Source organism: Diplodia corticola, assembly GCF_001883845.1.
Source record: "Diplodia corticola strain CBS 112549 chromosome Unknown scaffold33, whole genome shotgun sequence".
NCBI lineage: Eukaryota > Fungi > Ascomycota > Dothideomycetes > Botryosphaeriales > Botryosphaeriaceae > Diplodia > Diplodia corticola.
Window position 1 is genome coordinate 195,978 of NW_017971512.1, and position 104,025 is coordinate 300,002.

General features: G+C 56.3%; 25 protein-coding genes across 25 annotated transcripts; 13 read left to right on the top strand and 12 right to left on the bottom strand.

Moving 5' to 3' along the window:
- Nucleotides 1–2,044: 2,044 nt before the first annotated feature.
- On the bottom strand, nt 2,045–2,875 carry BKCO1_3300056 (uncharacterized protein; the record flags this gene model as incomplete). The annotated part of the gene is made up of 1 exon (XM_020274555.1): nt 2,045–2,875. The coding sequence occupies one exon, from the start codon at nt 2,873–2,875 to the stop codon at nt 2,045–2,047; it is 831 nt and encodes a 276-aa protein (XP_020129404.1).
- Nucleotides 2,876–9,827: 6,952 nt separating this feature from the next.
- On the bottom strand, nt 9,828–10,939 carry BKCO1_3300057 (uncharacterized protein; the record flags this gene model as incomplete). The annotated part of the gene is made up of 4 exons (XM_020274556.1): nt 9,828–10,066; nt 10,123–10,493; nt 10,561–10,654; nt 10,705–10,939. The coding sequence occupies 4 exons, from the start codon at nt 10,937–10,939 to the stop codon at nt 9,828–9,830; spliced, it is 939 nt and encodes a 312-aa protein (XP_020129405.1).
- A 1,117-nt stretch (nt 10,940–12,056) lies between these two features.
- Nucleotides 12,057–14,210, top strand: BKCO1_3300058 (kelch repeat protein; the record flags this gene model as incomplete). Its single annotated transcript, XM_020274557.1, has 6 exons — nt 12,057–12,156; nt 12,201–12,296; nt 12,340–13,129; nt 13,183–13,521; nt 13,574–14,042; nt 14,106–14,210. 6 exons carry the CDS (start codon nt 12,057–12,059, stop codon nt 14,208–14,210), a joined length of 1,899 nt encoding a protein of 632 aa, XP_020129402.1.
- Nucleotides 14,211–14,212: 2 nt separating this feature from the next.
- BKCO1_3300059 (kinesin light chain) lies at nt 14,213–15,876 on the bottom strand (the record flags this gene model as incomplete). The annotated part of the gene is made up of 2 exons (XM_020274558.1): nt 14,213–14,655; nt 14,718–15,876. The coding sequence occupies 2 exons, from the start codon at nt 15,874–15,876 to the stop codon at nt 14,213–14,215; spliced, it is 1,602 nt and encodes a 533-aa protein (XP_020129403.1).
- Nucleotides 15,877–18,236: 2,360 nt separating this feature from the next.
- Nucleotides 18,237–25,577, bottom strand: BKCO1_3300060 (ankyrin repeat protein; the record flags this gene model as incomplete). The annotated part of the gene is made up of 1 exon (XM_020274560.1): nt 18,237–25,577. One exon carries the CDS (start codon nt 25,575–25,577, stop codon nt 18,237–18,239), a length of 7,341 nt encoding a protein of 2,446 aa, XP_020129329.1.
- Nucleotides 25,578–27,016: 1,439 nt separating this feature from the next.
- On the top strand, nt 27,017–28,522 carry BKCO1_3300061 (uncharacterized protein; the record flags this gene model as incomplete). Its single annotated transcript, XM_020274561.1, has 3 exons — nt 27,017–27,293; nt 27,374–28,072; nt 28,164–28,522. The coding sequence occupies 3 exons, from the start codon at nt 27,017–27,019 to the stop codon at nt 28,520–28,522; spliced, it is 1,335 nt and encodes a 444-aa protein (XP_020129328.1).
- A 2,711-nt stretch (nt 28,523–31,233) lies between these two features.
- On the bottom strand, nt 31,234–31,634 carry BKCO1_3300062 (dna-directed rna polymerases n 8 kda subunit superfamily; the record flags this gene model as incomplete). The annotated part of the gene is made up of 4 exons (XM_020274562.1): nt 31,234–31,282; nt 31,335–31,421; nt 31,480–31,538; nt 31,599–31,634. 4 exons carry the CDS (start codon nt 31,632–31,634, stop codon nt 31,234–31,236), a joined length of 231 nt encoding a protein of 76 aa, XP_020129327.1.
- Nucleotides 31,635–31,859: 225 nt separating this feature from the next.
- Nucleotides 31,860–35,097, top strand: BKCO1_3300063 (wd domain protein; the record flags this gene model as incomplete). Its single annotated transcript, XM_020274563.1, has 2 exons — nt 31,860–32,188; nt 32,241–35,097. The coding sequence occupies 2 exons, from the start codon at nt 31,860–31,862 to the stop codon at nt 35,095–35,097; spliced, it is 3,186 nt and encodes a 1,061-aa protein (XP_020129326.1).
- An 8,401-nt stretch (nt 35,098–43,498) lies between these two features.
- On the bottom strand, nt 43,499–45,169 carry BKCO1_3300064 (atp-dependent protease; the record flags this gene model as incomplete). The annotated part of the gene is made up of 1 exon (XM_020274564.1): nt 43,499–45,169. One exon carries the CDS (start codon nt 45,167–45,169, stop codon nt 43,499–43,501), a length of 1,671 nt encoding a protein of 556 aa, XP_020129333.1.
- A 5,091-nt stretch (nt 45,170–50,260) lies between these two features.
- BKCO1_3300065 (cytosolic regulator pianissimo) lies at nt 50,261–54,352 on the bottom strand (the record flags this gene model as incomplete). The annotated part of the gene is made up of 3 exons (XM_020274565.1): nt 50,261–50,552; nt 50,625–50,791; nt 50,846–54,352. 3 exons carry the CDS (start codon nt 54,350–54,352, stop codon nt 50,261–50,263), a joined length of 3,966 nt encoding a protein of 1,321 aa, XP_020129332.1.
- Nucleotides 54,353–55,542: 1,190 nt separating this feature from the next.
- On the top strand, nt 55,543–56,563 carry BKCO1_3300066 (uricase; the record flags this gene model as incomplete). Its single annotated transcript, XM_020274566.1, has 3 exons — nt 55,543–55,676; nt 55,734–56,380; nt 56,439–56,563. 3 exons carry the CDS (start codon nt 55,543–55,545, stop codon nt 56,561–56,563), a joined length of 906 nt encoding a protein of 301 aa, XP_020129331.1.
- Nucleotides 56,564–56,939: 376 nt separating this feature from the next.
- BKCO1_3300067 (mitochondrial 54s ribosomal protein 23) lies at nt 56,940–57,679 on the bottom strand (the record flags this gene model as incomplete). The annotated part of the gene is made up of 3 exons (XM_020274567.1): nt 56,940–57,055; nt 57,185–57,545; nt 57,659–57,679. 3 exons carry the CDS (start codon nt 57,677–57,679, stop codon nt 56,940–56,942), a joined length of 498 nt encoding a protein of 165 aa, XP_020129330.1.
- Nucleotides 57,680–58,930: 1,251 nt separating this feature from the next.
- On the top strand, nt 58,931–59,772 carry BKCO1_3300068 (superoxide dismutase copper chaperone; the record flags this gene model as incomplete). The annotated part of the gene is made up of 3 exons (XM_020274568.1): nt 58,931–58,948; nt 59,007–59,079; nt 59,132–59,772. The coding sequence occupies 3 exons, from the start codon at nt 58,931–58,933 to the stop codon at nt 59,770–59,772; spliced, it is 732 nt and encodes a 243-aa protein (XP_020129335.1).
- Nucleotides 59,773–60,879: 1,107 nt separating this feature from the next.
- BKCO1_3300069 (cutinase) lies at nt 60,880–62,659 on the top strand (the record flags this gene model as incomplete). Its single annotated transcript, XM_020274569.1, has 4 exons — nt 60,880–60,894; nt 60,957–61,106; nt 61,156–62,577; nt 62,639–62,659. 4 exons carry the CDS (start codon nt 60,880–60,882, stop codon nt 62,657–62,659), a joined length of 1,608 nt encoding a protein of 535 aa, XP_020129334.1.
- Nucleotides 62,660–68,485: 5,826 nt separating this feature from the next.
- On the bottom strand, nt 68,486–70,801 carry BKCO1_3300070 (vps9 domain protein; the record flags this gene model as incomplete). The annotated part of the gene is made up of 3 exons (XM_020274571.1): nt 68,486–70,030; nt 70,121–70,454; nt 70,503–70,801. The coding sequence occupies 3 exons, from the start codon at nt 70,799–70,801 to the stop codon at nt 68,486–68,488; spliced, it is 2,178 nt and encodes a 725-aa protein (XP_020129392.1).
- A 378-nt stretch (nt 70,802–71,179) lies between these two features.
- BKCO1_3300071 (autophagy related lipase atg15) lies at nt 71,180–73,320 on the top strand (the record flags this gene model as incomplete). Its single annotated transcript, XM_020274572.1, has 2 exons — nt 71,180–71,386; nt 71,446–73,320. The coding sequence occupies 2 exons, from the start codon at nt 71,180–71,182 to the stop codon at nt 73,318–73,320; spliced, it is 2,082 nt and encodes a 693-aa protein (XP_020129393.1).
- Nucleotides 73,321–74,781: 1,461 nt separating this feature from the next.
- On the top strand, nt 74,782–76,098 carry BKCO1_3300072 (l-galactose dehydrogenase (l-); the record flags this gene model as incomplete). Its single annotated transcript, XM_020274573.1, has 1 exon — nt 74,782–76,098. One exon carries the CDS (start codon nt 74,782–74,784, stop codon nt 76,096–76,098), a length of 1,317 nt encoding a protein of 438 aa, XP_020129394.1.
- A 1,210-nt stretch (nt 76,099–77,308) lies between these two features.
- BKCO1_3300073 (c2h2 zinc finger protein) lies at nt 77,309–80,035 on the top strand (the record flags this gene model as incomplete). Its single annotated transcript, XM_020274574.1, has 2 exons — nt 77,309–77,695; nt 77,744–80,035. 2 exons carry the CDS (start codon nt 77,309–77,311, stop codon nt 80,033–80,035), a joined length of 2,679 nt encoding a protein of 892 aa, XP_020129395.1.
- Nucleotides 80,036–82,768: 2,733 nt separating this feature from the next.
- Nucleotides 82,769–85,925, top strand: BKCO1_3300074 (p-loop containing nucleoside triphosphate hydrolase; the record flags this gene model as incomplete). Its single annotated transcript, XM_020274575.1, has 10 exons — nt 82,769–83,119; nt 83,170–84,037; nt 84,097–84,338; nt 84,394–84,634; nt 84,691–84,720; nt 84,776–85,018; nt 85,074–85,109; nt 85,158–85,307; nt 85,371–85,637; nt 85,696–85,925. The coding sequence occupies 10 exons, from the start codon at nt 82,769–82,771 to the stop codon at nt 85,923–85,925; spliced, it is 2,658 nt and encodes an 885-aa protein (XP_020129396.1).
- A 785-nt stretch (nt 85,926–86,710) lies between these two features.
- BKCO1_3300075 (kinesin light chain) lies at nt 86,711–87,936 on the bottom strand (the record flags this gene model as incomplete). The annotated part of the gene is made up of 2 exons (XM_020274576.1): nt 86,711–86,740; nt 86,800–87,936. The coding sequence occupies 2 exons, from the start codon at nt 87,934–87,936 to the stop codon at nt 86,711–86,713; spliced, it is 1,167 nt and encodes a 388-aa protein (XP_020129397.1).
- Nucleotides 87,937–88,571: 635 nt separating this feature from the next.
- Nucleotides 88,572–89,511, top strand: BKCO1_3300076 (uncharacterized protein; the record flags this gene model as incomplete). Its single annotated transcript, XM_020274577.1, has 2 exons — nt 88,572–88,854; nt 88,937–89,511. The coding sequence occupies 2 exons, from the start codon at nt 88,572–88,574 to the stop codon at nt 89,509–89,511; spliced, it is 858 nt and encodes a 285-aa protein (XP_020129398.1).
- A 5,290-nt stretch (nt 89,512–94,801) lies between these two features.
- On the bottom strand, nt 94,802–96,378 carry BKCO1_3300077 (betaine aldehyde dehydrogenase; the record flags this gene model as incomplete). Its single annotated transcript, XM_020274578.1, has 2 exons — nt 94,802–95,819; nt 95,894–96,378. The coding sequence occupies 2 exons, from the start codon at nt 96,376–96,378 to the stop codon at nt 94,802–94,804; spliced, it is 1,503 nt and encodes a 500-aa protein (XP_020129399.1).
- A 719-nt stretch (nt 96,379–97,097) lies between these two features.
- BKCO1_3300078 (choline oxidase) lies at nt 97,098–98,776 on the top strand (the record flags this gene model as incomplete). The annotated part of the gene is made up of 2 exons (XM_020274579.1): nt 97,098–98,188; nt 98,239–98,776. The coding sequence occupies 2 exons, from the start codon at nt 97,098–97,100 to the stop codon at nt 98,774–98,776; spliced, it is 1,629 nt and encodes a 542-aa protein (XP_020129400.1).
- Nucleotides 98,777–99,312: 536 nt separating this feature from the next.
- Nucleotides 99,313–100,727, top strand: BKCO1_3300079 (2-dehydropantoate 2-reductase; the record flags this gene model as incomplete). The annotated part of the gene is made up of 3 exons (XM_020274580.1): nt 99,313–99,341; nt 99,399–99,465; nt 99,570–100,727. 3 exons carry the CDS (start codon nt 99,313–99,315, stop codon nt 100,725–100,727), a joined length of 1,254 nt encoding a protein of 417 aa, XP_020129401.1.
- Nucleotides 100,728–102,000: 1,273 nt separating this feature from the next.
- Nucleotides 102,001–102,469, bottom strand: BKCO1_3300080 (major allergen alt; the record flags this gene model as incomplete). The annotated part of the gene is made up of 2 exons (XM_020274582.1): nt 102,001–102,112; nt 102,192–102,469. 2 exons carry the CDS (start codon nt 102,467–102,469, stop codon nt 102,001–102,003), a joined length of 390 nt encoding a protein of 129 aa, XP_020129419.1.
- Between the last annotated feature and the right edge of the window lie 1,556 nt (nt 102,470–104,025).

The window sequence follows — 104,025 nt, forward strand, 5'->3', positions numbered from 1 at the left end:
ACCGTAGCACGATGCATCATATTTACTAACCGAGTCGGCAAAGTGTCATGTACACCGTGACTCTGCGACTCGACGAGACGCCCTGAGGCATGGAAAAACTCCTCATCGTCCACGTCGTGAGCTCTTTTCCTCAAACGCCGTCCCCGAGACCGCCCCGCGCCGGCGGCGCCGATCTCGGGAGGGGTGATGAGTGGGAGGGACAGGGAAGCACAAAGGGCAACTTTTGCGGCAAAGCGAGACAAAGAACCGAGCGAATGACCTGGAAGTGTCTCTGCTTGGCCTCCTCCTCCTACCTCCCCCGCGTGCAATCATCGTCATCTGCATGCCGGGTTTTGTAATCCGGCCTTTGTCTCGCACAATAATGCGCGTGCCGCGCGCTACACGTGTTTCTCTCCATCACAGACAGGAAAAAAAGACCTGGGCCCAGGCCTATTCTCTCTCTCTCTCCCTCCCCTTTCCCCGCGAAATGTCTCGACCGATCGCGAATAATAGCGAAACCAGCGTTTCCGTTGGTCGGTCACCACTCCGCCGTCTTCCGAGGGTCATTCTTGGTAAGCGGTATGTGGGAAATAAGTCACCGGATTTCCGTCTCGCTCCCACACACGCACACACGCGCGCGCGCACCTGCATTCGACCTGCATAACGCCGGTGTGTGTGGGAAGAATCCCTCTAACTACTCCGTGCTTAGGCGGACGAAACAGCAGCCTCGGAATGGAACGGAGCGGGTGGCTGCCTAGTAGGTAGTAGTAGTAGTGCATATGGAAGGATGATGATTAGTAGATGAACGGTGAAGGGGGACCAGCAGCAGCAGCGGCACCGCACCGCACCGCACCGGCATCGCGGGCATCCCTCGGTCAGCCATCCATCGGCAAGAGCGACGGGGGGGAAGGGTGGGCGGACGGGCGGACGGCCGGCCGGCCTGCTGCATCGCATCGCATCATCGCATCACCGCCAAAAAGGCGAAACAACAGTCATCAAGGCGTGCATGCGATGCGATGCCTCATGCAGGGCACGACGCAGGGCGATTTGATGGATGGATGGGAAGTGAGGCAGACAACAACAGGCAACCAGCACCGCCCGAAGCGGGGGGGCGTGGCGTCCAGTCCGGCGCTGTTCGCTTGCGCTGTTTGGCGAGTAATGCGACACGACAAGCGCGCGAAGAAGGCGCGAGAAACGCCCGCCGTCCGGCGTCCGGCGTCCGTCGTCGTCGGCGTCCGCGTCCCCGCTTCGCGAGATGGGAGAGACGGGGAGTAGTAGTGGGAGAAATTGATTGCGGATGAGTAGTGCGTGTGTGTTGTCTTGGTCAGCTGGTCGCTTTTTTCTCATCCTTTGTTCCAGTGCCCGCCGACACCGCCCCTTCCGTTTCGGAAATGCTATCGTAGCGCGCCAGCCAAGCGGCTTGCGCGCTTCTTTTGCTCTTTTTACCGATCGTGTACAGCGTTGTCGCTGCATGTGCGTGGGGCCGCGGTTGGGGGGGCCCTTTTTTTTCGACCCTTCGGCAAGTAGTCAGCTGCGCTGGCAGCTGCAGGTAGAGTAGGGCCCCCATCACATGCTTGGCTTGGGGGGTCCGGTCTTGTACGACTTCTTGTGCGTTGACCGGATGGGGGAATAAGCTGCGATTCGATGCCATGCGATGCGATTGCGATGCGATGCATGTTAGTCACCGTGTGAGCCATGGCAAAAAGGAACAAAGCACGAGTGATGATTGGTTTTGTTTTGTGTGATTGTTTGTCATTTCTTTGTAGATAGATGGTAGGTGGGGATTGGTTGCTAGCTAAACTTGCTCCGGGCCTCGACCGTCGACTGTCTTAGCAGGAGGGAGAGCCACTGTGAGCGGCGGTACAGGAAAAAGCAGAGTGGAAACATGACCCTGCGCGGAATTCATCGTCGCGCATTTCTGAACATCCCGCCAAATATGAAAATGCTTTGTAACAGGAAAATAGGTATCAAGGACGAACACCCGAACGCCATGCTGATGATTAAACGCTTCGCTCATGAGGCCATAAACAGATACAGGAAGAAGGCAAGGAACACTGAGGGTTGCTCAATACGAGGTGATGAGCGGTGCGTTTCGTCGTTCTAGAAAGTAGCTTTCTTGTAGGAAGGCTGCTTGGTCGGGTGTTGTTGGCACTTGTGATTCCTTGCTGTCGAGGTATGCTGTTGTTGCCATGGCCTGCCTCTCCTTTTCGCTATACTCGAGAGTAGGCTGAGGCGGTGTTGTTGGCGTGGCGTCGTCGTCTGAGTCCGAGTCCTCCTCGTGCACGAGCTCGGGAGGCGTTTGTTGCGATGGCGAGCGGACAAGAGCGTGCTCGTCGTCAAACTCCTCGTCCTCGTAGTACTCGTCCTCCTCATCCTCGTCCTCCTCGTCGTCATCCTCAAGCTCGGTGGTGGTGATGCGCACGGGCGGCGAGGTGATGCGCCTGAGCGGCGGGATCATGTCGAAGTCCTCGGCGTCCTCGTCGTAGTCGGAGTCGGACTCGCTGTCGGAGAGGAGGTCGTCGTCCTCCTCATCCTCGTCCTCGTCGTCCTCCATGACCTCCTCGTCGATGGTGTCGGCCCACTGGATGTGCCTCTCGGCACGGGCGGCCTTGTTGACCGTCTTGTTGAACCAGGCCTCCTGCTCGCGCTCGGCGTCGGCGAGCTCGAGCATCAGCGAGTCAAGAAGGTTGGCGTGGCCGACCAGCAGCCTCAGGTCGTGGTCGCTCTTCTGGGCCTCGTGGGTGAGCTTGGTGCGGGCCGAGGCGGCGATGTAGTAGGTTTGCGAGAGAGACATCTTCTGCTTCTTGGCCGGCGGGGCGGCAGTGGGGAAGTAGGAGCGGGTGGTCTCAGCCGAAAAGGGCTCGAAGTGTGATTGGAGTCGTAGATGCGAAGGCATGGTGAAGATGTGCGAGCGGCTTTATGGTGAAATAGTGCAGTGTGCCTGGAGGGGTGAGTCAATAAAGGCGCGAAACTCGGAGCGGTTATGACTGGAACGTACGTATTGGGATGCAGACCGCGGGCGGTGAGCAGGGCGGGCAGAAGGGCCGAGCAGCAAGGGTGTGCGGGACAGGCGTTGTGGGCGGAGAAGGCGAAGCGAGGCGGAGAGCGTGCCGCGATGGAGATGGTTGTTCTCGGTGATCGAAGTCGATGTTGAGTGTTGTGGTTTGTGGTGGACAGAGAGGGGCGGGTCTGGCGGTATACTTATGCCATGCCTCAGATTCCCAGACAGCGTAGATGACCCCGGCGTTACCGTCGTGCGTGCGTGCTCACCGCCGCGAGGCTGATGATTGTCTCCGGGCCCGAGCTGCAAAGGCCGGCCCATCCATGCAAGCGCACTTATGCGCAGATCGCCGGCTTACACAACACCCCGGCGCGCGCCTGCGGTGCCCGCGCTGCCCGCCCGCCCTCGGCCGCAGCCCGGCTTGTCGCGCTCGTCGCCCGAGAAGCCAGCGCACCGCTCGGAGCCATTGTCTGCAAACGCTCCGCACCACTCGCCGCGCGGTTTCAGCAGGAAACAAAACAGCTGCCCGGCTGCCCTCAAACAGCCCCCACGGGCCACTCTCATCTCTCTCATCTCTGCAGTGTCTGGCGGCGTGCGCCGCGAACTCCGTGCCCGCGTGCCCGCGTGCCTCCTTGCGCAGGCCCTTAGATGAGCAGCGGCAGGGTTGGCGCCTAGTTTGTCAGCTCTCAAGCCACAGCCCAGCGCATTCCTCCGCCCTTTCTCCAGGCACCGAGAGATGCCCTGCCAAGCCAGTCGGCCGCTCCATCTCCCGGCGGTGCGTTGCGCGGTCCGCTTGCAGGGTCGCAGCGTCAACCACTGCGCATCATCCGTCACCGTCGTTGAGTCACGCTGAATGGATGCCGCGGACGACGGAATTCGGAGTTAGCCTGGGTGCTGGCCGCTTGCTGCCTGGGGCCAGTGTGCCAGCCGATCATCCGGAAGCTGCTGTGGCTCATCTCATGTGGTTTGCACGGCTGTTCCCTGATCCGGCGCAGAACGCGAGCCCGAGGGCTGCCGCAGTGCCGCTGCCGCCCCGCAGTCGATCGACCGGGCCTTGGCGCTTCGTACGACCAAGGGCTCTCTCTCTCGTCTGTCCGCAACTGCACGCATCTCGTACCTCGCATTGCCAATAAATGACCATCTGCCCGTTCCGGCGCGCTCGCATACCGCGGTTGCGCACTTCCACTTTGCGCCTCGCACTTGGCCGCGCCAGCCCGCACGCGCGCATGCCATGGCCGCAATGGCGCAATCGTGCCAGACAGTAATCACGATGGTGTTTACAGCATGTCGCCAGCGGGCGTGGTGCTGGTCGGCGATTAGTTATTTGCGAGCGGACTGCGTCATGGCCCGGGCTCGAACGGGCGGGCTTATCCAGTAAACTCCAGGATGCTGACCACATTGCCGGCTCGTAGGGCTGGCTCACACATGCGCCATGGCAGCCCTCGGTGCGGTCGCTGCTGACAAAAAGCAGCGGGTGCCCACACATAAGCTTGCAGCAAGCGCCTGTTTGAGCAAGAGCCCGTCATGGATGATTAATTCCTGCTAACAAATTATTATTGTCAGAATGACTCTTTCCAGAAGCGAAGGCGCGCAGCGCCGGGCCACGCGCTGTAACCCTTCGCAACCCGCGTGTCCAAATATGGCCACGGCGGTGCCTGTTCGTGCGACGGGCCTCCGCATATGCACGCAATACCGCTGGGGAAGGGCCATGCGGTGAGGTGCTGCCGCCCTCTGCCCTCTGCCCTGCGTACAAGAAATACCAGCGTAGGCATCTGCCGCAGCGCCCAAGTCGCACCGCCCCTTCAGTCGGCAACCCCGACGTCGGTCGTCTCCCGCGCCGCGGATTCGCTTCGCAGCGCCCTCGGTTCCGTCACGACTCCAAGCCCGTTGCAGCCATGCCACGATGCCGCGATGCAACCCGTAAGCCTCGCAGCGCCCCGATGAGGCGACAAGGCGCGGCTGTGGCCCAACCCAAACCGCCCCTGTGTTGGTTTGGTCCAAAGCTGTGGCTGGCGCAGCACTCGGTGCCCGCGGGCTGCGTGCGTCTGGCGCAGGGCGACGAAACAGCAAACGAAAGCGAGCGCCGTCCAGCTCACCGCTCGGGCGCTGCGCCGGCCCATGTGCATGCCGCCGTGGCATCGCATCGCGGACGGTACCTGATCTCACGACGCGATCTGGCGAGCCGAACCATCGCTCTGAGCCTTTCTTTTTCGGGCTCCTTTTTTTAAACCCAGAGCCCAAACAAGCAAACAAGCGCCCGTCGCGCGGCTGCCACGGACCAGGCGGTGGAGCGAGCGACTTGAGCCTCAACCCCATCAGCGCCAAGCCGCGACGCCCGCCGCCCATTTCATTTTTCTTCTGCTCGCTTTAATGAGGGCCCGCCCGCTAGCTCTGCGGCTTGATTTCTTGTTTGATTGCCAGCTCAGCTTCGGGCTGCGGTCAGGTGGGAAGTTTTTGCGGCTCTCCTTTTTCGCTCGGGAAGCGCGCATCGCCGCGGCGGGAACCTGTGCGCTGGCAGTTCGTCGCCATGGTCGCGTCGCCGCACCAGGGGAAGCCGCGTTATGCAACTCGAGCGGTCCACTTGTGCGCTCGCCCGCCTGCCCGCGGGGTGTGTTCGGGAGGGCAGCAGGGAGCGCGCCGGCCAGATCAGCAATTGTCCTCGACAGCACAAGGGAGATCTGCCGGAGCGGTGTGGTGTTTGCGCGTTTCAGTCCGGGGGCGGGAAGGCGGTTGGTACGACTGCGGTGGTGCTTCGACGTGGCACTGTGGAGACACCGGTCAGAATCCCCCATCCTTCTTCACGCAGAAGAGACAGGCGGTATAGCCGCCACTGCGGTATCCCGCGACGACTGAGCCTCGTGCCTTGCCTCCTGAAGCCTGCAGCCGCGTCCCTTGATGCCGACTCGATAGGCCCGCCGTGCCTCTTACTTAGCGGTGCAACCTCGCTGCAGCCGTTTGCCCTGTCGCCCTGCCGCCCTGCCGCCCGCGTGTTTCGGCTCTCGCTACACCCACAACGCTTCCAAAATTGCCGGGCACTCACGCACTCACCCCGCCCAAACATCGTCGACATCAGTGTGCCGACCCGCGCGACAGTGTTTGGGGAGCCAAATCGCAGGATGGGCCGGTCATGCGCCCCGCAATCCGCCAACGAGAAGATCCTCCGCGCTGCTTCGCCATCCGCGGCCTGAAAACAATTCAATCTCTCTCTCACCTCAGCCTCGCGGGCTGCCTTGTGGCAGTGTTTCTGCTTCGCTGCCCGCGCTGCGGTATCGACGCCTTAGCGAGATTCAACGGGCCTCGTCCGACGGGCCTCTTTCATGCGCGTTACGGACTGCCAGGTTGTTCTCCCGCTCGGCTGACGACACCGGAGAATCTTCGATCGCGTCCTTCATATATCAGAATCCAGTCTGTTTCCGTGATTGTTTGGAAACCTTGCTATGCATATGCGATGGCACTCTCCGTCACGCCGCGGAGAAAGTTTGAAAAACGAAACCCTTCCAGCCTCGACGTGTTCTCCCGCCAATCTCTGAGGACCTCTGCCGGCAAACTTCGTCGGCGTCGTTGCTCATGCGAGACCTTGGACGATCCCATGCTGGACGCTCCGAGAAAGAGGTCGACCCTCATGCTGCTTGAATCCCCCACCCCTTTCCTGACCATTTCCTCTCCGCCCGAGTGGCTGCAACCACAGCAACGTGATTGCTGCATCCCAACTAACCCGCCTAGTGCCCAGAGCGAACGCGACGCCTCGATACGGTTCTGAGACAGCAGCCCGTCCACGGCCACCAACGCCTGATGTCCTGGACGCGCATGCAAACATGGCCAGCCACAATGCGGTGACCACGCGCGTTTCGCAGCGCTCCGCCCGGCACGACATACTCGCTGTGCCAACCGAGCAACACCGCCCAGGCGTCGTCGTCGTACCACTGCATTCGTACTCTTCTCCAACTCGACTGTCGTACCGGTGGGGGTGGGACGGGAGGGGAGCTGCTCAGACGCCATTTGTTGCGTCGGAGAAACGGATTATCCCCAATCGCAAATGTTGCGACCACGAGGGTCTCAGATGGCAGGACAATCAAACCGGCTGCGGTTGCCTCGACGCCTTGTCGGCAATTTTGCGAGCTTTTCGTGTTGAAATATCGATTCGGCCGTTATTGCGAGACGAGTTACTTTCACTGATGGATGAGTCTAGGCTAGAGGACAGAAGACGATGCACGCTTCAGATACGTCTTCGACTGAATGTTAAGGCAACCCGGAGCGAATTCGACCCGCAATTCTGCCGTGTGACACCACCGCGATATTTCTGCCTCGACTCTAATCCAACGGCCGAGGACTTGGCGTGAGACGAACCGTTATCCGACACAGGAAAGCCAACGCTGTTTGCACGAGTAACCGATGCGTGGAGCCGCGATTGGAGTGGATCTTTTCGGGCCTTGACACGAACGCGTATGCCTCCAAACGCCAAGCTGGATCCCGACCGTCACATTCGATGGGGGCCCTTCTCGTTGGTTTTCTCCCCCTCTCCTTCGGTCAGGACTCAGCCTCGCCCTCGGTGCTCGGCAGTTCTGTTGGGATCGTCGCCGGTCGTCTCCACCCCGTCACTACTACTGGGGCTCGTGTCCGCCAAGTGATGAATGCAGCAACGGCCTCGTGGATCGAAGTTACGGCGGACATCGTGTGTAGGCCGGCTACTTTCCCCCCGCCCACTGAAACCCGTCAACCATCAGCTGGACCGGGCCCATTGCGAAGACCCCCCACGCACGCGCCCTACCAAAGGACTGGGAAATGTGCGGTGGTTGGAGTGACGATGGGAGAGAGTGGTCGGGATTTTCGCGTACACGTGGACACGTCGGGCTGGGCGATTTTATGCAAACTCTGCGGAGACTGGCATGGATTTTCTCCGTCGGCCAAGCTTAGGGGGGCACTTGAAACCGTGTGATCGATCAATGCTCGGCTCGAACCGCGGTTTCCGTCGTAGAAGGTGAGTGGCTGTTGCGGAAGCGTTGGAGACTTGCGGGAGAGCAAGTAAGAATGCTTCCCGTTGCGACCTTGAGCGAGGCCGGGTATGGTGCGCGAGACGCCGCTGCCACCCTCGCCGCGGTCCTGGAGCAAGCGAAGAGAAACACGGATGGGAGAGGTGTAGCTTGCACGTTTGGCCAGGCTCCGTGGTGCAGTAGGCGGAGACATGTCAGTATCAGGGGAGAGAAAGAGCTTGGAGGTTCGATGGAAGTGTTTGGAGGTTCCAAGAAATTGAATAAGAGCAATTCTTGCAAAAAGACTGGCCCAAGAACTACCCAGTGACTTCTAGATGGGATAAAATGGGTGGAAAGGAGGACGCGAGGAATCTGTTGTTTTGATCGGGAATGACGCTGTCGAACAGCCATGATTCGCAACACACATTGGCCACTGGACGCCTCATCGTTGCTAGCCAACTGCTTGCGAACCGGAGCTGGGACATGGGAGAAGGAATTCAGACGTGCCCGCGGATGACCCTACCATGACCAGTTCGGCCCACGATTGCACGAGCTGGATGACCCTGGCGCACGTTGGCACCGCAACTCCGTTATTCCGCATCTGCTACAACCGTTGCAAGGCACGTCTGGTGGCTCGTGGTGCCGACGCTTCTGCTATCAGACGGCGGCGCCAACATACCCGCCACCTCACACCTGACTGGGCGGAAAGTGCTGGATACTCGACGCGTCGCTATCATGCCAGAGCCGTTTCCGGAGGCGGCTTGCCCCGTCCTGCACGCAACTTGATATTCACACGTATTTTGTGGCTGTTTTGAACTTTCAGGAGCGTCATTGTCCGACTACGATGGTGGAGAGTAGGATTTGCTAAAGATTATCGAGCCGCTGCACGGAGCGTTGATGCTGCGGAATCTCAACGTCGGAAAGTCAGGCGAGGGGATATGGAGATATATGAGGTGTGCGAAGATATCCTTAGGACAAGCCAGAAGGAAAAACAAGTAATGGTCCCCTTTGTCCGCTTTTTTTGACAATTGCCTTTGCTTTCGTGTCCTCAATCATCGATTCAAAGAGACGATTGTTTATTCTCTGGATCTTATTAACACAGAAATAAGATAATCTTGTACCTTTACAGCTGACCCGTGGCAATGCAGGTCAAGTGACACTCCGGGCGAAGCTGGCACCTGGGTGTTTTAAAACCATTGACTGCACAATAACACTTACCATACGACGATCTGACAGCCATGACTATCAATCGTGAGGATCATGCCAAATGGTAGCTGAAACTTTTCTGGCTTCGGCGAGGATCTCAATATTGTCACGGTCTAAAATTTGAGGCAAGTCCTTGTCTTGAGTTTGATGCTCGAAGGCAAGATCATTCAATGATGAAGCTTTATAATGGCTCTTAAAGATTGTGAGAGGGAAGTTGCAGATGTGGAGCTGTAGAATATCGATGCGAAATGGCCGGGTGCGGCATGAGTGGAGGGAAAGCGAATTGCTCATCTTGGATTGCGCATGTTTGTGAGTGAAATTGGCATTACTGCTTCTCTGATTTAACTATTGCTGCATAGTTTATATACACGAAAAGCTGCTGACAAGGAGAGGGGAGCAGTGCCGAGTATTCGGGTGATCAGGTGAGAAAGAACTCGGGTTGAAATGTGGTGTAGAAAACAAATCAGAGGCGGTGAATGATGCCGTTCGCCATAACACTAGCTACTCAAACGGGCAAACTAAAAATCGCCATGAAGGAGTCGCCGCAGCGTCACTATGGCTCTTTCAGTAGAATTACGTTAGCGGAGTATAACTGAGCAATTTCTCAAGCTCATCGATTGAATGCTTGCCCTGGGTCCATTTTATCTCCCAACCACGATTCCGATGCGACACTAGTACTGATAGCATAGAAGACCGTTCTGCGTCGACAGGAAATCGCTTACGGGCATGTCCTCAGCAAGCCCGTACATGGGGAGGATGTCGTCCACGGATGCCTGGGGAGGCGCGGTACCGTCGAATTCGTTCTGCGTCCTGATCCCGCTATACTCGGCATCGCGCCTCTCGGGATCGTCCTGCTGCCAGAGGTACCAGAGTCGGTCGATTTGGCCGTGGTGGAGGAAGAATATAGGATCTGCATTGTCCTTAGCCAATCACACGAAGCCCCACTTGGAAGTATCAGCGACATACCGTTTGGCGACGTCGCGGGGACCATGTCACCTCCGATGGCTCTGTGTATCGCAAAGTGCGGCCCGCCCTCCAGCCGCTTCCGATAGCTGTTGTAGTTGTCCGCCGCCTGGACCCTCCTGATGGCGGCGTCGTCGTAGTTGGGGCCCGACATGTCACCGGGGTGCTGCGTTCCGTTGTTGAAGTCCCGACTCAGGCAATGGGGTTGGAGCTTGTTTCTCTTGTAAGCCGGGCGGAAGTCCTTGAAGGGCCCGTCCGACACGCATCCGAGTCTCGATCTGTTGTATAAACCGCCGTTGCCGCCGAATCCGGTTGCCGCGTCCCATAGCGGTGAGTGGGCGGTATCGGAGGAATCAAAAACCCAGTCCCAGTAACTTTACTCCCCCGGGGATAAGGTCAGCGGCGCGTCTTGACTTCGGAATGCGTTTGCGGGTCACTTACGTTGCACTTCCCTGGTATCCACACTCTCGAAGCGCTTCCTCGTACACCATGATGAAGAAGCGATGCCAAGGGAGAAATGATGCTACCAAATGGACTATTCCATATTTTAGTCATTGAATAGATGTGTGTATAGGGGAATCTTACTTTCTTTGTTGAGCGCGTTATGGACGTAAGGGAAGTCGTCATAGAGGCTCGTGGTGAGGCCGATGCGAGACTCCTTCGTTGTCAAGCATTGAACCGCATCGATGTAGTTTCGTTGCTCCTCGGAAGACAACTGGCGCCATTCTCTGCGCAACTCTACGCTAGTGCAACCTGACCCAATGTTTTGTGAAGATGCGAGTGCCGCGAAGGTAATGGCGAGAGCTTGGTTGATTAACATGTCGGTAGTTGAGCACGAAGTCTGAAACGATGAAGTAGTTTATCAAATGTAACACCGGGTATGGCTAGCCTTATATGTTCAAGGTTCTCTGGCAGCTTGGCAGGGTGTGCCATATGTTCTGCATGCATACTGACAGCTAACCAGGGTACACAACAAGCGCTAGGCAAGCCGCTTGCAACCAAGCATTTTTGAGCCGCTTGATCTAGACTTTTCAGATCAAGCGCGTCGTTCGACAGATCCCAAAATAGTAGGATGACGAATTTAAACTTATTCGCATAAGCTAAGCCAAGAACGGAGAGCAAAAACACCTTTGTTCCGCCATTTTAAGAACATCTTATTGCCGGGCCCGCTTAAACCCTGATCTCTTGTGGTCTAAGACTCGCTGTCTTGTGAAATCCCCGATTGGGTTCTGCGCACCTGGTGATTCGGGGTTATGTCCGATGTTGTGCTTGCTTTCGTCGGCGATGCACAACAACCCAGAAAAGAGATGCCAGATTAAATCCATGGCTGCGAGTATAAGAACGTCATTCACTAATTACCCAATATCCTTCTTATCAAATACGTTAGTTGTACCCGGCTTCCACAATTTCGGTAGATTATGCAGTGTACGGGTAGAAAAGGGTCCGCACGGGTAGCCTCGGCATCGACCTGGGAAGACTTCCACATACCGCCCAACATCAACTTCGAATAACCAAGCTAAATTTGGGCTGGGTAAAATTCACTGCCAAGAGGCTGAGTCATCCTCGCTCTCGCTTTGCTATCCTTGTTTCCGGATATATCTAGGCAGATTCTGCATGTTGCTGCCTACACTAGCCGCAGGAGTTTGCCTGCTGCAGCCACAAGCAGGAGAAGCCTCGAGTCCGACGCCTCCGCCTACAGCCTTGTGCAGTCAGCTCCAGATATGCCTGTCAACGCAAAGTGTACACTCAAGAGACGAGAGTGGTGTGGCACCCTTCTTGGCCAATGCATCATGTGGTCAGATATTGTACACGACGTCCCTGTTTCCCAATGCGCCTCGTCCATACAAAAGCCGGTACCACTCAGTACCTTAGGCTCTACAGAACCGAACCGAACCTCTTCGCTACCCATCTAATAAAGCATAGCATCCTTGACCAAAATGGTCTGCGTAGCTCTTACTTGGCACATCCACTTCTTCATTCTTTCCATTGCCTTAGTCTCCGCTCAAGGTTCTTACCGCCGCAGGGCAGGCCATGCAGGTGAGATTGCGGTCTACTTCGCGTTTGAGACGATTTTAACGCAGTCAAACAAGCGGTTTTGGCGGGCGATAAGCTTCTTGTCAACGGAGGCCTTGTAGCCAATATATCAGGGGTGCCTATTTACGGTTTGTGCACCTCTGGTACGTATATATCGGCTGCAAAGCTAACGGCTGTTTCTCCCAGAAAATCAAACTTGGATTATTGGCCTTTCATCCAGCTGGAATAATCAGACCTTGATATCAGTCCCGGTCCCCCGACCAACAAGCTTCGTCCCACTCGAATTCGAAACGCTCTGGTATGATCCAAACTCAAGCTATGTTTACTCTTTCGGCGGCGAGATATCTCAAGATGGGTATATCCCTAATCCGTATGGTACAATAACTATACCTGAAGAGTCTATATGGCGGTTTTCGTTCGACGGCACAGGAGAAGACGGGCAATGGACGGAGGCCTTAGGACCTACAGGCGAGAAAAGCTTCCCGTCCGATATCAAGAGGCCCATCATGGGAGCATCGGCTTCAGATAACCAAAACGCCTATTACATCGGCGGCGCAATATACAAGTGGACCACAAACGACGTTGGGAACATGACTGAGCTGCACAACGTCCCCGGCCTCCTGCAGTTCGACTTCAGCACACAAACATTGACGAACGACACAAATGCAGTTCCGTATTTTGCCTCTGTGTGGACTGAACAGAACCAGACGGTGAATCTCGCAGGGTTGATGACAAGCGTTCCCCTATTCGGCTCCCAAGGCGTCTTCGTTCTAGTCGGTGGACAAAGCAATGACACAGGGAAAACCGAACAGTGGTGGGAGACTGTTACAGTCTTTGATCCTGCCAAAAAATCCTGGTACAGCCAGAAAGCCACGGGCGAAATTCCAGAGACAAAAGCAGGGAGAGTCAGAGATGGGTCATCAAACAACCATTGCGCTTTTGGGGCTCAGAATGACGACCTGGAAACATTTGAGATGTGAGTAGCTTCTTGCTTTCAACGCTCCACGCAACGTTGGCTGAACTCTTTAGATTCGTCTTCGGAGACTTTGAAGCCATGCCAACTGCCCAGACGTACTACATTCTCTCTCTCCCATCCTTTACTTGGTTTGCCAGCAATGTAAGTTCACTGCCGAGACGTGTTCAACACACCTGCACGGCGACGCATAACAGACAAATGATCATGGTTGGCGGCCTCGATCCAGATCAACGCAATAATATTGATCCACAAGACTGGGACGAAACGCCAGATCCGTGGCACCAGGGCATCGGCGTCTTCGACATGACTGCCCTCAAGTATACGGACGAGTACGACGCCAATGCCGCTAACTACGTGGCGCCCCAAATGGTGCAAGATCATTACAAAAACACGTGAGTCGCATTTTGGTGCTGCTTTTGGAACCTTCGTTGACTTGTTCAGCAGTCGTTATCCGATGTGGGACGATCCGAGCCTAAAAGACATCTTCGAGTCGACAAGGTCTGGGAATTCGTCGTCCAGCGGCCTGAGCGGAGGTGAGATTGCTGGTGTCGTAGTGTCGGCAATCTTTGGCCCTCTTTTGTGTATCTTCATTGTTGCATTCCTGGTAAGAAGGAAGACAAGGAGATCCCAAAGGGAACAAAGAGCGTCAGAACTTGGGGAACGGCGATCGTCTCACGATGTCGAGTTGGTTTCACTGCCCACCTACGAAGACGCGACTCACACACGCAGACGTGGTTTTGGAGCTCCAATGTACAGCTCTCAAAATAGTCAAGAGCAGGTTTCAACACCACTGGGTGATCCAGCTGGCCAAGACGGTAGCGGTTGTGGACCTTCAACAGCTATTCCACAGCCGCGAGTCCCGCTCGCACCTGAGATGCCATCACAGGACAAAATTCGCAAGTATACAGGACCAGTGAGTAGAGATACTACTGGAGCAGCGAGTTCATCAACGAGCTGAGAGATGTATACAACATAGTTTTTGGCAATAGATCATGACGCTCAATTCTACCTCAACTCTGTACTGCGTCTGTATCAACTGGGCGTAATGATACCCTCAGATAGTCCTCCAAGCACGGAATGAGTCTAAACCGGGTTCGGATCTCCTCGGGTCTTGTCCCAAGTCTCGGAAAGCGCTTCAAACCTCCTTTCATCGTAGTCCCGCTTTTCGTCGTTAAAGTAATGCAATCGAACCGCCTGACAGGTGTTCACCATATTCCGACAAAGCCCGCTATCGTTGGCAAAGTTCCACAAGCATGGACACTCTCTGTCATCGCAGTTGCACTTGACCCATTCGCCGAAATGCCGCATTATCCCTCTTCTGGCTTTTCCTTCCTTTCCGGATGGAATAGTGAGATCTCGCCGATCCTCGTTGCAGTAGTAGCACAAGTGCACCATGTATATGACGGCGAGCGTCATCCCGTGATGCAGAACCAGCAAGGTTCGATCAGAGACTTGAGTCACCTCAGTCCAGCACCAGCTCACATCTTCGGCTGCATCTTCCGGGAAACGCTTCTTCAGCGCTTCAACTTCAGGCTCCCTTGTCAGCGGATAGCTCGTAAGAGGAAGGCTGTATGTTGTATCGACTTACGGGTGACTCTGCCACGGCGGTCTTTGCAGTCATTGTAGATCAGCTCGTAGATGGCCATGCCAGACACTTTCATTCTGTGCCAGATGGGTCGGTCAAGAAGCAGATGCCTCGCACCGATGCTGTTGAAGAAGTAGCACGGGTCCACCATCTGAGTCGCTCGGCCCGAAGATTCGGGGATGTGGAGGACGAGCTCTCGGGCGAAAGCAGCGGCTGTTCCTGCCGCGTACCTCTGCCACATCTTGTTGGTGTGCGAGTCGGTGTAGTCGCAGATTCCGCGGATCATCAGCGCGTCGGTACCGCGCACCACGCCGGCAGCTTCCATCTCGAAGCAGAGAGGGGTCCGAGATTCGTTGAGGATTTTGTCACAAATTGCGTCGCGCGACCGGGCACTGCCCACGAACGAGCTTCCTGACAGGATGGTGCCGCGATGAAAGGTGAGGCCGGCTTTTGGGGGCGGCGGTGCTCCTCGTTCCTCGAGCTTGCCTTCTTCACATCCGCATGGGGTGTATTGGTCCTCCCTGTCCCCGTTGCCGCACTCATAGTCGGCTTGGTACAGTTTGTCGTTGTTGCGGCCCGGGAATCCGAACCCATCATACATGTCGAGTCGTCGGAGGTGCTCGTCAAATCTCGTTTCTTCGGATTCGTAATGGTTGAGGAGTTTGGTGAGAACAGTGACCATTTGGTCGCCTGGGGAAAGTTTTTGCTGGATCGGGCGGATGCTCTGACGGCCGTTGACTTCCTGGTGATAACCGTAATCCCATCCGATCACTGCAGGCTCGCCGGTCTTGTCTGGCCATCCGACAACCACGTGGCCGAGTCGGACGTCACGTCTGCATCTTCCGGGCACGAGCGGCACACCTCCGCCTATGCCGACAAAAAGGTGGTACATCAAGCTACGAAAACTTGATCGTAATGGTTGAACGAGGCTGGCAGCAGAGACAGGCCCCGGCTTCTGGGCGGGCATGCAGGCAACAACGACATTGTGGCCCTTGATTGAACCGTAGTGGTAAATGTTCCTGTCCGTGTCGTCCTGTGGAATGGGCTTGTGCTCCTCGTCAAGCATGCAGCGGGCTGCCAGCAGCTCGGAATCGTGCAGTGCACATATCCAGGCCACAGTGTAGTCATCTCGTTTGAACTGGCGTTTGAACGACGACATCATGGTTGAAGATGAATTTTGCTGCAAGGGTGGAGGAACTTACGAAAAGATGTTTGGAATGTCCCGTCTTGACATTGATGAGACCGTCAAATCGAACAGACAGTTGCTGTAAATAGCTCGTTCAATTTTCTGTTCACCGGTGCAAAAGTGGCGCATCCACCCTGGTGGCCAACACACCTTTATGTGGTTACACAGCAGCGGGGCGTCATCCAGAATTTGACAGTCTGCATACAACCCCTCCCCACCACCAGGCAGCAATGAGCCGCATGGGGACAATTTAAAGCAAACACTTGACTAAGTAGGGCCTGAAGGAATGTTAGCAATTATAAGAGACACAGCTCCCTGCATCTTGCAAATAATCGGGCTAAAAATGGAAAGTGTTCGTCATGATGGATATCCATCTGCAGCATGAAGGCGCCGACCCCAACTCCCCCTCCGCTCGTGTCAGCACCAACACCAACCGCTGCGAGGGAACAAATGGCGACCCTGGGATTTTGTCGATGTTTAACCGCCTCTGGCCCATCGCGACCGCGGACAGCAACCTCACCATGTATGCTTTTCGCAGATTCAAAACGAGCCACCTGCTGAACATGCGCTTCCTGGAGCACGAACTCGAGCAGCTTGATCGGGACCTTTATCAAGCCGGAATGAATCTCTGTCCCGCAAACCCTCTTGACAGACTCGGGCTCGGGCGAAGCCAAAGAGACGCCAGAGCGAAGGACCCCACACAAGTCGTGACACAAGAATCCATCTCACGCCTCAGAGCCCTCGTCCAAGAATACGGCAGGTCTCCGCGGTTGCCGCAACATCTTCCAGCCAGCCAGCTGATTCGTGAACACGTACATCAGACGACGCCCTGATCCGCTTCAACCAGCTCATGCAGATGGAGACGTTCTCCCTGTGCGACGACCCCTGGCACTCGCGCTTCCGCGACAACCTCAACGAATGGGAGAGCCACAAGACGCGCCTAGTCAGGGTCGACCTGCCCGCCGGCAGCGTCCGCTCTCCGCTGGAGCACGGCCTGAACCGGCTGACGCGGGCGGTGTGGCGGCACACGACTAGACCGGCCGCCGGCCGCAGCGAGACGACGGATTCGGAGAGGCAGCAAGGCAGTGCCAGCAGGCCGCAGCCGTCTCCGCGCGACACGATCCGGATCACGCACGTGATCGTGCGGTTCCTCGTGGCGCTTTGCGCGGCGGCGTTGCTGCTCGTGCCGCTGGTGCTGCTGTCCGGGAAGAAGAATGCCGGGCTGGACCTTTGCACGATTGGCGTCTTCATCGTGCTGTTTTGCTTTGCGGTGAGCTTTTGCTCGGGGTCGTCGGCTTTGGCGACGATGGGCGCTGCCGCGGCGTATGCTGCTGTCTTGGCCGTGTTCCTGTCGAACAGCTCGTGAGGTAGGGTGGTTTCGGATTTGTCCGTCGAGAACGGTGCGCGCGTATGAACAAATTGATCTTCTCATGTAAAGTTTCCAAGGTTGTCACTGAATTCAGGAACCCATCTCCAGTCCGCTGGCTTCGCCTCTGTTGCTCAAACACGCTTCAGGAATACCCTCCATTTCCTTGCAAGTGGTGCTTGATTACATCTTTTCAAAACCTTTCCAAGAGTGCTTACATACTGATCCGCAAGTTTGTGACGAATCAACGCCGTGGGAAGCGTGGTCTCCACTTTTCTATCTCCTACCTACACAAACAGACTAACGAGTGAGAGCATTACTTCCAAGTCAAGCGGTGCATCAACATTTTCCAGTAATGATGGGGTTTGTCGAGAATGGCCGATGTTCCCGCACAAGTCCCGGTCAACACAGCCATCGACTCGCGTCCCCCACAGAGATAGATCACCCCAGTCGGTACTCGCTCATCCAGTTGATATCACCAAATCCCGCAGGAAAATGCGTCGCGCATCCCAATCCCACGGCTAAAAACAAAGTTCGCTCGGCTGTCGTTCTTAACGCCCCAGAACACCTCCGTAAGCGTTGAGTTTGTATGTACAAATTCGGGTCTCCAAATCCTCCAGTTATAGAGCCATTAATGCCACTTTTGCATCTTCTGCACGCAGAGAGTTGGTTTGACGTTAATTGTTTTGTAACTGTAGGATTTAGAGACCCGAATTATTTGCGCTAGTACTTGATCTTACCGTTTTACCTTTGGGTGGAATTGCGGAACTTGTGATCTGTAGTTTGGAAGAATGATGCTGTAAGGACTATCCCTTACCCACTGCACCATGCGTATGCAGGCCCTCCGGGGGCTAAAAGAGGTACTGGAATAAACCTAATTAGAGTTTATTCTGGCATGGCAGGCTAATATATCTTCGTGCCCTGACAGATGCCCCGTTCGGGTCCAGTTTGATGTCATGAGGCATTAGGATCAGGCCATGGAAGATTCGTATGGAGAAGCTTCCGTGAGTGTGCATCGTTCTTCGTTTGCGCCTCTGTTTTGTGTATTGGATGCGATCCGCCTCGCGATGAGCCACGCTACTTCTTTGTTCCCGCTCTGCACTGCCAGGCGCAACAGATTCTGATCATGCTCTTGCCGATCCTTGATGCTCATGTCGTAATTAGGATGGCCGAGGAGAGTCTCCACCACTGCTTTGTCTCCATTTGCGACGGCGAGGAGAAGGGGAGTTCTCTTATGCACATCTCCGTGTTCTCGGTTGGCTCCATTCTTCAACAAGAGATCAATAGCCTCCTTGTCGCCATTCTCGGCTGCAAGCAGCAGCGCCGTACGCTCCTCTTCGTCCACAAGATTTGTATCCGCCCCACTGCTCAGCAGTAATTGGATTATATCCTTGTTTCCCCGTTCGGTGGCCACTTGCAGAGGCGTTCGCTTGTGCGAATCTGATACATCCAAATAGTCCACCGAGGCTTCGAGCAAAGCCTCGACCACGGAATACTTTTCATGTTCGGCTGCTAGGAGCAGTGCTGTCCGTCCCAGGTCGTCTTGAATATCCTGCTTTGCCTTCTTCTTCAACAAAAGTTGAACAAGATTTCGATTGCCGTTTTCTGCTGCCAGGTGTAATGCCGTCCTTCCTGCTATGTCTTGTACGTTGACGTCAATGTCCGGGGAGCCTTTGACGAGCAAAAGTCTCACAGCATTCTCGTGCTGATTCTCAACGGCTATGGATAGTGCTGTACGGCCCTCGGAGTCGGTGTGGTTTAATATTTCCGCCTTAGAGATAACATCCTTCGTTGAGTTCGGTAGAGCGTTGCTATGTTCAGCAGTAGACTCATTGCATGAGCGCTCCGTCGGGGTGATGTCGCCGAGAATGGAGCTGATGATTCTGGAATTTCCGGCTTTTGCTGCCCACAAAAGGGGTGTTTGCTTCCTCAAATCCGGAATTCCTGGGTTTGCGCCCTTCGAAAGAAGTAGCTCGAGAACCTCGTCTTTGCTGTGCTCCGCGGCTAGGCCGATCGCTACCCTTCCGAATCGATCTTTTGCGTCCTTGTTCACGCCCTTCTCAAGGAGCACTTGGACCATTGGCATCATGCCTTCCTCGGCCATCCTAAGAAATAGCTCCTCCTTTTTTTGACTCTGGGAGTTCCCGACGACTTCTTTATCCAACAATAAGCGGACTATCTGGTGATAGCCGGCTTCGGCTGCGAGTTGCCAGGCTTTCTTCTTCTGGCAGTCGCGGATATGTGGGTCAACCTGGTGGTTGAGTAGGATATGCACAATTTCCCAGTTCCCAGTCTCTGCTGCATGGTGTAGAGCTGTTCGTCCTTTTTCATCAGGGATGTTGGCATCGGCATCGCACTGAAGCAGAGTCTCCACCACTGCGGCTCGGGCACGTATGACGCCAAGGCAGAGAGCTGTCCGCCGCTGGCAGTCCTGCTTGTCAATCAACCCATCTCCTTCTCTTATAAGCAAGTCGACGAGTACTTTATCGCCTCGTGCCGCGGCCCAGTGAAGTGGTGTAAGACCGTCCTTATCCTTCACGGCGGATTCCGCCCCCTTTTTCAGTAGCGAGCTCGCAATGTCTGCATACCCCATCTGGGCGGCAAAGATGAGCCCTTTTCTTGCCAGAATGCGCTCATCGTAGACACTCTCCTCTTCCTCTAGGAGAACCTGAACTATTGACTCGTGCCCCTTCTCTGCCGCAACCTGCCACGGTTTGTTTTCCGAGTTGTCGCGGATGAAGGGATCAGCACCGTTTTGGCGTAGCAGCTTAACTACTTCGCAGGAACCTCCCCAGGCCGCACGGTGTAGCACTGTTTGACCATCCATGGACCTTGCGTTGACATTGGCTCTCTTCTCAAGGAGTCGTTCAACAACTTCTTTCGAGGCCCGCTCCGCAGCTAGGTGTAGTGCTGATTGTCCACGGCTGTCCGAAGCGCTGAAGTCAACCTCGTTTTTCAGCAGGATGCTTACGACATCATCGTAGCCTCCCCAGGCTGCGTGGTGCAGAACCGTCCTATCGTGGTCGTCCTTGATGGCCGAATTTGCCTTTCGCTGTAGTAGTAGCTCGACGATAGCCCCGTGTCCATTTGCTGCAGCTCGTGCCATTGCCGTTCTCTTTTCCGAATCAAAGGTATTGCAGTCTACGCTGTTCTCGAGGAGCAGCTTGACGATACCGGTGTAACCTTTCTCGGCCGCAAACAACAGCGCTTCTCGGCCCATCCAACCGTCGATGTTGGTCTTGACCTCGTCCCTTTCGAGCAGGATTCCCACAATGGACTCAAATCCGTGTTCGGTAGCTTGCATGAGGGCGGTCCGGCCTTTTCCGTCTCTAATGATGATGTGCAAATCCTTTTTCAGTAGCTTCTGTACCACTTCTTGGTGTCCACTCATGGCAGCCATGTGCAACGCCGTCCACCCTTCTCGGCTCTGATATATCACATCCGCTTTTTTCTCGAGCAGGACTTCGACCAGTGTGACCCAACCTCTTCTGGATGCCAACAGTAATGCTTCGTTGACAGACTTCCTGTCTTGGATGGGCGCATCAGGAACAGAAAGAAGTCTGCCGACTACGGACGCATGCCCTTTGTCCATAGCCTTCTGCCATGCCTTCTTCCCCTCGTAGTCCGCAATTGTTGAGTTTGCTGCGCGATCTAAGAGTTCTTTGACGATGTCAGCATGGCCATTCTCGGCTGCGAGCAGCAGCGCTGTCCGGCCCATAGCGTCTCGAGCATCGAGGTTTACGTTCTCTTTCTCAAGGAGAGTTCTGACAATCTCTTCATGGCCATTCCGTGCCGCTTGAAATAAAGGTGTGCGCCCTCGAGGACCTCGAAGATTTGGATCCGCGTTTTTCCATAGAAGCGCTTTTACCGATAGGCTATCTCCTCTCTCCGCTGCCAGCAACAGCGGCGTTTGCCCTGTTTTGTCCTGAGCATTTGGCCTGAAACCACTGTTGAGCAGATAGTCCACGAGAAAATAGTATCCCTTCTCCGCTGCCAGCAGTAGTGGAGTTCGCCCGTCGGCATCTTCGCTGTCTAGGGCGTGTGTTTGTTGCATGGGCCTGGAGATGGCACCATCTTCAAAAGGCAAAAGCAGCTCCACAATGTCATACCGATCCTTGAGGACGGCCAAGTGTAGTGGAGTCTGGCCTTGCCCGTCCTTTAAATCAAGTCCCACCCCGTGATATAGCAAAAGCTTCACAATTCCCTTCCGCCTTCTTTCTCTGAAAAATTCTGGACGGCCGAGTCCAAACCTTTCTATTGCTGTGTGTAATGCAGTGCGGTTACGGAAATCCGGGATGTCGGGATTAGCCTTACTAAGAAGCAGGTCTACACCCATATAGGATTCCGCTTCAATAGCATAATGCAGTGCTGTGTAGTTCCGTTTGTCTTGGACATCTGGATCGGCGTTGGCCCGTAGTAGCAATCCAACCATCTCCCATTCATCCAATTGGGTTGCTATCATCAGTGCCGTTTTTCCCTCCGTGTCTTTCAAATCAGTCTCCGCCTTGAGGTCAAGAAGCTCGCTTGTGAGCCGCCGATTTCGATTCTCGACTGCCAGCATCAGCGCTGTTCGACCCCGCTTGTCTGTGTGATTGAGATCGAAATCACTTCCAATGAGTTTTCGAACCACTGACGAATATTGTTTGGTGGCAGATGCCAAGAACAGAACTGTAGGGAATACCGAGGCCTGAACTTTAGGGTCCTTAATACTTTCGTAGAGCAATGTCGCGACAGATAAGTGACGTCCATTCGCTGCCAGTTCCATTGCCTTCTTCCTAGATTCATCCACTTCGATCTTTGGAAGCAATTGGCGGACTACTGCGTCCGATCCAATGGTTGCGGCCCAGTCGAGGGCAGTTTTCTGCTCATGGTCCTGCGCCTTTGGGGGACTTCCCCTATCGAGCAGTGCCTTGACCGTTGCCGCTTGTCCGTTACACGCTGCAAATATCAAGGCTGATTGGCCGTGCTTGTCTTCGGTGACATCGTGCATGTCTGCATCAAGGAGGAGCATTGTTGCATCGATCGATCCACTTCGAGCAGCCCAATGTAAGGCCGTTCGACCTTGATAATCCTGCTCGTTTACCTCAGGCTTTGGTTCCGACTTGAGCAGTTTTCCGATGATTTCCACATTGCGTCCGATGGCTGCCCAATGCAGCGCCGTTCGTTCTTCTGAGTCCTTGAGCTTCACATCGGCTCCCTTCTTGAGTAATTGAGGTACGGCAGCCCTCACTCCCTTTTCTGCCGCCAGAAGAAGGGCTGATTGTTGCCTCTTGTCATCCTTTTTATCCACATCTCCATCCTCCAAGCGTTCGATGAGTGACTTAATGTTACAGTCAAGTTTGAATTCAATTATCCAATGCAAGGCTGTCATTCCTTGGGAATCTTGAGGGCCTGACCTGGCTCCCTTCTTTTGAAGCTTGTCGACTGTGTCCGTATGCTTTCCGGCGGCAGCCAAGAGTAAAGCATTGTCAAGTTCGCTCTGCTCGAATTTCTCACTCTTCTGCTGACTGAGTAGTGTCCCAACGGTTTTGGCATGCCCATTTTTGGCTGCTAGCCGCAAGGCCGTATGTTCGCTTCCGTCCACAGCACATAGCCGTGCTCCTTTGTTGATGAGGACTTTCACGACTCTCTCATGGCCTTTCTCTGCTGCCAGATGCAGCGCTGTCTGAGACTGGCCATTCGGGACATTAGGATCCATCCCCTCTTCATTCTTCCCGTCACTCTTTCTGTCATTATCCCCGCCGACCTTGTCGTTGGTCTCGCCATCCAACTTCTTGCCAGTGTCTCCGTTGGTCTTGTCGTCAATATTCTCGCCACCATCAGAGGCTGTCGAGTGTGAGGTTATCGCTGACTTCCAATCGTCATTCACAACATGGTCTAGAACAGCTTCCACAATGCCCTCGTGGCCTCTCCTGGCCGCATGATGCAGCGCTGTGTCCTCACTCTCACTCCAATCTGAGAGCTCTGGATCCGCGTCTCGGTCCAGGAGAAGCTGTACCATCTCTTCATCCCCCTTCTGAGCTGCCAAATGCAATGCAGTCCATCCCATTTCATCGTCTCGGGCATTCAAATTTTTGCTGTATTCTACCAAGAGCCTGACAACATCAGAGCGACCTTTCTCGGCAGCTATGTGAATTGCACTTTGCTTTTTTGAATTCACCGCGTCCGCATCTGCCGGATTTGTCTGGTTTTTCAGAAGATTCTCGACGATTCCGACACACCCGTGCTCCACGGCCAAATGTAGTGGCGTGTCTCCGCACAGATTGGAGCTATGCTGAGCATTGTTATCCAACAGCAGTGTGACTAGAGGCTTGACCCATTTGTCCTGTTTCTGCGCACTAGCTAGAAGGAGTGCATCGCTCGCAAGCAAATCTCTTGTTGGATCATCGTCAGAATCGTCTCTGATCTTGTCATCTTCGTCGAGAGCTAGGAGCATCATCGACCCAGCTTCGACTTTGTCGAGCCAAGGAATGATATAGTCGATGATGTCTTGATGCCCGTAGAATAGTGCTTGGCCTTTCACAGAGGAGTTTGAGCTGTCGTTGCCGTTCATGAAGTGCAGTGCCATGCCCTCTAGCAACTTGGAACCCGAGTCCGCGGAGGACTGAAGCATCCAGGACTTCTCAAACAGTGATTTCGATGCCTCCTCTTCAAAATATAAGAGCGCCTTCCAGTTTTTTGAGCCCATTTTGATGGTATCGTTCTCATCAAACGAAGCTTGTGATTGAGAAGTTTGGATTCCACGTCCGGTCGTTGCTGTGTCTTCCAGAGAAGAGGCTTTGCCCTCTAATATTTTACTCTTGACCATCGAGAACACGCTGCTCCATGCGTACGGTAGCTCCTTCATACCATCCGTGCTGCCTATCCTGACTCTTGCTTCCAAAAATTCTCCGTTCTCGATGCTCCCATCCAGAGCAGAGCTGAAGTAGACTGGTCCGACAAAATGACAGCAAAGCAATGGCAATGGTCCCTGTTCATTTATCATAGGCTTGACAAGCAGGGCTCTCCTTTGGGACTTCCCATTCTCGACCAAGAGAATGTGACTAGCCTTATTTTTGTCGTTTAAGGCCAAGTTGAGGGATACTTGCGTGAGTGGATGTGTGCCTTTCCAGATGAAGTCTTCCGTGTTGACGCTGTCAGCAGGATGAACTCTCCACATCCCCTCGAGGTCGCCATTCTCAAGAAGTTCTAGGGTCGCGGAGTCGCTTTCGGCCATAGGCATGTCTAAGATGTTTGTTGGGCACCAGCTGAAACCGGGCGCTGACATGGTTGCCGAGTTGTGGAAGAGGTTGCCTTGAGCGACCTTTCCCAGCTTGCGTAGGATTCGTTGGTAGATCTCCTGTTGTGATAGCCCTCCAGATACATCCACCCCGGCCAGAAGCCCCGAGATAATGGGAACGTCTCGGGGTTTCGATGTGTCGCGGGGACCCAGGATAGCCAGAAGGTCGCCGAAGCTTTGTATGCTGGCACTCCTCAGCTTACGAATAGATTCTGCAGTGGCATGATAACGGCTGGAGGGTGGAATCTCGGCAAGTATGTCAACGTCGAGGTCCTTGATCACATGCTCGTCGTTTCTTGCCTTGAACAAGATCTTGACCTTGTGTGATTTGGCAAGTTCCAGAGATGTCCATCCTCTGCTGTACCAGGGCGACATGGCGATGGCGAAGCAAGCAGTCTCGGCATCGACCCACTCCCATTCGCGAAGGTACAGATCGTGGACCAATGTGATCCTCGCGTCGGCATAGTTATTGTGCATGTTGTTGAGTGCTTTGCCGCGAATCTCGTCGTCTAGCGGGATACTGATTGTATCCCACCAGCATCCCTCACACTGAAAATGACGGGCAATGTCGCAAATGAATGTGTAGAGACATTTGTTCACTTGTCCTGGGCGCCATGTCCCTGCGCCAGTACCGTCAGCCCAGACATGTGATACCGCCATGTATGGATGTGAGGTGTCAAGTAAGGACCGATCGTCCAACTTCCAGGCCGTGGGTCTCCCGGCTTCCACTCGTTCTTCCAGCTGCTCCAAGGGGAAGATAAAATGGCCGCAGTCCTTGGGACACTTCTCATGGTGCTGTGCCACGGATGTGAAATCGACTCTTGAGTGCTCGCAGAAGTCGAAAGTGCACTGCTCATGCTCGTGATGCTGCCTGTCGTGACCAGGAACCGAAAATATGTCAGGGGCTGGGATGAGAGTCGGTAGGCTCTTTTCTTTGTCCGGAAGGCTCGCAGCGACAGCCCAGATGCGTCGTAGGCAGAGCCTGAAGGCTCTTGCCCGTCTGACTGCGTCCAATATCTTGTCCGACTCCATGTCTCATTGGGGCGAGATGTGCCGACAAACTCGCGGAGGTCTCCGTGACTCCTCAAAAAGGGACAGACGCGATAGGGTGTTCAATGAAGTAGCAGTAGCTGGGTTGATTGCAACGCGGGGACTTGCGTGGAGGTGTATGAAATACAAGGCTGGTAACCCCCTCCTCTTTCCATGAGCGGGCCGATAGCGTCAGCCATCCCACCAACAAAATCTGTATGTAGATGAGTTGATCCGTATATAGACGCCCTGTCTTGCTCCACAGAACCGCTTTTGGCAAGGGTGGGTGGCGTATCTGCACTTGTTAGGCTATATTGCCGGCAAATGTCGGAAAACCCTGATTCATACGAGTCGAGGTCTCACTGACTGAGCTGAAAGACTGGGGTCCAAAACCCCTTGCCCATGGCGACTGTTGCCGATGCGGACCAATGATAGAGAGGGCCGAGCCTCGCTTGCTTGATCCGGCTGGCAGATCTCTCGTTCAAGCGCTCCATGGGGTGGGCATACCCGAGAGATAGTGTCGAACATCAGTGCGGCCGAATGGAATAAGGAAGGAGAGAGTGACGGAAAGGTGGACAAGCCAAAGAGCAGATTCAGAGCTTTCTGCACAAGCACGACAAGGGCTCCTCAGCCCCGTCGCTCCACTCTCACCTCCATTACTGTGTGGTTCTATCGCTTTCCTGATCTGGTAAATGGCCACGAATCATCTCTCATTGAGTTCCAAAACCACTCATCATGTCAAATTTTTTTTGAGATGAGAGTGGAGCTGGCAGTGGAGCAACGGGACGAATGAGATACAAGTTTCACGAGAGGCCAATCGGGCTCCTCGCCGATCATGGCGGACTCGGGAAGGGCGTGCGGTTCGGAACGCGTAGCGTGTGGAGCACCGCCTCCAACAACCGTGATGCTGACGATAGCCGGGACGTGGGGGCTAAGGTATCGATGTCCAATAGCATGTTGACATGACATCGCGTCCGAAGATGATTAGCGTATATTTCTTTTTCTGTGACAGCGGTGACCAGGACGAGAAAATCGGAGCAGAGTCAATATTGTATATCGCAGAGAAATCTCTGAACCCCAGCGCAAGCGTCGGATACTCGCGCAAACCGTCAGCTGCAACACTATCTCTGTGTACGGATTTGAGCAAGCAAGCTGATGCAGATCGCGCCGCCCATGCAGGTCAAGTGTCTGCAATAAAATTTTCAAGCGAAAATGGGGCAACAGCGCAGCCAGCCATTCGGTGCTGCATCTGCGGGGCGGAGAACCCTGTACTACCCCGGTAGAGGCACGTGTGTCGTGCGGCTGAGACACCCATCACTGTTGCCTTGAGCTGCCTTTACCTACGGAACGACAACAAAAACTTCCCACCCTAAAAAGCCATCGATCGCCATTCTACCTAGTTGAATGAATCGCGGGACCAAAACGAACGACGCAATCTAAGAATGGCGCCGATATGGCTGTCCTGGCTGGCATCTTCCCCCACAGCACAGGTACTCGTCCGGGAAGCTGGCGATCCGACTGCGGCCCCGGCATCCGTGGCGGCGTATCTGGCCGCGCAGTGGCGGAACCCCAGCGACATCTTGTCTGTTCTGCTGCTGGTTGGACCGGATGTCGTCAAGAATGCCATCGCACAGCTCGCCGGGCGCGCCATTACGCCGGTTGCCTTTTCTTTTGGCTGGGTGGCCTACGCTCCGGCTGCCCTACTCTCCAGCTTCGGAGGTGCGCCCTTCCTCCTGCTTACTGGCCTCAGCATTCTTCCCATCAAACATTTTCTTATAACTTCATGTGCGAGTGTACAGATGGACGTCTGATGCCAGAATCTGGATCGACACTCCTGGTAATTGACCCCAACAGCGGCCACAGCCGGCAGACCAAGAATTGGATACTAGACCGCTTGTGGCGTGACTTCAATGACCGCCTCGACGATACGATGAGAGATGAGCTGCCACACATTCCGCCTGGAGATGGCGACAATGAGCAGCAGGAACCGGCAAGGAGAGGAAACGGAGATGGACAAGGACAGAAACGACCCTTCGAAGGCCTTCGTGTTACTGTGTTCGAGTTCGAGGATAAGCCCCCCAACGAACACGGCGTTCCTGCACTAGACTTGGTATGGTTCATGGGCATCTTGGTCATTGCCGTTCAGCTAGGCATTGCCGCTATTCCATGGGGCGTCAACGGCCAGTGGGACACATTTCTCGTCACCGCTGCGGGCAACCTGTTCGCTGGAATGAGCGGCTCTCTCCCGCAGTGGCGGAGGGAGAAATGGGCCTGTCCCAAGAAGGGTGGCCAGACAGTCGCCATTACCGAAGGCAACGGCTCGCGGAGTGTAATCGTCATTCTGGGCAAGCGAGGCGTCGGGCTCGACCTGGAAATCCTGGCCCGAGGCACCCGTACTGTGCCGGCTTCGCCATTCACAAGGATCACGAACACCATCCTGGCCGTCTTCTGGATTTTGCTCTTGATTACTGTGGCAGCCATGAAGCAGAGTACGTGGTGTAAGTTCCAATCCTTTGCGCCAATATGACCCTTTCCTCCTCGAATGGAGCTCCCTGCGTGTAGGCCTCTATCCTCGCTGACGCGATCCAGACCTGCTGGGAATTGGTCTTCTTGGTAGCATCCAGAACGTTATCGCCGCTAGCATCCCACGCTCGCCGGCAGCCCTCGGTATTCACATCAAAGAGCATGAGACGATTCACCACCGGCGCGTGTCCGAAGTACTAAGACGGGTCGAGGAAAAATACCCCCTTCTTGGCACCGCGCTACTGGATGTCTTCTTTCCTGGATCATTACGTATACGTAAAGAAGACATAGAGAGCATCGCGTTCTGGAGGGCTGCACTAGAGGCGAGGTACAAGGAAAATAAGCATGGCGTTAGGCTAGATCGTTTACCAGCCGTAGTACCGCCAAAAAGTCATTTCGATTTGGTAAAGCGAAGCACGTTATAGACTACATTTTAATCATTAGATAATTCAACTATAATTATAAGGCTTTTAAGTCTAATTTAGGCGTTATGAGAAATATCGTTACGTTTTATTATTCGCCTATAAAAAGCATAGGTAAAGAAACTTACTGCTGCCTGGTAGTAAGGAGGGGTTCTATGCAGACTGGTTGCAGCGTGAACTGGCGACGGCCACACTCTCTAAATTGTAAAGTACCACTCTTCCATCTTTCGCACGCAGAGAGTAGATTTGAGTGGTACTTTGCAATCTGGAGAGCATGGCCGTCGCCAATTCACGCTGCAATCATGGCTCTGGAACCTGATGATGATGATGATGGTCAACTTCACAAAAAGCTGACGGAAACCGACATCTCCTGATGTCCGTCTGACCGCTCCGTGGAGTTACTTGCCCTTGCCTCGCTGTCGAGTACAACGCAACCTGAGCGACAGACAGAAATGGCAAAAGTGTCTCAGAATCCAGAAAGTAGTTGTCGACTGTTTTCAACCGAGAACACAAAGGCCACTCTCTCTCTGGTCCGAATAAATCCTCAGAACATCCGAGACCTCCCCCATTTTAAGCGGCTTACTCCAGTAGAGGGTTACTGCATGTCAGCTAGCCCGACTACCGCACTCGGTGACACTGTTGAGTGATCCGTTTGTGGCCGCATTGGTCGTGCGGCACGCGGGTGGCCCGGACTTGTTGGAGGGCGGGCGAAACGGTTGGGGGTAATGAAAGGTGGTTGTCGCCGGTTTGGCTGAGTTCGATCGACATTCATGGCAGGGCTGCAAATCGTGAAGTGGGAGGCGATCACAGAGCAGCAGCAAGAGTTTGCCAGATACCGGCCTGGTGACGATGACTTGTGCCATAATCTTTAAAAGATGGAGCTGCATACGATGGTCTGGAGTGGCAATGCATCGCATGTCGGGAGCGTTGTTTCTGGAAACGAAAATATGGTAATAGCTTCCCTCCAACTCGGCCGGCCTCCGCTCGTAGTTGGGCCAGCTACTCCAATCTCCAGCGGCGAAGTTGCTGCAACCCTTCACAGTGAGTCTCATCATTAGGCTCAAAGTATCCCCATCATCACAATCCTTTGATGCTGCAGTTCAGCATGGACTGTAGGTCAACCGCACTTCAATCGTTCCCTACAAGGATGAGTAAAAAGCATAAGAACAGGAGGAGCGCACGAGGATTACGTCTCGGTCTTCGCTCTCGAAATCGAGCTGGAGCGGGTAATCGGTCATGTTGATGAGATCGGGGGATCCGGCCTTCACTATGTGGAAACTCTTATCCTCCAACGACATCACCAATCGTCAAAGCAACGACCATCCATGTCCAGTTCTTTTGATGAAAAGTGGTGTATCCCATAAGCCCTCCCTCTTCCGAAAAAAAGAAACTAAGACGCCCGACATGCCATAAATGCTGTACATGGCCTTTTCCTCCCCACCCCATTTGCGGGAGAGATCAGACCTAGGACCTAGGCCAAACCCTCATGCCCGTCTGCCTCCATCTTGTAGTAGCGTACAGTACATCGTCCCCAGCGGTTTCCGCGCTCATCCAGTGTTGAGATCCACATTTTTGCATCGACGACGAATGATCCACCATCGAGTCGCTTCGATCGCCGTCGACGTCGTCGTCGTCGTCATCCGCCCATCGCTTCCTTTTTTTTTTTTTCCCTCTTCCTCTCGTTTACGCGGGGAGCAGGAACTCGCTCCAGCTGCTGTGGAGGAAAGCGACACCAGCCTGTCGATAAAAGACCACAGGATCAGCACTCTCCGCTCTTTCATTCACCCACGGAACGTTCGAGCGTCGCGTTGGCCAATGAGGCGGCGAAGCGGCCGGGGCGCAAAAGAAAAGAAAAAAACTTACAGCGAACATGGCGAGGCCGGTGATGACGGGGCGGTTCTCGGGATCGGTGACGGCGGTGTAGGCGGTGGAGAAGACGCTCTGCGACTCCGGGCGGCGGGCGACGGGTGCGCGCTTGGGGGCCATTTTTTTCTTGATCGGGTGTTTTGGTGGTGGAGGAGTTGCGGAAGGTGTTTGCTGCGCGGGGAGGTCGCGGTGTTAGTGCATTGTTCACCTCCCTCTCGAGTGGAATTCGTGGAGGATGGAAGCGCAGATGCGCTGAGGCGGAGACGTACGGTGCTTGGTGGTGGGAGGGCGGGATGCGCGGTGGGATGGGTTGATTGACTTGGTGTTGGAAGCTCGGTGGTGACGACGGCCCTTGGGAAACCATGATGCACATTTTTGGGTGACTAAGCAGCTGTCGCGCCAAGAGCGCCGATCGCATAGCTAAATTCGTTGGATAAAGAAGTGTCCATGGCGCGCCATTCGCAGCCCTCAAAGCACTTGCACACTGCGAGAAGTTCACGTCGCAGTTGGGGCAGCCTTGTCCATTTTCCGACGCTAATCTAGAGGCATGGGCAAAGCTCTCCAGTCGCCGTGTCCTGACTGGATACTGGCAACAGGTGGGGAGACAGTATCTCGATAGTGCGAGGTAGCAAAAATGCTTCAAATTCCAAGTAAATATCTTCTGGAAAAGTTCAAGGCTTTCCTTCAGCTTCTGTTTTGTGCAACCACCAGGAGCATACACGTAGCCACCGGCAAAAAACTATAAGAAGCCTTGCGCCATATAACGCCTTTCGCCAATACGTCTCTGGTATTTTTTGGGGTGTCGCGCGGATTCCATCCCATCAACTCGGTTGCCGTGTCGGGGCTATCTATGCGCCCTGGCGAATGCGCTGGAGCTCACGCTCGGCGTTGTTGTACCTGTTGTGGGTCAGCCTTTGGCGGCTCTCGTACAGCTACAGCTTGTACGTACTTGAGGAGCTTTTCGATCAGGTCGACGTGGGTCATGACCATGCGGCGGCAGCAGTAGCGGTTGAGCCTGAGCTGGTCCATGGCGTCACTGCGTAGCCGTCAGGTCAGTCGCGTGCTCTCGAGACTTCGAGCCAGATGGCGCTTACCCCTCGTGGGTGCCCTCCTCGATCAGGCCGACGAAGCGTTCCCAAAGGTCACCGATGACCTGCCCTTCACGTTAGCAAGGGTGCGCGTGTCGAGTTGCGGGGCTGGGATGGAAGCGCACCTTGCCGCAGGAGAAGCACCGGACGGGGATGATCATGGTGGCGGTAGCGAGGCGGAAGAGCGGCGACACGGAGCTGGGCGACGGCGGAGCTGGGCGCAGAGGGCGGGCGGCGGGGTGGGCGTGGTGAGAGAGGTTGGAAAGGTGTTTGTCCGGGCGTGCAAGAAAGACTTCGGAGGTGTCGGCGCCAAGACCAGGGCCCGCGAAAAAGTAGTCGGCCGCGCTCAAAAGTTCAACTCGACCATCACCCTGCGCCACATCACCATGGCCGCCCCCACCACTCTCCAGGACGCGCCGAACGCGTCGCAGGACGCCCGTCGCAAGAGGAAGGCCAAGGATTCCGCTGCAACCAAGCACGACGCCAAGCGCATCCGTACCCAGGACGAGAAAATCGCCCAAGCTGCCGCTGCGCCCTCCGCGAAGACCGAGACCGCCATTGCCATTGTGGGAGACAAGAATGCCCAGGCTGTAAAGAAAGAGGAGGGCGATGCTGTGAAGATTGCGCTCCGCCCGGATAGGAGTAGCTGGTACACTTCCGACCCTGTGGGCGGCCGCTTTCTGCCCATCGACCCTGTCTTCGGCAAAGATGAGAGGTATAAGGGTCCGCGAGACGTGTAATGGAGCTCTGCTAATCATGCAATGTAGATATCTCATTTTCGCGACAGCCAAGGCTGTACACATCTACTCCACCGCAACCTCGCTTCTTGTCCGGACGCTTCCCATGGGTACCAGCCACAACATTACCGCATACGCCCTGTCAGACGCTGATCCAAACCACCTGTACGTTTCCGATGCCTCTGGCTATGTCATCCTATGGGACTGGGTAAAAGGAAACAAGATCCAGCGCTACAATCTGTCTGCCGCCATCCGCGCCATCGCAGTCAACGCTGTCGAGAGCGACAACGGAGACAAGTTTGACAACGTCTACACTCTGGATAAGGGTGGCCGCAACGTCATCTATGCCCACAGGTTGCGCGGTCACAAGGACGAGTCTGATAAGGTGGCACAACCTCTGCTCAGGACCCGCGTGCCTCTTGAATCTTTCACCGTTGCTGCCGGTGGTCAAGTCATTGCCGCAGCCGCCAAGGATCGCGTCTTTATTGGACACCTAAAGAATCCCTCTGCTACCGCCCCCAAGGATCTTGTCTACATCTGGAGGGAACTCGGCTGCACTCAGAAAATCACCTCGATCGATATTCGAGTCAACAGCCAGAGGTCTCGCAAAGCGACGCCAAAGAAGGGCCCATCGCCAATTGGCCAGGTCAATCTGGCCATTGGTTGCTCTGACGGTGCATTGCTTGTTTACGAGGATCTCATTGCTAAGCTCACCAATGCTGAGAAGCAGCAGAAGAAGGACCCGAAGGATGTGCCGTCTGCGCTTTCCCTGGCTCCTCGCATCCTTCACTGGCACAGGAACCCTGTTGGAGCCGTCAAGTGGTCGTTGGATGGCAACTACCTCATCTCCGGTGGCCAAGAAACCGTTCTCGTTCTCTGGCAGCTTCAAACTTCGAAAAAGCAGTTCCTCCCTCACCTCACGTCTGCCATCGACGGTGTCGTTGTTTCTCCGAGCGGAATTTCATACGCCGTTCAGCTTGCAGATAACTCGGTCATTGTTCTCTCAACCACTGAATTGCTCCCCAAGGCCAACATTGCTGGAGTTCAGTCCCGCTTCTTCACTCCTGAGGCGACGTCTGACAAGGACATACTCGACCAGGTCCGCCGTACAGCTGCTGTCATCAACCCGCAGAACCCCAACCAGGTCCTGCTTTCTGTCCCCGCCTCGCAACCCAGAACCGAGGCTGGCACCACCAACCACCCCGCTCCTTTCCTTCAGGCTTATGACATCTCGTCCAACCACCATGTCTTCCGCCAGGCCATCACCCGCAACAACGCCACCATCCTCAACCAAGCTCCGAACGCAACCAAACTGCGTGAGCCTGACCTTCGTCATCTGCAACTTAGCCATGATGGAAAATGGCTTGCCACTGTCGAGGAGTGGGTTCCGCCAGTCGAGGATGTGGAGCACCTTGCCGCGGAGAAGAAGGCGGTAGAGGAAGAGCAGCACGCGAGACGTGAGGTCTACCTTAAGTTCTGGCTCTGGAACGAGGAGAAGGCCCAGTGGATGTTGGAGACGCGCATCGATGCACCCCACAGGTTTGCCGACAAGGTCGTTTCCGGCCGCGTATTCGATCTGAAGTACGACCCGAGCAGCACCTCCTTCGCCACCGTCGGCGAGGACGGCTTCGTCCGCATCTGGGCACCAAAGACCAGGCTGCACGACGGCACCGTGGTCAGGGGAACCAAGGGCGAGGGTCTCGTCACCTGGTCGAACCGCAACGCAATCCGGCTGGAAGCCGCCGTCGAGGGCTTCGACGCCAACTCAGACATCCCCGGCGAGCTCGTCCCCGTGCACGCCCGCCTGGCCTACTCCCCCGACGGCTCCGTCCTCGCCGCCAGCCAGGAATTCTTCGGCAACAACAGCCAGGGCCTGGTCCACTTCATCAACCCGGCCACGGGCGCGATAAGGTACTCGCGCGGCGGCCTGTACACCACCGGCCTGGTCGACCTCGGCTTCGTCGGCCGCCGCTTCATCATCGTGTCCAACTCGCTCAGCGTATGGGACCTCGTCGACGACGAGCTCAGCTACGGCTACAGCTTCCGCCCCCTGGGCCTCACGCGCTCGCAAAAGGCCGAAATCGCGCACCTCGCCATCAACAACAACACCACCAACGACGCCGATGACGCCGGCACCTTTGCCATCTCCCTCCCGCTCCCCGAACAGCGCGAGAAGAAGAACAAGGACAAGAACAAGGACAAGCCCGCCACCATCGAGGGCGGCGCTGCTGGCCTCACCACCACCACCGCCGCCGCCTCCGCCGACGCCAAAACCCAACAACCCCAACCCCAACCCCAACCCCAACCCCAACAGGGCCCCAAGAAACGCCAATCCAAAGTCTTCGTCTTCTCCCCCTCCTCCCCCCGCCCCCTGTACTCGGTCGTCGTCCCGCAAATCGTCACCGCCCTGCTTCCTGCCGCATCGGCTGGCGGCGGCAGCAGCGGGAACGGCGGGAACAGGGGCTTCATCGCCCTCAACTCGGCCGCCGAGATCCGCGTCGTCGCGCCCAAGTCCGCGACCGGGCTGCAGCTCGTGCGGCCCGTGGCGGCGCCGGAGGAGGATTTGGGGGCGTTGGAGTTGGAGCCGCTCGTCGAGGAGGATGGGGAGGAGGATGGGGAGGATGAGGATGGGGAGGGAGGCGTGGGGAGGGAGGTTATGGAGAGGGTGTCTGGAGGGGGAGTGGGAGGGGAGATGGGGATGGGGATGGAGATGGAAGTGGGTGGGGAGGAGGATGATGGCGGCGACAAGCCGGTTGTCAGGCCGGAGATGCTGGCGGGTGTGTTTGATGTCGGGCCGAGCTTTGCGTTGCCTCCGGTTAGGGATCTGTTCGAGGCGGTTGTGGGGTTGTATGGGCGGAAGCCGAGGGGTGTGGCGGCGGCGGTTTGAGGGGGTGGTGTTGAAGGGAATGAATGGGGAGACGGACGGACGAGGGGTTGTATGTTGATGGTGTGTCTGCTGCATTGTTCATAGGCGTATAGCGGGCGGAGTGGGTGGATCCATATCAAAAAGCAGAGTTTTTTCTTTCCCTTTTTCTTTCTTTTGGTTTGTCGTGTGTATGGAAGTATTAGTTTGACTCGGATGGATGAATGGATGGATGGTCAGATCGTTTCCCATATTCATGCAGTTGGTTCGTCTCATGGTGTGTCGTCGTGTGAGCCGGCCGGTGGAGGTTGATAGGGAATCTACCACGCGCGCATCCCACTCTGAGCGCCAGGGTCTCGTGGTCACCCCGGTTGGCTGCACGAACTCGCTATAAAACGCTGTCACAGGCATCCTTTCCCCTCTTGCGTTCCTCGTCAACGCGTCCTGCAGTCGTGGAATACAAACCATTGTCAAATGGTATGCCAAAGACGCCACTTCGGACTCGCAGTTTCGTAATTCAATGACGAGTGATACGTGGAATTTGAACTCGCTCTCTCGTGCGTCTTGCGCCGCCTCCCCTGCCGCAAAACTCAATCTCCCAGCAGAAATGAGTTCCTTAGATGCATGCGCACCAACGTGTCGAGGTGGCGCTGTGCAGCATTTTGAGGTGATGATGGACAGCGCCATGTGCGTCACAACTCACGAAGCATGACTGAGATGGGGGGTTTGGCCGAGGCGTACAGGCTTCCCCCGGCCGCGAGGGAGCGGGAAGTGTTGAACACTATCTTAAGTTGCAGTCTCTGGTGCTACACCTCGTTGTGAGCTTGACTTGGGGATGATGGAAGGACTGACTGACAGGCGATGTCGATGATCTGGGGATCTAAATATATGCATCTGTGGGAGCAACTTTCGCTTGGTTTGACCATGAGGTAGGTCTGCTGACTGTTGCCGTGTGGGCGGGTTGTTAAATACGGATCGCGAGGATCTTCGCTGCTTCGTAGCTTGTTCGTCGGCGTGCGTCTTGCGTGCACGCGAGACCGCGGTGGTTCGAGGATTATGACTCTTTGTCACCAGACTAGCAAAAAAGCGCTGAACTCGGCGTTTGGGGTTCTGTTCGTGTTACTGTCCTCAGTCAGTGCTTGGTATCTCGAAAGCAGTTGGCAAGGGCTGCTGTGCATGAAGGTGTCCCGTTGGTGCTGTGCAGGGTCATGGGGTGATGATATCGGGCGTCATGTTGATGAGCTGGAGATTGCCGTACAAATCGACGTTACGTTCCTCAATCAGGACTTTTTCCCATCCACTCCGATATCCACCGTGAGGCCCTATTCCTCTCAGCTGGTTTTCTCGAAGACTGCACCCCTACTGGAACGTGTACGACACACCCCACAATCGAGACGAGTTCAGCCGGAGACTGGAAGTAACGTACGTATGTACATACCACTCGACTTGGCCAGCCAGAATTAAGAGTAAAAGCAAACACGCCCAGAAACCCAGATAAACCCCGAGCCAAGGCGTTCCGGACTCTCATCACATAGCCTTTAACGCACCCTCATTCCCCGTTCTCCCTCACGACACCGATCCACAATCATCCTCCCCTTACAATCCTCCTCCCACCCCCAGATCCGCGCCCCTTCTCAAGCGAAAACCCCACCCTCCATCTCACCTTCGCCGTCGGCCACCTCGCCACAAAATGCAACAATCTCCTCCCCCGACAATTACTGATCTGCCCCTTTCCCCACCCGACATCACAAAACACCTTCCCCGGCCCCGTCCGCCCGCGTCGAGGAGGAGGTGGTGGTGGTGCACGGTCAGCTCGAGAGGGATATATTCTGCTGAAGGGGGACCACTCCGGCTTTTCGACGACGACGCCCATGTATGGAGGAAAGTCGGTCGAGTCTTGCTCAGCTGCCTTTTCACGTCAGTACAGTGGCTGGAGGCCCCAGCCGGCAGCACGTTCGGCGAGAGTTTCGCGGACAGCGAGGTTTGGGAGGAGCGTGGCACTTGCTGTATTATCTATAGCAAGCGGCGATGATGGAGCTTGCCGTCCCGCACTAACTAATTGTTGGACCTTGACTGTGTCTCCATGTGCTCTCATCTGCAAGCTCGAGTCGAAAACTCGTGGCTCGGTGTCAGGTCTCAAAACAACAAAAGAGGTGTCCTTCGGAGATTGGGGATTCGTCGACATACGACATACGACATCCTCCGGCCACTAGTGATACATCCAGAAAATGCCGGCCAATTTTCCAACCAACGCTGTCGACTTTTTTCATCAACGCGAACAGCCTGGACGGTACTGCTGACTTCGACTCGGACTATCCGGGAGCTCCAGATATTCCAGACATATCGGCTGGCCTGGACTCGGATACACCCAACTACCTCACCTTTCCTCTAGATCTGCTCCGGCCAAATTTGCAAGCGGTGGTGCTCTGTTCTTCGTGCTGATTGCGGGCAAGGTGCTTGGGGCGGTTGCGACCGGGCTTGCGGATGGTGACTGTCAAGCGCGCTGTGGGGACTTGGCGGGGATGTTTGTGAACAAGGTTGATATGGGCTCGACGGAAGTATCACGTCAGGAAACTCAAGTTCCCACCGCCGCGGCCGGCGAAAATTGATCGAGATCTCACACTCAATGCACTGTAAAGTTGACAAGGAGATAGTCGGTTGAGAAGGAGTGAGGTTTTTAAATGCATCCATGGGAGCAGGATTTGCCCTGTCAAGTGGCCGCTGCTAAGGGTTTCCGCATGTGCCGTGTGGTACTAGCAATCATGTGCAGGCATCGCGTGTGAGTGGGATCAGAAGGTGGAGCATTGCCGCACATGCCGCCTACTTGACACGTATGTGTGGAGGGGGTGGCATGGGTGACGCAGCCCGCGGAGTGGTTAAAGGAGAATCGAATCAACCGTGTGTCTGATTTCTATTCATCAACGAAGCTCAGTCAGACAACACGGTAACCCACGTACCTCATGCAAGACTGAGCAAACTACAGTGTACTACGCATCACTTGCCTTTGTCGGGGTGTGATCTGCAAAACATGCTTTTATTCCTCCCTTCAGTTTGCTTTTGGTTCATCGAGTTAGTAAGTTGATGCTGATCTGTATCGAGAAATCTTGCTGTTCAATGGCGTAAAAGAAGCATACTACGCGGATATTGCCAGCATATTGGGGTACGGAGATCGTCCTTTGTCATTGTCTTGAAGTCATTGTACCTACCGAGTCAACTGTCCAGTGAGGCAAGGTACTAGTTGTTTGATCGAGCATTTCATAGGAGTAGTGCTATTGGGGAGGAAGAAAAGCGAATGACAGGTGTGTCTGGAATGCAGTGATAAAACGATTTCTTGCTGACGGCGTTCTGGGAGCTGCTGATCAGAGGTGCGTTGATGCCTTGTGTTCATCTTACTTGCAGGTACCGTCGCTTTCTTCGTACCATGTCACGCTCGTAGCATGTGAAGGGCCTTGCCTGTACATAGATAACAAGTTATCTCTTCAACTCCGTACATGCGATAACTGCGGAAAGACCGGGCCCTGAATGTTGTTGATGGTCAATGAGAGGCTTGCATATCACGCTGGCTTTGGGCCGCTCTTGCTTTCAGTAAACGGAGCTTTCTACGAGACGAAAGAAAAGCTCATGAACCTCCCAAGTAGCGTTTACCACCAGAACCGAACTATGATGCTGCTGATAAGTCATCGTCGCTCATCTACAACACCATCAAGACTACCTGGTGATCACAGCAGCTTCTTAGACCCCGCATGCGCTCAGTTCAAAAACATCGATCACGCTTGCCCGTGGCAGAGTAAAGGTCTTTCAGTTGACCTCGAAAATCCAGAGTCGAATATTTCTGACTCTGGGAGCGTCCGACAATAGCAGTGTTCTTTGCCTGGTGGAGGAGAACAATGGAGAGATGACAAGTGTGGACATGCTTATAACAAGACCGCGAGGCTCCCATGCACGAATTCTGCGGAGCTCAGCGTCTCGCATGTGACGGCCCAGGCCTCGAAAGAATGCATGCACGGGAGAGATGCACAGAGCCAGATCCTGAATCTGAAAGATGTCAACAGGCAGACGTCTGGGTAATGTGACCGCTTACCCTTACTACAGCGGTACGGTGCTATGGCTGTATACTGGTTGCAGGTGCTGCTTGTATTCCGTAAAGCAGTTATAAGCGGTAGAAAAAGTTGTTTTCAAGAACCTAATCCTGTATTAGTTCGGTGAAGTGAGCGTAACATTTCGATTACAAGCACTGCGAACTTGTCATGACCTAATCATGATACTGCTCGTTGCTCGCCTCTTTGTCTTACATTACTAATTTTAGGTATGTACTAGAACTTGGATCGTAGCGCTAAACATCAACACAAACTCTTGACCCTCACCATTAACAGGGAATGAAGTTGCTCAGCTCAATCTTTGGCTGGTAGTACGTAATTCTCCACAACGCTCACAACGTGAAACTGCGCCAACGACATTGCACACGCTCCCAATCCCGAACCAGGGCAATGCTGGCTCAGTCACAGTGCAGCCTTCGGTACAGCAAAAGACGTAAGACGCCTTTCAAGGTCGGTGACAAAGTGCGGAAGCGATTAAAAGACTGCAAATATCAGAAAGTCTCACGTTGATCTCAAAAAGAACGTGCAGACGCCCCCGAATTCCCCTGCATGATTGTCTTCTTGGATGCTTTGGGTCGAACCGCTGTCTTGTGCAGTACATCGAACCCACATGAGGCATAGGTGCACCCGACATTATTGATCACGGTGTGGGTAGAAACACGGGCTTTGAGGTATTTGTACTCTACTCGCTACTTATAGTCCTCAGCCTCGCTTAGGCGCCATGGCGGAATTGACCTCAGTCCAGTCACTGCGTGGTTTCTTAATCTTCGCTGGATGATTCTGACTGGCGTGGGGGTTTGCTGCCAGAAAGGTGACTCCTTGAGGTTGCCACACCCTGCGTTCCAACGCATGTCGGGGATGCTGTTCAGCCTTTATCACAAATGCTGAGCAACTTCATTGGAGCACGGTGGTGGTGGTATGGATCTCGTTTGCAGTTGCGATCACCAAAAAGACCGAAGGCCGTCCTCGTGCCGAGGCAAGCAAACGCCAAAGCGAAGTGTCGTTTAACGTTGTTGCTGCTTTCACAAATCCTGAACTGCTGTCAAAAGGCGTTCGTGATCGCTTGTGGGTGGTGGAGTGGATTTGCAGAGAGGAGAGAGTTCTTAAGTACTTGTGGGGACTCGCCCACAAAGCACCAAAGGCCTCTGCTGCTCATCTGACCGCGAAGCAGTAGTCACCGGGGACCGTAAGACACTCACTACTATGGGACGCCCCCGATGCACGCCTATAAAATTTTGCAAAAAGGATACTCTTAATTTTGAGGCTTAAAAGTTTCGTCCAGCGATGATTGCCTACTTGCAAAATACTTGTTGTCTTTGAGAGATAGATACTTCAAGTCACAATACTTTGACTTTAGCTGGTGTGGCGGTAAATTCTTGTCTGGACGACATATTGACCCGTCAATATGCCCCATCATTCGACATAATCGCTGAGAGTTGACACGAGACCTTAAAGATGTGCTGCATTGCTAGCTGATTGCCAGGAATCCAAGAGATGAATGTCCCAAGCCAGAGCCCTACCCAATGCCTTTGACTCCAACTCTAGACAGAAAGTTCTAGCCCGTTCTGAACTGCCGCCCGACACATCCCGAAACCTCACATCACTGAATCACCCCAGTCTGTCTCACTCCCATATACCTTCCCACTCAGCTCAGCGTCCAGCACCAGCGCAGCCCCGCGTCACGCGCACCATCCCGCATTCACGCAACAGCCAGACGCGCGCACATGGTCTCCGCCGATTGTCCTTGATCAACTTCTCATAAGAAGGCTGGCTATGTCAGGGCAGTCGGATCCACCACACTGGCATGGAACGGATTTTATGACGAAGACATTACCGAACGCAGCAATACTTGTCGTCTATCTCAAGGAAAGGAATACTGGTCGTCACTCCAGCTTAGGCGGCGTAAGCCCGGTGCCATAGGTGGTGAGCTACGCCCCTCTATGAAAATCTACGGTCTTTGGTGTTATCTTCTGTTGCTGCGTATCATCATTTCAGCAAGTCGTTGCTCCACAGTATCGTTTCTGGACTGTGGGCGTTTGATTCGAGTTCTCTTGATGCTTGCGGGTCGAGCGGAACTTGGGGAAGTCTTGGTACCTGTCGCAGCAGTGAGGAACTGAGGGGCGAACGAAGCAGCACAGTTGTTGTCATCTATGAGCCGGGCAGACCCACAAGTAATTGAGGGTTACAGTCGTGCAGCTCCTCAGGGAGTGATGGTCGCGGCGTGGAGTATACAGCTACAGCATTATATACACGTCTCCACCCTGCCAAAGGAAACGGCAGACCTGTGACATTGCCAGCTCATCTGTGTATGCACGTGGGGAGTCAATCATCGACCGGGGATGTACATGGCCATGCGGAGAAGGTGATGCGAGAACGCAAAACATGTGTTTCATTCGGTGGCGCGAATTGCTTATACGTATTTCGATGAGACGACAGCAGCCGGGACTCCATGTGTAATGAGCGCGAAGCCGTAACGGCAGATGGTCAACAGATTTCGCCCTCTCAACCTTGTTCCGCCAAAAAGCATTCCATACATGTGCGAGTAATCTCCATGGCCGCCTGCAGGTCTGTCGTCAAGTCCAAGCTTTGGATGCACCGGCCATGGAGGGACTTGCCATCAACTCAATGCAGCTGTGATTATTCGTAGCTGGTGCTGACGTAACTTGGGGTGTTCGATTGTTAACACTATACGAAATGGTCTTGACCTTATCAGTGTGATCGGCGGGTTTGGAGCCTGGCCAAGAACTCCTCCGGTAATCGGAAACCCTCCCAGCTTGACGCTTTTCTTGGCCACTACAAAACGCACGGCTTTGGACGGTACCAACATGGAAGACCAGAGCCAACCTCCGCACAACTGCACGTGAGGTGACTGCTGTGGCAGCTACAGAACGCTGTTAAATATGACATTCCGTTACAGCCAGCCCCAAATCCAACGCACCTGAGGAGCAAACATTCATTGTCGGGAACTCTGCTTCTGTGCTCCAAAGAGTAAACTCTCGAATTACAGGCCTTGCGAGACAAAAACGCCACTCGGATTTTACTCATCACCGTCACTAACTGCTGCACACCCCTATCGACGCAAGAATAAATGCAAAGAAGAAAAGGACATGATTTTCCAGTTATATCGTCGAGCAGGTGTTTATATACCGAACCTTGCTGTCGTCGTCATCTATCCAAGGAAGAAGATAAAGTTTGTACAATTTCAGCACACCCACCAGCGGAATATAGAAAACGAAAAATTTAGACGCAGAGAAGGAAGAAATTTGTGACAGATGTTCCGTGCGGATTAGCCGCCACTGACACTTTCGCGTTCGTACCATGTCTCCCCTTGGTAACAAACAAAAGAGGTAGGGAGACATGGGAGGGAGGGGGGGGTATTTCACTGACGACTGAAGAAAGAAAACAACAGGAAGGAGCCACATGCGAGGATGTATATCAACGTGTGCGCCGCATAAGCTTGCGCCAGTGGTGGCAGTACTTGCGCATCCTGGGGTGGGGAAAGGAAAAGAAAATCCATGGACGCCGGATGCTTCGCTTGCACGTGAGACGTGGTAGAAAGAAGTGAGATCAGAGGAAATAAATGCTGATATCCGTAAATGACTAAAAGCCGCCCCATGCGTCCCCAATGGTAGATGAACGCCTACAAATGCAAAAAGAGAAACAGGACGATGCAAATGGTGGTCCTGATTGGTATCAAGCGGGTAAAGGTTCAAGCGATCGTGATCGACAGGAACAGTGGTGACGCCCATGACAGCGGGGGTGGACGGGACCAAGGATCGGGATCTCGATCTCCGCGCGGCTCCGGCGTCTTTGTTTTGCGGACATGGGGAGCGAAAGCTGCCGTGCAACGTTGGCATGCTTTTTTTTTCCCCCGCAGCGGTACCTAGTCTGACCGGAAAACCCAAACGATGGTGGGGCTGCGTCGCCAAGGGCGGCGCGTCGCGGGGCCGACCGGGTATGTATCTCGCTAGGCGGGGGAGTCGGGAGATGACGACGACGCGTACCACCACGCAAGGACGATGCTACCGACGAACAAAAGACAGCGCTGAGCGAGGATGGTGCGGTTTACAAGACTACACAAGCGTTTCCGGCAAGCCTGTCAGCAACAACCAAAACATGGCCAACGAATTAGCATGGGTGTCTCTTGGTTCTCTACCGATTGAACCCATGCAAACACCAAATGGACTCGCCATGCGTGAGAGTGAGAGAGCAAAAGAGAGAAGAGAGAATAAGGCCAAATCGTGCCAGAAGCCAGCGGTCGGAAACGATCAGGCCCTGCGCAACGTTGGCTTTTGTATGGGGGGGTAGAAGGAAAAGAAAGGAGGGACTCACCAGCGCTGAGACTCTATCCTTCTGATCCAGCTGACCACGATCTTTAATCTTTCTCGCACGCTTGTAGTCGGCAACAAAAGGTACTTTTCCTCTTCGGCTATGGGCAAAATGCTCGCGAACCAGTAGGGGAACAGTGCCGGGTCGTCTGGAGGGCCACCATATGCGTCCAGGATGCGTTGATGCAACCAGGGGGCGCTGTTGGCCCGCATCCTTTCGATGAAGTCGACGCCAATCAAGAGCATTTCGCGCGTGGACAGACTGTCGATGGTCGGCTCAGGCGCATGGTTTGCGTGCGGAGAACCGGCGGCCAGTTGGGCGTCGCGGGTTGACTGGGCGGCTCTGACATCCTCGGCCTCCAGACGTTCTTCTTCGGCCAGACTGACATCCCCAATGCGCTCGACCCTGCCCATGATGTATCCATCGTGCAGCCCGTGGTCGCGCACCCGAAAACGGCCGATGCCCCGAGTTTCAATGAGACTCCGGCCGTCGGGCATCATTTGCACATTGATGATTTGCAGCATCGTGCCGTACTCTTTGAACTGCACTGGGCCGAGACTTCCTTGGTTGGAGCCAGAACGATTGTACATGAGCATGCCAAACGTGCCGTTTCCTTCCAGCGCTCTCCGAATCATGAGGCGATATCGCGGCTCGAAGATGTGCAGAAAGGTAGGCATGGCCGGGAATCCGAGGGTGCAGACGAACAGGGAGGTATCCAATTCGGACATGCCGCGCTCTTCCTCGGCAACCGCTTCGGCGCGGGCAGTGACAAGGTCAGGGCACAGGGCGTTCAGCAGCGCGACGAGACAGTTGTTGCTGGCCTGGCCTTGCAGCGAGGGTGGGATGCTCAGGGAGCGTCTGCAGACAGGACAGTGCACGGTGTGATCCAAGGCGCGAACCAGGCATTTCCGGCAGAAAGTGTGGCCGCAGGAAGTGGTGACGGGATCCAAGAGGATATTGTAACAGACATGGCAATCCAACTCTTTATCCGTGGCCTCTTTCAGCCGGTCGAGCACGGCGGTGTCCAGCTCGTGGAAATCCCGGTCGTCGCCGTCCAAGGTCGTGTACGAAACTTCAGAGGCAACGTCCAGCTGGCCCATGTCGGCGAGAGTGTATGTGGCGAGGAGACGGCCGCCGTGCAGAACGGTGGCTTCGTGCTGCAGTGGGGCGTCCTTCTCCATTGGGGTATCCGGGGCGTGGTCTCGTACGACTTCCAGCACGATGGGCGAGTCGTCGGTGGCGGGCTTGCTCCGGACCATGAGCTGGGCCACGAGGTCCATGATTTTCAACAGGGTGACATCGACGTTGCACTCGCCCACGGCGTGCTCGCGGGCGCAGTCCGGGATGGGACATGTTATTCCTCGGCGGCGGTCGGGGGTGGCGGGATATGAGATGTGCTGGCGGTGGAACGAGTCGGGGAGGCAGCGGCGACAGAGCGAGTGGCCGCACGGAAGGGTGACGGGGGTGCAGAAGGGGCGCGAACACTGGGGGCATTGGACGAGGCGGACAATGTGGCGGGCGTCGTCGTGGGCAGCTAGAGCAACAGCACTCTTCCCGTCGGCGGCGAGGGAGGGGCGGCTTCGCATGAAGAGCGGTGGGGCGGGCGACGGGTCCAAGGACTTCTCTTCACTGCCAGTGAAGGAGGGTCCTGCTTGTCGTAGCAAGCTCATAAAGCGTGGATTGTGGGCGGCCTGGCGGCGACAGCGCAGGCGGGGCGGGCACGACTGATGAAGTCACCAGGGCGGGCTCGGCAGAGGGATCTCGCAGGGCGGGCACACGGGCAGATGCGAATCAGAGGGCGGACGGTGGGCCGGCTCCGGGGTTCGGGGGACGCAGGCTTGGGTGCTGGGCTGGCGGGGATCAGGGCGGCGATCAGTGCGATGCGGCGGGAGATGGGAGCCGGGGCACAGGGCTCAAATAATATCGCGGTGGGCTGTGGGCTGCTGCGGGCTGCTGCGGGCTGCTAGGCGGGCGTGGAGGGACGGCGGCGACGGGCACTTTGCGCGGCGAGTGGACGAGGCCATTATCACTGATTGGGCTGGGCGGCCGGATCGGCGATGTGCCAGCGGAGGGTGGACGACTGTTCAGAATAAGGCAGAGACCGATCTCTGGCGCAAAAGACGATGCGCTGCGATCGCAGTTTGTTAGGGAGAGTCGCCCGCGGCTGGTCGGCTGGTCGGCGCTCCGGGGCCACAGGGCCAGCGGCCAGCCTGCCAGCCCACAGCGCTGCCTAACCCAGCGCTGCCGCCAACGCCCGCCTGTCAACCCACCCACAGCCCACAGCCCAGCCGACCCGCCGCCCGCGCCGCGCTGCTCACTACTCTCACTACTACTCGACCGCAACGAGCACGGCCCGCTGAACGTGCGCCGCTGTTCGCACCGCCCACGCCACGGCCCCGGAATGCCTCTCGGCTGTGCGCTCCGCCTCCGCCGCCCGCCTCGTGGAGAAACGGCAGTCCCGCAGCCCGCTCGACCCTACGTGCAACCCGCTGCCATTGCTTTCCTCTTCGGGCATCCCGCCCGCCGAGCCCGCGCCCTTCGCTCCACCACAGCGTTGCACACGCCCGCAAGCAGCAAACGGCGCCGACCACTCCGCATCACCACTCGCTGCCCCGCCGCGCGGACACGGACGTTGGAAGTGCAACCAGACATGGCGCCGCGCGCGACCCTGTAGATCGTTTTGGTGCCGTCGAGGCGTCATCGACCTCCGCGACACCCCGCCCTCATTGGCTGCCGTCCCCCCTCACCCTTCCACTCCCCGATTCCGGCTGACCACCGCTCCGGATGGCCCTCCTGCTCGGCGTCTGCAATAATGTCTCTCTCTGCCTGCTGACACGAAACATCCAACATCCGCCTTGGCAGTCTCTCCCCCGCCGTAGCACGCGCAACGAGACCGTGGTCCCAGTCCCAGTCCCAGTCCTGGACACCTGGACCCTTCATTCCTTCGTCACCAAACCCGCCCACCCCCCGGAACAAGCCACCCCGCCTCTCCATTCCACCTTCTGCAGCCTTCGTAGGTAGGGCTGAATAATACCACCCGCTAGACCGGCGTGGCCGAGAACCCCGTTAAGCTATCCGCTAACACGAGCTGGCGTCCCGCACCGCCTACTTCGCCCCCCTGTCTGCATGGATGCAAGTATCATCGATCAAACGCTGACCACTGCTCCGCCTTCACAATCCTGATCTCTCCGATGAACCACAAACCGGTCGTCATATCTCGCAGATCCTCACTGGCCTCCTGGCTGCCCAAGTCTTCACGCTTTCACCAAGGGCGCGCTGGCTCCCAGCTAGCCCGCTCGCAAACAATCAAAAAGTGCTGACGCGCATACATTCGCCGTCGCCGTCCTCGCGACTCCTTTCCTTTTCTTTTCCCTCTCAGCAGGAATTCGCACGAGACGTGGAGGAAGCAAGTAGTATACCGTGGTTCTACACAAAGCACCAACAACGCAACCTAAGCCAAGTGCTGCACGAATAAGCGAAGTAGAAGCATAATAGTGGTTAGTGGTTGTACAAGCCGCAAAAAAGTCGACGCCACATATGGGCCGGGGAAGTAAAACGCCACAGTAACCAAAACGAAGACGCAAGACTTCTTCCTTAGTCCTTGGTCGTATAAGCCACGTTTGCTGCAATGGAAGTGTGTCCGTAAAGTTTCCGAGGCTTGTGCCATGTGAGTGCGTATGCCTGTGTGGCGTGGTTTCTATTTCCTTTCCCTTCGTACATACATTTGCTGCATGTAACTCAGTCAGCTGGAACTGGGAAACGTGCAACGCTCTCTCCCATTGATTTCGTTTTCGTCCGACAGCGGCATGCGTGCTGGCTGAGGAGAAGCATGTCATTGAGGACCGTAGAGAATTTCGTTTCGAGTGATATTGGAAAATTCATCCTTCTACCTGCTACGCGTCGTTCCCTTACTACTCTCACTCACTTGCCCCGACTGCAAGGGAGTCTGAGCATCGTAGGGTATCCAGAATCCTGCGGCCTTCATCAGCTCCATCGGCATATCACCATGGTCGTTTGGTAGCAAACCGGCACCAAACCTTGATTGGACAAGCTGCAGAGGGAGGGGGTTGGTAGCGGGCACGCAACAGAGCCGACCCGTTGTGCCACTGACCCAACTCGATGTACGCGAGATGTCACTCTCTGCCCGCCTCGAGGACAAACGTGGTCGGTCGAGGCAGTATGCAGTTCTTCCATACCCCAAACGATGAGAATGGAAAGTCACGCAAGAAGTCTCCTCCGGTTTGCCCTGCTTTTGGCAAACTTACGCCCTTTTGGTTGCCGTTCGCGGTGTCCAAGCCTCGAAGGCAGGATACTATAATTAGGCGCACTACATACAAGCACGACAGCAGGAGGAGAACGATGGGTGTGCCGACCTCCGCGAATCTTGTACACGGGGAAAGCCGCACCTTGCACAGCTCTCTCTCTCTCTCTCTCTCTCTCTCTCTCTCTCTCTCTCTCTCTCTCTGGCCCAATCCGGGATCCAGCAATGCATCCATCCCTGGCGATATGTCGAGTCGAGACTTCAGTCATGACCTGGACGGCCCTCTCTCGTCTCGTCTAGACGCCTTTCGTGTCGTATAGGTATATCTCTTCTGACGTGTACAGTCCAGAAGGCGAAAAAGGCCGTATCCATCAACTCCCTCCATGCTCGCACAATCTTGCCATGTCTTCCCAGCCATCTTCGTCTTTATCATTAACGACCCCGTTAACAGTGGCGCTGGCTGGTACCGAGGCTGTTTGGGGGTCACTGCCAGGAGGGATATTTCACAGCCGCCGCGGTAAGGCCTCTCGTTGCTGCGAGGCCTCCTATATCACCCGTCGTTCTCTTATATGGTGCTTGGGAATCAAGAGGAATCAAAGCAGTCGGAGCCCCGGTGGGCCGCCGAGGCCTCGACCCGTGGCATGCTAAGGGCAAGGTAGCTGAGGGTTCCTCTCCATAAATTTGCTTCTCCCCATAATGAATATACCCTTTGTGTTATTCGGATTCAATGTCTGACGAAGTGTCTCTCAGAAAGGAGGCTGTAGATATGTGTAGATATGTAGTGGAAAAACGGGCGGCTCTTAATTTGGGTGTCTAAGTTGCGGGTATTGTGTTGCCTCGGCGAAACTGCTCAGTGGCTGACCGGCTCTTTTGTTTGCTCAGCAGAAAAGAACGTGAGAAGCAGAGAGTTCATGAAATGGTTGTACAACAGTACCGGGTTTCTACGTATTACACACCGGGGGAGCTGGTCACTCATCACCACCCGTAGTAATGGGGTATCCCTTACTAATCAACTACACCTCCATCCATCTATTCCTTTCCCACACCCCATTCTCGAAATACCCATTTCCGATACTATAGCCTGCTTCATACCTTATCCAACACCAACAGATCAGAACGGAAGCCAAAAACGAGAAAAATAACAGAGAGGGCAAGCAAAAAGGAGAACTCTCTAAACAGGATGCATCTAGAGAAAAGGGAAAGGGAAAGGGAAGGCGAAAAGAAGAGAAAAGAAAAGAAAAGGGACAGATACGCCCACTCAATGCGCGCTGCGCGACTTCTACATTCAACACTCAGACACACCTATCAAATCACTGCGTAATGGGGGAAATAAATCCAAAAAACAAAAGAGAGCGCACTCTCACTCGCTCTTTCTGTTTTGCACCTTCTGTTTTTCATCTTTCCATCACCCGCCCTACTTTACTCCCAATGATACCCTGCCCTGCCCTGCCCTGCCCTACCCTACCCTACCCTACCCTACCCGCCAGTAGTAGTAATCTCCCTCCCTCCCTCCCTTTTTGTTTTGACGAACGGACCAAACGCAGGAAAACAAAAAAAAACAAAAAAACAAAACAGAGCCATCAGAAAAAATTTCCCCTTTCCCTAACCACAAAAAGATGCTGCTCAACTCCGCTTTAGTGCCGAAGGGGGAAAATGACGAAACAAAAAAAAAGAGGAAAAAGGATAAACACGCAGATGGGCGAAAAGAGAGAGAGAGAGAGAGAGAGAGGGAGAAAAAAAAAAGGGAGGTCCTTCCGTCCGTCCCTCTCTCGGATCCCCTCTCTCCCCCTATAACCAAGCGAGAAAACCAAGATTTCCACCACCACCACCACCGTCCACCCTCCCCTGTGCTGATCTCCCGCTCCTGATCTGCCGATCCGGGCCGGAAATTCCGACGAGACCAGTATGTGTGTGTGTGTGTGTGTGTGTGTGTGCAGGACACGCCATGCGTACCACTATTTCCCAAGCCGGTGATGAAGTTGCGAAGCCGCCGACGCTGCTATGACCTGCCGTCTCCTGCCCGTAAAGAGAAGGAGCAGGAAAAAAAGTCGTATAACATTGCGCTTCCCGTTCCGCAGTCGCACAAAGCCGGCAAGGAGGGGAGTAAAAGAGGAGAAGAGGGGAGGGGGAGGGGGGACAAGAAAGGAGGGGAGGGAAAAAGAAAGAAGAAATCAATGACGCACGCGACATGCCGCTTCGGACAATGGTCTAATGTTTCACCAAACCACCCACCCCATTTGCCTGGACCACCACCTCCTCCCCCCCCTCCCCTGCGTCTTTCGTCCTACTTCCCTTTCTTTTTTATCCCCTTTCTCCCCTCTCTCCCTAATAAACCCCGCCATTTCATTGCATGTCGGCCGAGCTCTCTCTCTCTCGCTAAGGCAGATGTCTCATCGCCATACCCGCGGGTCGCTCGCACAGCCCAGTTCCGCTCTTTTTTCTCCTCCTTTCCGGTGTGTGTCTAGGCGGCTCGATCGATCCCCCCTCCCCCCCGTCCTCATCAGGTGACTTCGACAGAAAGCTGGCTCGGCCTCCTGCCGGTCCCGTTCGTGGCGAACAACGGCGCCGGGGGCTGCATCGGCGGCGGCGGCGGCTCGCTGTCGTCACTGCTGTCGTTGTCCTCGTCCGAGCTGCTCTCTTCCTCGAGCACGATCTGCCGGAGCACGTTTTTGTCGAAGAGGTCGATGACGAAACGACACACGGGTAGCCGGAAGTGGTGCAGTTCGAGGATGGCCATGACTTTGTGGAACATTGCTGGCTTCTGGAATCCGGGAGCCTTCTTTTGCTTGATGCTGTTTTTTTTTGGTCCGTTCGTTAGCTAGAATACTCCTCAGATGATGCGTGAAGTAAAAGAATGAACGTACTTGTGTAGGTCAGTCGCTGCGCGCTTAGCCAACACTGTGTTGCCAAGATCCACGACGAGCTTCAGGATCCGCGCGTTGATTGGGTCGTCGTCTGTGATTCCGTTCTTTGGGTCCGTCGGCGTCTTCAAAGTTTCGATTTTGACAAACGAGGACTTCCATGGCTTGAGCTGCAATGATGTCAGCATTCTGAGGGGTTTTACGACGCGTGGGTGTGCACTTACCGAGAACAGCTTCTTGAAATCAAGCGGCATGCAGAAGCCCAACGACTCGCCCATGATGTTAGTTGCGGCATCCCAACCGCACTCGATCAGGATTTCCTGGCCGTGTAAGCTTCGCGAGATGAGTCCAAGCACGAAGAATGCTGTCCCCCTCAGCGACATGACCTCAGACTCTTCGGCAATCCGCACAATGTATTTTGTCACATCTGTGCTCTCGAGGAACGGTGCTCCCAAATCCATAGAGCCGACGTTTCCCACAGCCCACAAGCACCCCTTGACTTTCAGGATGATTTCCGCGTCTTCCTTTTCCATGCAGAAGTCCTTGATCGTCGACGCAAATTCCTCGAAGTGACCTTTCGCCTCGAGCAACTTACATCCTTCCAACGTCCGGGCAAGTTCGCGGTAAAAGTGAGGGGGTACCAGTCCATAATCCGAAGGGTCAGGTAGTTCGTCAAACGCCAAATGTGACGGAGGCTTCTCGGGTATGTCCGCCAGGGCGCGAGCGAGTGACGCCTCCACAAGAGCCACGTAGGAATCATTACGGCCCAAGAACCAATCGTCCATCTCCCTCGTGATGTAGTCCAGCCCATCAAGATAATGGTAACCCACCGATGTTGACAGGAATCGGAGGAGCAACGGGGCTCCGATCTCGCTCAGATGGTCCAGTGTCGGAGCGCATTTGACGACATACTCGAGCGACCTCTTTTGATTGCAAGCTTCCTCCAAAATCTTAATGGCCACCTCGCAAACCTCGACATCCGGGTCGTAAAGCTGCGTGACCAGAAGACGAATAGCCCACTCAGCAACCCCTGTGCCAGGCATGGGCGCGTCGTCATGCTGAAGCGGTCTTGTGGCGTATTTCCTCACGAGTCTGGTTGAGAAGATGCGGATCTCCTTGGTACCGGCGGTCATTGCTTTCGACAGGATGATACGGAGGTGTCCATCCAGAGTGTAGTCCATGTTGCTGAGGAGAGTCTTCATCAAGTCGTCCCTGTCCCGCAGTTCCACGATATGATAGAACATGTTAATCATCTTCCACCTCTCGAAAATGTGGACACCTTCTGGCTTCTTGCTCAGCTCGCCGAGCATCGCGAAATATCCACCAGTCAGAGTTTCTCCCATGCGCTCTGCAGAGAAGATTGGTTCTTCGGAAGTGAGACCACTCATACGATCGAAATGTGACAAGCACTCGCCCAGCTGTCTGATCGGCTTGCTGTCCATCAGGTACCTGGCTCCATCGGAGTTGTTTAAAAGAGCTCGCATCAGTGAACAGCCCGCCCTTACATAGCGTTGGTTTGGTCTGGTGTTCTTCAAGATCGAAAAGCGGTGCTTGAACGGCCTGAAGAAGTTGATCAAACGGTGGATGAATTTTGTGGCCCTCAACGCCTCATCCAGACGCTTGGGATTGTACAGAGGCCCATCGAGGATTCCTAGGACGAGATCCCATCTCCACTTTTGATAGTTCGGAGTCTCCAAGACCCGTGATTCGGCCATCAGATTCCGGAACGAGGCCTCGTCAATCTGGGCACTAAACTGTTTTTTCGCCAGGTGTGGTGGGTGTACCTCTTCGGATTCTACACCACCACCAAACTTCTCATTTCCCCCAGAGCGGAAGAGGGTGCGGTTGACGCTATCTACTTGGTAGATGGTTCCGGTGGCTATGAAGCGGTCATCTGCACCAAACTGGGCGGCGGATTTGAGAAGGTCGGGCAGGACCTGGAGGTCCGCACTCCATGAAGGTGGCAGCAGCTCGTTGGCCATTTTGAGAACCTCGCCAAGGAGCAGCGTCGTCTTCCTCTTGAGAGTCAGGTTTATCGAATCCTCCTCAGCGTGCAACAGTGCGGGCACTAGACCGGAATGTAGTAATACGGCCAGCATAACGGCGACATAATGGTCGACAAGACTTCGTTTTGTTTCTTCCTCCTCCGCTTTCGAAGCGGACGTTGTAGATTCGGCGTTTTTCAAATTTGTGACTCGGCCGTACGTCGTCAAGCGTCGGCCAGCAAGAAAGGAAGAGGACCATGATGGCGGTTTGATCCTCAAGATGTCAAAAAGCAGCTCCAAAATGACGTTTCGAACCTGAGGAAGGGGAATGTATAGTGAAGATATGAGAGATCTGGTGGCCATGAAGTCGTGCATGCAAAGAGTAAGGAGGCCCGGCCAGCTTTTCAATAGTGCAGCAATGACTTTTGCGTTGGCCTTGAGTTTTTCTTCATTGGCATGCCCAGAGGAGGCATCGGTAAACGCAGCGAATGGCATCTGAAGCTCGTGCCCGGACCGTAGGAATTTCCTTCTGCTGGGAAGATCCAGCAAGTAGAGAAAGGAGCCAGTCAGACTTTCCGAGGCGTGATAAAGCCCCTCGCCAAGCGCATCTGTCAAAGGACCCATGCCGCCCGAAGATACCAGCCTTTCGGGGTCCTTGACAAGGATTTCTGCCAGCGTCAAGATGCTGATGTTCCGTAGCCGATCTTCCGTGTGCTCAGCAACGGCGACAATAATGCGGATAACAGCGCGTGAAATCTCCTTGACGCCGTCTTTGACTTCCAGAAAAGCTCGGACAAACTTCAACGCCTGCTCCCGCTCTACGCTGACTTTGCTTTCCTTGACCAACGAAAGAATGACCAGATAATCGGTGTGGAAAGAACGGATGGTTTGAAGAGATCTCCTGTCTGCGATTGCATACCTCATGACGCGGTATCCGGCTGCTGCGACTTCGCGGGTGTCACTGAGCAACATGTTCTGCACGCGTAGGCCAAAAACGGACCATGCCAAGTCGTACTTGAGAGTGGGGTGCCTCTTGAACAATTCAACCAGCGAGTTTCCCTTTTCCACGTAGTAGTCCATTGCCAGGCCTTCGACCTCGAGGGCCTGCAGTATGTCGGCCAGCACCAGGGTTGGAGATTCGCTGTCCGGATCCACCTCGTCTGGATTCTGGTACGACTCGGCCCGCGAGGGAGCGCTGCGGAACAGGAACGACAAGCGGCCCTCGGAGGACACGGGCTCCTTGGCACGCTGCATCTCGGTCTCCAGGTCCAGGCGCAGGTTGGCCAGCTTGCGGTTCGAGATGTTGAGCTCGGCCTCGACGCGGGACTTTTGCTCCTTGGCCTGCTTCGCGCTCTTGGTGTTCAGGGCCTCCAGCAGGTTCTCTGAGCCGATCTTGATCTTCGTCTCCTTCTCTATCTGGTCGCGCAGCTCGGCCTGCCTCGCCTCCGAGGCGGAGCGCATGCCCTCGTCGCCAGCGAAGGTCGTGTGCTGCTCGATCAGCGGCGGGCGCGTGTCGGAGCGCGAGGTGGTGGAGCGCAGCTCAGAGCTGAAGCTGCCGGGGCCGGGGGCTATGGTGGTCGTGTACGAGGCGCCGCGGGCGGTGGGCCCGCCGTAGCTGGCGGGAGTGCGGCCGCCATCTTTGCTGGGGCGGCCGGGAGGCAGCAGGTTGTGGTGGTCCGGGGCTTGGACATCGGGCTGGCTGGACATGGAGCGCGACGCGGGCGCGGGCTGCAGGATGGGCGTCATGGGAGTCCATCAACCAAGACACGGCTGCCTCATATCGTGGTGATGGCGTCGTGGATTCGCAGGCATGAGGAGGGCTACTGGGCTGCCATCTCATGCGACGCCGGGAGCGGAGCGGAGCGGAGGTCGGGCGGCGGGTCGGGCGGCGTGGGTGCGAGGGTGCCTGGGGCGGGCAGCGGTGAGAGCGAGCGGGTTTGGGCGGTGGGGGGGTGGGCGGTCGAGGGCGGCGTCTGCGGGCAGAGGAGCGGGCTGGAGTTGAGGTGAGGTAGGGTGGATGTACCGGGGTGTGGGCAAGGTGTGGGCAGCAAGAGCGAGCGGCCAGCACGGCCAGGGCTGAAGGCTGATGCGGGGGACGACGTGCTTGGGCCTCTCAGGCTGCGGCGACGGAATTTCACAATCCTCCTTGGCCAGACAACACGGCTCTGCGCGTCTGGCGCGCGTTTGGCCAGGAATTCTACTACGTACGTGTGCACGTCGGCGCGCGCTGGCGGGCGGCGCCAATCACGCCGGCCTAGGGACCAGCGCATGGGTTGAGCGAGAGGTGCTCCAATTTCGTCATTGCGCCGCCCAAGGCCAGGACGACTGCCTCCCGTCTCGCGCGCTGCCCTCACAGCTGCCGGGCCCTGCCGGTAGATGCGGCGCCCTGTTAGCGGCTGGCCGCTGGCCGCGGTGCAGCAGCAGCAGCAATGGCAGCGGCCCGTCCGCGCAGGGCGCCGCTGGCTGCAGCACGAGCAGCCGGCATCGTCGGAGGCGGCCTGGGTTACGTAGCCCAAATTGCTTGGGCGCACACGGCATATCACTGCCCCGAAGCGGGGTGCGTAGTGGTTGGTGTTTGCGGACGGGTTCAGAGGCGTAGGGGGTCTGCTCCGAAGCTGAGTGCGGCGGCCTCCGACACGGTATGGCGTGAGCCGCGTCCAGCTCCTCCACGACAAGTGGGCCCTCATTGGCCTCTCCGCTGCATAGACCGCGGGGACATGTAGATTGCGGCCGGCCAGCGCAGGCGTATGGCGAAGTCCGCCGGACTGAGCTCCCCGATAAGGGTGCGATATAAGCTTCTTGCTCCCCCATCCCGCCGGTAGCTTGTTCCCAGCACAGCTCCGCCTTTGTCTGCAACCAGCTCCAGCTCAGCCAGTCTCGCTGCTCGCTTTCCCGCCGATTCGCCAGCTTATTTCCCTCTTCGGATCCCTGCAGCAATGTCTCAACTCAACTACGCCCGCTACGGCAAGGACAACGTCCGCCTCTACAAGGTCCACAAGCACGGCGATGGCACCCAGTCCGTCGTCGAGCAGACCGTCCGCGTGCTCCTCGAGGGCGACATCGAGACCTCGTGCGTACGCCTCAGCGCCCCGGAAACCACCAGCTGCTGACAGCCCCATCCCCGCAGGTATACCGAAGCGGACAACTCCGTCGTCGTGGCCACCGACACCCAGAAGCAGACCGTCTACGTGCTGGCCAAGCAGAACCCCGTCACTCCCCCCGAGCTGTTCGCCTCCATCGTCGGCACCCACTTCATCACCAAGTACTCGCACATCCACGCCGCCCACGTCAAGATCATCACCCACAAGTGGACGCGCATGACGGTCGAGGGCAAGCCGCACCCGCACTCGTTCGTCCGCGACGGCGACGACATCCGCACCGTCGAGGCCGTCGTCCGCGAAGCCAAGGGCATCGCCATCAAGAGCGGCATCGACAAGCTCCTGGTGCTGAAGAGCACCGGCTCCGCCTTCCACGGCTTCCACCGCGACGAATACACGCGCCTGGGCGAGACGTGGGACCGCATCCTGAGCACCGAGGTCAAGGCCGAGTGGGAGTGGAAGCCCTTCGCCGGCGTCGACGACGTGCGCTCCAAGGCCTCCAAGTTCGACGACGCCTTCGCCGCGGCCAAGACCATCACCCTCGACACCTTCGCAAAGGACAGCAGCGCCAGCGTCCAGAACACCATGTACAAGATGTGCGACCAGATCCTGGCCGCCGCCCCGCTGGTCGAGACCGTCAGCTACTCGCTGCCGAACAAGCACTACTTTGAGATTGGTATGTCCATTGCGCTCAGTTGAGAGGGAAGTTCCACATGCTGATACTATCGTCGCAGATCTGAGCTGGTTCAAGGGTCTGAAGAACACCGGCAAGGACGCCGAGGTTTTCGCTCCTCAGAGCGACCCCAATGGTCTCATCCAGTGCACCGTTGGTCGCAAGGGTTCCAAGGCGAAGCTGTAAATGTTTGCTGTGCTGCGGCGTTGTCATTTCCACGATATCATAAAGCGAGACCGGCGTTTCTGGTTCTGCATGTAGAGACATTCGAATTAAGTCCCATCTGAAAAGCTTGTCCTGGCGGCCTCGTGATTTGTGAACCATGCTAGCATAGTTCGGGATTTCATCGTTCATGTCATGCGGGTAGTCGCCAACTCAGTATCAGCTCCTGCATGTCCATGGAGAGTCATATGCACTTGGATTAGTCCAATGGCACATTCAATGCCGACAGTATTTGTACAGTCCCTCGACCCGCCCTCGAAACCACCGGTCATACAGAGAAATACCGCTTCCTGAATCCTTTTGACATGCAACCTGAACGCCAATTCTACTACACCCTTCCTTATCTCGACTGCTCGAACGCCTTCTTCACCTCCGGCAGCTCGCGTATCGAGGAAGCCTCCTGGCCCGCAAGTTTCAAGATATTCTTCTTGTACGGATGCGCCGCGCCCTCGAACACTATTCACACAACACGTCAGCAACGAAACCCGCCAGAAAAGGGTTCCCACCAGGACAACCCCATCCTCTCCCTCCCTCCCCCCTTCAAAAGAAAAAGAAAAAAGAAAAGAAAAACACCAAAACACTCACCCTTCAACCTCGCCAACCTCACCTTCCTCAACCGATTCTTCGGCAACATGCCGCTCACCGCCCTGAGCAACACCTCCCCCCCGCCCCACTTGCGCATCAGCCGCTCCATCGTGATCTCCTGCAGCGACCCCGGCCGCGTGTTGTGCCGGTAGTACTTCTTGCGCTGCATCTTCTGCCCGGTCGTGTGCAGCTGCGCGCACCCCGTCGCCACGACGTAGTCGCCGCAGTCGGTCGACGGGTCGAAGATGGGCTTGTGCTTGCCCATTAGGGCCAGTGCGATGGAGGAGGCGAGACGCCCGAGGGGGCGTGGGTCGGACGAGGCGTCGATGTGGTGCCAGGCGCGGGAGTAGGCGAGGCGGGTCTGTTTTGGGGGGAGGTGGGGGGTGTCAGTGGGATATTTTTCTGGAGGGGGGGAGAGGGAGAGGTGGTGGTGGGCGTGGCGGTTGGGAGGGTGGGTGGTTGGTGATGCGGTACCTTGCCGACGGTTTGCGACATGCTGGGCTTTTCGCGGGCGGTCAGACGACCGTGATTGGAGCTGAGTGGGAAGGGGAGATCGAATTGGTGGCCCGGCCAAGGAGGGAGAGGGAGTGGAAGTGGTGTTGCGGAGGTGCGCGCGATGCCGGCCGGTCCCTCTCTCCAGAGCTGTGGTGTTGCGGTTCGACGGGATGAAATCGCGCCAAGACTTTTTTCGGCACCTGCCGACCTCACGTGCGAGGGCTTCCGCATTGGGCAGTTCGATGCATCTTCTATCTGCACGAGAGCTTTACGGGACAATCATGAGTGGATATCTATGGAATTGCTTCTCGTGCAAAGCAACTTCCATACCGGTCTTATGGCATTGTAAGAGATTGACATCTGCGTCGTCGCGATAACTTGGGAAGTCGAACCGACCGACAGCGAACTTATTCTCATCTTCCTCATTGGGCAGTCGTTTTGATGCTCGTTCATAAAATCTCCCAGGGTACTGTATAGGATGATCATACATACTGCAAAGCGGATCTGCGCCGTAACCCTCGGTATGGAGGTTTAGACGAGGATTGTAAGAGCAATCATTGTATTTTGCATGATTCTAAGCTTTGGGCATCGGGATCCACGCGAGTGCTGACGCTTTTAGATTCTCCGTTAAACCACGAAGCAGGTTCAGTCACGCCTGCAGAGGGTCAAACGAGAATATAAGGGCTTGTCTAACCATTCTAGCTGGACTTCCACATCGGGTCAATCGAAATGTGTCATCAACAACGCAAGGAAAGATCACAACATGGAGTGAGACTCGGGTGCAAAGGCGGAGACAGAGCTAACAACTCTGGCAGGAGTGAGCAACAGATGCGACACCGAAATATGGATTTCGGGGGCAGGCGGACTAGAGGAGGTGGATCAATCGCGACAAGAAGGCAAGTTGAGCTGTGTCAACCGCTGGTCAGAGAGCTCAGCATCTAGGTACACATGGATCGATCTAAAGCGTCGCATGACGTCATTGGAAAGGTGATGGAATGGAGGATCCATGCCAGAAAGAGTGCTGGAACAGGGTGAAGCTGGGAGCGCAGTGTGAGTGGCTGGGCTGGTGTGCGGTGTTGGTGTTCGGCGGCGCTGCGGGGCACTGGCGGAGGGCGTTGATTAACAATCGAATGGACCGAGGGTCCGCTCCGCAATCGCGAGACCTTCATACATGTTCTCGAAGATGCCGTTTCTTCACGCTTTCTCTACACACGCCCGCGCGCCCTGTTTTCCGACCCTATCCTCGCCAACATGATACCCCCGTTCCAGGTTAGCCCTAGACCAAGCGTCGGCATTACAGTGGTCGCCGCTAACGGCTACACGACAGACTACATTTGCGGTCCCTCTTAGCTGCGAGGCGTGCATTAAGGATGTCTCGACCTCCCTGTACAAGCTTCAAGGTCAGCACCGAACAATGCACGCTGCGCGCCTCGGGCTAACGTGCAATTGCAGGCGTGAGCAAGGTCGAGGGCGACCTGCAGAACCAGCTGGTCTCGATCGAAGGCACCGCCTCGCCGTCGTCCATCGTCGCGGCCATCCAGGACACGGGCCGCGACGCCATCCTGCGAGGCAGCGGCGCGTCCAACAGCGCGGCCGTCTGCATCCTCGAGAGCCACAGCGCGACGGTCGAAAACAAAGTGCGAGGCCTCGTGCGCATGGTCCAAGTGGCCTCCAATCTCACCATCGTCGACCTGAGCATCCGCGGGCTGTCGGCCGGAACGTATCATGCGACAGTGCGCGAGTGCGGCGACATATCGGAAGGGCCGGAGTCGACGGGCGGCATCTGGGAGGCGGCCAAGGCTTCGGCGGAGGGCAAGCCGGCACGGGGAGTGTTTGGCACGGTGCAGGTCAACAAGGGGGGCGTGGGCAGCGTCTTCCTGGACCGGCCGGTCGAGGTGTGGGAGCTGATAGGGCGCAGCATCGTCGTGGCCCGGCAGCAGGAGGGCGGGTTCGACAAGAACGACGCCGACACGCTGGTGGGCGTCATTGCACGGAGCGCGGGCGTGTGGGACAACGACAAGACGGTGTGCTCATGCTCGGGCAAGACGGTTTGGGAGGAGCGCAAGGAACAGGTGGATCGCGGCATGCTCTAAACCGCGGAGTGCTTGTGCAGAGCCGGCTCGAACGGGCTAGGCTCAGGCGGGGATTGCCCAAGTAGTCGTGTAGGCTTGCCGGAGTGGGCGGCTCTGGACGGCGGGGGCATGAACCGGCCCTGACGCAGCAAATGGCAGTGGGAACGTGAGAGCAGGCTTCATGCACCAGCGGGTTTGATTTCGTGATCTCGCGGCGGGCTGTGGAGGGGCGGCACGTGCTTTGAGGGTGGGAGGCGGAGGCGGCGATCTTTGACACAGTGCTGAGGCAGTTGGGGACGCAGCGGGCGAGCAGGCGAGCAGGCGTCGGGGCGCGACGTCGGAGGCGGGCGGCGCACGGCGCTGCGCAGCCGCACCGCTGCCACGGCGGACCAAGGCCGTCCAAGACCATTGTCATCCGAGAAGCGTGTGAGGCGGCGGGCTGCGCGGGCTGCGCGGGAGGGTGCAGGGCGGCAGCACTGTGACTTGTCGTGATGCTACGCGCCGTGGATGCGGCGGACGCGCCCGCCGAGGCGCGTCGAGAGCCAATCATGCGCTGTCGGCAGCCTGACACGGCCTCGGTCGTGGAACGCCATGCTGCGACAGGCCCTGTCGATAGTGGAGCGTGGGCTATAGCGAGCCTATGGCAGTTCAAGAAGGCCTCGACAAGAACGACGCGCCGGCCAGGTGCCTGTTGCGCAGTCCGCTCTTTTCCTCGAGGCCGCTAGCCGCACGCTCTTTCCTCCACCGCCTTGTTGCTGTTCACTGTGTGTTCATAATCTCTTCTGCATCCGCCGCTCGCCCGTCACGCTCCACAGCCCTCGTCACACGCGCCTCACCAAGCCTCCCGCCGCCAGACGACGCCGCCGCTCGTAATTCCCAGCCATATCTACATAATCGCCATCCCAGCCCGCAGCCCAGGCGGCTACTCCTCATTGGCAGCTTATACCCGCTCTGCGAGCACCTGCATGCCGGCGCTTCCCCCGTACCTTTTTTAATCGCGACGCCGCTCCTCGCCCCCGACCCACGAACCCTTGCATCGTTCCCGCCGCTCGGTGCTTGCGAAGCGCCCTCCACCTCCTCACTCCCTCCGGCATTGACTGTTCCAACAATACCGGCTGATCGCCCGACATGTCTCTCAAGCAGGTACGCCGCGCCTGCTGCTCTGCCTCTGGTCTTTGCCCGTAAATGCTGACTGTTCGCCGCAGGAGATCGAAACGTGGGTAGGAGCGCTGGCCGCTTACGACAATAACGAATTCGACGAAGCCCTCAAGTTCTTCGATGCCATCTCCGACACCTCCAAGATCCTCTTCAACATGGGCGTCATCCACGCCACACTGGGCGAGCACGAGAGAGCCGTGAGTACTGCGACTGCTCCGTGACTGGCCGCCGGCTAACCTCTGTCAGGTCGAATGCTACCAGCGCGCTGTGCGCCTGGATCAGTACCTCGCCGTCGCATACTTCCAGCAAGGCGTCTCCAACTTCCTGATGGGCGACTTTGAGGAAGCATTGGCCAATTTCAACGACACGCTTCTCTACCTGCGCGGCAACAACAACATCGACTACGAGCAGTTGGGCCTGAAGTTCAAGCTGTACTCGTGCGAGGTGCTTTTCAACCGTGGTCTGTGCTACATCTACCTCCAACAACAGGATGCAGGCTTGCAGGACCTGTCGTTCGCCGCCAAGGAAAAGGTGGTTCCCGACCACGACGTCATCGACGAAGCTATCCGGGAGGAGGCCGAGGGCTACACCGTCTTCTCGATTCCTGTCGGCATTGTATACCGCCCGAACGAAGCGAAGGTGAAGAACTTGAAGGCCAAGGACTACCTCGGAAAGGCCCGTCTCGTCGCTGCCTCTGACCGGTCCAATGCCTTCACTGGCTTCGCTGGTGCTGAGATTAAGAGGATCAACCAGGAGTCTGCTGCTGGCCTGAATTCCAAGGACGACAGACCGGATGATAAGGTCTCTTACGCTGCAACAAACCTTGTGAAGCCAGGATTGAGTAGTCGATCGAGACAGCAGTCGGAGCCGCCCATCAACCGCAACATGTTCCCTCCCACGCCTCCCCCGGAGGAGACGAAGGCCTCCCCCAATGGATACACTGCTCGGTCCCAGTCCGTTCGCGGCGAAGGCCGGAAACCCGCACCCTTGGAGCTTGGACGGGCTGCGTTTGACCAGTCCCCGAAGAGCCAGCAGCCTCGCCCGATGCCCCAAAGATCCATGTCCGAGCGCCCGAGACCGACACGTGAGCTTTCTACCTCATCGAGGAGTACGAGGAATCCCGGTCCCAGCATGCGTCCCCGTATCCTCTCGGACGAGGACGACCCCGCGAGCGCTTACCCCGACGATGTGTACGACATGTATGGCCGGGCTGAGCGCCCTAGCTACGCCGGACGCTCGAAATCGACACGTCGCCCGCCGCAGCAAAGACCCATGTACATCGAAGAGGAAGAGGAGGACGCTTTTGATCAGTCTGACGTCGATTCTGGCGAGTTCGAGATGGTGCCCGCGCGTGCTCGCAGCACGAGACGCCCGTCGACGACCAGCCGCGCTCGCGGACAATCTCAGAGGCGCAGCGTTGGTCTCCGCACGATTCGAGTCAAGGTGCACGCGGATGATACGCGCTATGTGTTCCTCGACCCCTACGCTCGCTTCGATCAATTTGTGGCTCAGATCAGAGACAAGTTCGGGTTGAGGGCGAACTTCAAGATCAAGATCAAGGACGAGCAGGACTACATTACCATGAGCGACCAAGACGATCTGGACATGGCGATCATGACGTGCAAACAGGAGGCGAAGAGGGAACAGGCGGAAATGGGAAAGATGGAGGTGAGTCTAGACGTCGAGCTGAACTCTGGAGCCAAGAACACCGGCTAACTCTCTGCTACAGATCTGGGTGCAAGTTGTGTAGGTGCTCGATTTTTTAACGTCTTTCACGATCTCATGGCGTATACACTTCGAATCTCCTCAAATTCCTTTCCTTTGTCTTATCTCGAATCTCAAGAAGTCTTTTTCCTTACGGTGCGGATCTCTTTTATTGATGATACTCAGCGAGCATGAAAAGGGGCATGTTCGGCGACGGTCTAGGTTCAGCGGGTTATTTCGTTCTTCAAGATAATCCTATCCAAACACTTGAGACACGTACATTCGATTCGAAAAGGCAAGAGAGAGCGCTCGCGCGATAGAGGCCCCGCCGCGTACATCTGCGGGTGCAGTAATATCTCACTACCTACCCCGTAATATGCCCATAATTGCGGCACATTGGTTTCACCAATGTCGAAACTTTCCGGGCATCCTGCGACAGGTAAGCATGCAGAAGTCCCCGAATACGAGGACGAGAAGAAAACGGGGCATCGATTGGTTGACGAAACAGTTTCGGTTGTAGCTTTCCATGTTTTGGCTCTCCTTCCTGTCACCATTCACGACCGCTCGTTATTGATCCACCAACCTATCCGGCCCCACGGATACCCACGGATGTACATACCCACCGCGCACGATACCCGAAACGATGATACCACTGGATTTTTACACGGTTTGACGATCTCTTTCTTGCTGTCTTTTACGTCCACCTAATGTTCTCTCGATCGTTTTGACGTTTTGAATTTTTGGCCATCGAAAAAGGGTGAAGAACCTATCGCTGTACAAAGTCACCCTTTTTCTGCTGTTTGTTTTTCTAGACTAACCCAGTGCTCACGCACATAAAAGCTTGCTTGTTGTGTCTTGTGTTTTCTATACCCTCTTTTTATTTTATGCGTACATGTCGTTGTCTTCGTCCGTGCATGTTGGGGAACCTGTCCTTTTCGTCGTTCTATGCGTATCCTTTTTCTGCGTCTGCTATCGTTTCTGCCCCTGTTTTGCTTTTCTGCAGAAGCGCTTGGCGGCTGGGCTGGCCCGCCGCCGTTTGCGCTCGTGTATCATCTTGTGCTTTGCGTATCTCTGTATATTGTGTGCATGGCACTGTAATTGTAAGTGCCGAACCCTGCATGCGGAGAGACTTCCTGCAAACGGGAGGTGATGGGGGATGAGAGAGAGAGCTTGCGGGCTGTAATTGTGTGTGAGTGTTGTGGATTATTTCCTACTGTATACTGCGCGCTTGTTTTTGTCGTGTGAATTACCGCTGCTTGTTGCTGTTGAAATGCGTTCTGCTTTCTTGCTTTTGCGTACGTTGTGCTTTGTGTTTTCGGGATTATTGTTTTTCTGCTGTGGTTCTTGGCTCGAGGGGGATCTGACACAGGGACTGTCTGGAGGCGGTTTGAGCAGCACGGGGCTCGGGTCCCGGCAGCAGCATCAACATCAGCATCAGCATGGGAAATATGCAGATCATTGCGTGAGTGTCAGATCACTGGGACCAGACCAGACCCAGACCCAGGCCGGGGGGGTTGTTGCGTTGGTATCGCGTCTGCTTCTTTCCGCCCCCTCCCCTTGGCGTTAATGCGTGGATCTTATTGCGGCTGTTGTCTGTTCTCTCTTTTTTTGTTCGCTAAAAGAAAAAAGTCGTTGTCTCTCTGCTCTCCTCTTACATAACTTGCTCTTATGCAGATCTCCTTCTCCACGTAAATCTGTCGCATTTTCTCGTGAGTCATCAGTTGCACATCTTTCTGCGCAGCTATCGCTTCGATCGCGTCTCATGTTCGAAAGGGGGGGAGACGAGGCGAGCTGTCGTCAGCGTCCTGTCCCCCGGCCCGAGTTTCGTCCCCGCAGAGTTAGTCGAAAGCAATGAGCGTGGTTGGTGACTGACGTGTGCTGGCTGGCTGACTTGCACACCGCGCTCCTCCTCCTCCTCCCCCCCTTTCCGATTTCTCCCGATTCGTTTTGGGAGTGCCGTTGCTCATGTTGTCAAACCGGACGTGCAACTCTGGTTGCGGGGAGCTGAGACACTGCATGACTACCTACCTACTACGCGGCTGTACTTGCTGCATCTGGGATTGGTCCATGTGCGGGCATTTGCATTTCACGGGGAAGAGGTTCAATGCGTGCGTAGGCGCCTTCCTTGCTTTGTCGGCTTGGGATCGTATGCGTCATGCCGCCATGCGTGGCAGTCCGGGGATGGTTGGCAGACTGACTCTTGTTCAATCAGGGAAAGACCGTGTAGGTGGGGTTGGGGTACTTTTTGTGTGGGCTCGGTAGCAGCGGGAGGATGGGTTGTGGTAGTTTTCTTGACACTTTAAGTTGGTGGGAAATGCTTCTCTGGTACCGGGTTGGTTCGCGTAGTGATATGGCGAAGAGGAACGGGCAGTTGACGCACCCATGTGGACACGAATACACGACGTAAGTTTGGACAAAAAGCATCCGCACGAGAGTTTCAACCATTTCGGTCTTGTTGCGAATTCAAGCGAGCCGATGCCGTACTTGGAGGAAAGAGAAGTTCATCGCTATCCACGCCTCCGAGTTTTGACCCCGTGCACTTATCAGAACTGTAGTCTTGTTTTCGCGCCGGTCGAACATCGTGATGGAAGCAACCTCATAGCCATTATTTTGTCCTCTTGTCCGAAACCATGCTCACGAGACCCTGTGTTCACCGCTCCCGGCGCGCCCGTGCTCATGCGATTGATCACAGGACGCTCCGGAAAGGCCCAGAGCTGTGAAGTTTAAAAAGGCCTCACGGATGAACTAGGATGGGCCAAATGAACACAATGCTGTATCTTCACCGACAACCGGGACTCGAACACTGTTGAGGAGGATCTGGACAACGTAGCCGCTCACTGTTTGCTTCGCTTTCTTTCTTGTCTCTGACGGTTCAGAACATCAAGGCCGGCCGCAAAGGTTTGATGCTCGTCGTATGGATGCGGTCAATGATCAATGATGATGATGATGATGCGGCGTGGCATGAAGCGTCAGTGATGAGGGCGTCGTCACTTTGGTCAGAGTACGGTAATCACGGTGTCCTTGGTAGGGGAGAGAGGCAGCATCATTCACTGTCACTTATCGTCGGCGTCTTGATGGGGTATGGGATGGCCACTCGGCGCACCTGGACGCCGTTGGTACTTTTATAGATCGAAGAGCACAAAGGCGAACAACAGTGTGATGTATGATTAGGTCGATCAGTGCGATCTCACGGTGATTGCAAAGTGATGTAGAAGCAAAGATTGATGCTTGAGATCTTAAAGTACTCTGAGACGTTGGATCGTTTTGTAGCACGCACGGGGATGCGCTTGGAGGCCAAGCGGCGGGTGTGGACGGGTGAACCTTGCTGTCGCGTGCCCTCTGTAGAGGTTGTCGGAGATTTGGGGCCGTGACCACCTGCTGTTGAGATGCGCGGCTTAAAAGAGTACCGCCCGTAAGAGTTTTGCAAAAATCCTTGCCGCCAACCACCATACTTCATGTTGTGTTCTCCTCTCCTGGGGCAAGTACATGGCGTACCGCATCGTATGTCTTACTTCTGCTACTGGGGTTATTAATCATTCAACCTCGATTTCATCACATTTATGAAGGCTATAGTACGTTGAGGATATACATCTTTCATCAATGCAGCCGATCATCAATGGACTGTGCTCATGAACTTCATCAACCCCAGTACGCGGAGAATGGGTCCTGACGGACATGCGAGAAGCTGACCATCTAGGGGCGTGCTAGCGAGAAGAGCGCAAAGAAAAAGTTCCGAACTAGTCAGGGATGCCATCGCTCGCAGTAGGGCAGAATGTGTATGGCTATAGAGAACAATGACGACCAGGTTCCGAAGTGCTTGACGATGGTATGTAAGTATTTCGACGTCTTCTGAAATAAACAGAAAAGAAGAAGGCGGTCAATGGTCGTGGAAAGGCTGGTCAGCCGCTCAAGTGCCGCACGGGCCACGAACCAACAGACCCCAGTGGACTTTCACGATACCCACTACCATCACACTTGTCTTCCTGTATCGCTGATCTCTATACTCTCAATCGAAGGATGTGTCATGACAAGCGACTGTGTCCCGCCCGGAATGACTCTTCTAGCAAATTGGTCTGAAACAGGTTGCGAGTATTAAACTTCACCAAAGCTTTACGGTCATGACCTTCACTGAGTGAAGAATCTACGGATTACTGACGGATAAATTACCTTTAAGAGGACGAGAACCCCTAACTTAAAGCTCTGCTTAGCCCTGTTCAACGTGGAGGAGACCTCAGGAGTTGCGCGAAGGAGGGCGCTTGACAGTGGAACCGGTTCAGCAACCAAGATGACTGGCGTGTTGCCACCTCCGTAAAAAACCGCAAAGCTCGAGTCCTCCGAGTAGATCGATGAGTACGACAAAGATCGGCAACAAACTCATCCTGACATGAGTCTGTTCAGCATGACATGTCCATGATGCTGTTCACCATTTATCCCTTGTGACACCGTAAGCTCCAACAAAGCATTTTCTGCCACCACCCAAGAAACTAGAAATGCATGCCAAAAAGAAAAAAGACAAGTGTCTCCATTTTTCAGCCCGGTCTACTGTTTCTTCTGTGAAGAGCTGCAAACCAGCGGCCCCCTCCACTCTCTGAAGCAGCCCGACCGACCCCCACCGTCAAAGCTCTTAAATCTCACTCCCCCCAACAACCATTCTAGCAACGCGCAGCTGAGTAGATCCTTTCTGCAGCGCAGGAACCCGTGTGCCCCCAGCGCTGGACACGTGCCGCCGACACCGACCCCCCGGCTCCCGCTCTGAAATCGACCATCGCATAAATAGCTCCCCACCCTGCTTCTGGCCTGCTTGCTTACTCGCTCATGCTCCTCTTGAGGTTCCGTCAAGAGTATTGGCTGAGTACGAACATTACAATGCCTCACTCCGGGGGGATGTAACGGAAAATCTTCAAGGCACGTGGCACTTTGCGCGGGCCCGTGGCTGTTGTAATTGTCCGAACCCCAACTCAGGTTCGCGCTCGGCTCGGCTCGCCTGGTGGAAAAGGAAAGACATCTCTATGGTGTTTTGAGTCGGCGCATCATTTTTTGATGACGCTGATGTGCCGAACAGCAAATGATGCTGGATAGCTGCTATAGGGGTTGGTGGTGCGGGAGTGGCTCGGCACGAGACTTGCGGAAAGCTGAGTGGAGGGGAGAAGGAGGACGCGAGTGACTAGCGCCCTGAGGATCGATGTTTTTGGCCGGATTCCCCTTGGTATCATAGTTGGCCGGCCAATAACGATAGAGGTTCCTTCTGCCGATCAGGCCGGTGTCCTGTACCACATGAGGACCATTAAGCGCTTCTTAGAGCTTCGGACAATGGTGGATGTGCCATGAGTGGCGACGACCCTTATATCCCTTATCGTCGGACAGACACGTCCATGTGATCGACACAGACTAGCCTTGCTTGAAAGACAACGTCCGTCAAAGCCTCCATATGACTACAGAAAATAAGTCATTCAGGTCTTTGATCAATAGGTAGTTTCGGCGGACGGAATTGCACGACACTGTAACAGCAAGGTAGCAGCCCCATCGGACAAAGATAGTGTTATACAGACGGACAGAAAACCTACAAGAAACCCCTATACATGCTTGCGCCCTCACAAAAGAAACCCAGAAAAGATACCCATCTTGACTCCGCCGGCACCAACCGTTCTACAAATCCAGCGATGTGTGTGTGTTTGTGTTGGAAACTCCCGAAGAAAAGATGAAAGGAATGCTCGGCCTATGCCAGTAAAAAAAATGACATGGAATGCGTACGCCTCCTCTTCTTAGCTTTGATGTCAGATGCAGCAATTTTTCTTTGGATACAAACTATGAAATACAAGAGCCTACAGCGCTCCAACGGGACGACGACCGAGTTCGGTTTGTACTACAACACTCACTGGGGCTTCAGTGCGGTCCTGAGGGCACCTGCAAGCCTTTGGTAGTCTTTCAACAACTCATCAATGTCTCCGATCTTCAAGTCCTGGGCGTTCTTGGCATCGATAAACTTCTTGACCGGAGGCGCCGTCTTGCTCAACTCGTCAAGCCGTTTAAGGGCGACGGCGGCCTTCGGATCAGCCTTCGAGTCAGTCTCGGGCCCGGGAGAAGGTGAAGATGTCGGCGCAGGTCGGGCTGGCTCTGGCTTGGCCTTCTCAGCCGGAAGGGTCGGTGTCGTGGGAGCTGGGACGGGCGAGGTGTTCGCCCTGCCGAACTTTGGAAGCATGTTCATGCCACCGAATCCACGCAGCGGGTTGAGGGTGCTGCCCAGATTCCGCATCGACTCCACGGCGGAAGCACCGGCACTGGTTGGTGTTGATGCTTGTGGCGGAGGGCTCGTAAGAGGGTCAGTACCCTTGTCAGCAGGGGTGAACGCCACGCGTCTGCTGCTTGCGCCACTCTTGGCACTGTCGACGCTACGCTCTCGGAGAGGGCGACGGCCACCAAAGAGATCAGTCACCTTGCTGTCCCGGGTCGATTCTGTTGCCTCTTCGTTGATAGAACTGCTCCCGCTGGCATTGTCGTCCATCGGCGGCGGAGTGCTGACAAGCTTGCGAACGTCTTCGAGAGTCTTCGGCTGGACCACCTCGTTCTTGCCTCCGGTTTGCTGCTCTTTCAGACGGCCGAACAAGAACTTGAGGCTATTATCAAGCGTCTGATTAATCGACTCGAACGCCTGGTCTGCGCTGTCTAACACGGCCTGCCGTGCTGCATCGCTGGCTGCTTCAATCCTGTTGGTTTGTTGCTGGATCAAATTGCTCAAGCGTCGCTGAGACTTGTCCATTGGTGACGGAGCCTCTCCTTTCCCGTCTTCACCGCCCGGAGCGAGACCCGATTGGGCGGGGGTAATGCCAAGATCCATGGGCGGAGGAGCATCACCAGGTGTGATGGGTCTGACAGACTTGTTGGGGCCACCCGGAAGCTCATCCGCCCGAAGTGTTGAGAGATCCACGTTTTCAAGGAAGGCAATGGAGGCTTCCAAGTTCACCAGACAGTACGCAGCTTCGCCGTCAATTTTGCTCGCGGTCCGGAACCTCTGGATAAAGAACAAGTTGCTGATGACGCAAATGCTGTCCGGTGGACTGGTAATCAGCGTGTAAATCAGTGTCGGCAGAATCTCATCGGCCGAGGATGAGCTCGGGAAAATGTGCGACAAGGCCTCGACGATGTTTTTGTGAGCCGCAGTCAGGTGCTGCAGCTTTCCTTGCGGGAATCTCTCGTCGTTCATCCTTTGGATGCTTTCACGCGCTGCGGCAAGCATTTCGGGGATTTCCTCTTTCTTGTCCTCCATGGACTTCCGCATCTCGGGTGTAATCTCCTCACCATGTCCGAGGAGTTCCTTCAGGCCGATACCGACAAGTGAGAGAGCGGCTGTGCGTGAGCGGAGTTTCTCGTCGCGTTCAGCGTCGTCGGTACTCCGGTGGCGCCATATCCGGGGGTATATCTGTAGTGGACCCTGGTTAACTTCCGCTTGGCGGGAAATACGAAGGAAAAGGGGGCGGGCAGAGAGGGTACAGAACGACCACGATCTCACCTTCTCACAGACAGCCCTCTCGACGGCCTCTTCCAGAGCGGTTCTCTTGAGCTCTAGCAATCTCCGTGCCTTCTTGCGGTCTGAAATCTCCGAGACGGTGAGCATCTGCTGCTCCTGGCCCGAGTCGGACGTTTTCCGAGCATTGCGCGAGGCTGTGGATGTACGCGAAGCGAGCGATGTGGTAGAGCCCTGGCGGGACAGTCTTGTCGAGAGAGCGGCAATGTGGGTGTCTATCTGGGAGCCAGCGCGGACGTAGAACTCTTGGAACAGGTTTGCCAGAGAGTCTATGTCAATGGGACTGGGGTGCACGCGAGCGGAGAGCGACTCGAGGAACCTTGGGCTGGTCAGCACTTGGAGGGCAGCAGACGGTGGCGGCGCATACCTCTCGGCCAGGCTCCTGATCTCGATGGGCAGGTCGTCGAACGACTGCGGGAGGGCGACGTCGCCGTCACGGTCGTCGTCGTGGGCATCGCCGTCCTCGGAGCGGGTGGCGAAGACGTCGCCGGTCTCGCTCTGGTCGCTGTCCTGGTGGGCAAAGGCGGTGGGATGCAGAATCTCGGGAATGGTAGCTCCCACGGTGCTCGCGCGGCTGCGATGGCGGGGGCCCTGCGGGGCCGAGTCGAAGCGACTGAAGCTCTTGGAGGCGTGGATGACGCGGGGACGGTCGTCTTCCTGGGCCATGGTTTCGGTGGTGCAGTCAGGGAGCAGAGTGGTGCGGACGCATGTCGCGGAGATGTAATTGCGGGTTGCTATTGATAGACAAGAGAAGCTCTGGCACACGCACGAGACACTTCGGTGCCCGCGGAGCTCAGGCAGAAGCCAGGGCGGCGGCCGATAAGATAAGGGGCGAGGGTCCGGAGCTGGTCTTATGACGCGGTTGCGCACGAACACCACACCCCAGCATCCGCCCAACGCTCCAGCTCCCTCTCACTCCTCACGCCTCCTGGCAATTATCCCCTCGCCCTCCCATATCCGCGCCTCAGCTCCTGCTGCCGCCTCCTCTCCAGCTTGCCCCCGCTCTGTCATGCCTGCCGCCTTTCTCTAGCAGCCGTTGCCACCATGACCACCAGGTACCGCTTCCGCAGCTCTGCCGGCAGAGCTGCCGCCGCCCTCGTCACCACCCTGCTCTCCGTCGCCGCCCTCCACCCCGTGCAAGCCGAGCTCGCCCCCGGCCATGGCGATGGCTCTGGCATCCTGCCAGTGCTCCCTCCGGGCGCTCCCACCCCGGATGCGCCCAGGCAGCAGCTGGCAAGGGATATGGACTTCGTGAGTACGCTCGGCCCGAAAGCCGATCGCTGGAGATGCTGATACCGCTGTCGCAACAGACGCTGAAGCACATCTTCCACCATGGAACCCACAAGTACCCCGGCCTGCACCGCCGCTTGGACATCCACCCCGACGCTCCCTTGTGGGTCACTTCCGCGGACGACCCCACGCACAGGGAGCCCGCCCCGCCCCTCCGCGCCCGCTCGCAGGCCCTCAACATCGAGCGCCTCGCCGACCGGACCCCCGAGGCCATCAACCACATCCTCGACACCAAGCGTCTGACCGGACGCGATGTCGTCTTCACCGCCGACGCCTGGACCGTCGATGAGATCGCTGGTCCCAACGTGACGGACAAAGAGAGCGTGCTCACCTTCGCGAGGATGGCAGCAAACGCCTACGTCACCGATCCCACCAAGCCCGATTGGTCCGATGTAAGGGGAGGCTTCAACTACACAGAGGATTTTGGTTGGGAGTCAGACGGTCTCCGTGGCCACATCTTCGCCGACACCGAGAATTCCACTGTTGTAATCGGCCTCAAGGGCACCTCGCCAGCCGTCTTCGATGGTTCCGAAACGACCACCAACGACAAGGTGAACGACAACCTCTTCTTTGGCTGTTGCTGTGGCCAAGGTGGTTCCTACATGTGGCTGCAGGTCTGTGACTGCATGACCTCCACCTACAGCTGCAACTCGACCTGCTTGGTGGAGAGCATCAAGGAGAAGGGCAAGAACCGTTACTTCTATGCCGTTCAGGATCTCTACCATAATGTCACCGCTCTGTACCCCGACGCTGACGTCTGGATTTCCGGGCATTCCCTTGGAGGCGCCACGGGCAGTCTGCTTGGCCTGTCTTACGGCCTTCCCGTCATTACCTACGAGGCGCCAGGTGAGGCCATGGCGGCTTCCCGGCTGGGACTGCCCACTCCGCCGGACTACCACCTTGGCAGACATCAAGACAGAACAGGCTCTGGCATATACCATTTTGGCCACACAGCAGATCCCATGTACATGGGCTTGTGCAACACAGCAACTTCCGTTTGCACCATTGCTGGCTATGCTATGCAAAGCGTCTGCCACTCTGGCTCGGTGTGTACCTACGATACCGTCGGAGATCTCGGCTGGCGCGTAGGAGCCGGAACGCACCGGATCCAGGAGGTCATTCACGACGTTCTCGAAAAGTATGACGAGGTCCCTCCGTGCACCCCGGACATCAGTTGCACCGACTGTTACAACTGGAAATTCTACGAGAGCAATGGCTCCGACACCACTACGAGCTCTATGAGCAGCACAGCGACGACCACCCAGTCGAGGACCGAGACGTGCAAGACTCCCGGCTGGTGGGGATGCCTGGATGAGAGCACTACATCTGGTCCTGTGACCACATCCACGAGCATCATTACGTCCACAACTTGCGACACGCCTGGATGGTTCGGTTGCAACGACAAGACGACTCATATTGTCATCACAACCTCCAGGACCGTCTTCCCCGTTCCCACTACGACTATTACTTCGACCACGACTTCGACCTCAACTTCGACCTCGGAGACGACTTCGACCACCACATGCGAGACTCCTGGTTGGTTCGGCTGCAACGACCCTACAAGTACGACCACTTCCACGACCACATCCGCTTCGACGTCAACCTCGACCTGCGCCACGCCTGGTTGGCTGGGTTGCAACGATCCCACAACCACAACCACAACCACCACACCGGCAACCTCTGCGACACCCAAGCCATCCCTGAGCTCTGTTCCTTCGAGTACCGCAGCCTCCACGACTTCGAGCTGCACTTCCAAGAACTGGTTCGGCCTTATTTGCGTCGATCCTTCGCCCACCGACACGCCGGCTCCCTCCCCAACACCGCACCACAAGTGCGCTCACAGGGACTTGCTTGGACGCTGCAAGGAGTGGAAGGAAGAGGAGGATGAACTGTGATGGCACGTCGGAACTACCATGAACGAGACAAGTCATGGATTTCATTCGCTTAGAAATTCAGCAGCACTGCGCATGGCGTTTTGTTTAAGGCAGGCGTCTTTGGTATTTGTTTTTTTTTCTTTTTCTTCATGATACCGCAAGGAGGGAAACGGATGATGGGCGTAGATTGAGTATTCAACGTCCATATATACATAGTTTTGATGTGATCTTTTATTGAGATCGAGTTTATATGAACACAGATTTTTGATTAGAGTGCGTATGTATGACATGTCCTTTAGTTCATGTCCTGGCTGTGTGGTGCGATGCTGCATGCAACTTAATGGCTCGATTAATAGCAATAAGGAACTCCCTGGCTAAAAGCGGAAGGTGAGCAAACACCCCTGGAGCTTCCCAGGAGATAGTGACGGTTAGGCGCTTAGTGGGATGTGTCCAAGTCATTGATCGTATGCTTCTAGTATCCGTCCAAATACACATCCAAGCCCGAGGAAACACGAAAAATTCGAGACCGGTACAGAGCATTGGAAATGTAGCCACATTTGTAGTTTCAGTCTCCTCACCCGTCGGACGAGCATATCAAAGAAAGATATTGACTACGAAACGTTATGACTCAAGGGACAATCTAGCAGTGTCGACGAGGTCTTGGCCAGATCTCCACAGGACCCATGGATAGGCGGTACCAAACCGGTTGCATCTGGTGTGGAACACGAGGCCCGCCGGATTGACGCGGCAGCCAGCAACGTAGCGTGCCGTCTCTCCGGCTCGCGTCGTTGGGAGTTGAGTGATGATGAATAATTGTTTTTTTGAGGTGTGAGCGGTGAGACGGAAAGAGGCGTGGCAGGCTGCAGATGCATCAGATAAGATCTATCCATGACACAATGACGTGCTGGACATGTCGTTTACGGGAGAAGTCGTGCGGCCGGCGGGTTTTTTGTTTCGTGACTGCTGAGGATCCATGGAAGTCCGCAAAAGCCCGAGGCCGAGAACGGGGGCACGTGTTTGCGCTCCAGGAAGGCGCAGCCAATCAGGGCAGCACCCAGTTCGCTCCCAGATCACGTCAACTGAATAGTGCATCGTCCGCGCCTATCGAGACCTAGCATTGGAGCCGGGGGGCGTGGAAACTCCTCCACCGAATGCCCCAGCCCTGTCGTACCGCGAGTCCCTTCCTGTCTTCGCGAGCCCTCCGTTGCAAGAGCGCGCGGCTGTCCCCGGCCCAAATTTGCGCCCGACGGCATAGTCATACCCAAAATGAGCACAATGTGGGAGATACGACGCCCGTCGTTGCTCCCTCGCACACCATCGCGCGCAGATATCCACCGCGCTCCGCTCCGCTTAAAAATCAACCACCTCAGCCGCGAATAAGCCCACCAGCCCTTCTTCTGTCCGACGCGCCCACTTCTCCGACGAGAGCATCCCGCTTCCGCTTCCGCATCCCACCCCGCCCGCAAGGCCACCCCTCTCTCAATGGCGCCCAAAACGCCCCTCTCGTCCGTCCTGCCGCCGCTGCTGTTCGGAACCGCCACCTTCAACCACCAGTACAACAAGGACCCCTACGCGCTCGACACCACCGGCCTGGTGCGCTCCGCGCTCGAGAAGGGCATCCGCGCCTTCGACACGTCGCCCTACTACGGGCCCTCGGAGTCGCTGCTCGGCGCCGCCCTCTCGACGCCCTTCGTGCGCCAAAACTTCCCGCGCGAGGAATACTTCCTCCTCACAAAGGTCGGCCGCGTCGCGTCCGACGAGTTCGACTACAGCCCGGAGTGGGTGCGGGCGTCGGTGGCGCGCAGCCTGCGCCGGCTGCAGACGCCGTACCTCGACGTCGTCTACTGCCACGACGTCGAGTTCGTGTCGGACGACGAGGTGGTGGCGGCGGTGCGCGAGCTGCGGCGGCTGCGCGACGCGCCCGCCAGCACCGTCCGCCACGTCGGCATCTCGGGCTACCCCGTCGCGACGCTGTGCCGGCTGGCGGAGCGCGTGCTGCGCGACACGGGCGAGCCGCTCGACGCCGTCATGAGCTACGCCAACTTCACCCTCCAGAACACGACGCTCGCCACCGCCGGCGTGCGCCGCCTGCGCGCCGCCGGCGTCGACGTCGTCCCCAACGCCAGCCCGCTCGGCATGGGCCTGCTGCGCCGCGAGGGCGTGCCCGTCGGCAGCATGGGCGACTTCCATCCCGCCTGCGCCGAGCTGCGCGCCGCCGTCCGCGACGCGTCGGACCTGTGCGACATGCACGGCGAACGGCTCGAGGTCATCGCCATCCGCTTCGCGCTCGAGACGTGGCTGCACGCCGGGGCGGAGGTGGGCTCGCGCGGCGACCCGGCGAGCGGCGTGCCGTGGAAGCGGGAGCGGATCGAGGAGGTCGGCGGGCAGAAGCTGGGCGTGAGCGTCATGGGGGTCAGCCAGCCGGCGGAGCTGGACAAGACGATGATGGTGTGGCGCAGCATCCTCGACGGGCTCGAGGACGGGCAGAGCGTCGCGGACCGTGCGGGGCGGTGGAAGAGGGCGCACGAGTGGAGCCTGAACCGCAAGCGCGCGGTGCAGATGCTGGCCGAGGGCGTGCAGGAGTGCCTGGCCGACTGGGTCGACTACGCGTGGGACAGCCCCGGCGACGGCTTCGTCAACATGCGGGCCAAGAGGAGGCAGGCCGAGGAGGGCGAGGTCGGCAAGCAGAAGACGCTCACGGGCAAGGAGGCCGAGGCGGAGGCGCCCTGGCTCACGCCCGCGGCCAGTCCCGAGCCCGAGGCGGCGGCGGCGGCGGCCACAGAGCTGCCGTTGAGGTGACGATTGGGGTGGTCGATGAGCTTGTTCACGACAGGGCGTTTTTTTTGCTTTTGGAAGGGAAATATCACTCCGGCGGCGTGGGTCAATTAGCGCTTCGGCAGCATGATGCATGCCTGTACGACGCCATTGTTTGGGTATCTGATCGTCGCTTTGTCACGAGAGAGACGCATGTACGTGGGCGAGTGTAGAAGGCTAAGAAATCAAGGAAGAAAGGCCGAAGGATGCGTGGAAAGCACCGGTGAAGAGAGTCGTATTGTTGCAACTGTGCTGCATGCAGAGTTAGACGTCCCAGGCCATCGAATAGGAGGCAGGCTGAATCAGTGGCACGGCGGGAATAAAGGCTGGGGAGAGCGGCAGTGACGCAATTGAGAGAGAGGCACAGAGGCAGCACAGCCTTTTGGGCGGAGATCCGCCCGTGCAGGGCGGGAGGCCAGCACAGCTGCAGCGGTCTCGAGCAGTGCGAGCAGTGCGAGCAGTGCGCTCAGAGCGCAGCGCGCGGCGGGGGAGGGCAGGTGGGCAGCTGGAGTGTGCGGGATCGGAGAGCAGGTCGGTCGCGGTGAGATTGCAGGTGTTTGTTCGGAGCGTGCGTCATGCCGCGGTGGACAGGGCTCTCTGGGCTCTCTGGGCTCTCTGGCTGTGCCCCCGCGTGCGTTGAGCGAGCAGCCATGGCCAGAGCAGCGAAGAGGAGCACATGCAGCCGGCCCTCCCGCGCCACCGGAACACCAGCCTCTGCCAGCGAGCGCAGCAGTCGCCCTCAAACAACAAGCCTTGCCACGCTGCCTGACGAGCCCCCGCCGTCGGCCCACGTTGGCCAGAGCATCATCCTTGCATCGTAGCTCGCCCGTCGACAGCGCACCGCCCGCCTCAGCCCAAACAGCTAACGCCCAAGCCCTCCCGCTGGCTTACCACAACCCACCTCTCGCCTTCCTTAACCCAGCCAAAACCCCCCGTTACGCCATCCGCCGTCTGCAAATCGCAACCGCCCGTCGCCTGTCCACGCGACCGCCGGGCCACACCGCACCCAGCCCTGCGATAAGCTTCCGCTCCAGGATGCGCCGCGGGTAAGGCGCTGTCTTGCTTTGACCGTCCAGGTGACACACGCCAGATACAGAGCGACGCCTGCTTGCGCGAGCCAGCCGAGCCCTGCACCAAAACCTCTGCTCGGACTCCTGACGCCAGGCCGACGCCCAACCCGCCCGTCCTCGCAGCAATGGGCAACAACTCCAGCAGAGAGGGGCGCCCCGGCACGTCGCTGGGCCACTCGAGGTCGCACGATGGCCACTCGCACGGCTCGCAGCAAGGCGCCCAGAACCAATCCGGCGACCGCATGTACTCGTCGCGCAGCGGCCGCAGCAGCCGCCCCGACCTCTCCTTCCTCGGCATCAACACCAGCTCCGACAGAGACCCTCCCGAGTTCACCAGGCGCGAGACCAGAGCCGAGCGTGAGGCCCGGAAGCGGGAGAAGGAGCGGATACTGAGGGAGCAGGAGCGCGAGCGGAGCGTGCGCGAGGAGGGTGTTGATGGAGGATACCTGGTCACTCTGGGCACCTACACCGGCCCCGAGGATTTTAGCAAATCAACAGTCCGCCAGCTGATGGTATGCCGTTCTCTTGCTTCAATGCCGCAGTGGAGCTGATCATCCCAGATTGAACGCCGTGTGGCTCCGTTCTGGAAGGGCCTCAATGACCACGAAGACACATGGACCGAGGCTCAGCTGGTGTGCATCGTCAATGACCGCCCGCTGCCCGCCCCGGACGAGCCTCTCCCTGCCGATTTGGAGCCCGCGCGGACCGCCGATTCGAAGAACCCAAAGTCATCCGAGCAGAGCCTCAACGGCCTGATGGTGCCCATCACCGGCAGAACGCCCTCCAGCACCTCGGATGCCTCCGGCCGTCTTTCCCCCGGCCAGAGTGCCTTTTCGCTTCCTTCGGCCACTTCGCCTCTCGGTAACACATCCTCATCATCTCCCTTCTTCCGCGGCCGCGCCAAGACTCTCGCGGCCTTGACAACGTCCTCGAAGAATAACTCGCAAACTGATATGACGCCCCAAGAGGTCATGCTGCCCAAGGACCCTTACGTGAACGGCCAACGACTCGAAGCATTCCTGTACAAAGACGCCTCCGAGTGCCCCATCTGCTTTCTTTACTATCCTCCCTACCTGAACATGACTAGGTGTTGCGACCAGCCCATCTGCTCCGAATGCTTCGTCCAGATCAAGCGGCCCGATCCCCATCCGCCCGAGCACCACGATCCAAACGACCCGAACGCCCCGCCCCCTTCGACCGAGCCTCAAGACGACTGCATGTTGGTATCCGAACCTGCCGCGTGTCCCTTCTGCAAGCAGCCAGAATTTGGTGTTACATATGAAGCGCCCCCGTTCAGGAAAGGCCTTGCGTACCAGGGCCAGACCATTCAGCCTTCGGCCATGTCTTCGGCATCCTCTCTTGCAGCTCCTACGTCGACAGAGGGTGGAGGTGGAAGGAAGCGGGGCAAATCGCTATCAGCAAACTCACCGCAGGTCATCACGACGGATATGGTGCGTCCGGATTGGGCCAAGAAACTCGCAGACGCACGAGCGCACGCGCTGCGGAGATCTGCCGCTGCGACCGCCCTACACAATGCCGCATACGTCATTGGCAACAACTCGTCGGACAGCAGAGGATTCACTCTAGGTAGGAGGAGAAGAAATCTCTTGAGCAACGACAGCCCAAACAGTAGCGGCACAGGAACGCCACGAAATGGATCCAGCGACCCTCTGACTCAGCTTCTAGGTTCGGCAGGCAGAGAGCGCGGATCGGAAAGCCAGCAGCAGGATTCTTCGGGACGGCATGGCTCGCGGAGAAGTCGCATGGAGGATCTCGAGGAACTCATGATGATGGAGGCGATCAGGCTCAGTCTTGCTGCGGAAGAGGAACGGAAACGGAAGGAGGAGAAGGAGGCGGATAAGAAGGCCAAAAAGGAAGAGAAGAAGAAGGCCAAGGAGGAGAAGAAGGCTCAGAAGTACGGCCGCAAGACTGGTTTCTTCCCCGTCGATGTCCCGGAGGATGCTCCTCAGCCTGGCCCTTCTGCACAGGGCGATTCGAAAGGGAAATCGATCGACCGTTCCGGAGCCGGATTCAACCCCATGTGCGAGCCCACGTCGACGCTCAACACCGGAGCCTCCTCGTCGGCGCGCGCAGATCCGCAGAAGCACCTTGAGGAGAGCAGAGCACGCATTCAGAAGCCCTCAGACTCGGTTGGTCCCGCTTCCCCCCTCGACCTCACCGGGCAGACATCTCATCGCATGGCACTCCGACAGCTCTCCAATGCGTCCTCATCAGCGTCCTCGCTCGCCGAATCGGAAGAAGCAGACTCGCTGCGCCAAAACGGTCAGGACGTGAACTCTGGATCTTCCTTTGAGCCATCCCCTAACAACAGTGGCTTGAGCCTCGGAGGCGGGGCTTCCGCGTCCGATCCTCATGTTGGATCCGACACGCCTCCCGGCGGCGGCGCCGGTACCGAGCCCATGTTCAACTTCAGGAGCTTAGCGGCCGTCATCGGCAACGAGGACGAGCGGGAAAAGTCTCAGACCGAGCACCTCGAAGACATCGGCCCCTCCACTCCGTCCCCCAACAACGAGAAGTCCAGTCACGAAGCGATGAGAGCGGGGGACGGAGCTGCCGCATCGACCATCCCCACGTTGTCCCCGGCAGCTGCAGCAGACGGCAACGTGACTCGCAGTCGCGGAGATTCGGGCGAGAGCTCCAGCAGCAGCGCGCCACCGCCCGTCTTCATCACGCCTGCCAGCCCGCCGCCTGACGGGAAGGCTCCGTGGTTGCCGATGCCGGATTTTGGCGACAACGAGTTGGATCAGAAGAGTGTCGGGGACGTGCAGATTGACGAGCGGCAACAAGAGCATGAACATCAGAGGCAGCGGCATGAGACTGATTCTCATTGATTGACTCTTTTTTGGTTTGAGAGAAAGGTCAGCAGTATAAGCATGGGGGGAAGGGAAGGAACAAAGATGGAATTATTCTTCTTTTTTTTTCCTCTCTTCGATTCATCCATCCATCCATCAATGCAAATGGGAGTTTTTTTTTTTGCAACATTCAGACCCAGACGCGAAGGGGGGTATGCATCAATTGTTTTTTTTTACTCTTTCCTTTTTCCTCTTTTTCTTCTTTCTTCGCTTCTCTCCACTCCACTCCACACTCGACATTCATGGCGTAAAGGTATATATATATATATACTTGCGGAGAGACAAGACGGGCGGAACGCAGGCCTGGCTTTTTTCATCGATTATTGTCTCCGGGGGGGAGGGGGGGCTTCCAATCACGTGGTTTGTACGTGCGTGCGTGCTTGCATAGCATCGTCGTCGTCATCTACGGGGGCGGAGGGGGCTTGATGCTGCTCCTTCACCCCCTCTCCCCTCCCCCCTTCCTCCCCCTTTCAGTTTTAGGCGCTGCTGACTGGTATTTGCTGGCTCTTTCACCCCTTTCCTTTCCTTCCCCCCTCCCTTTTCCCATTTCTCACGGTGCTGGCGGATGTTTTCAATGATTTTTTTTCCTCCTGTTTTTTTTTGTTTTTCCAAAGAAGGGGTGCTGGCTGGGGCGTTTCTTTTTTTTTCTGGTTTTTTCTCTCTCTATATCTCTCTTCTTTCCCGGAGCGGGTCGGGGCTGGGGCGTCCATAAGGGCGTGGGGAGTGAGAATTGAGTTCGGTGTGGCGTGGCGTGGCGTGGAAGTGGCAGCAGCTGTTGGGGGGCCGAGAGATTGGGGGTTTTATTTATTCCTTTTTTTTTTTTTGCAACCCTTTGCTATTAAACACTTTACTTCTACTTCTTCTTCACGAGTGGGGGAGGTTTTTTTTTTTTCTTTCTCCAATGCAATGCGGATAGGATGGTTTTACCCTCCTCTTGCTTTTTCTTCTGGCTTGATGGGGATGGGGTGGGGTGGGGTGGGGTAGGGGGTTCCTTTGTGGTTGGTGTTGCACTTAGCGTTGTTATGGGCAGTAAGGACGGGTGGGCCAAGTATACGCATTGGTAGAGAGAGATGGGAGGGTGGGAGGAAGGGAAGAAGGGGGGCATGGACGGACAATCGGGGGGTGGGGGGTTCTTTTTTTTTTTTTCAAGTTTGTGGTGTGTGCGCGTGCGCGTGTCTTTACCTGTCACTGGAGCATATAGCGGAATTTCTTTTCTTTCCAAATGGGTGGTATTGATGTTGTTGTCGTCCCCTTGGTTCGTGATATTTCTCTTTTTCTTTCTGTGTGCGCGCGCGAGTGAGTGTTCTAATGCGGAGATAATTGTGGCTAAAGCCGAGCTCTCGCTCTCGCTTCTTCCTTGGAGGTGTGGATTGGTGCTCGTAGGTGCATCTATAACGTTCTGCTATAGGAAAGGAACGGGGTAGAAGTCTAGGTCGTTAGTGATTTTTGTGGTTGATACTTTGATGTACATATCGCGTATTCCAATTTGAGACCTCGCTGATGGATGTAAATATAAATTGTAGGTACATCTCGTCGAGCGTATTAAAAGGCGTTGTGGAGTTTGGCAGACAAGGCCTCACGTGTGTCAACAAATTCAGCATTAGTGTCCCTTTGTTTTGGGCATCTCTGAATTTTTAGTAAGCAGTTTGGTTAGACGTAAAAGTCCGGTAGCGCTCTTCGGGGACGTCCGAATGCGTTATGGAGACAGGGAATACAGCCAGGGTATTGAACAGGGCATGTATGCATCCTGCCGTTGACCCGGGTGACAATTCGAAAGAACGCCACTGACCACTTGGCCGAGCTAAACACAGCAATAGTGATTCGATGCCAAGTAATTGTGAGCATATGGTTCCGTTCCTAAAGCCATTTCGTAGCGTGGCTGCTTACATGCTTCTTCCAACGGCAGCCTTGTTCGCCTGTATTTACCATCATGAACATAAGGCACGAGAAAAAGAAAAACGTACATGGTGCTTTCAGCGCTAGGTATAGTAAGGATAGGTAGCCCTTTAAGAAATTCACTAGAGATATGGCGTGGTAATAGTAGCTCTTGGTGAACAGTAGTAGCTAGCAAAAGTGACACGATGCGAGAGGCTGAACTTCGCACCCAGTACTTTCGTAAAATTACGCCACCAACAATTACGCAGCCTGTGCGACACAGTAATTGGGCTTTGGCACCCGATCTATCAACCAATGATATGGTATTACTTATCTCAGAAAAGGTCTGACGGACAAGTGTTGCCTGACGAGGCGGATCTCTCGTTTGGCTGGCTTCTTAACCCTAGTCAGAAGTCTGCCTTGCCGAATAAGCCATGACCTACATAGCCGGTTATCTCTACCTTTTTGAGACGGCTGCAAGCTGAAACTGCACTGACACGTCAGCCTCGAGCACCCGATAATACTTGCAACCGCTGCAACCGGCCATTTGCATCGGAGCTGAAAGCGAAAGCGAGAGCCTTTTCGCCATTCGACATTCCTTTCTAGCGCTACGTAGCTCGTAAAACGTGGGCTGGCCGAGCATACATGCTATATAACTGGCAGCAGGTTCCGTGTTTTTCTCAGCATTCGAGGATTTCGCCAAACCTTCTCGACCCGTTCTCTTGTCTCGATGACCTGCCTTCGATTGTATCAGTAAAGAACCCAAGTGAGCTGCGAGTGAGAAGCCTTGCATGAATTTGATTTTTTCAATACTGACATTGTTCGACGGCAGCAAAAATGGAGGACGAGGCTGACAATCCCCGTCAGCCTTCCCCGTCATATCCTGCCGAGGAAGAAAAACTAGTCCATCCGGAAAACTCAACGCCGGGACTGGACTTTGGTGGAGACAATCTGCCTCTCTTTCTTCCCTCCTCTTCCTCGGCAAATGTCCTCGAGCAAGAAACCCCTGAAACTAGCGAACGCAGTGTACATGGCGACATGACGAATGTCCCTGGCAATGGCACTGATGTACCTGGCAGTGCAACGGATGTACCTGGGAGTGCAACGGATGTACCTGACAGTGCAAAAGATGTACCTGACAGTGCAACAGTTGTACTTGACAACGAAACAGTACCAGTAGCCACAGAAGTAAGTATGCTCGGGCATTAAACTGTTGAGTTTGTTCCTGATATATCCAGCCCCGAAACCCTACTGAGCAGAGAATGGAAGGGTTGAATCCGCGACAAATACACCAAGTCGTTGAACTTTTCAGTCGATTTCAACAGTTGATAGCCACGTCTACACGCCCAAATCAACCCCCAGCACGCGAGGATACAAACACGTCACCCTCTGCGGCTCAGGATCTCGTAACCTACACAATTCGATCTAAAACGTCGAAGAATGACTCGTATTGGGCTCCTCAGAATGTAAGTGAGGAGGAATGGGACCGGATGCATGTGGAGGGATATGGCTCGGTCCTTGAGATGAGAAAAGATGGCTATCTCAGCAAGACACGGACAGGAAACAAGTTCAGCGCGTTGATTGATGAGACGATGGTCATCCACTCACCTTACCTCATCAAAATCATGCCAGAACTCGTCGGATACTATCCGAGTTCCAAGAACGCCGGCGGAAAGCTCAGTGTTGGCAACCAGATGATGAAAGTCTCACGGCCCTATCGAATGTTTGGTGGCGCACGCAACAACATTCAGAGAGTGCGTGAGAAGTATCAGACCCAACTCAAAGAGGAACGGTTCGGATCTGACCAAAGCCGAGAAGATCTGGAGCTGACCGTCAAGCACATTGAGAAGCTTGAACATGAGCTGGACAAGGTCTTGAAGGAACCGATTGAGATGGAACAACAGGGATATCGGCAGAATCCGCCAGTCGCTTCGTTTGATATGCTGTGGCTGCTTTTCCGCCCGGGAGAATTGGTGTACACCAAGATTGACGATGAGTGGGCATGCTGCATGGTGCTGATCCCATTTTGGGGCGGCGGGCAGATCCTGGACGACACGTGGACACCAGTCCATCTCATCTTGAAACTCTGGTTTCTTGATTTCAATGGTGACAGCATTTGAACGATTCATGGCAGATTGAAGCATCAGCGCTGACGTAATCTTTAGGGAAGGTTTTGGATCGCAGACGGCATGAGCTCCGCATCGAAAACTTCACTGGGCAGAGAAACATTCTTGCCCTTGATGCATATCCCATCAAGTATCACCCTGATCCGAGCCTGAGGGAAAAGCTCACGAATCGTGGGAAAAAGTACATGACCTTTCTGCAGAGCCTTGCACCCCAATGCGTCTACGATGGATTTGTGTTCAAGGATCAAGACCACAAGAAGACCATGAAGGAGAGACATTTCGTGAGCTCCACTCGTACAATATCTGGACCTGACAACGGTTGACTAAACAGAACAGTACAACGGAAAAGTAGTGGTGGATCCAGTCTTCCATTGCCGAGAGTACGGTCCTCCAGACTTCGGACCAGAGTCCTGGGTCCAGAAAACAGACATCTGGCGCTCAGACAACAACAGCAGTGGGGAAATGAAGAAGTATGTGGACATAGACCCAAGCAAGGAGAACAACAATCTGGAAGACTCGCATTATCTGTTGCTTGCGAGGTACATCAGAGGGTTCACCTTGGCGACGAGGCAATGGGGTAAGTTCGAACTCTACATCATGGCGGATGCGCTTTTCTAAAAGTCACTTGTCTAGTATGGTTGGATGTGGAAAACATGGAAAAATGTAAGTCTACCCAAACTTCAAAGCACGGCTATATGCCAAAGCATTTCGGACACAGACCCAAGAACCGAAAGCGACCGCGACGGCCCAATCAAGGAGCTACAAATCTCTCCGGAGGATTTGCGCATGATCAAGGCGTTCACGCCGAAGTTGGATTCGCGCCAAAGATCTTCCGGCGGAGAACAGGCTCCAGTTTCGTTCGACCCAATAGCGGGGAAAGGAGAGGGGCGCATCATGCTCCTGTATGGCAAACCCGGCACCGGAAAGACTTTCACAGTCGAATGCCTGGCCGAAGATACAGGTGATTAGCTCCTCTGGTCAGCTGGAAATTTTCAGTAACGCTGAGATGTTGACAGGGAGGCCACTGCTTCGCTTATCGTGCAAGGAGCTAGGTAGGTGAGATGTCAACCAGATGGTGATCTGTAACTGACGTCTCTTAGGCATAAATCCTGTCACCCTTGAAGATCGACTATGGAAATGGTTTAGGATGGCTGAAGAATGGCAAGGAATCCTCCTCATTGACGAAGCAGATGTGTACCTCCATCAAAGAGGTCTGTCAGACTCGTTGAAAAGTGAGACGATTGTGACTGGTAAGACCCCTCACGCTTTCCTCTACGTGGCTTTTGTCAGCGGACACTAAGATTTGTACCAAGTTTTCCTGCGCGCCCTTGAGTACTACCGAGGGATCCTCTTTCTCACGGCAAACAAAATGAGCAAATTCGACGACGCCATCCTCAACCGGATATCTCCCCTGGTTCATATGCCCGGTCTTGAACCCCTTCAACGACGACAGCTCATCGAGAAGTATAAGGACAAGATCGGAAAAGATGGCAGATATGATGTACGCGACGGAGCCCGGGAAAAGTTCGAGCAGATTGCGGATTCTCGTTCGAATTTCAACGGACGCGAAATCAAGACGAGTGAGTGACTCAACATCTAAAGGTCCTGTTTTGACTTGGAAAATAACAATGGATTCAGTCTTCCACATGGCGGTTGCGCTTGCGACGGAAAAGCACTCTCGGTATGGCAACAAACCTGGGGGGATAAGCATTGACGCGGAGTCCGTCGCAAAGATCATGCAGAACATGGTAAAGTTCCGTGCTCACCAGGAGAAATTGACGAGTGGAGGAACAGAGGCTTTTCAACAGCTTCATCAAATCGAATCGATCCAGAAACAAGCTCATGATGAAAACATGTGGGGAAATTAGGTTGGTATCCTTCGTGCTTGCTAGCATGTGTTGATTTTTTCAGAAAATGAGGGTCATTTGATACTTTTTCGGTTTCTCTTTCCTACATCCCTCTTTACTAAACTTCTCATAAGCAACAAGTATTGGAGATCACATCGTTAAGTTGTCCATAGCTTCGTCAAATCAATTTGTTGAACTAGCGAATGCCAATGAAATTCGGCCTGTCTCATTTGTGGCAAGATCTGACCTCTCAACTTGATGTGTGCCCTGAGTGTATATCCGCCAACGAAATGTAAAGTACGCCAAAGAACATTGATACTCAGCTCATGAATGCCTCTTCCCTAAAACGAAGATTTCCAATCGGAACTTCATTCAACGCGCTACGTTGATACCATCCTCTTTGGAGATGTTTCGTGAGCCGTGCATCCCCGTGGAATGTCACAAACAAGATCCTCGTGTTCTTATGCCGACCGGCGTGTTCATGAAGAAGTCGGAAAAACTCTTGGTCGAACCTCTCATCCCCGCTTTGCACGAACTCGAAACAATAGATCAACCCAAACACCGGGCGTTGGAGCTGCTGCAAACACTTTTCCAACAGCCCAATCTCCCAGCAATCTCTCTGAGGCTGGCTGATCCGTTTGTGGAGGAAGCCGGAAAGTTGCTCTGCCATTTCCACGCACATGGTCCGAAGAGTAGTCGGGTGGTCCGGGCCGGCTTTCCAAGACAGCAAGGGCAGAGAATCCTTTACTGCGCTCTGCACAAGCTGGCAGCTCACCGCCAGAAGCTGTTTCGAGTAGTGTCCCGTGTCAGGGGCGCGAACCAGGTAATTCCACGGCCTATTCGTATCATTTAGCCAAGTGTCGAGGGTTTGCCGCAATTCTCGCAGAACACTCACTCCATCGGTACCAAGCGGCTTGAGTTTGGGATCTCTGGGGCTTCCCTGTGTTTGATACATGGGGCTGCCGGCCGCTTCAGGTTTGTTCTCAGAATGTGGTGTGGATTCGGGCTCGGGCTTCGGTGTTGGAATTGCTATCTCAGCGCTTCGGGCGGGTCCTTCCATCGCCTTGACCTTGCTTGCACGCATGGTGCACAGCAGCTCTCGGGCGAAGACTGCAGCATTCTTGGCCGCATGGAATTGCCATTTGTCGTTCTTGTGGGAGTCGGCGTAGTCGGATATGCCGCGTATGACGAGAATGTTTCTGTTGACACTGGCGCCTGCTGCTTCCATCTCGATGCAGAGCGCTCCGCCACAGTCTTTGCTGATTTTGTCCCTTCTTTCTGCATCTTTGATGACCGAGTTACCCGTGGCAATCCTGCCCATGTGGAATACGAATCGATTCTCCGAGCGCTCTGGACGTGTAACAAGCCGTGACCTGTCGCACGATTCACAGGTCAGCTCAGGATCTTCGTGGATGTATCCAGCCTCGAACAAATAATCCTGATCTCTACTCGGCATTGCGGATCCGTTCAATCGGTTGAGCCTCATGAGATGGTCATCGAACTTTGTCTTCCCAAGCCTGTGATTCGACTTGATGGAACCAAGCGCCTGCTTGGTGGACCAGTCCGGTTCTGGAATGTGGCCTCTCATCTCGAATCGGCCGTTAGCTGTGGCCTTGCCTCGATCGTGATAGACGACTGCGTCTCCCCCATCATCAGGCCATCCGACGACTACGTCGCCGAGGTAGATTTCGTCCAACGGGTCCCTTTTACTGCTTGGGCGGGGGACGCCACCGCCGATGCCGACCAGCAAGGCGATCTTGATGTTCGCAAAGCTCCTGAAAAGTGCATACGTTAAGCGACTGGCGTTGACATTGCCCGATTCGCCGTTTGGAAGGCATGCTATGACGACTCGATGGTCGTGCATTCTCCCGCAGAAGTATTGGACGTCGTCCCACCGCGCGTCGATGGATGATGGAGTATCGTAATCGTCGTCGAGCATCAGCCTTGCCGGGTCCAACTCGACGTCTGGGAGTGCACAGATCCATGCCACATTGTAGTCTTCTGCAGCTGGCGGTTCGACGTTTGTTGTCATCACGGCGGATATTGGCGAGCAGCTGGACTGAAGATTGAAAATGAATCGTTGAGTGTGACGGAAAAATGGATATTTAACTGTCAAAGCTGGAGCAGATGCGCCCTCACGACTTGCTTACTTTGCATACTCGGCTGCGACCGGACTCGCTACTTCCAGCAGCCGGTCAGTCTATTATGAGCAGCCAAGACGAGCCACGTCATTTGGCTTGCTTCTCAGCTCGCGTGCGGCGCATTGCCCATGCCTGTTCCTGCACGCCATGTCGCCTGCATGCAGCCTCTCACATAAGCCCAATCAAAAAACCGGAAGTGATTGGAGGAGCGAAAGATACCTCAGTAACCTGGATTATGTTGTTTTTTAATACGTATCTTTACGTAACGTGATTGATGATCGTCCACGATGCACTCACGAATGGCCGACTGGATCGTTTCTTGTGAGGGACAAATCCCGGAGAAGCGAACCAAGAAATGGTCACGAATACGTGTGGTACGGTCTATACCACAAGCAACAAATTCGACGGATGCGGTATATATGTACATACAATAGCCCATATCCCCAGATCCCCACGCCCCCGAGCATCACCTTCAGCCGTACATCCAAGGGCAAACCGTCCGTCTGTCCGTCCGTCACCCATCGCCATGAAACTGTCTCGCATATCCATCCTCCCCTGTCTCCCGAGCGCCACCCTATCATCCAGCTGCTTCTACCCCGCCGGCAACCAGGACGAGGGCCTCGTCCCCTGCAGCGCCGGCACCACCGGCAGCTCCAACAGCATCTGCTGCAACGAGGGCGAGACGTGCTGGAGCCCGGGCCTCTGCCAGGCCGTCGCCGTCAACGCCTCCGTGTCGACCCAGTTCACGCGCTCGTCCTGCACCGACCCCACCTGGCAGGCCGACGAGTGCATGAGCTTCTGCGTCCAGGGTACGTGATACCCACCCACCCATTCACCCATCCCCTTCCCCTAACCTTCCCGCCCGTCTCTCACAAACACAAACACAAACAGAACGCCCCACAACATCCGAACCCGTCCACTACTGCGGCAACGGCGTCTTCTGCTGCGACCATCCCGACTGCTGCGACGACCGCGCCGCCGCCGACCAGCTCCTCACCATCGGCGTGCCGTCCGCCACCGCCGTCGCCTCGCAGACCGCCGCGGGAGCCGCAACAGCAACAGCGACGACGACGAGGACGGTGACGACGATAAGCAAGTTCTCGGCCAAGATCGCCATCGGCGTCGCGGTGCCGGTGGGTGCGGTGCTGGTGCTGGGGGTGGCGGTGGGGAGTTGGGTGTTGGGGAGGAGGAAGGGGCGGGGGGAGGGGAGGGGGATGGGGATGGGGGCGGCGGTGGGGGCGGTGGGGGGAGGAGGAGGAGGAGGTGTGGCGGGTGTTGCGGAGGTGGAGAAGGGGGAAGTGGAGGGCGAGGGGTTGGAGGAGGAGCACCGGCGGCAGCGGCGGCGGGGGGTCGACGTTTTTGAGATTCCCGCGGGAGGGGCGCCGCGCCACACCAAGGCGGAGCTGGCGGCGGCGGAGCACGTTGCCTCGGAGGTTGCGGGGCAGCCTAGGTCGGAACTGCCGTGATTGGGGACGGGTTTGGGATGGGGGCGGGTGGGGGCAGATGTTTTTTCGAATATGTAAGTTGGCGTGGATGGGCGGTGGCGTTGTGATACGAGATTACGACGGTGTTGGTATTGGACGTTTTTTCTTCTTTTTTTTTTTGCAGGGAAAAAAGGCATAAAATGCGCAATAGGCATGATGTTTTCTTACTCTACCTAGGAACAAAAGTTGCTTGATGGCATTCCCAAGCTCTGATGCGGCGAAGATGGAACAGACCTCTTTACCCCTCGCCTTTAAGTCATCCATGCCTCCTTGTATATGCCCCCATTTTCTGAAGGCGTGGGCCAATCACTTAATTTCATCACCACCGAGGAGCGATGGTTGCACTCGGCTTCTGACGTCAGACAAATTGAAGGCAAGGAGCTGAACGAAAGAAGCAACTACGCCCAGAATCCTGACATTGCGAAGCTCGAACTGGGGCCGTCTCTTTCTTGAATTGCTCTGGTCGTTGAACGGTCGAGAAGATCTTGTATTGGGTATTAGTTGTCTGCAAGTAGAGTAGCTACATCCACCGTACAGTTCGAAGCCGCTTTCCAGCAGCTCGAGTATTGTCTCACTTGGGGTGCACTGCGGTTAACAGTGTTCAAGGAGGCATAGAAATTGCAAGTTAATCCTCCTAGAGACTTCGAACTAACTAGAGCTCAAAGTATAGCTGTACATATGAAGATTGGTTGACATCACTTCCTGATTTTTCTCAAGCACACGGAACGAGAACACAATGAAAGAGGAAGACGTTTTCGTAAGGCAGAAAGCTGCTCTGCCCAATTTGTGTAGTTCGCTGTCAGTTTACGGATTGCTGAGACTGGCGAGTGGGATCCTTTCTCAGCCAAGGACTCTACATTTATTCGGTGACCAAGTAGTCTCCATGTATTTCGAAAAAAGACCAGGAGAAGACAGATAGAGTAATTGTAAAGGTTTGCCCTTGGCCACCACGCCACGCCACGCCACGCCACCAACGCAGGCCCTCCCGAGGGTGAAAGAGATACTGAAGTGAGCCCAAGCTGGTATACAATCTAGCGTGGTCAGTTGATGTATTCTGTCGAAATACATGTCTACGATAGAAACCATATTACTGGGTCTGTTTATACTTTGACTGAAAATCAAGTTGAGCCCACAGCTTCATACAGAGACGAAGACCACGAGTTTTCTTGCGGCTTTTCTTACTTGTGTTCATTTGAATATGATCTTATATGTTGGGGAAGAGGGGTGGGGTGGTTTCCACCAATCATCATTTGCTCGGCCAGCTTTGCAGAGCCAAGTCATCACTACACGAATGTAGCTTGTCCTCGGCATGTTGGAGCCCCGGGTTCTGCTAGGATATCTCGGCCAACTCTACTCTTTCTACGACATTCACACAAGCAGCGGAAACCTCGTCGAGGAACTCCGTTGGCAACTCCACTTCCACAGCATCGGCCACCGCATTGGCCATCACATGTACTGAGTCCGGAGATGGCGCCTTAGTAAACAAAGAAATTAGGTTGGCCGTACCGGTGGGAACAATCGTACTAGTGGGGGTGACTGGTCCATGGTTTCCCGTGCGGAAGGCGCAGCGTAAGAAATATTGTGTAACCATCTGAGAACATTTAGAAAGCAGAGTGGTAGCAGATCGGTCGCTTATCGAAGCCATCGGACAATCAAACGTCACCGGGAATCCGCTGGCTGGGTGCGATGGCTTTAGCACTCATGAAATTTCTTGCTGCAGGTATGTCAAACTCATCACGGCATGGCCCGGATTACGTGAGAAATGGATATTCTGCTGAAACCTTGTGATGTGATTGAGAATCAGCTCTGGATGGTATGTATGTTTATTTGGAAGTTGTTTGGACATATTCGCACAAGCATTGTTCCATGAAATGCATTCTGGATCCAAACAGAAGTGGTTATGGATAGACTTGACGAACATCATAATATTTCTGCGGGAACACATCAGCGCACTGTAGAATCCCGAGCCGACGACTTTGCTAGAGCTGGATGCAAGATAGCCTCCTCAAGTTTCACAATGAATCAACGATGGTAGATGAGGTTGTTCACGTTTTCCGATTCTTGTACAAACTCACCGCCCAAGACAAACACAAGGCCACGTAACATCCCCATCCCCAATGCCCATCGAACATCCAACTCGCAGAGAAATCCAGCCCGCAGCAGTCCCACCACCAGAAACACACGCATCCAAACCCGCCAACCAGCTCCCGCATCACCCACAGCCCAGCGCGCGACGACGTGGCCCAGCTCGGTCGGCCGTTCCCCACCCCCCTCTCCTCCCCTCGGCAGCACGAGCCCACGGCGCGTTCGCACGAGCCGCCGCTACCGTCTCATCTTCGCACGTCGAAAGGCCAGCACATTAGCCCGATGCGGCTACCGTCCCCGTCCGCTAGGGAGTTGAGAAGTTCCCAGTGACGGCACCGGCGTCCGGGTGTTTTGGTGGAGTCGTGCTGTCGTCCGGGGGAGGGAGGGGGACGCGAAACGCAAGCACTTGGTCCGAGCATCGCGCGCATCGACGCTGCTTTCTCTCTCTCTCTCTCTCTCTCTCTCTCTCTCTCTCTCCCCTCGAGCGGCCAAGCCACCGATGATGGGCAGCCCACTGCTGATGAGTCTGGAACGATGTGATGCCTACGTTTCGGAGGGATAAGAGAATGCCACGGCTTGCTGAGTGTCGCGTGGTCCCCGGTCGCTGAACTTGGCGTTGAACTTCTCCTGGGCTGCTGCGCCGATGGCGGGTGAGCTGGGAGACGGAATAGGGCTGGTTGATGGTCTGGGAGTTGGAAAGGATGATTGCTGGGAAGACAGCTTGGGGTTGTCCGGGATTCTTACGTTGCCATTGGGGAGGGTTGATATGGAAATAGGGCTGACGCGACTGCTCGAAAGAAATGACAGCTCTTGTATTCATCGTCCCATTTTTGTGACAGACATGAAGGCGAAGGAAAAATAGGATGAGAAGGGAGGGTATTCAGCGAATGCTCCCGAGTACGAAATTTGATGCTGAGGATTCAGCAGCGAGGAGAGTGGGAAATGCTCAACAACATGGCGCCTACAAGTCTCTTAGCCATCATCGCTGGTCGAAACGACAATACCGCTGCTCAGCGTCCTCCATCCTACATGACGGAGAGGAACAAAAAGCAAGAGTAGGACCGCGTTGGCAAACCAAAGCAACAAAGGGGCGGGCAGCGCAAATAGCACCCTATAAGCAACTCTACACAAGCAACCCTCCCCCCCACCGCATTCCCCTCCGTCAAACAAAATCTCACACCACCAGCAGGCAGCGGGCGCGTCCGATCGGAAAACCCACCCACGCATCCGCCCGTCCGTCCGACCGACCGACCATCGATAGCAGGGATCAAAAAAACAAAAAGAAACACAGCGATAGCAAGACGAACGCACAGAAAAAAAAAGCGTGTGTGATCAAAAACAGCAACTGCACCACCCACCCCCCCCTACTAGCGTCACCCCAAAAACGGCAGCCAAGACGCAAAAATGCCGGTGTGGATCCCCCTCACAACATCAGCGTTTTGGCGCACGCGCGCCGGAACCCCGGTGCGTGGGCCTTTTTTATTAATTCCCGTTCGTTCCCCACACTCTCTCATGTCACTGATGAGGGAAAACCCGGAACGAACGAATGAATGATGTCGACACATGTCCGGACTCCGGAGCGCGCTTATCCGCGCCTACCCAGGGTCCTGCAGGCAGATATGCAGATATGCATGCATGCAGGCATGCAGGCATGCAGGGTCGGCCGGCCGGCCGACGGAGGAACGAGACGAGACGGGGCGAGACGGGACGTGCGGGACGGCGGCTGCATTGTTGTTATTTGCGGCGGCGAACGAACGAACGGAACGAACGAACGAGTCGGCAGCCCCGACGATTGCTGGGACGTAAGTGCTGCTGCTGCTAATAATGCAAAGATAAGTGTCGTGCTGGCTGTGATAGAGGCAAAAAAGCAGAAGCCAATGGTTTCGCACGCTCTTTCGTTGCCTGTTTCCGGTTAATAAGGGACGGGGGGACATTTTTGCCATTTGACGTTTGCAGTTGCGACTGGGCTGGGCTGGGCTGGGCTGGCTGGCTGGCTGGCGGGCGGGCTGATGACTGGCTGATGACTGGCTGACTACTGACGGCGGGGTGACGAGAACGAATCGAAATGCTCGGTTGTCGTCGTCGTCATTCGCCGTAACGTAGAAGCATTCTGGAAGCCGGCTAGAAGCGACCACGAAGGAAAAAGGAAGGAAAACGATGGATGCAGGTGCGACCAACACTACTGCTTACTAGACTGCACTACCTACCATCGCCACCTCTTCGCCTCCTCTTTGCCTCCTAGGTAGTATATCTCGACGCCGTGCGAAACACAAGCGCAGGCTCAGGCTCAGGCTCAGGCTCAATAAAAAGACGGGAGAGAAGAAGAAGCATTGATACTTTTTAGACAGTAGTAGTGCAACCGTAGCCAAATCGACCGATCCGACACCCACACACACACAGACGCCCCCCGCCCTACACTTGTACCACAGTACGTAACGTCTATGGCAGGCCGGTGGATCCCTTGTGCATCATCTCGCCGAAACCCCTCCACTCCGAGAGTAGGTGTTCGGCGGGCGTGCGTGCGTGAGACCCAAAGCCAGCCGGCGGCGGCAGCAGCAGCAGCAGCAGCACCAGCAGCACCAGCAGCACCAGCAGCAGCACCAGCCAGCGCCTCCTTCCTTCGCGCTTACGACAGATACCTAGCATGGTTTCCGAAACCGAAGGCTTTGTGTTCCTTCCACCCATCATCCAGCTCGCGTAAAAAAAAAAAAAAAAAAGGGCCGCGCCCGTCGTCATCATCGACGCGAAGCGAGCTAGGTACTTAGCTCACACCTCATGCAGACCCGTGGCGTGCACGAGTCAACAAAGCCCGCCTCACCGAGTCACGCAAAAAAAAATAAAAAATCAGCAGGATCGGAAACTAGGTACTCACAGGGCGCGCTGCTATCGCCACCACCTTTCGCGGAAGGACAAAAAGGCGGGATAAGCCGCCGGCTCCGCGGCGTGGGGGGGAGGACGGGAGGAGGGAGAGGAGGAACGCTCCCCCGCTCTCACACCACCCGGACAACGGTTTGTAGATCATGTCGTTGATGCTCTTTTGTGTGTATGTATGCATGTACTGTACATTCAGCGAGTAAAGTTGGCGTAATAGAAAACAATTGGCGTTTATTTCCCCCCCTCCCTTACTCTTCAATCGAACGCCAATCCCATGCTTCTTCAACTTCCGTCCTTCAAAAAAAAAAAAAATCTACAACTTAGAGAAGACGGTAGGGACCGCGCCGCTCATGTCGACCAGCGTGCTCTTGTTCTTGACCCACGCCTCGAGGCCCTTGCGGCCGTTCTCGACGCCGACGCCGCTGCTCTTCCACCCGCCGACGCTCATCTCGGCCGGGCTCTCGCCCCACGTGTTGATCCAGGTGATGCCCGCCTGCAGCTGCTGCACCACGCGGTGCGCCGCGTTGAGGTCGTTTGTGAAGACGCCCGCCGCGAGCCCGAGCGGCGTCGCGTTGGCCCGCCGCACCACCTCGTCCACCGTCTTGTACGGCAGGATGCTCATCACCGGCCCGAAGATCTCCTCCCGCACGATCTTCATGTCGTCGGTGCAGTTGGTGAAGACCGTCGGCCGCACCCAGAAGCCGTCCCTCAGCCCGGCCGGCAGCCCTTCCGGCGCGCCCGGCCCGCCGCACAGCAGCTTCGCCTTGTCGACGTCGATGCCGTGCTGGATGTACGCCGCCACCTTCTGGTGGTGCACGGCGCTGACGAGCGGGCCGAAGTTGGTGGACGGGTCGAACAGGTCGCCCGGGCGGACGTACTGCATCTTGTCGAGCAGCGCCCGCTCGAAGGCGGGCAGCATGGCTTCGGGCACGAAGACGCGCGTGCCGTTGGTGCACACCTGGCCGGTGCTGAAGAAGTTTGCGACCATGGCGCCGTCGACGGCCATGCCGACGTCGCAGTCGGGCAGCACGACGCACGGCGACTTGCCGCCCAGCTCCATCGTCACGTACTTCATGCCGCCCGCCGCCGACGCCGCCACCTTAGCCCCCGTGCTGACCTGTCCCGTGAACGACACCTTGGAGATGCCTGCGTGCGCCGTGAGGTACGCGCCGACGTCGCCGCCGCCCTGCACGATGTTGAAGACGCCCGGGGGCACGCCCGCGTCGGTGTAGATCTGGGCCAGCGTCTCGCCGTGCAGCGGCGTGAACTCGGACGGCTTGTAGACCATGGTGTTGCCCGCCGCGAGGCAGGGAGCCGACTTCCAGAGGGCACTGCGCGTGTTGTCGTCTTGTCAGCTGGGGGGGTGGACTTTTGCTTCGTGCTCGTCGATTTGGGCCATGCCTACATCTGGATGGGATAGTTCCAGGCGCCAATGCCGGCGCACACGCCGACGGGCTCCTTGGAGGTGTAGACCCAGGCGTCGTCGCGCAGGCGCACCGTCTCGCCGTTCAGGCCGCCGCCAGCCACCATGTTGGCGTAGTATTCGAGCACGTCGGCGCCGGTGACGACGTCGACGGTGCTGGTCTCGCTGAAGGCCTTGCCCGTGTCGTGCGTCTCCTGGCGGGCAATGTCGTCGTTGCGGTCGCGGAGCAGCTGCACGGCCTTCTGCAGGATGCGGGCGCGCTGCACGGGCGGGGTGGAGGCCCACGAGGCGAAGGCTGTCTGGGCCGAGGCGATGGCCGAGTCGACGTCGCCATGGGAGGCCTGTTGGATGGTGGCGATGGGCTGGTTGGTCGAGGGGTCAATGCTCTGGAAGGTCTGGCCGGACGAGGCAGGCTGCGGCTTGCCGTCCCAGAACAGCTGCCGGGTCGCGTACGAGGGGGCGGACATGGTGGTGAGGAATCGGGCTGAGACGCGGGGGGAGCGGGCGAGGAGCGGGCGGGGAGCTGGCGCGACGGGAGCGAGAGGGCGGGCTGCGGCGATAAGCAGAGGGCGACGGACGGGAAGCAGCAGCCGGAGAGGCGATGGGAGGAGAGTGGATGGGGCCAGGGTGCCAGGACGTGAGGAGATGGCAGCGGCGTGGCAGCTTATCGCGGGAGCTCCAACATTACGTAGGGGGCCTCGGCGGCATCACCAGGCGATTCAAAACTTTTCGTTAGCGGGCACGGATACGGCAGGGCGTGCAGGGATGCGGCGGTGGGGCGGGCGGCCAGGCACGCTTGCGCGCTTGGCCGGGGCCAGCATGGTGGGCGCCCGCCGCTGCAACACCCGCTAGGGCCTCGACGCCTGCTGGCCGCAAACGCCGCCAGCACTGCGATCCCGTCGGACGGCTCACCGACACGCGCGATCCGCCGCCCGGTGGACTGACTGCCGTGCGATGGAGCCCGATTGCTGCTGCGCGGCGAGACTCGAGCTGCGCCTAGCTCCGCTGTCAGCCTACGTCAAAATCCCATTAGTACCCGTCCTCCCGTGCCATTTCTCGCCGCGACTCCAGCACCGCTCTCCGCTCTCCCCTCTGCCTCCCGCCCTGCCCGCCTCTCAGCCTCCGCGGCCCGCCCCAATTGTCCCGTCGTCTCTCGCGCCCCAGCCCTGCCCCCCTCGCCGCCACCATGACCACCACCCAGCTGCCCGCCAACGTCGCCAATGACTTTGACTTTGTCATTGTCGGCGGCGGCACCGCTGGCTGCGTCATTGCCAGCCGCCTGTCCGAGTACCTGCCCGGCAAGAAGGTGCTGCTGATCGAGGCCGGCCCGTCCGACTTCAAGGACGACCGCGTGCTGCTGCTCAAGGACTGGCTCAACCTGCTCGGCGGCGAGCTCGACTACGACTACCCCACGACGGAGCAGCCCAATGGCAACTCGCACATCCGCCACTCGCGCGCCAAGGTGCTCGGCGGCTGCTCCTCGCACAACACGCTGATCTCGTTCCGGCCGTTCAAGTACGACTGCGACCGCTGGGTCGAGCAGGGCTGCGCCGGCTGGGACTTCAAGACCTTTACCCGCGTGCTCGACAACCTGCGCAACACGGTGCAGCCGGTGCACGCCCGCCACCGCAACCAGCTGTGCAAGGACTGGGTCCAGTCGTGCTCCGACGCCATGGCCATCCCCGTCATCGACGACTTCAACAAGGAGATCCGCTCCACCGGCGCCCTCACCCAGGGCGTGGGCTTCTTCTCCGTCTCGTACAACCCCGACGACGGCCGCCGCAGCTCGGCGTCGGTGGCCTACATCCACCCCATCCTGCGCAACGACGAGCGCCGCCCCAACCTGACCATCCTGACCAACGCCTGGGTCAGCAAGATCAACGTCGAGGGCGACAAGGTCACGGGCGTCGACGTGACGCTGCAGAGCGGCGAGAAGCGCGTGCTCCGCTCCAAGGCCGAGACCATTCTCTGCGGCGGTGCCGTCGACACCCCCCGCCTCATGCTGCTGTCGGGTCTCGGCCCCAGGCAGCAGCTGCAGGACCTCGGCATCGACGTCGTGCGCGACCTGCCCGGCGTGGGCGAGAACCTGCTCGACCACCCCGAGACCATCATCATCTGGGAGCTGAACAAGCCCGTCCCCCAGAACCAGACCACCATGGACTCGGACGCGGGCATCTTCCTGCGCCGCGAGGCTGCCAACGCCGCGGGCAAGGACGGCGACATTGCCGACGTCATGATGCACTGCTACCAGATCCCCTTCTGCATGAACACTTCTCGGTGAGTACAGCGACCCGGCCGTCGCGAAGGCGCTAACCCGTGCAAAACAGTCTCGGCTACGACACGCCCATCGACGCCTTCTGCATGACGCCCAACATCCCCCGCCCGCGCTCCAGGGGCCGCATCTACCTCACGTCGGCGGACCCGTCGGTCAAGCCGGCGCTCGACTTCCGCTACTTCACCGACCCCGAGGGCTACGACGCCGACACGCTCGTGGCCGGGTTCAAGGCGGCGCGCAAGATCGCCGAGCAGGAGCCGTTCAAGTCGTGGCTCAAGCGCGAGGTGGCGCCCGGCCCCAAGATCCAGACGGACGCGGAGCTCAGCGAGTACGGGCGGCGGGTCGCGCACACGGTCTACCACCCCGCGGGCACGACCAAGATGGGCAACGTGCTGCGCGACCCGCTCGCCGTCGTCGACGCGCAGCTCAAGGTGCGCGGCCTCCACGGCGTGCGCATCGCGGACGCGGGCGTCTTCCCCGAGATGCCGACCATCAACCCCATGCTTACGGTGCTGGGCGTCGGCGAGCGTGCTGCTGAGCTCATTGCCGAGACGTGGGGCTGGAAGGGCCTCGAGAAGGAGAAGCTCTAGACGCACTGGCTGCGATTTGGTTCTTTTGTCAAAAAATTTGGGCTAGACGGGATTGATTTACTCGGCGCTTTTAGTGTGGATACCATTATGTACTCGCCATCTGTGTGATGTGCCACGGACGAGAAACGAAAGAGATAGAGAGAGAGAGCAAATGCAAAGATTTTGGAAAACCAGGCGTCCCGTTGTGTCGTGTGAGCGGCCCAGCTAGCGGATTGGTGAGTGAGGTCTGAGGCGGTGGCTTGGGCCGGGGGCCTCGATCCGACCTCGGCTCTACTTTCCGCCTACCGCCCCGCTCGCGTGTCTGCCCTGCTCCACAGCCCGACCCAAGACCAACGTCGAGTCGTCGCGAGATACAGCGCAACCACCGGACCAGGCGCCGCACCGCTTGCCGCCAACACCGAACTGCCATACTTCTGCGTCGCGCGCGTCAGCCGTCGCTTTCCTTGAGGCTCTGTCCTGTTCCCGTCACTACCTCGTGCTCTCTCGGCTCTATGTCCCATTCTTGTACTCGAGTGACTTCGACTTGCTCATCAGCCATGTCGTCTCCGGAGAGCGGAGATGGAAAGTACGTGTCCTTTTGCGTTTGATCGAGGACCTCATCGCTCACACGTCCCACCGTCAGGCCCATCCACATCCTCTTCGTCGGTGCCGGCGCAGTAGGCTGCTTCTACGCCTCAAGACTTCACCATGTAAGTCTCACCCGCCACTCCGCCTTTACTTTCCGCCTCAACGGACCGCAACAACCAGTGACTCACCAAAAGCCCCCCCTCCTCTCCTTTTCCCCCACACACAGCCCTCCAAAAACATCCACGTCTCCCTCGTCTGCCGCTCCAACTACCCCACCATCGCCCAATCCGGCGTCACCCTCGAAACCCGCAACTTCGGCACCTACACCTTCCACCCCCACGCCGTCTACCCCTCCATCAGCGCCGCCGCCGCCGACGCCTCCCCGCTCGCCCCTCCCTCCGGCCGCTGGGACTACGTCGTCGTGACGACCAAGGCCCTGCCCGACGTCGTCGACGACAGCGCGAGCATCGCGCCGCTCATGGCCCGCGACGCCGACGCCCACACGTGCATCGTGCTGATCCAAAACGGCGTCGGCATCGAGGCGGCCCACCGCGCGCGCTTCCCGCGCAACCCCATCGTCTCGGCCGTGACCGTCATCAGCGCCGAGCAGCTGCGCCACGGCTTCGTGCGCCAGAACCGCTGGACGCGCATCAGCATGGGCGCGTACACGGACGGGATGGCGGCTGCGGCTGCGACGGCGGAGTCGTCGTCGTCGTCGCCATCGTCGCCCGACGCCGACGCATCCACCACGCCGCACCACCACCGCGACGACCTCGCCGCGCGGGGCGACGCCTGCGTGCGGGAATTGGTGCGGCTGTTCAGCGACGTCGGCGGGCTGCGCGACGCCGAGCACCACACGGAGCTGGCGCTGCAGCAGGTGCGGTGGCACAAGCTGACGATCAACGCGAGCATGAACCCGTCGGCGGTGCTGAGCGGGGGGCGGACCAACGCCGAGATGGCTTCAGCTACGACAGACCCGGAGCTGCGCCGCCACCTCAAGGGCGTGATGCAGGAGATCTGGGACGCGGCGCCGGCGGTGCTGGGGGCGCCGCTGCCGGCCGGGCTGGCGAGCCCGGAGAAGGTGTTGGCGAGCACGGAGAGGAATAAGGGGGGGAAGCCGAGCATGCTGTTGGATTGGGAGAGGGGCAGTCCGTTGGAGATTGAGGTCATTTTGGGCTTGCCGATCAGGATCGCGAGGGCGAGGGGGGTTGAGTTGCCGAGGCTGCAGACGTTGTATGCGTTGTTGAAGAGTCAGGTGTTTGTGAGGGAGAGGGCCAAGGCGGAGGAGAGGGGGAGGGCGGGTGCGGGCGCGGGTGGTGAGGGGGCGGGGGGCGAGGGGGTGGGCGCGGGTCGGAAGGAGAAGGAGGGTGAGCCGAAGTTGTGAGGGGTGGGTGAGTGGGAAGGGATGACGTCCGGGTTGATGCTGCTCCTCCTCGTTTTTCCTTTTGTCTTTTGCTGTTTGTGGTCCGCTTTGCCCATGGTGAGGATCGGACGGCATAAGTGGATGATGGGATGTGCATACCTAAGAACGCGGAAGTGGTTTGGTTCAGCCGTCATTGCCCCAGTATTGCTCTTGTGTTTGAAAGTACCCCCGCTTCCACACAACACGATTGACTTTGTCAGATTGGTCCCATTCAGACTCTAGTCCTCGCTACCGTCTCATCCTCGGGCCTTCCGTTCCGTCTTCTTTGCTCCGGCCCGACGCCCGGTCCACCACGCCATCCCTAGCCGAAATTTCTGCGCTCCACCGCGTCTGCCGGCATCGAAAGGCTTGATTTCAAAAAGAAACAGAAAAAGAAAACGAAAAAGTCCAGGCGCTCCCACGACCCATCCTTACACAGACTCATCGTCGTACAGGTGTATCGCTATCCTTGACGTATCTAACGCCTTTGTGAGGCCTGAGTACACCAGGCAGCTGCACTCAATACCTACCGATGCCTCGACGTCTTTTCGCGATGCCAAAAGGCAAAAAAAGATGATACGACGGCCGAGGTTTGAACTCGGGACCTTCAGTGGACCAGTGGCTCATGATACATTCGATAGTATCAGAGGAGGCCTTCTGTTAGACTGACGTGATAAACCAACTACACCACCATCGCAGTTGAGAAGAGCGACAGAAAGGAACGCATATGTACAGTATGGGTGGCTCTGGGCTGCCGTATGTGAGTCTTGGCCGGTATCTGTCATCGGAGCGGTGCATATATCATCGCTAGTCATCCAACAGACATAGCCAGATCTCCGAGTCCAAGATCCAGGGCAAATTCAGCAAAATAAGTGACTTTGAAACTAAGAATTACCTGTATGGGAGCGGGTGGGAATCAGTCTCACGGTCTTACAGTCCGTCGCCGCTCTTCGAGTTCAGCGTTGCCATCTCTGTCCGCTGATGATACCCATGCGTTTTCAAACGCCATATTTATCAGACCACAGCACGCAGTATCACCAATTTTCTTCCAGCCCACCGGCTGACCAGAGTCATCATCGCAGGAACCAAAGAGTGATAAGAGTGATAGTTTTCGGACAGCATCGTGAACATTATCGGCCCGAGGGCGCTTTTTATGTACAGTGTGGGCTAATGATTACAGATGAAGACGTCCCGTCCGACTCGGCCTCTCACAAGCAACCCCACCACGGAAGACAGATGTCTCGCGCGCACCCATCTACTGGAGGTCGACGGAGAAGTCGCCGGTCTGCTGGCAGACGTTGTCGCTGGCGCCGTTGCCGCCGGCGCGGCAGTTGACCGGGGCCTTGGCACCGCCGTTGAGGCCGCGACTGTAAGAAGAAGAGAATCAGCAAAGACGAACGTTGGGAACCGGGGTTGTTGTTTTTTTTTTCTCGGTGCATCACTTACACAGAGCCGTCGACGTTCTTGTGGAGGTACAGCTGGTACTCGGAGCCCTCGGTCTTCTCGACCGAGTAGGTGAAGACGGGGGGGTTGCCGTCGCCGCAGGCGTTGGCGCCGTTGTTGGCGAGCGACGCGGCGTCGGTCGACGAGCAGTCGGTGCCGGCGACCTTGAAGGAGACGGACTGGAGGCCGTTGTTGTCGCGGATGGTGAGGTCGGTGACGGAGACGGTCTCGGCGGCGACGAGGCCGGCGAAGAAGAGGGCGGTGGCGGTGGTGAACTTCATTTTGGTGGTGGTTGGAGGGTTGCTTGTTTGGAGTTGTTGATGAGGCTGTTGGTGATGAGAGAGATGTTTGGTGTGAAGCTGCTCTGTTTATATAGGTCGTCGGCACCCCCTATTGGAAGGGCAGCAATGCGGGGACTACTCTAGTTCGACGTTGAGGTCAACTGATGAACGGTTGCCCGGAGAGTCTGTTTACGAGATGATCGGCAAGAGTACGTCATAGTCCGGGACCGGGTCGGGCTGTGAATACGAGCTTGTGGTACCTCGCCATAGAACCTGGTACTCCTTCTAAGCGCACTTTTAGGCCCTTGGCGGGTCAAAAATAGATGTTTCCAGATATGATTGGGCATGATGCTTCACAGACGAAACGAAACCAAGGCAGAGCAAAGAGAACAGGAATGGCGGGATGGACTCCAGGAAAAGGGGCACAGACTGCTCGTACCTGGCCCGGCCGCACTGTCGAGCCCTCTTGTGCCCTGAGGTGCAAAACTGCCTAAGTTTAGCTTTGGTAGGCTTCGAAAAGGTTCACCGCTATTCTATATCCATGCTTCTAGAAACGTAACCCCGTGCCAATTTTAAGGCTGAGCTCTGGGGTCCGCGGCTCCTTCAGCCCTACTCGCTGCGGAGACTCGGCTTCAATGCGGGCATACTTCTCAGCCACTCCTGTCAATCGGCCTACCTGCATCTTACGCTGAATAACGTGGCATTCTTGATCAGACTACAGACCTCTACATACCATTCCAGTGTCCAACTCTGTGGTCCTCTGGAGCGCTTGTGAGATCGTACGTGGCAGCTCCGCGATTCCACGGTCACATGGCCATGGATAGGCCATAGCACAGCCAGACTTGAAGATCGGCAACGACCAGCACTCGTATAGGATGGAGAAAGTATCGGCCCTTCATCTCGGTCGTTCTCTCTCGACATGGCCCTCTTGCGGTTTCACGGCTCGGGGACGACATTGCAATTCGACCTTTGTTCCGAAGCACACTCGCACGGCATGGCCGCGTTTGGCTTTCGATTGGTCATGTCGAGGCTGTTGTCTACTTCCTGATGATGGCGGTGCGCAGTCGACACTAACCCCTACTACGGTCGCAGGCACGAATAGCGTTAGCGCGGCACTTTGTGCGGGGGTGATTAACAGGCCCGTTCGCTGTGTAAAGTACACGCCCCAGCCAATCGGCGCCTCTGGTCTGGTCTCACTCACCGACTTTCATCTGTTTTGTTACGTGGCCCGCTGCACAGATGCTCGTATCCCCAAGAGCCAAGGCTTTGCTTCGTGGACAACAAACACGTATCCGTGAGGGGATAGTCGGGGACATCAGGTCATACCGGACGTGGTCGTCACACTCCCTAGGACTGGAGCTAATAATCATCTCTAAAGTATGTGGTATGGACCGGGAGTCGCCCTCCTGTAGGCCGAATGATGGAGAGGCACAGAGCATGGCCCGCAGCACTTACAAGACCTCAAAATATCAAGCCGGTTGCTGGCTCATCACATGACATTGTTCTTGTCCATCATCAAGATGTACTCGGTATCAACACCGCGTCCATCCTCTCCC